The sequence below is a fragment of the Carassius auratus genome, unplaced genomic scaffold, assembly GCF_003368295.1.
Source record: "Carassius auratus strain Wakin unplaced genomic scaffold, ASM336829v1 scaf_tig00023947, whole genome shotgun sequence".
NCBI classification, from domain to species: domain Eukaryota; kingdom Metazoa; phylum Chordata; class Actinopteri; order Cypriniformes; family Cyprinidae; genus Carassius; species Carassius auratus.
The window spans coordinates 14661-146198 of NW_020525304.1; the positions used below are offsets into that span (position 1 = coordinate 14661).

A 131538-nucleotide genomic window follows, 5' to 3' on the forward strand; every position below is an offset into this window, starting at 1 on the left:
TGAGACGTGGATGCTTATTGTTATTTGGCTAAATGTTTAGCTGTGATTTGTGGATGGATTAGTTGGTGATTTCTTGTATTGTGTTTTTTTTTCTTTTTTTTTCTTAATTTTTTTTGTGTGTTTAGAGTATGTGGAACAAAGCAGCAGTGTCATTTCAGTGGACTTGGAGTGTCCCAGCAGTGGGTTCCCATAGCTTTTTGTTTGGTAAGTTTCCCTTAAACAAATGGAAGCGGAATTGCAGGAATTAAGGGATCTTGTTGCCCAATTAAGGGCGGATAATGAGAAATTGCGTCAGGAGCGGAGTCATGCTGCTCCATCTAGTCCTATAGCTGGCCCCTCTCGAGAATCTGTAATGCCACCTACTGATCAAACAGTTAGTGCTAGTGCCACATTAACCGAACGCCTTGTGTTTATTCCAAGGGATAGAAAATGTCCAATATTCGATGGTAGATCGGGTATTGGCATTAATGAGTGGATCGAGGAAGCAAAAGCTTGTATAAGAACTCGTCATTTGTCAGTGGCAGACCAGGCATTTTTCCTATTTGATCATTTAGGAGGGAACGCACGTGAGGAGGTTAGACATCGCCCTGTTATTGAGCGTGGAGACCCAGAGAGAATTTTTTCCATTTTGCAAGAGCTATATGGATGCTCCCAGTCTTATGTTGCCCTGCAGGAAGCCTTTTTCTCTAGGAGGCAACAGGAAGGCGAGACCTTGCTGGAGTTCTCATTGGCCTTAATGAGCCTCTTAGAGAAAGTGAGGCAGAAGTCCCCAAATGCCATGCCAAATGCAGAGATTTTATTAAGGGATCAGTTCGTCGAATATGTTTGTGACGCTTCCCTTCGCCGTGAATTGAAACAATTGGTTCGTCAACAGCCCGATTCTACACTCTTGGAGGTGCGTGGCGAAGCTATTCGTTGGGAGCGGGAGGGAATGCCGGGCGGAGCAAGGGGTCGAAGCCTTTCTGTTCCTTTGGCGCACGGGTTTCAGTATGAAGTCCAGGGCCGTTGTAGCTCGTCTGAGAAGTCTGAAATGGGGGAGCTTAGAGAAATGTTAAAGTTACAACAGGAGCAATTAAATCAGCTTACCCAGAATATGGCCCGTCTGCAAGGCCCCCATTCTCGTCCTCGTACCCAGCCTTTTCGTAGTGGGCCCATTATCTGTAGGCGTTGTCAAAAACCAGGCCATTTTGCACGGGAATGCGTGGGGGAACGTGTCATGCCCCGGTCACCATTACGTTCTCGTGTTGATCAAGCCAGTGGAGGTGTGCAGTCGCAAGCTAATGTGTCGGAAAACTAATTCCCGCCGTGCTGAAGAGTCACAGCTCGGCTGGGAAAATGACTGACTCAGACGGTAAGAAATCTAGTTCAGTTCCAAATTTAATGTCTCCTTGCCCGCATCTGAATGTTTCAATTGGTGGCGTGTTAGTCCCTTGTTTAATTGACACCGGTTCAATGGTATCAACTATTACGGAAAGTTGTTTTATTCAACACTTTGAGCCATGGGGTCATGAGCGCTTGAAGTCATGTTCCTGGTTGCAGCTAAGGGCTGCAAATGGGCTCTCAATCCCATATATCGGTTATATGGAATTGGATATTGAGCTCTGTGGTAGGATAGTTCCGCGATGTGGGGTGCTGGTGGTCAGGGATCCTCCTAGTGGCTTGCGCTCTCAAGTCCCTGGTGTGTTGGGGATGAATGTACTTGGGCGATGCTACCAGGAGCTCTTTGGACAGCATGGCCCCTCTTTGTTTGATTTTCCTCCGGTTTCTAGTGCGCCACTTTCAGTTTTTCAAGCCTTACAACACTGCCATCAAGGTAGCGAACAATCTCTCGTTGAGTGTATGACCAAGGTAAGGGTGCGCGGTCCTCGGGCATGTCGTGTCACAGGTGGTACTATTAAGTTGGTTGCAGCAACCTGTGCAGAACAGTTGGTAGGCAGTACAGTACTGTTCGAGCCCATTGAGTCTGGGTTACCTGAAGGGTTGTTGGCATCCCCCGCCTTGGTGCGAGTGATTGGAGGCTCAGTTTATGTGCCAGTGGTCAACATAGGCACGTTTGATGTCCTCCTTTATCCACGCAGAGTATTGGGTACCCAAGGTTAGAGTGAATGTTGTTAGTTTGCCAGCAGGTGTCACTGAAGTTAGATCCACTACAGCAAATGTGTACTCTCAAGCCACTCTAGCAGTTAGTGCCCCCGTTTTAGAGCAGATTGCAAAAGTAGACCTGACTGCATTACCAGAACTGGAACAGGGAAAGGTGAGGGCCTTGCTTACAAAATATCAGACGGTATTTTCTGAACATGACGGTGATTTGGGATGTACAAGTCTTATATCTCATGACATCCCACTCTTAGATGACGTCCCTGTGCGTCAGCGACATCGCCGGGTGCCTCCCTCTGAGTATGAGGTTGTTCGAGCCCACATCAATCAGCTGTTGGAGTCTCAGGTAATTAGGGAAAGTTGCAGCCCATATACCTCCCCAATCGTCTTGGTAAAAAAAAAGGATGGTAGTCTACGCTTATGCGTTGACTACCGCCAGTTAAACGCCAAGACTAGAAAGGATGCATTTCCTTTGCCTCGGATTGAGGAGTCGCTGGATGCGTTGACAGGGGCCTGTTGGTTTTCCACTATGGATTTAGCTAGTGGTTATAACCAGGTCCCTGTCACAGAGGGGGATAAGCCGAAGACCGCTTTTTGCACCCCATTTGGCCTGTTTGAATGGAATCGTATGCCCTTTGGGTTGTGCAATGCCCCCTCTACCTTCCAGCGACTTATGGAGAGGGTATTCGGGGACCAACAGTGTCAGTCCTTACTTTTATATCTAGACAATATTGTGGTGTTCTCCACCTCGATCACTCAACACTTGGAGAGGTTAGAGGTTGTGTTAAGCCGCCTAGAACGGGAAGGGTTAAAGGCTAGGCTAGAGAAGTGTGCCTTCCTTCAGCAAGAGGTGAAATATTTGGGTCATGTTATCTCTTCCAGGGGTGTGGCAACCGACCCTAGTAAGATCGAGGCTGTGGCCCAGTGGCCTCGTCCCTCTAGCATTGCAGAGTTGAGATCCTTTCTGGGTTTTTCCAGCTACTATCGGCGGTTTGTGGAAGGGTTTGCCAAGTTGGCTGCCCCGCTGCATAAACTGGTGGGGGAATTTGCTGGTGTAAAGGGTAAGCAGAAAGGTAGGAGTTTTGTTAGTGCCTGGAGTGAAAACTGTCAGGTGAGCTTTGAGGGGTTAAAGGAGAAACTAACTACCGCCCCAGTACTCGCGTATGCGGATTTCTCTAAACCTTTTATTTTGGAGGTGGACATTAGTTATCAAGGTTTAGGGGCAGTCCTTTCCCAGAAAACTGAAGGTAAGGTAAGGCCAGTGGCATATGCCAGCCGTAGTTTAAGGCCCACTGAGCGCAACATGTCAAATTATAGCTCTATGAAGTTGGAGTTTGTTGCGCTCAAGTGGGCCATGACGGAGAAATTCCGTGAATATCTGTTGGGTAACAAGTGTGTGGTATTCACGGATAATAATCCCCTTAGCCATCTGACCTCTGCAAAGTTGGGGGCGACTGAGCAGCGTTGGGCTTCTCAGCTGGCGGCTTTCGATTTCGAGATCAAGTATCGATCTGGTAAGAGTAATCGGAATGCTGATGCGCTGTCACGGAGGGATCTTCTGGAACCTGGTGGGTTGGATGGTTTGACCCCAGGCACTGTAATTCCTGAGTCTTTGCGGTCATTAACTGGGGTAGATTCTGTGGGCATAGTGACCCAGTGTATGGTCTCTACACTGCCTGGTTATTCTGCTGGTGAGTTGCGTTCTTTGCAGGCAGCGGACCCAGTTATTTGGGAAGTGCTGCGATTTTGGAGACAAGGAAATCGCCCAGGGCCTGATGAGCGGCGCCAAATGACTAAGGCGGCCTTAACCTTGCTCCGCCAGTGGGATCGGTTGAGGGAGTTAGATGGTATGCTGTATCGTCGGGTTTACTGCCCTAATGGTAAGGAAGAGATGTTGCAATTGGTTTTGCCTGCTGCCTTGAGACCAGAGGTGTTAAGACAGTTGCATCAACAACATGGACACCAGGGCAGAGAGCGTACCATGGAGTTAGTGCAACAGAGGTGTTATTGGCCGGGTTTGTCCTCGGATGTGGCAAGCTGGTGTCAAGAGTGTGACCAGTGCCAGGCAGCCAAGGACACCCAGCCATTGGCTCAGATTTTTATGGGGCGGTTAATGTCATCTAGGCCAAATGACATCTTGGCAGTGGACTTCACAGTGTTAGAACCCACAAGCTCTGGCACCGAAAATGTTTTGGTGATGACTGATGTTTTCAGCAAGTATACCCTTGCTGTTCCAACGAGGGATCAGCGAGCGGAGACTGTGGCACAAACCCTGGTGACCGAATGGTTTTACAGGTTCGGTGTTCCGGGCCGTCTCCACTCGGATCAGGGACGAAATTTTGAGTCTTTGTTGATACGTCAGTTATGTGAGCTTTATGGTGTGGTGAAGTCTCGTACTACCCCTTATCACCCGGCTGGCAACAGCCAGTGTGAACGCTTTAACCGCACGTTACACAATCTGTTGTGTACTCTGCCAGTGTCCAGGAAACGAGACTGGGTAGCGTGTCTTCCCCAGGTAGTGTTCAGTTATAATAGCACCCCTCATCAGACCACAGGGGAATCGCCACACTTCTTGATGTTTGGTCAGGAGCCACGATTGCCCATAGATTTTTTGTTGGGGAGAGAACTACAGCTAAGAGAGGGTAGTGTGAATGACTGGGTCTTGGAACATCAAACGAGGCTCCAGGTGGCCTTTGCAGGTGCACGGGAACGGTTGCAGGTCATGGCTGATAGGCGCAAGGCCAATCATGATTAGCACGTCCGAGATGAACCACTGGTGGAGGGTCAACTGGTGTACCTCCGTGATTATGGGGTAAGGGGCCGCCATAAAATCCAGGACCTGTGGAGCCCAGTAGTCTATCAAGTGACAAGGGCACCCAAGGAGGGTGGTGTAGTGTACACCATTGCGCCTGTAGATGACCTGACCAAGGTAAGGAACGTGCATCGTTCACTGTTAAAGAGAAGAGTCTTTAAGGAAACAGTTGGCACTAACCATGATAGTCCTTTACCTGACCCAGTTATGGACCCATCCTCGTTAGCTGAGGAAGAGGATGAGGTAGATTTATTAGCTTTGGTCCAAGGACGGGATCGAGTTTATGTTGAATTAAGACTTGGTGGTCCAGCATCTGGGGTGGGACATGGTCCACAGGAAAGGGTGAGTGTTATGGGACCAGCTCCTGCTAGCTGGCCAGGATCACAGGTTCCAGCTAGGGATACAGCTATGTTGCCCGAGCCACAGCCTGAAGCCCTGGTTAGGGCAGATGAGGGTGAATTACGCAGGACAAGCCGTGCAAATGCGGGCCAACATTCAAATCTACACCATCTTCCCCGTTCAGTAGGTGGGACAGGTGAGGGCTCCCAGCAACAAATGCATGGCATGGTGCCAGCCATTTTAAGGCCATGGGATTAGGTAATCCTGACCCTAGTGGTAGAACCGACGGGGCGACGATCCATCAGTGGGGGGTAGAATGTAGTGGGACGAACTTGGGTGTCTCCTCTTTAAATTTGTTTCATCAGTTGTCCAATCATACACACTCACGGTTATATAAAAGGGGACTTTTAATGCACCGTGTTGTGCTCACCTCTTGTGCGTCATTGCTCGAGGCCTGCCCCTTCCTGACCTAGACGCTTCCTGTCTTGCAGGTATGTGCTTGCTAGCGAATGCAAATCAGTGGTGCGCTTGTGGTAACCAGCATTATTTTGAATCATAGTTTCCGACATATAACCATCTCATGTTGCTCGGCGACTGCTTTTAAATGCACTTCCGCTGCATTTCCACCCCTTCTTGCCGGTTTGATGTCTGTTTGCGTGTGCGGCTGGACGTGTGATCATAGCTACGATAAAAAGGTATGTGTAGCCATCCCTGTTGATATTTGAGGTGTTTGGTGCGGACGAATCAATGCTCTACTTAATCCTTTTTAGGTGGAATAGTTTTAAGGAGGATACATTCAGTGCAGCCTGTGGGGCAACGTATTTTGATGCTGCTGCTTTGTTTATGTTTGGTTCATGTCTGTTTTGCAATCTAACGCAGAGGCGTGAGTTGGCGCGGGTATTGGTCCTCTCCATTTGATCAACTTTTCTGCGTTCTGCCTATTGGATTGTGAAAGTTGTAATTTTGTTTCAGTTTGTCTTTCTTGAATTTATTTATTTCATTCTTATTCATTGTTATATTACATTTTTGTTGTTTTACTTTGGTTATGTAAGTGCCTGATTTATGATGGTTGTTTTGTTTAGTTTGTTTTCATTTAATTGGCACCTGGCCATGAAACTGGGGTGAGTATTCACCTCCAGCTGAGTTAATTCTTTACAACTTCCCAGGTGTTTTGATTTGGTTGGTTTAAGTCTTTATTTGTTTCATTGTATTTCATTCAACTGCTAAGTATTTTATTATTGTTGTTATTATTTCTATTTCTTTGATTTTTTTTCTTTGAGAATTAAATTTGATTAACTGTGTCTTTTGTTATAGGAACCGAGGCTTCAGGCAGACTGCTAGTTGGCCCTTGTGTGCGGTGGTGGGACTGTCAAAGAGTGCAGTGTGTTCACGCTTGACCTTACCGTGTGTGTGTGTGTGTGGTGTGAATTGTGCACTTGGTGTTATGCTTCTGGCAATATAGTAGCCACATACTCATTAAGCTAGCCTACCTGCCTTAGGTAAGCCTCGGTTTCCTTTTGTTTTGTATGCCTCCTCTACTTCCATCCATAGTGACTTTTTTTAAGATTAATATTCATATTTATTGTCAAAATAAACATTTTGTATTTTTGGTATCCACGTCTCTTGCCTCTGTCTTTGGAAACCACATTCCTGTGTGCTTTTAGTAGGTGATTGATTTACAATAATGTTCCCTGTTAACAGGGTGGCGTAGTCAGCTGAGTTACAGTTTGCCCAATTAACTTCCCGCCACATGATATTGTTGTTTATAGATTGACAAGAACAAATACTATTATTTCTGATCTAATAACTGATACTACAGCATGAGAAGGAACACTGCTGAGCCATAAGTTATGAAAGACTGTTAAGAAAATGTCACTCATAATAAATAAAAAAAAACCTTTGCTGAAATTTAGACAGAAACATCAAGAATCAGCGTATGAATCACAACAATGGTGACAATCCACAAAATAAATGAACAGATCAGTTCTGAACATCACAACACATGCTACTAAAACTTAAAACAAATGCAAAATTATAAGCACATAAGAATTCAAGAAAATAAGTGAACAATTCAGGGGCATAATTTATTCATGCCGCAATGCATGCTGGGAATCATGGATGAGTTTTATCCTGTGCTGGTACCCAGCATGCATTGCATCATGAACCTTTTGATTGTCACCATTGTTGAGATTCATATGCTGATTGTTGATTTCTCTCTTTGAGTGTTGTGGGGACTGCTGCCCGAAATACTTTTTAACTAAAACTAGTCGTTAAATCCATAAATACTGGTTATCACACTACTTTTCAATCGTACTAAATTGAAGTGTCATTCACTCAAATATTTCAACACCAAATTAATATTTCATTATTATAGCAACACTTTAAGTCAGTCTAGTAGATCATGCCTGTTAGAAACAACCATAATCACTTGACTGTCAAAATTAATACTGCTGTAATAGATGCATCATAAAGATACAAATAAAGCAATAAAACAAAATGTAAAGTGTAAAAGTCAATGGTCAGGAGCCCAACTAAAGCAAACACTGATCTCCACAATGGTGACGCTAAACGAAACAGTAACATTATCATCTAAATCTCTTTAATTCTCAGTAAGATCTTTTGATCTCTGTTCTCTGATCTGACAGAAATAAAGTCAGTCTGGTTAGTAATGTGTGAAGTTGGTGAAGCTGTTTGTTGATCGTTTAAATCTTTAGTTGATTTCATCTAAGGCTGTGGCTGAAGTCAGTTGTATTTCATGTGTTTGTCTTGTTATGTTTTTTTTTCTTCAGTGATTCTACTCATTAACAGCTGCTGTTGATCAGTGTCTGAATTCACTCATTAGTGTTCATTCTCTCTGTCAGGTGGACTATATTAGTAAACTCATGTAGGGAATAGTGAATGAGGGTGTAGGGTGTGATTTGAAACACAGCCGCTGAGTGTCGAATTTGAACGTTGTTAATTTACGATATATAGCAGCAGGCTACTTCTCGAAAATGATGAATATTACCCAGAATGCACTGTTTTAATGAAAAACAGTATTTTACTGTCGAAATTTGGCCGTTTTTTTACAGCGATTTTTAACAGTGTAATGTTTTGAGCACAGGTAAACCGAAGGCTTGAATCAAGGGCAATCATCGCCAGTGACGTCATTACGTCGAGCGCAAAAGTAATGGTCAACTGTTTTCTTCAACCGGTTTATTGAATCGGAATGTCCGGAAGAATCGGTTCACGATAAAGAACCGAACTTCCCATCACTACTGGTGATCCGAAAACCAGTGCAACCGGTTCTTGACTCTACATGATTCAGTTCGATACTGTGAACTGGTTCAAGAAGATCCAGTTACATCGAGTGATTCTTTCGCGAACCGGATATCACTACACTGCTGTCTTTTGAACTCGCTCACAACATACCCGGAAGAGAAGACAATGCTGAATAAAGTCATAGTTTTTGCTATTTTTGGGGCAAAATGTACTTTCGATGCCTCAAAAAATTCTAACTGACCCTCTGATGTCACATGGACTACTTTGAAGATGTTTTTATTACCTTCTTGGACATGGACAGCATACCATACATCATTTTCATTTTTCGGTGGACTAACCCTTTAATGTTTTCATCCCAAATATCTTAAATTGTGTTCCAAAGATGAACAAAGCTTTTAGGGACAACATAGGGGTAAGTGATTAATGACAAAATTTTCATTTCGGGGGGGGGGGGGGGGGGGATATCCCTTTAAACGGGTCATATTATGCTTTTTCACCATTTTTTTTTCTTTTACCATTAGTAAGTCTATAATGTTATTGTTTGAGCATAAAAATATCTGAAAAGTAACAGAGCTCAAAGTCCATTTCAAAAGGGGATACTTTATTAAACAAATCAGTTTTTTAACTCCAGTAAACAATTTGTTTGGACTGCAAAGCATATTTTCCGGGATTTGTGATATCACAAATATCAACGAATGGGATGATACCTGGTTGAGCTGCACTAGAGAAGGCACTCAGAGTGTTTACAATCATCCAGGTTTAAATTGCGCTCAAGTTAATTTGATTTATGATTCAATATTTACAATGAAGCTCGCAGGTAAGAGGCGTAACATTTCCCGACCAGGTGCCGAGTGCTGCCAATCACAACACACACTGCCGCAGCTAACAAATCACAGCACATTTTGTATGCAGGAATTATTCGAAACATTCATGCCAGATTGGGGAGAGTGGTTTTGTAATAATGTAAAATATGTGAAAAATAATGTGATTTTGAAAACTGAGTATGAGAGCCTGTTCTAGTACGCTCCCAAAACAAAATCAAGGCTTTGTAAAAGAGCATAATAGGAGCCCTTTAACTTCTTTTATATTTCCTTAAATAAGTAACCTCATCTCATGGTCTTAAGGGTACAGTGATTTACATTACCATTTGAGATGTTCACTGGTGTTTCTGTTGTAGAGCTGGTGTTAATGATGTCAACACCTAAAGGTTTGAATGAACAGTAAATAATAAGCACATTTCTAACACAGCTCCTACATCTTAAACACATTTAATCCACTTTTTTACCTAGAGACAAACGCACACTCACACACCTGTTCAGTTCCACAAACATTCAATTAAAACACAATAAACAGGAAACATCAGACTACATTACCAGCTGGGCTCGTCTCTGTTGTGACTGTTGAATCAATGGTGATGATGTTAGTAAAAGCTAACAAATATAATGACTGATGAATATAAATTAATCCACAATAACAAAAACTAAAATACACATTAAAATGTCTGCAATTATCTACAACTGCACATTTCACTCTCTTTTGTCTCTTGTTTTTACATAAACACACTCATATATATGTTCAGTTCTACAGATTCACAAACATTCATTTAAAACACAATCAACGAAGGAAATATCAGAATACAAGATATTAAAGGGGGGGGGGGGGGTGAAATGCTCGTTTTCACTCAATATCCTGTTAATCTTGAGTACCTACACTGAAAAAAGTAATAAGTAAATTTACTTAATTTTTATTTGGCAAGTTTTTGCACAAACATTTTTCAAGTAAATTTAACACATTTGGAAATTAAGTAAATCTACTTAACTAAGTTAAGTAAAAAAATAATAATAATAATAATAAGTAAATTTTATTAAATAATATTAATGCCTTTAGCAGACACTTTTATCCAAAGCAACTTACAGTGCATTCAGGCTAACAATTTTCACCTATCATGTGTTCCCGGGGAATCAAACCCCCAACCTTGCACTTGCTAATGCAATGTTCTACCACTGAGCTACAGGAACACTTCAAGATCTTGTGAAAAATAAGTGAAAACTTCACTTACTTACTTTTTTATTTTGGAAAAGTTTTTACACTAACAAAAAACCCGAAACAGATATTCTAGAAATTTCTAAATGTAAAATATTTTTTTTCAACAGTTTTATCAAATGAGGGTAAATAAGTCTCTCACTTCTGTCCCTTTAAACCAGTTTACAGCAAAGACAGCACGAAGGACTGGATGCACATGATAAATATTCTGCAATTAAGAAAACAGACAAAAGAAGAAATAGCACTGTAAAACCCGATAAGTAAACTTTACTCAAACCGTTTGAGTAAATAGATTGCCTTGATTTAAACCATGTAAGTTTTAAAACTTTGCATTTAAGTAATTAAGTGATTAACTGAGTGATAATTGTTAATTAGTGATGAACAGCTGCTGCTAACAAACAGAATCACTGAAGAAAAGAGAAACACAAGAACTACTACAACTGACTTCAGACACAGACTTAGATGAAATCAACTGAAATAAAATACATGAAATCTCTCAAGATCTGATTAAACAACCCCACAAACAGCATCACCAGCTCCACTTATTAATAACCAGACTGACTTTATTTCTGTCAGACGTCTACAGAAGATCTTATTGAGAATGAACTAAGGTTTAGATGTTGATTTATTGTTTCATTTGAAGTAACCATGTTAGAGATCAGTGTTTGCTTTAGTTGGGCTCTTGACCCTTGATTTCTGTCTTAGTCTTTTCTCTGGCTGTTATAACCATGTGTTTCTAAAACACATTTGTTGTAACTCAAAAGCCCAGAAGAAATGCCATCAGGTGTTAACCTGTACCTAGGTGTGGATTGTTATCTTTATATTGGTGATAATAATCGTCAATTATTCAACTGTACAGAGTCTACCCTCTGATGAAATAAGTGTTGTGTTATTTGATTGAGTATAGTAAAAGTGGTTCTAAGAGCCAGTGCTTCTGTGATAATCAGTTGATATGAGTCACTTTTCAAACAGTGTGGTCTTCTACGGTGTCAAACAGTCACACAAAGACATCAATAATCAGAACATGAACCTCAACAATGGTGACCATAAAAAATGCTGCAGAGCATGCTGGGAGCCATGGATGAGTTCTGTACTACAATAGTACCCAGAATGCATTGCAGCATTTTTTTCGTCACCATTGTAGAGGTTCATATTCTGATTATTGATGTTTGTGTTTGACCAATTACTGGCATAGAAGAAAAATGTATGTGTACAAAATTGTTTAGAAAGTCATTTTTATATTAACTGATTATCACAGAATCACTGGCTCTTAGTGTCATTTTTACTAGAATCACTTCTACTAATTACACAACACCTACTTCATTAGACGCCATACAGATAAATAATTGATGATTATCATCACCAATATAAAGTATAACAATGTACACCTAGGTACAGGTTAACACCTGATGGCTTTTCTTCTGGGCTATTAAGTTACAACAAATGTGTTTTAGAAACACATGGTTATAACAGCCAGAGAAAAGACTGAGACAGAAATCAAGGGTCAAGAGCCCAACTAAAGCAAACACTGATCTCTAACATGGTTACTTCAAATGAAACAATAAATCAACATCTAAACCTTAGTTCATTATCAATAAGATCTTCTGTAGACGTCTGACAGAAATAAAGTCAGTCTGGTTATTAATAAGTGGAGCTGGTGATGCTGTTTGTGGGGTTGTTTAATCAGATCTTGAGAGATTTCATGTATTTTATTTCAGTTGATTTCATCTAAGTCTGTGTCTGAAGTCAGTTGTAGTAGTTCTTGTGTTTCTCTTTTCTTCAGTGATTCTGTTTGTTAACAGCAGCTGTTCATCACTAATTAACAATTATCACTCAGTCAATCTCCTAATTACTTAATTGCAAAGTTTAAAACTTACATGGTTTAAATCAAGGCAGTCTGTTTACACAAACGGTTTGAGTAAAGTTTACTTATCAGGTTTTACAGTGCTATTTCTTTTGTCTGTTTTCTTAATTGCAGAATATATATCATGTGCATCCAGTCCTTCGTGCTGTCTTTGTTGTAAACTGGTTTAAAGGGACAGAAGTGAGAGACTTATTTACCCTCATTTGATAAAACTGTTTTGAAAAAAATATATTTTACATTTAGAAATTTCTAGAATATCTGTTTCGGGTTTTTTATTAGTGTAAAAACTTTTAAAAAATAAAAAAGTAAGTAAGTGAAATTTTCATTTATTTTTCACAAGATCTTGAAGTGTTCCTGTAGCTCAGTGGTAGAACATTGCATTAGCGAGTGCAAGTTTGGGGGCTTCGATTCCCCGGGAACACATGATAGGTGAAAATTGTTAGCCTGAATGCACTGTAAGTTGCTTTGGATAAAAGTGTCTGCTAAAGGCATTAATTTAATATTATTTAATTAAATTTTATTCAATAAAATGTACTTATTATTATTTAATTTTTTTACTTAACTTAGTTAAGTAGATTTACTTAATTTCCAAATGTGTTAAATTTACTTGAAAAATGCTTGTGCAAAAACTTGCCAAATAAAAATTAAGTAAATTTACTTATTACTTTTTTCAGTGTATAGAGTAGTACTGCATCCTTCAAATCAACTCCAAAAAGTCTTTAGCTGTATTATATTCATAAGAGAAAGAATCACGAGCGCCAGTAGGCTTTTGCGTTGAGAGCGTTTGGAAGCTGTGACATTACCGTGAGGAAAAAAACATCCACAACAAACCATGGTCAGATTCAGCGTATATTTATGATCCAGAATCAGATCCAGAGGCTGAAATTTAACAATTTAGCAGCAACGACGTCTCTATGTGGTATGTACTGAAACTGTATAGCGGTTTAGCGGTTAAAGTTCCACTTTATGTCATCTTTTACAGCTTAGGAACAACATGGGCGTAAGTGATTAATAACAAGATTTTAATTTTGGGGTGGGGAATCCCTTTAAAGGGATCCTATTATGCTTCCCAAATAGCAAACGGACTTGGTCCAAGTACCGCAAAGAATGACAGCCTGGAACTGAAACAAGGGACAACATGTAAACCTCTATTCATCCTCAATAAGCGCTTCTGTAGATGTCTGAGAGAAATAATTTATAAATAATTTTTATTACCTTGTATTTTTAAAATTGAGAAATAATTGTTTAATGAAATCTATATCTATTTTATTAGAGAAAACAAATAATTTCTAATATTATTTCTTGAATGGGAATTTTCGTATTGATTAAATCTATATATTTCTGTTTAGATCAAAAATAGAACTTTCTTCAGCAAGAAAAATATTCATTGTGCCAGTTTTTATAAACTAAAAATAGTTTCCATAGACAGAAAATATTGTTTAGGCCATTTACACAGCAAAATCCCCAGTGTTAATTTAACACTCTTGAGTGTGGACTCATATAAACACTAAAGCAGTGTTAAAAGTAACACTGAAGCGGAGTTGAAGTTAATGAGATAATTAAGAAGTTAATTGAGTTATGATTGACCATTATTGAAGACACCTGATGTTAACAAGCAGAATCACAAACGAGAAAAATCACAATTTGTGTATCACCATTATAGTGGTCAATGTTTGCTTTAGTTGGGATCTTGACCCTTCAGTTATTATCTTTAGATTTTATGTGGCTGTGATGACTGAATTATATCATACAGACAGACCACAGCAAAGGCAATCATGTGTGCCATTGATTGTGATTTGAGCTATTTGTTATAGAGTGACCTGAATGCCTGAGTTTCTTTACTGCATACATAAATTAAGTGAAAAAGAAAAGTAAGCAACCCAGAATTTCTGACATAGTATGACATGTTTTTAATAGTTAGTTCTACGTAAAAAAGAAATCTTTTGTTTAGACACACAGACATCATGAATCAGCGTGAGCATCACAACAACGGTGACCATCAAAAAAGCATGTTGTAGCCAATAAAAACTCATCCATGGCTCCCATCCGGCATTGCGGCATGAATAAATTATGAGCTGAACTGTCTTTTAACTTTTTATTCTAACTATATTTTATTTTTGTTGTTTTTATGTTCATTTTGTATCTAGTTTTGTGATGTTCAGAGTTGGTCTGTTTATCTGAATATGTTGTTTGTCACCGTTGTTGAGATTCATACGCTGATTATTGTTATCTGTGTGTGCCTAAAATTAGAACTCTTTAATTAAAAAAAAAAATCAGAATCACTTGCAAGAGATACCTACAAAATGTATAGAAAATGCAGATTTTTTCATTTTGAAATCAAAGCTGTGACAATCAATAACGGGAGTTTTACTTTGAGAAAAAACTGTAAATGAGTTCAGTGATTCATGTCAAACAACGAGTACATTAAAACATAATCATCAACACATGATGATTTTTGCTCTCGGTTTGACAAACAAACTTTAAAAGTAAAAAGTTACAAGCCAAGATCCCAGCTAAAGCAAACACTGACCACTATAATGGTGACACACAAATTGTGATTTTCTCGTTTGGTGATTCTGCTTGTTAACATCAGGTGTCTTCAATAATGGTCAATCATAACTCAATTAACTTCTTAATTATCTCATTAACTTCAACTCTGCTTCAGTGTTACTTTTAACACTGCTTCAGTGTTTATATGAGTCCACACTCAGAGTGTTAAATTAACACTGAGGAGTGTTAAATTAACACTGGGGATTTTGCTGTGTATTTTTAATTGGTTCAAGTTATAAAATATAGATGTGAACCATCCTATTTTCTATTTTTTAATTGGATGAATGAAAAAAAAAATCAGTGTGAATTTTATTAATTGGATGAATGAAAACATTTCTTTCAGTCTACTTAATAAAAATAATTACTGAAAAATATAAATTAATAAACAGAGGAAACATCAGACTACATTACCAAATATGTTATTCTCTGGTGTGACTGTTGTAGTGGTGCTGCTGATGTTAGTAACAACTGAAAACATAATGACAGTTGAATACAAATGAATCCACAACAATTAATATATTATGACAATATGAATATTTTTGAGTTTCTGCAATAAAAATGCTATATAGCATGATGTAAACCTGCTTGGTGGTACAAAACATGAATTTCAACATTACATTAAAATCATTAAATCCTTTTACATTTGAGTCATTGTGGCTGAAATGCAAATTTTTTGTAATTTATGACTTTTCAGTCCATCCCAGAGCATTGGAAAAGATAACATATATATATGATGGCTGTATAATATATGTCATATTGATTACTCTTAGGATACTCTTATGATTTCGTAGCTTGATGGCTTCACACTTACATATAAAAGAGATTATAGTCAGCGTTCTTATAAAACCTGAAATATATGAAGAAAAATTGTAAGTTAACTGCATTCATCATCTGATAAAGTTTGAGTTGAAGGTTGGAGTTTGTTGGGGGCAGTGTGAACCACTCTTTACTAATCATGGCAAAAAAATACTTACTTTTATGAAGAGAGGAAACCATTGTCAGTGTAGACAGTCTAATGCATTTCCTTATATCCAAAAGCCAGTTTAGAGGATGAGTTTCATTTACTGCATAGAAGGAGAAAGCTAATTATGTTGGCACTGCATTTGGTTTCCCATTTGTATCAAACACACATGGAAAATTCCACTGAACTTATTCATTTACATGTTACAAGCATTATAATCAGGGAGAAATGTAAACATGTATATTTTAAATATTTTGAATGAAAAGATAGAACTTCTAACATCCAAATGCCTTTGATGTTTATGAACATATAAAACTTAACAACTGAGACATAAACTGAACAAATTTAAGAGACATTTGATTAGCAGAAAAAAATAAAAGTCCCTTAACAAAGGAAGACCAATATAAACATGTACAGTGTGTATCTAGTGTGTCAGGAGCCGATTTAAGTAATACAGTACATCTCATCCTCAAGGACTGCAGCAAATTTGCTTTGAGATGTTACTCTAATCTTCAACCAAGTCACTTGTTCTAAGAATGTTCTGAGAATATTACATGTTCTGGGAATGTATTCAGCAGGAAATTTTATTTTAGCTCCCAGAATGTTCTGCTAAAAGATAGGATAACGTTCTCTAAAAACATTCTAAAAATGTTTATGGATAACATTATTAGAACATTATTGCCTGAGATTTGAATTACGATATAAACTGGAAGTGTCCCATTGGGCATTGGATGTGGACTCAAATGTTGATGAGATGTCAAATTTTGGTTGAATGTAAAAACCCAACCTTTGCCATCTTCAATAACTCCAACAACAGTATTTCTAACTTCCCTTATTTTAAACCAGAGTGACTTTATTTCTGTCACACATTTACGAAAGGTCTTATTGAGATTAACAGAGGTTTAGATGTCAATTTAAAAGTAATAATTTTGGTTTGATGTCATACATATAGTCATATAGTCACAAGTGGTCTAGCATTACAAGGATGATTAGCTGTCCTTCCAGTCTCCCTGAAGCACTGTCTTGGGTGTCTTACATTAGAGACATTAATGATGGTTCATGTGCAGTAATTTTTTATAGTTCTTTGAAAAGCATGAAAAACATTGTCTAAATCCCCTTCTATAATGATGTGTAAAATTAGTATCCCTTACGAAAAATAAGTTTATTCAAGTGTGCTATTAGTATACTTCTTTTAAACTAAAAATAGGAAAGTATACTTTTAGTTTACTTTTTATGTACCTCTCAGAAATGCTCTTTATGTAATTCTCATAAATATACTTAAAATTACGTTTAAGTATACTTGACTTATACTTACAAAAAGTCTTAATCTATTTTAGCTATACTCCTAGATTCCGTGTTTTCATTGTTTTATGGTAGAGGGTGCTAGTATGCATCTTCTGTACAATATTTTCAAAAATACACAAGTGAAGAAGAAAAAGAAACACCACCCAGCAGGCACAGTAAATCAATGTGACGTCAGGAAGACGTTGGACTCCAACTAATCCAACGTCAATCAGACATCATATATTGGTCGAAAATGAAAGTCAGGTTGACGTCTAAAGCCAACTTTGTTTGACGTCAAACTCCGACATCAGACAGATGTTGAATTTTGGTTGGAATAAACACCACGCTGGAACAATGGATGAAATGCATGGCAGCACATTAAATATCTCAAGATCTCAGCAGAGGAGGATTAAACAACTCCACAAACAGCATTACCAGCTTCACGTATTACTAACCAGACTGACTTTATTTCTGTCAGACGTCTACAAATGCTCTTATTGAAAATTAACAGAGGTTTAACTCTAATGTGTTTAATTTCCATAACAGCATAACAGTTAAACACCATAACAGTGATTAGTGTTTCCATTAGTTGGGCTCTTAACTCTTATTGGTAAACACTATTACAAGAACTATAAACTTTCGAAGCCAATAGTCAAACTACCCAACTAAAACAAACACTGATCACAATAATGGTGACCGAACATTTTCAAATAAAACATCAACATCTAAACCTCTGTTAATTCTCATAAAGAACTTCTGTAGGCATCTGACAGAAATAAAATCAAACTGGTTAGTAATAAGTGAATCTAGTAATACGCGTACTGCCATGCATTTCACCATTTTTTAATGTTTTTTTTTTTGTTTTTGTTTTTTTGGGGGGGGATAATTCCAGTCAAAATTCAGCATCTGCCCAACATTGGAGCTTGACGTCAAACAGTCGTTGGATTTAGACGTCAACCCGATTTTCATTTTCAACCAAAATCCACTGTCTAACCGCTATTATTGTTTGAGATATCAATCACTGGTCGATGACCATAATGTTTATATAAACTGTAGGCAATAAATGGTAAAATGTACATCTACACTGTAAAAAGTGATTCTCTATATTTATTCAATAAAATTGCGTCACAAATTTACAAGCAATATTATTAATTAAATTGAACACATGTTAATTAAGTAGAAATAATCATTTAAAATGAGTAGAATAACATGAAAAAAAATCAAATGGCAGTCAATACGCCAAAAAAACATGGGTTACTACAGTTTTACTATAATAAAACCATGGTTATTTTTCGTAAGGGATTATTGGTTACCATTATAGTGGTCAGTGTTTGCTTGAGTTGTGCTCTTGACCCTAGATGTTTCAACATTACTTTTTGCATTGCTGTTGTAACTCAGTTATAACAGCTAGCCAAGCTAAGAAAAAAGATGATTTGGTGGTGTTGGCTATGCTTTTACATAATCTTTGTTTTACCTGAATATCTGAACTAATTCAGAGCCTGATCTCTGAGTTACATTTACATTAATTATAGCAGCTCCGTGATTCAACAATAGAAGACCTGGAATTCTCATTGTAATCAATAGTTAGAAAAATATGATTGAGAGAGGGATACTTTCTTTTGGCACACAGTGATATCAAGAACCAATGTATGAATCTCAAGAATGGTCACAAACAGCATATTCAGACGAACTGTAAGAATCACAAAGCAAGCTACTATAGAATTGTTGCTCATAATTTATTCATGACGCAAAGCATGATGGGAGCCATAAATGAGCTTTGATTGGTTGGCACCCAGTGGGGCTTTTAACAATTTCTCTGATAATGATGACGACACCTAAACATATACTGTCCAACCACAGGTCACCTGTCATTGATAAAACACACCCAACTCAGACCAAATGATGATGCATAAACACCACATGGTCGCATTTCTTTCTTGGCTTATCCAGCTGCTGTATCACAACTAGCAACCAAATAAAATGTGTTTAAAACTTTAAGGGTCAAGAGTCCAACTAAAGCAAAAACTGACCACTACAATGGTAGGCAAATTATTATTTTTTTTCCTTCAGTGATTCTGTTCGTGAACTTTAGGTGTCTTCAATAACTTTGTTTTGGGGGTCTTACAACCTTTTGAACGTGCTGCCTTTATCATATTTATGTAAGCAACAAAAATGTGAATTTGTAAAAAGGTTGACGTCATGTGCATGCATATAATGTTTTCGAAGGGTGTTTCATGATCGCCAACTACTGGCCTGGCATGCATAGTGTTTTTTTTTTTTTGTCCAATGAAATCAATAATTTTTTAATGTTATTCTACTCATTTTGAATGATTATTTCTACTTAATTAACATGTGTTAAATTTAATTAATAATATTGCTTGTAAATTTTTGACACAATTTTATTGAATAAATATAGAGAATCACCTTTTACAGTGTAGGTCATAAAAACCATAATAATACCTACACTTAAATATTTTCTTCTCAGCCATGTCAATTGCTCTTGAGCGAAATCTCCTCATCCATTTTCTGATTGGAATTTTGCAAGGATTTCTATGTAGTTAAAGTGTGCATAGCCTGCATCTATCAACTTTTTTTTTTTTTTTGTAGCTTACCCACATTAAAGTGTTTAAAAAAATAATGCATGGAGCTAGAATGAAATGTTTTTTTTTTGTTTACAAGCAGATACACTGTTCTTTCTTTGTATGTTTTGCATGCTCAGATATTCATGTAACAAATTCAAACCTAAATAGGGACATAGTAGTCTCAAAATTTCACTTAAAGAAAACTTATGAGTATACTTGCAGTATAAGTGTACAAAGTATTTAAATAGTAAACTATCAGCAAATCAAGTTCACTTTTATTGTAAATTGCAGTACAAACTACCAACATAGAGGCAAACTAGTTGTGTACTCAAAGTTTGCTACTGTTATACTTAAAGTATATTTAAAAGTTTGTTTTATATACTAGAAAGTGGGCCAATTTAGTCCCAAGGAGTATTGAAACAGTACACTTACAAGTATACTACTAGAACACTAGAAAACTTTGTATGCTTGCTATATAAAGTACACTTAAACGTATACTTGAACTTTACTTAAGTGAACTTAATAAAATAAACTTGAAGTATACTGCTTTTTGCTAAGGGATATTACAAAATTACCTTTAAAATACAGTACCTTGTTTTATTTATATACATATACATATATTTGTTTATATACATGTGTCATACAGAAAATAAATACACACAACACATAAACATATGCTGTAATTTGTTTAATTTACAGAGTAGAAAGAAGATCTTACCTGATGGGGGCTGACACACAATGATCCTCACAGACACTGATCAACTGACTGATAAATAAGATAACAATGCATGTGTTTAGATGTCCACAGATATGTTATTTGTTCATCATCGTCATAAGGAAATGTGTGACGAACTCAAATCCACAAATTCAAATTCATATACAAATGTATATATAACAATAGCTCACAGGTGCAGTTCCTATGTAGTGTATTTTTAAAATCCATCCACACTATGCCTTTCTTTTAATTTCCTACAAGGTTTTTATAATTGTTTTACATAATTAATCTATATTGATTGTGATAGTTGCTGGTAACTGATTATTCGTTTTAAATGTTCCTATCTTAACTTCATTAATAAGATGGATAACATCCATCCCTCAAACCTTTATTCAGTATGACTCATATTGTAAAAATGAAACAGAAGATTTGTTCTAAGTTCTAAGATTGTTTGTATTTTTGTGTACAGAAATGCTGCTGTAAAATGCTTGATATGGTATTTGCCTACAATTACTTGAATATATTTATTTTCTCATTTTCTTTTATTGTCCATTATTGAGAACACAATAGATCAGAATGATGCCCAGCTGGGAGTTCAAGATCAGGAAGAGAATCTTCAGCACCTTACTATCATTAGTGAAGAAACCAGAGGTGGATACTCCAGGGGTCAGCAAGTAAAAGACCTGCCATATTTTTGATCCACCCATGAACTCAGCAGCTGATTTCACCAGAGGAGGAACCAAGTCATTCTTTCCAAGTCACAAACGAGTTTCAAGTCAAATCCCAAGTCCTCAAAGAGTTCAAGTTAATGAGATAATTAAGTAACTAATTAAATGATGACTATGCATTAAAGATTAACACCTGCTGTTATTGAGAACTACAGAGGATCAGATGTTGATGTTTTATTGGTTAAAATGATGCCACAATCATGGACATCAGTGTTTGAATTAGTTGTGTTCTTGACCCATTACTTGATGTGTCAGATATCTCTCTGTATGTGATGTTGTGGAGTACATATAGTCACAATGAGCCAGTTTAATTCTATGTCAAATAATGTTTCTTCTTTTCACGTGTTTTGAATAATCCCAGTGAAACTACAGCATACACAAAAAATATATATATATTTTAAAAGGGGGGGGGTGAAATGCTATTTCATGTATACTGAGTTTTTTTACACTGTTAAAGAGTTGGATTCCCATGCTAAACATGGACAAAGTTTCAAAAATTAAGTTGTACGTTTGAAGGAGTATTTCTGTTCCAAAAATACTCCTTCCGGTTTGTCACAAGTTTCGGAAAGTTTTTTTCGAGTATGGCTCTGTTTGACGTTAGATGGAGCGGAATTTCCTTATATGGGTCCTAAGGACACGTCTGCCGGAAGAGCGCGCGCTCTTGTGTAGCAGAGCACTGATAGGCTGAGCACAGACATTCACTGATCAGAGCGAAAGCGTCGCGAAATGTCACAAAAGATGTGTGTTTTTGGTTGCCAGGGCAAGACAACTCTGCACAGATTACCAAAAAAAAAAAAAAAACAGCATTAAGGGAACAGTCAGAGATGTATAAAATACTAGAGACCCATACTTGAGTAAAAGTACAACTGCTCTATCAAAAAAGTGACTTGAGTAGAAGTTGAAGTGCTCTTAAAGCACCACACTTAAGTAGAAGTACTAAAGTATTCAACATTTTTTGTACTTAAGTATTGCAAGTAGTCTATTTTAAAATTTACTACTCAAGTACTGAAAGTAAAAGTAGAAGTATTGTGTTATGTAGCTATTAAAGAAAGTAGTCAAAAGTTTGAACATATTGTTTTTACTATTTCAAATGATTAACCTAAAGGACAATCACAATTCCTTTGACTTTAACTTCTTGTAAACAAAAAAGGTTACTAGGGTTAGTTAGCCCAGTTTGCAAAATGATGTCATTAATAACTTACCCTCATGTTGTTTCAAACCCATAAGACATCAGAGGGTCATTTAGAATTTTTTGAAGCATCAAAAATACATTTTGGTCCAAAAATAGCAAAAACTACGACTTTATTCAGCATTGTCTTCTCTTCCGTGTCTGTTGTAAGACAGTTAAAACAAAGCAGTTTGTGATATCTGGTTCGCGAACGAATCATTCAGTGTAACCGGATCTTTTTGAAACAGTCCACCAAATCGAACTGAATCGTTTTAAACAGTTCGCGTCTCCAATACGCATTAATCCACAGATGAATTAAGCTTAACTTGTTTAATGTGTCTGACACTCCCTCTGAGTTAAAACAAACCAATATCCCGGAGTAATTAATTGACTCAAACAGTACACTGACTGAACTGCTGTGAAGAGAGAACTGAAGATGAACACCGAGCCGAGCCAGATAATGACTCGTTCACGAGTCAAGAACCGTTTCTGTCAGACGCGTCCGTTTCGTGAACCGAGGAGCTGATGATACTGCGCATGTGTGATTTAGCATAAAGCAAACCGACACACAGAGCGTCTGAACCGAACTGATTCTTTTGGTGATTGATTCTGAACTGATTCTGTGTTAATGTTATGAGCCCAGGTGCAGTCAACGCCAATGACGCCATTGCATCGAGCGCAAAAGAATAGGTGAACTGTTTTCTTCAACTGGTTTATTGAATCGAACTGTCAGAAAGAACTAACGTTACTGGTCATCCAAGAACCGATGCAACCGGTTCTTGACTCGTGAACGAGTCATTATCTGGCTCGGCTCGGTGTTCATTTCTCTCTTCACAGCAGTTCAGTTAGCATGCGCAGTTTTCTTAATCGCTAGTTTCGCTCAATGATGTGCCAGCTTCATCAAACTTGCCATGTCATCTACAGTTCTGGCAGTGGTTTGTAATGGAATGATTCGTAACATTATTATAATTGTAATGAGTAACGATGCAGCACATAAAAAATATCGGAGTAAAAGTATTAAACTCAGCGAAAATATGTACCTTAGTAAAAGTGGAAGTAGGAGAAAAAAATAATACTCTAGTAAAGTACAGATACCGCCTTTTAGTACTTAAGTACAGTAGTGAAGTAGTTCTGCTTCGTTACTATACATCTCTGGGAACAGCGGATGGAGTTTATTTTTACAGAGCATCAACGGAGTTGTGCAAGTGTTTGTCTTTGTTCCCTGCATTTCGAAGATGCTTGTTTTACAAACAAGGCCCAGTTTGACGCGGGATTTGCACATCGCTTATTTCTTAAGGATAATGCAGTCCCAACTAAAAAGGTTCGTGTGTTGGAACCGCATGCGGTGAGTAAAACTGCTTCAAATATCTCTGTGTTGTTAACTTAGCTATCGGCGCGTAAGCACATCATGTAAACAACATGCGATGTTGTCATCAAACTGCACTTTCCACATGTACAGCTTAAAAAAAAAAAAAAAAAAAAAAAACCGACAAAGTGGAACTTAAATCTGTAAAGACTATCTTTCTCTTATGAATATAATAAAACTAAAGACTTTTTGGAGTTATGAAGGATGCAGTACTACTCTATAGGTACTCAAGATTAACAGGATATTGAGTAAAAACGAGTATTTAAAAATTTATGGTTTGTGTTTTGGAAGCCCTTTCATGTACAAAATTTGTGCATTTATTTTGTTACAAAACCATTTTTTTGTTTAATATTTTAATCAAATATTTTATTACACAAATTAACAACAAAAACACAAATAAATCCCCAGAACTAGAACCAAACTCAAGCAAACAGTATTAACGTCCTCAGTGAAGATTGGCATTCAAAAAAAAATCAGATGCATCTTTGATGGACTGATCCTATTTCTTCTTTCTGTGATTATCTGCCCTGTTTTTGAGAAGATTCTCTCTGAAGGAACCGATGTTGCCACAATACACAGTCTCCCCTCCATTAACGTTGTTACGACTGGTTAACTTGCAGTGGAGTGCCGCTTCACTTCATCCCCCTCTGTTTTTACATAATGGTATGATCCCATATACTCACATCTGATTGGCCGCGATGTGAGAGCTGACCAATCAAAACAAAGTTCTGCCTTGAGGCAAGTAGCCAAAGAAAAAAAAAAAACTGGGAGCCGGCTCTCACTCGATGCTAGCCGGCTCTTCTGATTCACTACAAAGCATTGGCTCTCAGAGCTGCATCTTTGGCGCATGACCCATCATAGCCTAATCCCAATTTTTTATTCCTTACAATTGAAGCGTTTTGGTCGCATTTACGTAGTGAGATTTCTCTCTTTTTTGTGAAAGTGACATACAGTTAGGTATGGTGACCCAAACTCATACTCTGCATTTAACCCATCCAAAGTGCACACACAGAGCAGTGAACAGACAGCAGTCCTCTATAACCACTAAACCATGATTTTACTTATTTAAAATTACAATCAAGAAACTTCAAAAGAGATCATATATTCATCAAAAGTATAAGTTAACTGCTAGATCAACATTTGAATAGACATTGCACAAATGTGGGCTATACGACAATAATGTAATTTCTAGAAGCAGATTTATAAATTGTTGCTTAAAGGCTCAAGAGCTCCACCGAAGCAAATACTCACCACAATTATGGTGGCACAGTTTTTTTTTTTGTTTTTTTTTTCAGTTGATTTCATCCAAGGCTGTGCTTAAAGTCAGTTGTACTTCTTGTGTTTCTCTTTTATTCAGTGATGTTGATTGTTAACAGCAGGCGTTCATCACTATTGCACAATCTTCATTTAATTAATCACTTAATAATCTCATTAACTTTAACTCTTTGAGGACTTACGATTTGACTCAAGACTAGTTTGTGACTTGGAAGAATGAAATCAGCTGCTGAGTTCATGGGTGTAGCAAATATATGGCAGGATTTTTACTCTTTGGTCCCTGGATTACCCACCTCTGCTGTTAATGTAAGTTTTTATATTTTTAAATCCACTAATGTGATCAAGTTTTATTCTTTATTCATTTTTTTTTTTGTTAAGAAAATCCAAAATCGTTATCTCTTGAATATTTGTGTAATCTCATACTATGATGAAAACATGACATTTTTATTTACTGTTTTATGGCATTATGATTGCTCATTGTTAGATACAACTATCTTACCCTGATCTTTTATGTAATAAGTTTGACAATAAAAATAAAAAAGGGACAGGTGCACTAACACCTCACAGCATCACTAACTCAACAGTCCAAAACAGTTTCCCTCAGCGACTCAGAAGATCTCACCTTTGGAGAAGTCTGTTGATTTTATAGTCTAAAAATGTAGGTATTATTACTTAAAAACTAACACTACCCCATAATAAATTGCATCTTTTGCCCAGCCCAACACTTACATGCAGTAATAACGATAAATGCCAACCAACAAGTTATATTGATCTTCTCCTTTCAATCACTGTCAATCACTTCAGATAAAAGCTCTTTTGGTCTTTCTCTAGATCCTCTCACTGCTCTGGGGTCACTGAGGATGAAGAGACCACAGCAACACCCGGCTCAGAAGAGACAGTAATGGCAAGGTGGAGTGATGGAGTGTCTCATCTGTGTCACTGGACCATTTCTCCATCCTCACAACACACACCAGTCTGCATACATTTTAGATCCTGCAAAAATACACACACACAATACAAAAAGTAATTTTAACAGCACAATGTCATCTGATCTCTGTTTTAGAAGTAACAAAATGATCTTATTTTATCCTTTTGTTTCAGGTTTTCCCTTTTTTTCACAAATGCACCTTTCCTTGCAGGTCCTGCTCCACCACAAAAGATCTGCAGCAAATGCACAGAAAACAAGAATAAGAAAAGTGCTGCAATATTTATTTAAAATTACACTAATTAAAATAAACTACAGTTTAAGATTTAAAAGAGGTTTAATTGATTTCTGTTCTGTATTCACACAAATCCTTTGATGGCATCATTCTTCATCAGCAGTAGATCAACACACGTGTGTCTCACCTGTCCCTGTAACATCCAGACAAGAGACACCCACCTTGAAATTTTTAATGTTCTAGGAATGTTTTCAGCTGCTAGTTTTATTTCAGTTCCCACAATGTTATGTTAAAAGTTAGGATAACATTCTCTAAAAACATTCTAAAAATGGCTCCTGATAACATTGTTACAACATTATTCTCTAACATTCTAATAAAGCTTCCCATCACACAGATGTGGACTGACATTGCTCAGAAGTCAAATGCTGGTTGAAAGTGAAAACCCAACCTCTGTTTGGTGTCAAACTCTAGCATAAATAGCTCCAAAAACAGTATTACCAACTTCACTTATTATAAACAAGATTGACTTTTTTTCTGTCATAAATGTAAAAAAGTTCTTATTGAGATTAACAGAGGTGTTGAAGGTTTATTGAAAATAATAAAGTTAAGTTTGACATCACCATCATGGTGATCAGTACTTAGGCAGTATGAGTCGTTTCAGTGTTACAGATCATTTAACTGCTGTACTACATTAGTTACGGCAAAAAAAAAAAAAAGTTAGAGAAAAATGTCATCAGTTGATGTTGGTTACTTGCTGGTGGTAAAAATGTTCTCATTTAAAGACTTGATCAACTGGTTTTATCTGGAGTCTAATCTATGCTATTACTTCAATATTAATGACTGTAGCAGATGTGTAATGCACAATATCCTGTAGATTTTTATGAAATCTATTTTTGTTGAAATTGTCGTATATTGCAAATGGACAAATAAAATAGATAACTTATGTTTAGGTACTTTATCTAGATTTGTTTGTGTACATGACCAATATAAAGCAGTGCTGTCAACAGTGAATGCATTCTACATAATAGCTCACTGACATCACTGTTTCATGTCTGTTAGATGTGATCATCTGAAATACTTGTCAAACATTATCCTGTCAGATGATAATTATACATTTAGTAATCATCTTCAAGATGTATACGGTTAATGTAAATCCACTTTTGAGACGTGAATGGAGCTCCCATGTGCATTATAAAATGTGTTTATACAGCATAATCACAAATATCATATATTATGTGGGTCACAGACAGGATTTATATTAAGCCAGGATATTTTTCCAGTTTAATGGTGGTTGGCATCCAGTATATTGGTGCATTACCGCCCCCTTATGTTCTGGAGTTTGGATCAGATAATAGGTTTTCCTACCAAAATGTACACATCACTCACATTGTCCCCTAACATTAATATCCATACACACATCATGAATCAAATCTTGCCTAAAACCCCTGCTTTCCTTAAAAACGTAATCAATATTCTACTCTGTGCCCTGTTTAAAGCGGCCATATTGCCAACAACTTATCGTTTTGACATCTCGCGTGGTTCTGTGTGATTTGGACAAGTTCAAGTTATGCCTCTTTCAAGTTACGCCCCTGTCCTGCACACACTTAAAAAAAACATTAAGCCAAATTCTTGTTTTTTGTTGTTGTTTTTTTTTTTAGGAAAAACTGTCAAAGGAACCATTTTCTATTGTTCTAATTTCGATATTAAATAAAAAATCTATTGACCAAAAGATACAGTGACCATTATAATAGTTAATTATTTTGTTTATAAATAAATAAATAAAAATGCATGTTCTGCTCCAAGTTTGTCACTTTTATAGGTTTGACAACGGCTAGTGGTAGTTCTATGCAAAGTAAGTTCAGAGTACAGCACATTTCTCATACAGTCAGTTTCTCTTCAATCTTTGGATGCCATCCTTTGATTTGTGTTTGTAAAAGCATAATCTGTAAGTTAATAATTCTTTATATCATAATTGATTATATATATATTTGCACATATTTGTGATAAAATCCTTTCAGAGCTTTGATTTTATGTAATTTTAGTAATAGCCTCTAGCTGTTAGCCTACACTGTTAAAAATCGCTGTAAAAAACGGCCAAATTTCGACAGTAAAATACTGTTTTTCATTTAAACAGTGCATTCTGGGTAATATTCATCATTTTCGAGAAGTAGCCTGCTGCTATATATCGTAAAATAACAACGTTCAAATTCGACACTCAGCGGCTGTGTTTCAAATCACACCCTACACCCTCATTCACTATTCCCTACATGAGTTTACTAATATAGTCCACCTGACAGAGAGAATGAACACTAATGAGTGAATTCAGACAATGATCAACAGCTGCTGTTAATGAGTAGAATCACTGAAGAAAAAAAACATAACAAGACAAACACATGAAATACAACTGACTTCAGCCACAGCCTTAGATGAAATCAACTGAAGATTTAAACGATCAACAAACAGCTTCACCAACTTCACACATTACTAACCAGACTGACTTTATTTCTGTCAGATCAGAGAACAGAGATCAAAAGATCTTATTGAGAATTAAAGAGATTTAGATGATAATGTTACTGTTTCGTTTAGCGTCACCATTTTGGAGATCAGTGTTTGCTTTAGTTGGGCTCCTGACCATTGACTTGTACACTTTACATTTTGTTTTATTGCTGTGTTTGTATCTTTATGATGCATCTGTTACAGCAGTATTAATTTTGATAGTCAAGTGATTATGGTTGTTTCTAACAGGCATGATCTTCTAGACTGACTTAAAGTGTTGCTATAATAATCAAATATTAATTTGGTGTTGAAATATTTGAGTCAATGACACTTCAATTTAGTAAGATTGAAAAGTAGTGAGATAACCAGTATTTATGAATTTAACGACTAGTTTTAGTTAAAAAGTATTTCGGACAGCAGTCCCCACAACACTCAAAGAGAGAAATCAACAATCAGCATATGAATCTCAACAATGGTGACAATCAAAAGGTTCATGATGCAATGCATGCTGGGTACCAGCACAGGATAAAACTCATCCATGATTCCCAGCATGCATTGCGGCATGAATAAATTATGACCCTGAATTGTTCACTTATTTTCTTGAATTCTTATGTGCTTATAATTTTGCATTTGTTTTAAGTTTTAGTAGCATGTGTTGTGATGTTCAGAACTGATCTGTTCATTTATTTTGTGGATTGTCACCATTGTTGTGATTCATACGCTGATTCTTGATATTTCTGTCTAAATTTCAGCAAAGGTTTTTTTTTTATTATGAGTGACATTTTCTTAACAGTCTTTCATAACTTATGGCTCAGCAGTGTTCCTTCTCATGCTGTAGTATCAATATTCAATAAGAGAAGAGATATGGGATTAGATCAGAAATAATATTATTTGTTCTTGTCAATCTATAAACAACAATATCAGATTTTTTTTCTTCTGTGTACTTTTGTTTTGCTATAACAAGTTCCAAAGGCGCATTGTTACAGCATGAAAAAAAAAAAAAAAACCTTAGTTGTTGAAAAGTCACGTTCAAGAGCCCAACTAAAGTAAACACTGATCTCCAACATGGTAGTGAAAAAAAACACCTAAACCTATTTAACTCTCCATAAGTTCTTCTGTAGACATCTGACAGAAATAAAGTCAGTCTGGTTAGTAATGTGAATCTGGTGAAGCTGTTTTAGTAGTTGTTTAATCAGATCTTGAAAGATTTGATGTATTATTTTATTCAGTTGATTTCATCTAAGGCTGTGGCTGAAGTCATTTGTAGATCTTGTGTTTCTCTTTCCTTCAGTGATTCTGCAGGTGTTTATCACTAATGCTCAATCATCAATTAATCACCGAATTATCTCATTAACTTCACTGATTCAGTGTTACTCTAACACTCTGTAGTGTGCACACATTATAAGTGTTCATTTAAAACTGAGGATTTTCTTGTGGGGTTTAAAGGGTTAAAGATTTAAGATGAAGAAAAAACAGAATGAAGCATAATTTAACAGTAATAAGCTGTAATTAATTTACAGGAAACAAACTGTAGAAAAACAGTTATTTAAATAACTAAATAACTGTTTTTCTACTGTTTCTTGCCGTAAATTAATGGTTGCCAGCAAAAAAATGTGTTTTTCTACAGTTTTTTGCCGTCAAGTCAAGGAAAAACAGTAATATACTGTAAAATGTAAACGTCAGATTTACCAAATGAAAAATAAGTTAATTTAACTAAAATATTTGTGAACATCCATAGAAAAAAATTTAGGCAAAGTCATACACTGATAATGAGAGTAAATACTGAACTTGACTGTATTAATGTGTGTTTGCACAAGAGAGATCGTTTAGTTTAATGTAGTTTTGTTGTTCACCATTGTGCTGTAGAGTAGAGCCGGTGCTTCAGTCAATGATGAGCCACAAATTCTGATTTTCTGCTGCTTTATATAAAGGCAGTAAATGTGGAGTCGCTGATACAGTGGTGATCTCTGTGTTAAGTATTTCAGCACATACATGTGTAATACAGCTGACAATCAGCTGCAGTGATTTGAGTAAAAGTCATGTATTTAGTTACTTTATTACTGCACATTAAGTGTAAGCAATATTCCTTCTCAGTGGACTCAAATGAAATGAGTTCATAGTACTAACATCGTAGGAATGCTAGTTTAAAAACTCGAACTGTTTGAAGCAGTGGGAGTGGAGTTAATTTCCATGGTAGAATTTACGGTAAAATACTGTTAAAAGATAAGAGTGGTAAATGAATGGTTAAGAGCTGTAAATTAACAGTACTTTACTGGCACCCCTGCTGCCAGAAAATTACTGTTATTTAACGGCAACATTTTTTACAGTGTAGCCTTTATTTGATACGCGACTCAATGTGTTGATTTCATTCTAATTTGCTAAAATAAGTTCGCAATACCAGTTAATATTAGTATTTGCTGCTATTTTTGGTTATCTGGTAATCTCATTAAGTAAATTGAGTACATTGATAACATTTGAGCCTTTTTTCAGAAATAAGTCAGATCTGCTTGTATGCATATTCTTTGGTTATTTTAGAATTATTCTGATTATTGTTTGTTTACTGTTTTTACATTTTTACTCCTAATGCATAATGGCATCTTCAATGGCATCTTATTAAAAACGACAAAGACTAAGATGAATCCTGACTCTTCTGTACTTTATGGATGGAGTTTGGCTGACTGTTAAATTGCATTTGCACATGTGAAAACAACAGTACAATGCATTTAAGAAATATAGGAAAACCTGAATGTGTTTTAATTACAAATTTAATCCACATGACATTACAAATTCACTGATTATATGTTTATTTCCACCTCAAATTCAAATTCAATTACAAATTCATGCCTAAAAATAGCTCACATGTCCAATTCCTATTAATTGTATATTTAGTGGCCTTCTTCGCTATCATACTGTATGTGTAATTACATAAAAAGTTTTATATGTTTAACTGTAATATTGGCACACAGCAAAATCCCCAGTGTTAATTTAACACTCCCCAGTGTTAATTTAACACTCTGAGTGTGGACTCATATAAACACTGAAGCAGTGTTAAAAGTAACACTGAAGCAGAGTTGAAGTTAATGAGATAATTAAGAAGTTAATTTAGTTATGATTAAGCATTATTGAAGACACCTGCTGTTAACAAGCAGAAAAATCACAATTTGTGTGTCACCATTATAGTGTTCAGTGTTTGCTTTAGTTGGGATCTTGGCTTGTAACTTTTTACTTTTAAAGTTTGTTTGTCAAACCAAGAGCAAAAATCATCGCGTGTTGATGATTATGTTTTAATGTGATCGTTGTTTGACATGAGTCACTGAACTCATTTACAGTCTTTTCTCAAAGTAAAATTTCCATTACTGATTGTCACAGCTTTGATTCCACAATGAAAAAATCTGTGTTTTCTACATTTTGTAGGTATCTCTTGCAAGTGATTCTGATTTTTTTTTTATTAAAGAATTTTAATTTTAGGCACACACAGACAACAATAATCAGCGTATGAATCTCAACAACCGTGACAAACAACATATTCAGATAAACAGACCAACTCTGAACATCACAAAACTAGATACAAAAAATGAACATAAAAACAGCAAAAATAAAATATAGTTAGAATAAAAAGTTAAAAAGACAGTTCAGATCATAATTCATTAATGCCGCAATGCATGATGGGAGCCATGGATGAGTTTTTATTGGCTACAACATGCTTTTTTGATGGTCACCGTTGTTGTGATGCTCAAGCTGATTCCTGATGTCTGTGTGTCTAAACAAAGGACTTCATTTTTACGTAGAACTAACTATTAAAAACATGTCATACTATGGCAGAAATGCTGGGTTGCTTACTTCTCTTTTTAACTTAATTTATGTATGCAGTAAAGAAACCTAAACTCAGGCATTCAGGTAACTCTATAACAAATAGATCTGTCTGTATGACATAATTCAGTCACCACAGCCACATAAAATCTAAAGTAAGTAAGTGAAGGGTCAAGATCCCAACTAAAGCAAACACTGATCACTATAATGGTGATACACAAATTGTGATTTTCTCAGTTGGTGATTCTGCTTGTTAACATCAGGTGTCTTCAATAATGGTCAATCATAACTCAATTAACTTCTTAATTATCTCATTAACTTCAACTCTGCTTCAGTGTTACTTTTAACACTGCTTTAGTGTTTATATGAGTCCACATTTAAGAGTGTTAAATTAACACTGGGGATTTTGCTGTGCAGCTGCTGGTAATTGGTCATTATTAGTATATATATAAGTCTATTAGGGAGTCCTTTTATTTTGCAAAAAAATACAAATACTACATTATTGATAAATTTATTAAGATATTTTGTAACAAAAATGCATTAAAATAGTACAGGAAAAATAGATTCCACTTGAACAAAAGTAATATACAATCTAGTCATTCACAATTTTTAAAACACAAATTCCAAGCCACATGACAATGCAGATTTACTTTGAATAAGATATTATCTGATCACAGAGTTATTTTATGGTTTAGTTTTAAATGTATATCACAATATCCATCAAACCTGTGGCCTTCCTTCTTAAAAAAATAATGTTGCCATTTATATCATTTTGTATCAAGCTTATTAATATTTAAATGAATATACAGTTCTATAACATGATTCCTCCATCTAAACAAATTAACAACAAATAAACTAAAAAACTACATACTGCTCACTGCCATAGCTTTCAGAAATCAGAGGAACCAGATATCCAATCACACATGGGAATAAACTGCTATGAAAATGATAAGGGTCAGCAGGGCCAAAATGAAGACCACCCCCACGGTCACATACACAAAAATCATCAGAAGTTGCTGTAAGTTGCTCTGAAAAAACATGTCATAGTGTGGATGGCTGGTTTGCATGATGAGAGCGAATATTGACAGATGATCACAGGAACACACAGTGTGGCTGCTGTTGGTCTTTAAAACAGAACAACCATCTACAATCCACTCGCTGATGTTCCAGTACACACAGGACAGAGAACCACTGTGATCAAACTCCTGAAAAAGAAAATATCAGAATACTGAATATTAGATGTTTTCGGATGTTCAGCAGTTCTCAGATTGGTCAAAAACACATTTCAGTCTCTCACTCTGATGTGTCTAAAGATGAAGTTGACTGGTTTGGTGAGTTTAGTGTTGGTGGTTTTGGGAAGAGTAACTGAGATCACAGTGGACATCATGGTTTTAACTGTGTCATTTGATGTGTCGAAAAAGTCTGGCTTAAGTAGATTCTCCATCGTGTTGTAGCTCATGAAAGCCACAGCAGCTGATCCTGTGTGACAGAAATAAAATACTGTTAAAAAAATAAATAAATCTGAAACATATGTAAATGTAGTTTTGTGATAATTCTATCACATCTAAGATCTTTTTTTTTTCTTAATTCAGTCACACATAGAAGCATTTGACATACCTTCATTGTTCTTTCTTGCAATTCCAATGAGATCTATATTCACAGAGGAATATGTTGTGTCAAGTCGAGGTATTTTATCTAAGTAGACCCGTGGTCCAACCATGAAGACTTGACCCTCTGATCAAAAAAAAATATATATAAATAAATAAAATAAAACGGTTATTGGGCTATATCAATTTTTTTCCCTTTTTCTGAAACTAAATACATTTAAAACACTATTAAGTATTAGGCTAGTTTGAGGTCAAAGGTCAGCTCTATATACTGATGAACACTCTAGCACTTCAGTTCCCAACTGGAATGGCTTCCAAAACCAAATGTTCTTAAAATCTATGCACCTGCCCTGTCTCACACTAAGGCTGCTTCCTCACCTAGTTTTTTGCTCTTGCATAGTATTGTACACTGGAACCAGCGAGCCGTTTCCTCACTTTCTCCTCTGCTGACTCCTTTCAGCACCTCAGGTTCACAATCAGCAAGATAAGCTGCCTTATTCCTTCTTTTGGTCCCTAGCTCCACTCTGGAGTGTCGTCCCATGTGCTCTGCATCGATCCTCCAAGACTGTTGCTCCACCTCAGCTCGTGAACCAGTTGGTTCTGCCTTGGCTCCTCATCTTCTCTGCTCCATCTATCGCTGTCACATTTATGGCTCCTCTAGACTCCCTGATACTGCCGGCTCCACCTAGTTCAGTCGTCGCTCTGCCATCACCACTAACTTCCAGGCCTTCAGCTATGCCTTGTCCTTCCACCCCTACAGCTCCATGGTATCAATGAGTTCACCTCCTCTATGGCTCCCTTCCCTCAACACCTCCATGGGCCTCTGTCATGTCTGTGCTCTGGGTTAACTCTACCTGGCCACTCCCACCATCACTCGCCTACTGTCTGTCATCTGTTTGCCCGCCTTTCTCCAGCCCTTCGACTAATCCTTGTCCAATTCCCAAATGTTAGGTACATTTAGTTAATTTTCCTGACTGACAACGCTCATTAACTGATCATTAACCTTTCGCAAAATTCGAATAATAAATTAGATTTAAAATCAATTAGAATATATAAGCATACACAGCAAAATCCCCAGTGTTAATTTAACACTCTTGAGTGTGGACTCATATAAACACTAAAGCAGTGTTAAAAGTAACACTGAAGCAGAGTTGAAGTTAATGAGATAATTAAGAAGTTAATTGAGTTATGATTGACCATTATTAAAGACACCTGATGTTAACAAGCAGAATCACCAAACGAGAAAATCACAATCTGTGTATCACCATTATAGTGGTCAATGTTTGCTTTAGTTGGGATCTTGACCCTTCAGTTATTATCTTTAGATTTTATGTGGCTGTGGTGACTGAATTATATCGTACAGACAGACCACAGCAAACGCAATCATGTGTGCCATTGATTGTGATTTGAGCTATTTGTTATAGAGTGACCTGAATGCCTGAGTTTAAGTTTCTTTACTGCATACATAAATTAAGTGAACAAGAAAAGTAAGCAACTCAGCATTTCTGACATAGTATGACATGTTTTTAATAGTTAGTACTACGTAAAAAAAGAAATCTTTTGTTTAGACACACAGACATCAAGAATCAGCGTGAGCATCACAACAACGGTGACCATCAAAAAAGCATGTTGTAGCCAATAAAAACTCATCCATGGCTCCCATCATGCATTGCGGCATGAATAAATTATGAGCTGAACTGTCTTTTTAACTTTTTATTCTAACTATATTTTACTTTTGCTGTTTTTATGTTCATTTTTAGTATCTAGTTTTGTGATGTTCAGAGTTGGTCTGTTTATCTGAATATGCTGTTTGTCACCATTGTTGAGATTCATACGCTGATTCTTGTTATCTGTGTGTGCCTAAAACTAAAATTCTTTAATAAAAAAAAATCAGAATCGCTTGCAAGACATACCTACAAAATGTATAGAAAATACAGACTTTTTCATTTGTGGAATCAAAGCTGTGACAATCAATAATGGAAGTTTTACTTTGAGAAAACACTGTAAATGAGTTCAGTGACTCATGTCAAACAACGATTATATTAAAACATAATCATCAACAAGCGATGATTTTTGCTCTTGGTTTGACAAACAAACTTTAAAAGTAAAAAGTTACAAGCCAAGATCCCAGCTAAATCAAACACTGACCACTATAATGGTGATACACAAATTGTGATTTTCTCGATTGGTGATTCTGCTTGTTAACATCAGGTGTCTTCAATAATGCTTAATCATAACTCAATTAACTTCTTAATTATCTCATTAACTTCAACTCTGCTTCAGTGTTACTTTTAACACTGCTTCAGTGTTTATATGAGTCCACACTCAGAGTGTTAAATTAACACTGGGGATTTTGCTGTGTATCTGACCCAATGAAAAAAAAAAAAATCTTCAGGTGTTTAGTGGTTGCACTAATAACCGCACAAACAAAAGAACATTAAGATTCACACATTGTCACATCCAGATGTGGGTAATCCAGGGGCCAAAGATAAAAGTTCTAACATATTTTTGTTCCATCCATGAACTCAGCAGCTGATTTCACCAGAGGAGGAACCAAGTCATTCCTTCCAAGTCACAAATGAGTCTCGAGTAAAATCCTAAGTCCTCAAAGAGTTAAACTTAATGAGATGATAATGTGACTAATTAAATTATGATTTATGAGTTCATGGGTGGAACAAAAATATGGCAGGACTTTTACTCTTTGGCCACTGGACTTCCCACCTCAGCTGACATCAAATAAAAACTCTGTTTCATCATCAGTAATAAATGTTTATCAACTTACCTGCAGCCGGAAGAGTAAAACTGACACTGTCATTAGTTACTGTTGGGTACACTAATGTAGAGATGAGTTTCTCACTGGCTTTTAACAGACGGTTTCCAAAGGAGGCTAGTTCAGGTGGATTAGCTGATGATGATGAGTCCAAAATCTTCTCTGATGCATTGAAGACCATATTCAAAATGTTCACCACAGTCTAATATATAGATCAGAAAAATGTGGTTACTGTACATGTAAATTCCAAAAGAGACAATAAGACATCACTGACATGTATTTAATTATGTAAATAACAAAGATTTTATTATTTGATTATTTTAGTTTTAAAGACTTACACTCAAAGGAAACACTTGAACTGTTATGTCCTCTAACTGGTCAAGAATATTTTGGACATATTTCAGACATATTTCAGTAGTCTGGTTCTGAAATCACAATTGAGCTTTATAAAGTAAATGAAACCGACTTTGTGTTGTTGTTTTTTTTAAATATGAATAGCAAACCAAATTTAATTTGTTTATGGGACCATCAATAAAAAACATAAAATCACATTCATATTTCAAATATCCACATTGAACATCTTATTTTATTATATCTTATTATGTCTCTGGACTATTATTGATACACAGCAAAATCCCCAGTGTTAATTTAACACTCTGAGTGTGGACTGGTTAAAAGTAACACTGAAGCAGAGTTGAAGGTAATGAAATAATTAAGAAGTTAATTGAGTTATGATTGACCATTATTAAAGACACCTGATGTTAACAAGCAGAATCACCAACTGAGAAAAATCACAATTTGTGTATCACCATTATAGTGATCAGTGTTTGCTTTAGTTGGGGTCTTGACCCTTCCATTATTAACTTTAGATTTTGTGTGGCTGTGGTAACTGAGTTATAACATACAGACAGACCAGAGCCAATGCATTCTTATAGTTTGGGTAGTGATTTGGACTAATTGTCATGGAGTGACCTGAATGCCTCAGTTCAGGTTTCTTTATTGTGTACATAAATTAGGTGGATGAAGTGATCCAGCATTTTTGCCATAATATGACATATTTTTAAAAGTTAGCTCTACGTAAAGAAAGAGTTCTTTAGTTTAGACACACAGACATCAAGAATCAGCGCGATCATCACAACAATGGTGACCGTCAATAAAGCATGTTTTAGCCAATTAAAACTCATCCATGGCTCCCATCATGCATTGCGGCATGAATAAATTATGAGCTCAACAGTCTTTTTAACTTTTTATTCTAAATATATTTTATTTTTGCTATTTTTATGTGTATTTTTTGTATCTAGTTTTGTGATGTTCAGAGTAGATCTGTTTATCTGAATAATCTGTTTGTCACCATTGTTGAGATTCATATTCCGATTCTTGTTATTTGTTTGTGCCTAAAATTAACACTCTTAAATATAAGAAAAAAAAATCATAATCACAGAATCACAAGAGAAGCCTTCAAAATGTATAGACAATACAGATTTTCTTTTGCGGAATCAAAGCTGTTACAATCAATAATGATCAATAAAAAGAGGAAAAACTGTAAATGAGTTCAGTAATTAAGGTCAAGCAATGATTACAATAAAACATAATTATTGCCATTTCTGCCCTTGGCCCTTGGATTTTGCTGTGTAGAAGCTGTGTGTCCAACTAAAATTTAAACCTTAAATTTAAGAAACTCAACTTACAAGGCATCCTTCCAGCAGTATAATATCTGTAACTGTAATGACATAAATCAGTGGGAAGAAAAAATTAAAATAATATAGCAAATGAAAAAGAAACAACATTTTTTTTACATTAAATTCAAATTTAAAAGCATTAGACTAAAATCTAAAGGTAGATAATTTGCAATTCAGTCTCCTGTAAGTCTGATCAGCATCTATTAACAATCATACTCAATATTCATACTTATTTTATGCACCATATGGAAACTCAGCAGATTTCACAAAGGCGTCCCAGCAGGCACAGGATTTAGGTTAGATTTTGTTTAAAAATGAATATGTCTAGATGTCTAAATCCAACGACTGTTTGACTTCAAGCTCCAACATTGGGCAGATGCTGAATTTTGGCTGGAATAACCCCCCCCCCCCCCACACCCCATAAAAACAAAAACATAAAAAACAGTGAAAAGCATGGCAGTACACACATGACCAGCTTCACTTATTACTAACCAGTTTGCCTTTATTTTTGTCAACGTCTACAAAAGTTATTTTTGAGAATTAACAGAGGTTTAAATGGTGATGTTTTATTTGAAAATGTAAACCATTATTGTGATCAGTGTTTGCTTTAGTTGGGTAGTTTGACTCTTGGCTTAGAAAGATTGTGGTAATTCTAATAGTTTTACAAAAACACATAATTTATTATAAAAAGAGCCATAAATGAAGGTGAGGTGGTATAGTTTTCATCACCATAAAGACAAGTGATTGAGAACTTTTGTCATTGAACAAAAGTGGTTATTTATTATTAGTGAATTATATTCAGCAACTACTTTATTTCCACAGATCAGACATTTTGAATTTTCATTTTTAAATACATTTTTGGAGAAAAATCTTTCGAGATACACAGACATCAATAATAAGTATATGAATCTCAACAATGGTGACATGTTCCATACAGCAATGCATGCTGTATAAAACTCATAGCTCCCAGCATGCATTGCTGCATGAAGCATGTCACCATTATTGGGATGCATTTGCTGATTGTTTAAAGCTTTGGTTAAGTTTTTTGAGCTCATGTTTGTTATAATGCTGCTGGATCTGGGTTTGTAATATGAATGTACCAAAGGAACAACATCACTGTTAGACTAAAAACATCAGTGAATCAGGTGATTTCATGATGATTATGAAACCATCAACTGACAGCAGCTATCACCCAATCTCATGTCACTTTAGGTTTCTTTGATGTGCTCAACAAACACAGTCACAGCAGCCAAGAAAACGAACAAAAGCTATAATAAGATTTAAGAGCCCAACTAATGGAAACACTAATCACTGTTATGGTGTTTAACTGTTATGCTGTTATGGAAATTAAACATATTAGAGTTAAAGCCCTGTTAATTTTCAATAAGAGCTTTTGTAGACGTCTGACAGAAATAAAGTCAGGTTAGTAATAAATGAATCTGGCAATGTTGTTTGTGGAGTTGTTTAATCCTCCTCTGCTCAGATCTTGAGATATTTAATGTGCTGCCATGCATTTCACCCATTGTTGCAGTGTGGTGCTTATTCTAACCAAAATTCAAAGTCTGTCTGATGTCGGAGTTTGACATCAAACAAAGTTGTGTTTAGACGTCAACCAGACTTTAATTTTAAACCAAAATATGACGTCTGACTGACGTTGGATTAGTTGGAGTCCAACATTTTCCTGACATCACATTGATGTACTGTGCCTGCTGGGGTAGTTCACTCAAAAATAAAAATTCTGTCATTAATTACTAGGGATGGGTACCGAAAACCAGTATTAAAATGGCCCCGGGGCTAAATTATGAAAGACGTAGTATCAGTAAGATCTGACGGTATCGGATCTGCTTTCGGTATTGGAGGGGAAAAAATTTATGTACTATGTATTTTTGCTTAATAATGTTATCGAGCACATTTTATCTCACCAAACATTTCTAATGTGCGATCATATTAAGACGTTTGTCTGTGAGATCTGCAAGATCTCTCATTAGCGCCGCGGAGGCTGTCTGTCAGTCACACACACACAGAACAATGAGGCTGGTGCATGCACAGACATAACTGTATGAAAACTCCCGCTTAATAATAAAGAGTGACGATGGCGAAGAGATTTGCTTAATAATGTTATCGTGCACACACGATAACATTATTATTGCTTAATAATGTTGTGTCAGTCACACACACAACAAGAACGAGCGCGGCGCACACACACGCATAAGGGACCGTTCACATATTGCCTCTTTTGCGCGCTCAAGTTCTTTATTTCAAATGTAGTCACGCGGTATGCACGCTCATAATGGAAGCGACGCGGTCGCGACGTGCACATGGTGCGACAAGCTCGTTTTTTCCAGTTGCATCCGCCCCGCTTCGAGTTAAAAACATCTCAACTTTTCATAATGCCGCAAGCGCACCGCAGGTTATATAACTTCCTCACCCTTTCCGTAACATCGTTGAAAGCTCAGCCAAGATGAAGGAACAACTGAGAGCTGTATGTGGATTTTTTAATTAATTTAGTAATAGTGCTACTGCAAGCAGTGTTTAGTGCTGCAAATCCATTCATCCATTGCTGAAATTTCCGCATCTTCATGGAGAAACATACACTGTAAAAAATTGTGCCGTTAAATAACAGTAATTTACTGGCAGCAGGGGTGCCAGTAAAGTGCTGCTAATTTACAGCTTTCAACCATTAATTTACCACTCTTATTTTTTACAGTATTTTACCATAAATTCTACCATGGAAATTAACTCCACGCCCAGTGCTTCAAACTGTTCAAGTTTAAAAGTTAGCGTTCCTACGATGTTAGTACTATCACAACTTATTTCATTTGAGTCCACTGAGAAGGAACATTTCTTAATATAAAAATGTAAACACTTAATGTGTAGCAGTAAAGAAACTAAATGCACAACTTTTACTCAAATCACTGCATCTCATTGTCAGCTATAGTACACATGCATGTGTTGAAATACTCAACACAGAGATCACCACTGTATCAGCGACTCCACATTTACTGCCTTTATATAAAGCAGCAGAAGATCAGAGTTTTTTTTTCATTTGGTAAATCTGACATTTACATTTTACAGTATATTACTGGTTTTCCTTGACTTAACAGCAACTAACTGTACACTGTTAAAAATTGCTGTAAAAAAAACGGACACATTTCAACAGTAACAAACTGTCTTTAATTAAAACAGTGCATTCTGGGTAATATTTATCGTTTTCGAGAAGGTAGCCTGCTGCTATATATCGTAAATTAGCAACGTTCCAAGTCAACACTCAGCGGCTGTGTTTCAAATCACACCCTACACCCTCATTCACTATTCCCTACATGGGTTTACTAATATAGTCCACCTGATAGAGAGAATGAAAACTAATGAGTGAATTCAGACACTGATGAACAGCTGCTGTGAACCATTCGAATCACTGAAGAAAAAAGAAACAAGTCACACAAGAACTACAACTGACTTCAGCCAGAGCTTAAAACGAAATCAACCGAAGATGTATACAATCAACAAACAGCTTTACCAACTTCACTCATTACTAACCAGACTGACTTTATTTCTTTCAGATCAGAGATCAAAAGATCTTATTGAGAATTACAGAGATGTAGATGATAACGTTTATTTAGAGATGTAGATGAATAGTTTATTTTAGCATCACCATTGCGGAGATCAGTGTTTGCTTTAGTTGGGCTCCTGACCCTTGACTTTTGTACTTTAAGTTTTGTTTCATTACTGTATTTGTATCTTTATGGTACATCTATTACTGCAATGTTAATTTTCATAATCAAGTGATTATGGCGGTTTCTGTTAGGCATGATCTACTAGAATGATTTAAAGTGTTACTATAGTAGTCAAATATTAGTTTGGTGTTGCAATATTTGAGTGAATTACACAATTTTTTTTTAAAAAAATTTGTTTGTTTCTTACATTTTACGATAATGAACTGTAATGTGATAATCTGAACATATTGATTTAACAACAGTTTGAGTTTTAAATATTTTGGCCAGCGGTGTCCGCAACACTCAAAGAGAGAAGTCAACAATCAGCATATGAATCTCAACAATGGTGATAATCAAAAGGTTTATGATGCAAAGCATGCTGGGTACCAGCACAGGATAAAACTCATCCATGACTCCAAGCATGCATTGCGACATGAATAAATTATGATGCTGAATTGTTCACTTATTTTCTTGAATTCTTATGTACTTATAATTTTGCTTTTGTCTTAAGTTTTAGTAGCATGTTTTGTGAAGTTCAGAACCTATCTGTTTATTTATTTTGTGGATTGTCACCATTGTTGTGATTCATACACTGATTATTGATGTTTCTGTCTAAATATCCGCGCAGATTTTTTATGAGTGAAATTTTCTTAACAGTCTTTTGATGAACGGCAATACCAGATTTTTTTTTCTTCGGTTTACTTTTTTTCTGCCATAACAGGTTCCAAAAATGCATTGTTACAGCATGTAAAAAAACATAGTTGTTTTAAAGTCACGTTTAAGAGCCCAACTAAAGTAAACACTGATCTCCATCATGGTAGTGAAAAAAAAAACACCTAAACCTATTTAACTCTCAGTAAGATCTTCTGTAGACATCTGACAGAAATAAAGTCTGTCTGGTTAGTAATGTCAATCTGGTGAAGCTGTTTTATGAGTTTTTTAATCAGATCTTGAGAGATTTTATTAATTATTTTATTTCAGTTGATTTCATCTAAGGCAGTGGCTCAAATCAGTTGTATTCCTTGTGTTTCTCTTTCCTTTAGTAATCTAGTTTGTTAATAGCAGGTGTTCATCACTCATGCTCAATCATCAATTAATCACATAATTATCTCATTAACTTCACTAATTCAGTGTTACTCAAACACTCTGTAGTGTGTACACATTATAAGTGTTCACTTAAAACTGAGGATTTTGTTGTGGGGTTTTTAGGGTTAAAAATTTAATATGAAGAAAAAAACAGCATGAAACATAATTTAACAGTAATAACTGTAATTAATTTACAGGAAACAAACTGTAGAAAAACAGTTATTTACTGGCACCCCTGCTGCCAGTAAATAACTGTTTTTCTACAGTTTGTTGCCGTAAATTAATGGTTGCCAACAAAAAAAAGTGTTTTTCTACAGTTTGTTGCCATTAAGTCAAGGAAAAACAGTAATATAATGTTAAATGCAAATGTCAGATTTACCAAATGAAAAAAATATATAATTTAACTAAAATATTTGTGAACATCCATAGAAAAAAATTTATGCAAAGTCATACACTGATAATGAGAGTAAATACTGAACTCAACTGTATTAATGTGTTTTCACAAGAGAGATCTGTTATTTTAATGCAGTTTTGTTGTTCACCATTGTTCTGGAGAGTAGAGCCTGTGCTTCAGTCAATGATGAGCAACAATTTCTGATTTTTTTTTTTGCTGCTTTATATAAAGATGCTGATACAGTGGTGATCTCTGTATTAAGTACTTCAGCACATACATGTGTGCTATAGCTGACAGTTAACTGCAGTGATTTAAGTTAAAGTCATGCATTTAGTTTATTTACTACTACACATTAAGTGTTTGCATTTTTATATTAAGAAATATTCCTTCTCAGTGGACTCAAATGGAATAAGTTCATAGTACTAACATTATAGGAATGCTAGCTTTTAAACTCGAACTGTTTGAAGCAGTGGGAGTGGAGTTAATTTCCATGGTATAATTTACGGTAAAATATTGTAAAAAAAAAAATAAGAGTGGTAAATTAATGGTTGAAAGCTGTAAATTAACAGTACTTTACTGCACTGTTAAAAATCGCTGTAAAAAAACGGCCAAATTTCGACAGTAAAATACTGTTTTTCAGTAAAACAGTGCATTCTGGGTAATATTCATCGTTTTCGAGAAGGTAGCCTGCTGCTATATATCGTAAATTAACAACGTTCAAAGTCGACACTCAGCGGCTGTGTTTCAAATCACACCCTACACCATCATTCACTATTCCACATGATTTTACTAATATAGTCCACCTGACAGAGAGAATGAAAACTAATTAGTGAATTCAGACAATGATCAACAGCTGCTGTTAACGAGTAGAATCACTGAAGAAAAAAGAAACAAGACAAACACAAGAAATACAACTGACTTCAGCCACAGCTTTAGTTGAAATCAACTGAAGATTTAAATGATCAACAAACAGCTTTACCAACTTCACACATTACTAACCAGACTGACTTTATTTCTATCAGATCAGAGATCAGAGATCAAAAAATCTTATTGAGAATTACAGAGATTTAGATGATAATGTTACTGTTTCGTTTAGCGTCACCATTGTGGAGAGCAGTGTTTGCTTTAGTTGGGCTCCTGACCCTTGACTTTTGCACTTCAACTTTTGTTTAATTGTTATATTTGTATCTTTATGATACATCTGTTACAGCAATATTAATCTTCATGGTCAAGTGACTATGACGGTTTCTGTCAAGCATGATCTACTAGACTGACTTGTTGCTATAATAGTCAATTCATAATTTGGTGTTGAAATATATGAGTGTATAACACTTTTCTTTTGTTTGTTTTGTTTGTTTCTTCAATTTTATGGATTTAATGAAATGTTGAGCTTTAAATATTTTGGGCAGCAGTCCTCACAACACTGAAAGAGAGACATCAACAATCAGCATATTAATCTCAACAATGGTGACAATCAAAAGGTTTATGATGCAATGCATGCTGGGTACCAGCACAGGATAAAACTCATCCATGACTCCCAGCATGCATTGGGGCATGAATAAATTATGCCCCTGAATTGTTCACTTATTTTCTTGAATTCTTATGTGCTTATAATTTTGCATTTGTTTTAAGTTTTAGTAGCATGTGTTGTGATGTTCAGAACTGATCTGTTCATTTATTTTGTGGATTGTCACCATTGTTGTGATTCATACGCTGATTCTTGATGTTTCTGTCTAAATTTCAGCAAAGGTTTTTTTTTATTATTATGAGTGAAATTTTCTTAACAGTCTTTTATAACTTATGGCTCAGAAGTGTTCATTCTTATGCTGTAGAGTTGTGACGTTCGCGAACGAACCGATTCTTTTGAACGGCTCATAAACATGAACGATGGGAGCCGAGTCGCGACTGGAGAGGAGCCGTTCTTTATAAAGTTCTTTTTTCCTATGCGTGTTCATACAAATGAGCTCCTCCAGGAGACAGAACAGTTATAGGGGGAGGGGCGCACCCAGCGCAGGCCAACCCTTTATAGCGTGATGATATTAGTTATTAGTTGTGCATGCATTTACATTGCATTTTGTGTTCATTTAAAACTTATTTTAAAATCATTAAAAATGTTCTTTTGTGATACTGTACTTGTATAGAAATTTTTCACTAAAAGCTGTTTTCCACAGACATTCATTGCAGCCCACTTTGTTATTGTTCATTGACTTGAAGGGGCTGATGTCCTATTTGCAAAGTTTACAGTAGTAATAGTATGTAGTATGTAGACATTTCCATTTTATTTATTCTAATTTTATCTACTTTAAAAAAAAAATAGTTTTCTATCAAAATGTTCTTGTGTGATAACAATGTTCTTGTGTGGAAGTGTTTGTAGTAAAAGCTGTTTTGCACAGAAATTCATTGCAGCCGGCTTTGTTTTTTATGTTTATTTGTGAGTAGGTATTGTATGAATAACATAAGTCAACCTGGTTTTACACACACACACACACACACACACACACTTTGTACTAAAGGTAAATCAAAATAATGATGTCACTGTCTAAGCAGAGGGATTTGTGCAACCCTATGGAATATAGTCGACACATGAGAAATGAGGTAATAATCAATATTTCAGAATAATTCAAACTCAGATATTGGTGTGTGATATCTGAGCTTTAATTATTTGACTACAAATCTCACCTCATAATACCTCCCAGTGATTATTTCCAGGATAAACTGAGATGCTCCCAAGCTGGCTTCTTAAAACTGACTAAATATTTAAAAAGAGCCATTCTTTTGAACGGCTCTTTGAAAGGAACGGATCGCGAAGATCCGGATCCCCTCAAAGAGCCATAAATCCCATCACTATTATGCTGTAATATCAATATTCAATAAGAGAAGAGACACGGGATTAGATCAGAAATAATAGTGTTTGTTCTTATCAATATATAAACAACAATATCAGATTTTTTTTTCTTCTGTGTACTTTTGTTTTGCTATAACAAGTTCCAAAGACGCATTGTTACAGCATGTAAAAAAAACATAGTTGTTTTAAAGTCACGTTTAAGAGCCCAACTAAAGTAAACACTGATCTCCATCATGGTAGTGAAAAAAACACCTAAACCTATTTAACTCTCCATAAGTTCTTCTGTAGATATCTGACAGAAATAAAGTCAGTCTGGTTAGTAATGTGAATCTGGTGAAGCTGTTTTAGTAGTTGTTTAATCAGATATTGAGAGATTTGATGTATTCTTTTATTCAGTTGATTTAATCTAAGGCTGTGGCTGAAGTCATTTGTAGTTCTTGTGTTTCTCTTTCCTTCAGTGATTCTGCAGGTGTTTATCACTAATGCTCAATCATCTATTAATCACCGAATTATCTCATTAACTTCACTGATTCAGTGTTACTCTAACACTTTGTAGTGTGCACACATTATAAGTGTTCATTTAAAACTGAGGATTTTCTTGTGGGGTTTAAAGTGTTAAAGATTTAAGATGAAGAAAAAACAGCATGAAACATAATTTAACAGTAATAAACTGTAATTAATTTACAGGAAACAAACTGTAGAAAAACAGTTATTTACTGGCGCCCCTGCTGCCAGTAAAAAACTGTTTTTCAACTGTTTCTTGCCGTAAATTAATGGTTGCCAGCAAAAAAAGTGTTTTTCTACAGTTTGTTGCCGTTAAGTCAAGGAAAAACAGTAATATACTGTAAAATGTAAACGTCAGATTTACCAAATGAAAAAAAAAGTTAATTTAACTAAAATATTTGTGAACATCCATAGAAAAAAAACTAGGCAAAGTCATACACTGATAATGAGAGTAAATACTGAACTTGACTGTATTAATGTGTGTTTGCACAAGAGAAATCGTTTAATGTAGTTTTGTTGTTCACCATTGTGCTGGACAGTAGAGCCTTTACTTCAGTCAATGATGAGCCACAATTTCTGATTTTCTGCTGCTTTATATAAAGGCAGTAAGTGTGGAGTTGCTGATACAGTGGTGATCTCTGTGTTAAGTACTTCAGCACATACATGTGTAATACAGCTGACAATGAGCTGCAGTGATTTGAGTAAAAGTCATGTATTTAGTTACTTTATTACTGCACATTAAGTGTTTGCATCGTTATATTAAGAAATATTCCTTCGCAGTGGACTCAAATGAAATAAGTTCATAGTGCTAACATCGTAGGAATGCTGGTTTTAAAAACTTGAACTGTTTGAAGCAGTGGGAGTGGAGTTAATTTCCATGGTAGAATTTACGGTAAAATACTGTTAAAAAATGTGTGGTAAATTAATGGTTAAGAGCTGTAAATTAACAGTACTTTACTGGCGCCCCTGCTGCCAGAAAATTACTGTTATTTAACGGCAATTTTTTTTACAGTGTGGCGCCCCTGCTGCCAGTAAATTACTGTTATTTAACGGCACAATTTTTTACAGTGTAGAAAAACAGTTATTTACTGGCAGCAGGGGTGCCAGTAAATAACTAAATATTTCAAAATAAAAAAAAAGTTTTATGTGGACCCATATAAACTCTGAAGCAGTGTTAAAAGAAAACACTGAAGCAGAATTAAAGTTAATGAGATAATTAAGAAGTTAATTGAGTAATGATTGACCATTACTGAAGACACCTGATGTTAACAAGCAGAATCACCAACCGAGAAAATCACAATCTGTGTGTCACCATTATAGTGGTCAGTGTTTGCTTTAGTTGGGATCTTGGCTTGTGACTTTTTAGTTTTAAAATTAGTTTGTCAGGTCAAGATCAAAACTCATTTGGTGGTGATGATTGTTTTAATGTAAACGTTGTTTGACCTGAATCACTGAACTCATTTATAGTCTTTTCTCGCAGTAAAGCTTCCATTATTGATTGTAATAGCTGCGATTCTACATTGAAGGAGTCTGTATTTTCTATACATTTTGTAGGCATCTCCAGCAAGCGGTTCTGATTTTTTTTTTTTTATTATTATTAAGGAGTCTTTATCTTAGGCACAAACAGATAAAAAGAACCAGCACATGAATCTCAACAATGGTGACAAACAACATATTCAGATAAACTGATCTACTCTGAACATCACAAAACTAGATACTAAAAATTCACATAAAAACAGCAAATATGAAAAATAGTTAGAATAAAAATGTACAAAGACAATTCAGCTCATAATTTATTAATGCCGCAATGCATGATGGGAGCCATGGATGAGTTTTTATTGGCAACAAAATGCTTTTTTGATGGTCAACTTTATTCTGATGCTCATGCTGATTCTTGATGTCTGCGTGTCTAAAATAAAGAAATATTTTGTTATGTAGAACTAACTTTTAAAAACATAATGCTAAAAATGCTGGATCTCTTTTTTTTCCCGCCTAAATGATGTGCACAATAAAGAAACCCCAACTCAGGCATTCAAGTCAATCCATGACAACTAGTTCAATACACAATCAATACCACATGATTGCCTTTGCTCTGGTCTGCCTGTATTTTATAAGTAAGTTGCCACAACCACACAAAATCTGTAGTTGACAATTGAAGGGTCAAGATCCCACCTAAAGCAAACACTTACCACTATAATGGTGACACACATATTATGATCTTCTTGTTTGTTGATCTTGCTTGTTAACATCAGGTGTCTTCAATAATGGTCAATCATAACTCAAGTAACTTCTTAATGATCTCATTTAACTTCAACTCTGCTTCAGTGTTACTTTTAACACTGCTTCAGAGTTTATATGAATCCACACTCAGAGTGTTAAATTAACACTGGGGATTTTGCTGTGTAAAAAATATATGAAAATATTCATTCAAAATGTTAATTCAATAAAAATGATAAATGTACTCTAAACATATTCAGTGGTACACACCGTTAATTTCAACATTATATTTCATCTTGTTTTTATTTTAATGCATATAGTGTCAAATTTAATGTTTTCTAAACTGTGGAAAATGTGAAAATGTGAAATTGGCTCACCCTTAGCTTCACCCTTAATATTTACACCGATATTGAGCCATAAACACTATGAATGTGTAAAAGATTAATTTAAATATAATTACCTGCACAGTAGGCTGAATAGCAGACAGTTGGACTAACCAACTCATAAACATAATAATTGCCTGGACAGGCTTTGACTTTAATGGGGTAAGACCCGTAATAGCAGCAGTAATTGTTATAGTGACCACAGACATCTCGAGTGACGACTCCATCTTGAACTGTTGGGTGTCCACCTCGAATCCACAGTGGGACTTGAGTGCCACAGCTGTACTCAGCAACACATGAGTCTGGGATCCGAGCGCTCAGACCGTTAATAAAGAGACGATACCAGCCACTCCAGGTGACTGACTGGTCACACATGTAGTTGTAGTAGTAATAGTAGTAGTAGTTGTATGATGATAATTGATTGCTGGTGGCTCTCCGTGGATCATACAGCACAGTGTAGTTGAAGCAGGGATCAACAGAGAGATCATCTGTAATGGAAACATATATATGAAAAATATGCTGCTTAAAGGACTAGTTCACTAGTCATTCCAAACCCGTAAAACCTCCGTTCATCTTCAGAACATAGTTTAAGATATTTTAGATAGCTTTTTTTTAGAGAGCTTTCTGTTCCTCTATTGCAGGGGCTGGGAGTGTTGATCCTGGAGGGCCTGTGTCCCTGCTGAGTTTAGCTCCAACCCTGAAAAAAAACAAAAACCTTCCTGTATTCTGAAGACCTTGAATAGCTTGTTCAGGTGTGTTTGATTAGGGTTGGAGCTAAACTCTGCAGGGACACAGGCCCTTCAGGATCAACGTTCCCCACCCCTGCTCTATTGTAAGTGTATGTACCGTCAAGCCAAGTCACCATTATTTATGTAGCGCTTTAAACAAAGTACATCAAAGCAACTGAACAACATTCATTAGGAAAACAGTGTGTCAATAATGCAAAATGACAGTTAAAGGCAGTTCATCATTGAATACAGTGATGTCATCTCTGTTCAGTTTAAATAGTGTCTGTGCATTTATTTGCAATCAAGTCAATGATTACGAAGCACCGGTTAAATCAAATGATTTGTTTGCGAACCAGATATCACTATCACTGCAGGGCTGTGAACACTCTCACAAGAGAGCCAGAAGAGAAGACAATGCTAAATAAAATCGCCATTTTAGTTATTTTTGGACCAAAATTTATTTTTGACCCATTGATGTCACATGAACTACCTTGAAGATGTTGTTATTACTTTCTGGACATGGACAGTATACCAGACACACAGTTTCAATGGAGGAACAGAAAGCACTCAGACTAAATCAAAAATATTTTAAACTGTGTTCTGAAGATGAACAGAGGTCTCACGAGTTTGGAACGACATGGGGGTGAGTCATTAATGACATAATTTTCATTTTGGGTGAACTATCCCTTTAATATATGTTGTAATATATATATACAGTGCAAGTAAACAGAATTTTCAGTGTAACATTTTTTTTTTATTATATTGTACCTATTCAGTAGCTCTGTGTAAGTATAAGGGAATAAAATGTGGAATTTGGGGAATAAAGATTTTCCACATATACTGAAAGTATTTTGAAAAGAGGTACCTATTCTAATTTTAACTGGTATATATAACCTAGGGGTGGGCAATTGCGCGATATTTAAAATATATCAAAATATTTTTTAAACAAGATATGGATTTGGATTTTACATATCGTATATATAGATATATTGTTTTTATTTAATTCTGATTCTGCCACTTGTCTGTTTGCCTTGTCTGTGCTGTGCTGATTGACCAATATTGAAGACACCTAATGTTAACAAGCAGAATCACCAAATGATAAAATCACAATTTGTGTGTCACCATTATAGTGGTCAGTGTTTGCTTTAGTTGGGATCTTGACCCTACAGTTACTAACTTTAGAATTGTGTGGTTGTGGTAACTGAGTTGTAACATACAGACAGACCAGACCCAAGGCTATATTATGGTTTTGATTGTGGTTTGGGCTAATTGTCATGGAGTGACCTGAATGCCTGAGTTCAGGTTTCTTTACTGTGCACATAAATTAAGTGGATAAAAAAAGTGATCCAGCATTTTTGACATAATATGACATGTTTTTAAAAGTTAGTTCTACATAAAGAAAGAGTTCTTTAGTTTGGACACACAGACATCAAGAATCAGCATGAGCATCACAACAACGGTGACCATCAAAAAAGCATGTTGTATCCCCAATAAAAACTCATCCATGGCTCCCATCATGCATTGCATGATGCGCTCAGACATGCAGGTGTCTTCAATAATGGTCAATCATAACTCAATTAACTTCTTAATTATCTCATTAACTTTAACTCTGCTTCAGTGTTAGTTTTAACACTGCTTCATTGTTTATATGTGTCCACACTCAGAGTGTTAAATTAACACTGGGGATTTTGACATGGAAATACTTCGGTTTTAAGGCATCGGATGAACAGTAGGAGGGAGGATGACTACTGTAGGGCCCTATGATTTCCACAATGCGGAAAATGCAGACGGAATCCAGTCATAAAAACAGAATTTACAGTTGTCACGCAATTTGTCAAATTTTGAATGAATTAATCAGAAGTAGGTCATTACACTTACATCAAATTGCTATATGGACTAATATCTGCAAGTATTAAACCTGAAAAGCCTATTTAAATATGAATTCTGCATGTTCTGCATGTCTGTGTTAATAAATGGCGCAGAAGCGCGTCTTAGTCTATTACACACACAGAACCGCGTGTGATGCTCGCGGTGATTTCAGCATCTGTTGTCTCACTAAATGAGGATGTGAACACATGAAGAACATCTCTAGAACAGCAATGAGAGTCACTTCATGAGCATCTGACCATTTGATTTCAGTAAAACTAGCGTCATATATCACATCATAGACTGTAGTATCACATACACAGAACTGTAAAGGTAAACCCGTCAAAATAAAAGCATTTGCCAGAAATCTATTACTATTGTTCAGCAGAATGTACATAGCCCACTACTACAAATATTAAAATGAAACGAAAATATTTGTTTAAGGAATAATCATACAACATTTCTTCCATGTTTTATTTTTAATAGTAAATCCCCTTTGTTTACCAAAAAAGTTTGCTTAATTTTAAATAATTAAAAGATAAATTAAATGAATGTTTTATGCCTTCATTTGGTAACCAGAAACATTTAAATACACAGAATTTCTGAAGGGAAAAAAACATTTAACATAAGGCTATTTTAAGAATTTATTTTAACAAATTAAGTAGTTTTTATGCATTTCAATATATATATATATATATATATATATATATATATATATATATATATATATATATATATATATATATATATATATATCATAAATATAATCACCTGCACAGTAGGCTGAACTGCAGACAGTTGGACTAACCAGCTCATAGACATAATAATTGCCAGGACAGGCTTTGACTTTAATGGGGTAAGACCCAAAATAGCAGCAGTAATTGTTATAGTGACCGCAGACACCTCGAGTGACGACTCCATCTTGAACTGTTGGGTGTCCACCTCGAATCCACAGTGGGATTTGAGTGCCACAGCTGTACTCAGCAACACATGTGTCTGGGATCTGAGCGCTCAGACCGTTAATGAAGAGACGATACCAGCCACTCCAGGTGACTGACTGGTCACACATGTAGTTGTAGTAGTAGTAGTAGTATGATGATGACTGATTGCTGGTGGCTCTCCGTGGATCATCCAGTACAGTATAGTTGAAGCAGGGATCAGAAGAGAGACTCTCTGCAACAAAAATATATAGATATAAAATACTTTTTTTTTGTATATATATAACTATTGACTGTGTTACAAGTATACCACATAATACAGACCTAAAAAATCTGTCATTTCTAAAATGTCAAACTACAAGTTATTGTCAGCATTTCAACCTCAATAAGGGTGACCATACAAAAAAAAAAAAAGAAAAAAAAGAAAAGAAAAGAAAATGATGCTGGGAGCTCTGGTTTATGCATTGCAGAATTTTTTTTTCTTTTTTTATGGTCACCATTGTTGAGGTTCATATGCTGATCATTGACTGATGAGGGCCAATGTAGAAAAACATGTACAGGCTGTTAAAAAAAAAAAAGTATTTTTATGTTAGCTGATTATCATAAACCACTGGCTTTTAGAATTTTTTTTTTATTATGAATAATCCATCTTACTCTTTATCTTAGACATTACTGTTATAGATTGTTAATGCATTTAAAGGAAGACAGCTCAACTCACATTTTGCTGAATATGTAATGATTCATGCTTTTTGTACTTCAATATAAAGTAGTGCTGTACTTTAAATATATATATATATATATATAAATATATATATATTTTTATTTAAAATGTCATAATAGTGTTTTTCTAATGTCTAATTATAAATCCAACAGCACAAGGTGAAAATAGCTATATACATAAGGGAGTGGAAATGGCAAGTAAATACATGAATTTTTGAAAAAAAAAAAAAAAAATTCACCACTGATTTGCAGAAAGTTTTCTGTGATGGTTACTATTAGGCAGTATTGCAAGGCTACTTTGGAAATGTAATAGGTAACAGTTTACAGGTTACCCTATTTAAAATGTAATAAGTAGTGTAACTATTTCATTTACTTTATTTAAGTAATGTAACAGACTACATCTGCTGGTCCTTGCCCGGAAGCTCCTGAAGCACCTCTCTGAGGGATGCCTGTTGGGTCTCACTGAAGTCCTATGGAGAAAAATCCTGGAATATTTTCCTAATAAACCTTCCTGTTTATTGTTGGCGTTTGCACTGCTTTGAGCTCCGTCACTATATTCTTTTTATAGACTATTTTGATCCTAAAAATAAATTATAGAAAGTTTCTGTTTCTATAACGCGTGAATATATCCTGTATCGTATTCTACAACAAAAACAATCAGAGCGCCTCATTATCACTAGTTTTATTTTGATCTCTCGTGTCCGCTATTAGTTTATAGCCCATGATCTTCCATGATGTCCTTCACTCCAGTGCCGGGACACCATGGACCCTGGGTGCATCCACAGCGGAGCTTGACCACTATAATGGTGACACACAAATTGTGATTTTCTCAGTTGGTGATTCTGCTTGTTAACATCAGGTGTCTTCAATAATGGTCAATCATAACTCAATTAACTTCTTAATTATCTCATTAACTTCAACTCTGCTTCAGTGTTACTTTTAACACTGCTTTAGTGTTTATATGAGTCCACACTCAAGAGTGTTAAATTAACACTGGGGATTTTGCTGTGTACCCAGAAAACAGGATACAGGTTTAACTCTTTCGAAATACTTCTGCTTAATGTTAGACTGTCAGACATGCAAAATAAATGTAATGCATCTCTTGCTCTGGCTACTGTGTATAGACCACCAGGGCCATATACAGAATTCTTAAAATAATTAGCAGATTTCCTCTCAGACCTTCCTGTTACAGTTGATAAAGTGCTAATCATGGGGGATTTTAATATTCATGTTGATAATACAAATGATGCATTAGGACTTGCATTTACTGACCTAATAAACTCTTTTGGAGTCAAGCAAAATGTCACTGGACCCACTCATCATTTTAATCATACACTAGATTTAATTATATCGCATGGAATCGATCTTACTGCTATAGATATTGTACCTCAAAGTGATGATATTACAGAGCATTTCCTTGTATCGTGCATGCTGCATATCACTGACATTAACTATATGTCTCAGCGTTATTTTTTTGGCAGAACTATTGTTCCAGCCACCAAAAACAGATTCGCAAATAACCTGCATGATCTATCTCGACTGCTATTTGTGTCCAAAAATACACATGAACTAGACGAAATGACTGGCAACATGGGCACTATTTTCTCTAATACATTAGAAGCTGTTGCCCCCATGAAATTGAAAAAGGTTAGAGAAAAACGTACTAAGCCATACATAACAGTAATATCCACTCTCTTAAGAAAGAAACTCATAGTCTTGAATGCAAATGGAGAAAATTTAACTAAAATTTAAGAATTGCATGGAAAAACAGTATGTCCAGCTATAGACAGGCTCTAAAAACTGCTAGGGCAGAGCATATACACAAACTCATTGAAAATAACCAAAACAATCCAAGGTTTTTATTTAGCACAGTGGCTAAATTAGCAAATTACCAGAAGCCACCTGATTCAAATATTCCACCAACGTCAAATAGTAATGACTTTATGAATTTCTTCACTGATAAAATAGATTACATTAGAAATACAATAACGAATGTAGATTCTACAGTGTCTAACACTTCATCCCTCGCACCCAAATATAAACAGCAGTGCTTTACAGCTATAGGACAGGAAGAGCTAAATAAACTTATCACTTTATCTAAACCAACAACATGTTTATTAGATCCTGTACACACTAAATTACTGAAAGAGTTGTTACCTGTAGCTAGTGATGGGAAGATGAAGCCTCACGAAGCTTTAAGCTTTTCAGCCCAGTGGTTTGCAAAAGGGTTAATTTCTGGAAACTTAATTTGCTCACAATACCACCTGGTGGCCAACAAAAGCAGAGTGTAAAACAAGCAGATATATTACAGACAGAGGCGTAAAGTCCAGGGGTCAGAAAGTAAAAGTCCTGCCATATTTTTATTCCACTCATGAACTCAGCAGCTGATTTCATCAGATGAGTAACGAGTAATAAGTAATTTTTTTCAAGTCACAAACGAGTCTGAAGTCAAATCCCAAGTCATCAAATAGTTAAAGTCAATGAGATAATTAAGAGACTAATTAAATGATTGTGCATTAGTGATGAACATCTGCAATTATTGTGCATTACAGAGGGTCAGATGATGATGTTTTATTGGTTAAATTATGCCACCATCATGGAGATCAGTGTTTGCTTCAGTTGGGCTCTTGAACTTTGGCCTCTTGTGTTATATATATCTCTGTAAAAGTGCATGTGTTATAAAATAGTGCAATGCAGAACTCTCTTTCTACCTGCTTTTACATGATGAAGTAATTATTAGGCATCAGCCTGTTTATTTTTAAAATATACATACCTACATTGTGGAAGTACCACATGCAAATTAACTGTTGGTTAAATAGTGATAATTAATTTGAAGTATAATGTATTTAATGCATATACATTTTTTTGAAGCCTTGTCCTAATAAGACGCACAGACATCATGACCCAGCATATGAATCTCAACAATGGTGACAACCAACAAAACGCTTCAAGCTGAAGTGCATGCTGGGTAACACCATGGTAAAAAAAAACCTCCCATCATGCACTGTAGCATGGATAATTATTGTAACCACTGTTGAGGATCATATGATAAGTGCTCATGTCTAAAATCCTGAACCTGTACAATTTTTTCTCCAATATTTAAGCATTATAATAATATTTGTTTAATAGGACTTTTGTTGTAGTTCAGTAATAGCTGAACATCATGTAACAAACCAAAGAGAGACACCCTCATGGAGGTCATTTAAAAGTTTTACATGATAAAAGGGCAGTTTAATTTGCTATTTCAAGCTTCTAATTCTGCAATGTGTTAATATCTATCATGTAACACAACCACAAGTGTTTAAAAGCAAATTACTTTGAATTATTAAAAGGGTCAATAGCCCAACTAAAGAAAACACTGATCTCCATGATGGTGGCATCATTTTAAACAATAAATCATCCGATCCTCTGTAATTCTCAATAACAACAGGTGTTTATCACTACTGCACAATCATCATTTAATTAGTCACCTAATTATCTCACTAACTTTTACTCTTTTATGACTTTGTATTTAACTTGAGACTCATTTGTGACTTGAAAGGTATGACTCGTTTCCTCCTCTGGTGAAATCAGCTTCTGAGTTCATGGGTGGAACAAAAATATGGCATGCATTTTACTTTCTGACCCCTGGACTTTACACCTCTGTCTGTAATATATCTGCTTGTTTTTACACTTGTTGGCCACCAGGTGGTATTCTGAACAAATTAAGTTTCCAGAAATTAACCCTTTTGTGAACCTCTTGGCTGAAAAGCTTAAAGCTTCATGAGGCTTCATCTTCCCATCACTACCTGTAGCCGAAGAACCGCTTCTCAATACGATACAGATCTGTATGAAGATTTTCAGTCACACAGCAAAATCTCCAGTGTTAATTTAACACTGTGGAGTCTGTGGACTCATATGAACTCTGAAGCAGTGTTAAAAGTAAAACACTGAAGCAGAGTTGAAGTTAATGAGATAATTAAGAAGTTAACTGAGTTATGATTGAGCATTATTGAAGAAACCTGATGTTAACAAGCTTAACCACCAACCTAGAAAAATCACAATTTGTGTGTCACCATTATAGTGTTCAGTGTTTGCTTTAGTTGGGATCTTGGCTTGTGGCTTTTTACTTTAAAAAGTTGTTTTGCAAGTCAAGAGCAAAAGTCATCGGGTGGTGATGATTATGTTTTAATGTAATCATTGTGTGATCTGAATTACTGCACTCATTTATAGTGTGTTCTCTAAATAAAACTTTAATTATTGATTGTAACAGCTTTGATTCCTCAATGAAAGCATCTGCATTTTCTATTCATTTTGTAGCCATCTCTTGCAAGTGATTCTTTTTTTTTTAATTAAAGGATTTTTCTTTTAGGCACACAAAGATAACAAGAATCAGCATATGAATCTCAACAACGGTGACAATCAGCATATCCAGATCAACAGATCTACTCTGAACATCACAAAACTAGATACTAGAAATTCACATAAAAACAGCAAAAATAAAATATAGTTAGAATAAAAAGTTAAAAAGACAGTTCAGCTCATAATTTATTCATGCCGCATTAACTTCAACTCTGCTTCAGTGTAAGTTTTAACACTGTTTCAATGTTTATATGTGCCAACACTCAGAGTGTTAAATTAACACTGGAGATTTTGCTGTGTAGAGAGTTTGACTCCTAACCCTAGGGATGTGGGTACGAAACTCGGCCGGCAATACCACAACTTAGGTGCCCTTGAGCAAGAAATCTAACCCCCAACTGCTCCTCGAGCGGTGCAGCAGAAATGGTGAACACTGCTATGTGTGTGTGAATGCACACACTTTGGATGGTATTACGCCCCGCGCCTAGGGGTAGTATAAAAAATTCTAAATAGGGCATAATAAGACCGGGTTGTGGTGATGAAATCCCAAGTATGAAACACTCCGGTCGATAATCAAACAGGTACACAATGTTAATAAGTATAAGTAATTAGATTTATTAAAAACCAACAAGTGAAACAAAGAGCATCTCTCCAGGGTGTCCCAAAGGCCAAAATAACAAACAAAACAAATCTAGAAAGGAAAAGAGTAATAACTAACCACTAATAACAAAAGTAAAATTTATTTTACTTCCCTAACTTTCTAACACAAAACAGAACCCAAACAAGATAGCTAAAACAAATCGGCAGGACCCCTCTTTGCTCCACGTTCTTAGTACACAATGTTGAAAAGGAAAGAATGTGATCACTAGCTTTTACATTACACTCGAAAGTGACAAATTTGATCATCGGCCGGAGAAGAGATCCAGGAGCTCTCAACCCAACCGCGTCCAAACCAACAATGAGCTCCCCATTGAATGCCGGAAGCATCCTTTTAGAGTCCACGCCTCGTCTCCACCACCAATGGCGATCGTACATCCAATCAGTGGGCATCATATCAGATACCAGAGAGCGTAAGAGGGAGGAGAAAGTACACACACGCACACCACAAACAAGAAAAGCAGTTAAATGCAGAGGCGGACAGAGTAAAAAGCTGCATTACTTGAATAAAAATACAGATACCCCTTGCTAAATTTTACTCAAGCACAAGTAAAAGTACTACAGTCAGACGTCTACTTAAGTAAAAGTACCACACCAAAAGTACCAAGTGCCACAGCGCTTACATTTATGTACAGAATCATCCTACATGGAGTTATGAAAAATGTTATTACCTTGGAGAATGTAAAAGGAATCGAAAGTAAAATCAAGTATTTTCATCTTTTTACTATGTTGCTTTATTTAACATTCGCACAATAACCCCAGCTAGAATTTTTTATTCTAAAAATGTTCTTAGAACATTACCATGATTGTTCTAAAATTTAGCAGGTAGTTTTATTTTTGTTCCCAGAACGTTCTCTCAAAAGATAGGGTAACATTCTCTAAAAACATTCTAAAAATGTTTATTAATAACATTATTAGAACAGTATCCCCTAACATTCTAATTAAGATTTAAGCAGCGATTTAGATGTTGATGTTGATGTCTGTTTAAAAGTAATGGTTTGGTTTGATTTCACAATAATGGTGGTAAGTGTTGGGTTTAGTTGTTATTATTGCAAAAACAGCAAGTGAGCATGTGGTTAGATGATGCTGGTTGCTTACAGATGTTTCATTCATCACATATGTAGTCTGGTTATCTGTTTTAACTCAATCTAATGTATGGTGTTAGCTACATATTATTTATTAATGTGACTCAATTGGTCAACAGCCTGTGACCCAGCTGAATTTAAAGCAGATAATTTCAAGGCGTTGAAAGAAGCAAATTTCTTTGTTACACAAACATTAAGATTCAGTTTATGAATCTCAACAATGGTGACATGCGTCATGCAATGTATTCTAGGTACATCATACAAAACTCATCCATGGCACCCAGAATGCTTTGCATCATGAAGCATGTCACCATTGTTGAGATCCATACAGTAATAATTGAGGTCTCTGTGTGTCTAAGCATTCTCTGGTTCATTGACAAAGTAATAAAAAAAAATTGACAAAGTAATAAAAAAAAAAAACAGACAAAATATGATAAATTTGAAGGCTCTTAAGCATTGCGTCTACTGTAGTCACTAATATTAAATTAATAGTATAGATTTAACTCCAGATAAAACCAGTTGATCAGATTACTACAAGAAATAAGTTCTAATATATTCAATTAACCAAAATATATGATGCTCTAGACCCTCAACTTTGGCTGCAATACTTTTTCTGCAGTTGCAGTCGTTTTCAGAAAACTTTTCTAAAGCAGATCAACATTATGTAAATTTTACTTAATTTTTTCATATTATTCTACTCATTTTTAATGATTATTTCTACTTAATTAAAATGTGTTAAATTTAATTAATAATATTGCTTGTAAATTTTTGACACAATTTTACTGTATAAATATAGGGAAACACTTTTTACAGTGTAGTAAAGAACATCAAAGCAAATACTGTGTTTACATTTTTTTCATCAATCAAATCAATAATCCTAAATCAGCAAAGAAGGCAATATAGCAATGTTCTGACACACCTCTAAACATGGCCATGTTATAAAGGCATCATAGAAGAGAAGATAATAATGATTAAAGATAATCAGCCAATCAGCTGTGTTTAGGTCAGTGTACAAAGAAGGAAAACATTTATTCAGGTTATTTGAGTGACAGTATTAAGCATTGACATTACAGGCAAAGACAAGAGAAAATTGTTTCAGCTGAATAACACCATTTTCACACTCACTAACAACACAGATAGTTGTCACACATAGACTGTGTGTGAGAATGGTGTTATTCAGCTGAAAGAATTTTCTCTTGCACAGCAAAATCCCCAGTGTTAATTTAACACTCCCCAGTGTTAATTTAACACTCTGAGTGTGGACTCATATAAACACTGAAGTAGTGTTAAAAGTAACACTGAAGCAGAGTTGAAGTTAATGAGATAATTAAGAAGTTAATTGAGTTATGATTAAGCATTATTGAAGACACCTGATGTTAACAAGCAGAATCACCAATCGAGAAAATCACAATTTGTGTATCACCATTATAGTGGTCAGTGTTTGATTTAGCTGGGATCTTGGCTTGTAACTTTTTACTTTTAAAGTTTGTTTGTCAAACCAAGAGCAAAAATCATCGCTTGTTGATGATTATGTTTTAATATAATCGTTGTTTGACATGAGTCACTGAACTCATTTACAGTGTTTTCTCAAAGTAAAACTTCCATTATTGATTGTCACAGCTTTGATTCCACAAATGAAAAAGTCTGTATTTTCTATACATTTTGTAGGTATGTCTTGCAAGCGATTCTGATTTTTTTTTATTAAAGAATTTTAATTTTAGGCACACACAGATAACAAGAATCAGCGTATGAATCTCAACAATGGTGACAAACAGCATATTCAGATAAACAGACCAACTCTGAACATCACAAAACTAGATACTAAAAATGAACATAAAAACAGCAAAAGTAAAATATAGTTAGAATAAAAAGTTAAAAAGACAGTTCAGCTCATAATTTATTCATGCCGCAATGCATGATGGGAGCCATGGATGAGTTTTTATTGGCTACAACATGCTTTTTTGATGGTCACCATTGTTGTGATGCTCACGCTGATTCTTGATGTCTGTGTGTCTAAACAAAAGATTTCTTTTTTTACGTAGTACTAACTATTAAAAACATGTCATACTATGTCAGAAATGCTGAGTTGCTTACTTTTCTTGTTCACTTAATTTATGTATGCAGTAAAGAAACTTAAACTCAGGCATTCAGGTCACTCTATAACAAATAGCTCAAATCACAATCATTGGCACACATGATTGCCTTTGCTGTGGTCTGTCTGTACGATATAATTCAGTCACCACAGCCACATCAAATCTAAAGATAATAACTGAAGGGTCAAGATCCCAACTAAAGCAAACATTGACCACTATAATGGTGATACACAGATTGTGATTTTCTCGTTTGGTGATTCTGCTTGTTTACATCAGGTGTCTTTAATAATGGTCAATCATAACTCAATTAACTTCTTAATTATCTCATTAACTTCAACTCTGCTTCAGTGTTACTTTTAACACTGCTTTAGTGTTTATATGAGTCCACACTCAAGAGTGTTAAATTAACACTGGGGATTTTGCTGTGTATCAGGGAGTCTAGAGGAGCCATAAATGTGACAGTGATAGATGGAGCAGAGAAGATGAGGAGCCAAGGCAGAACCAACTGGTTCACGAGCTGAGGTGGAGCAACAGTCTTGGAGGATCGATGCAGAGCACATGGGACGACACTCCAGAGTGGAGCTAGGGACCAAAAGAAGGAATAAGGCAGCTTATCTTGCTGATTGTGAACCTGAGGTGCTGAAAGGAGTCAGCAGAGGAGAAAGTGAGGAAACGGCTCGCTGGTTCCAGTGTACAATACTATGCAAGAGCAAAAAACTAGGTGAGGAAGCAGCCTTAGTGTGAGACAGGGCAGGTGCATAGATTTTAAGAACATTTGGTTTTGGAAGCCATTCCAGTTGGGAACTGAAGTGCTAGAGTGTTCATCAGTATATAGAGCTGACCTTTGACCTCAAACTAGCCTAATACTTAATAGTGTTTTAAATGTATTTAGTTTCAGAAAAAGGGAAAAAAATTGATATAGCCCAATAACCGTTTTATTTTATTTATTTATATATATATTTTTTTTTGATCAGAGGGTCAAGTCTTCATGGTTGGACCACGGGTCTACTTAGATAAAATACCTCGACTTGACACAACATATTCCTCTGTGAATATAGATCTCATTGGAATTGCAAGAAAGAACAATGAAGGTATGTCAAATGCTTCTATGTGTGACTGAATTAAGAAAAAAAAAACATCTTAGATGTCATAGAATTATCACAATTCTATTCTGTGTAATTCTGTGGATTGTAGATGGTTGTTCTGTTTTAAAGACCAACAGCAGCCACACTGTGTGTTCCTGTGATCATCTGTCAATATTCGCTCTCATCATGCAAACCAGCCATCCACACTATGACATGTTTTTTCAGAGCAACTTACAGCAACTTCTGATGATTTTTGTGTATGTGACCGTGGGGGTGGTCTTCATTTTGGCCCTGCTGACCCTTATCATTTTCATAGCAGTTTATTCCCATGTGTGATTGGATATCTGGTTCCTCTGATTTCTGAAAGCTATGGCAGTGAGCAGTATGTAGTTTTTTAGTTTATTTGTTGTTAATTTGTTTAGATGGAGGAATCATGTTATAGAACTGTATATTCATTTAAATATTAATAAGCTTGATACAAAATGATATAAATGGCAACATTATTTTTTTTTAAGAAGGAAGGCCACAGGTTTGATGGATATTGTGATATACATTTAAAACTAAACCATAAAATAACTCTGTGATCAGATAATATCTTATTCAAAGTAAATCTACATTGTCATGTGGCTTGGAATTTTTGTTTTAAAAATTGTGAATGACTAGATTGTATATTACTTTTGTTCAAGTGGAATCTATTTTTCCTGTACTATTTTAATGCATTTTTGTTACAAAATATCTTAATAAATTTATCAATAATGTAGTATTTGTATTTTTTTGCAAAATAAAAGGACTCCCTAATAGACTTATATATATACTAATAATGACCAATTACCAGCAGCTGCACAGCAAAATCCCCAGTGTTAATTTAACACTCTTGAGTGTGGACTCATATAAACACTAAAGCAGTGTTAAAAGTAACACTGAAGCAGAGTTGAAGTTAATGAGATAATTAAGAAGTTAATTGAGTTATGATTGACCATTATTGAAGACACCTGATGTTAACAAGCAGAATCACCAACTGAGAAAATCACAATTTGCCTGAGTTTAGGATTCTTTACTGCATACATAAATTAAGTTAAAAAGAGAAGTAAGCAACCCAGCATTTCTGACATAGTATGACATGTTTTTAATAGTTAGTTCTACGAAAAAATGAAGTCCTTTGTTTAGACACACAGACATCAGGAATCAGCTTGAGCATCACAACAACGGTGACAATCAAAAAAGCATGTTGTAGCCAATAAAAACTCATCCATGGCTCCCATCATGCATTGCGGCATGAATGAATTATGATCTGAACTGTCTTTTTAACTTTTTATTCTAACTATATTTTATTTTTGCTGTTTTTATGTTCATTTTTTGTATCTAGTTTTGTGAAAACTTTGAGAAAAGACTGTAAATGAGTTCAGTGACTCATGTCAAACAACGATCACATTAAAACATAATCATCAACACGCGATGATTTTTGCTCTTGGTTTGACAAACAAACTTTAAAAGTAAAAAGTTACAAGCCAAGATCCCAACTAAAGCAAACACTGAACACTATAATGGTGACACACAAATTGTGATTTTTCTGCTTGTTAACAGCAGGTGTCTTCAATAATGCTTAATCATAACTAAATTAACTTCTTAATTATCTCATTAACTTCAACTCTGCTTCAGTGTTACTTTTAACACTGCTTCAGTGTTTATATGAGTCCACACTCAGAGTGTTAAATTAACACTGGGGAGTGTTAAATTAACACTGGGGATTTTGCTGTGTGCCTTTGCTTGTACTGTACTTCAGTTCAATATAATGTCATGAAGTCTTTGGCAGAAAGTTGAAGGTGATTGCTGATAGGCTGTCCCAGTCAGTGTGGTCTGCACAATCCATGTTTGAGAGGGTTTCCGAGTTTTTTTATTTTGCACGGATCCGGCGTTTTGGAAGAGTGAAACCGATGTTTTTTGAAACCGGGTCCCATAGTGGATACATTTAAAAACGCCACCTTTGCGTTTTTGTTTGGACAGCGAATCCATACATTTTCTGAAACGATGATGTCATCAGTCCATGTCTCGTCCCTAGTCAGACATCGCTACGTCACATAAAAGCAACAAAAACATGAACAAACACAGAATGATTGTATTTTTTATTAACTAACATTAACACAGATTAATAGATGTATTTTTCAAATTATTTTAAGTTGGGTGGACTTTAATCCCCGCTTGTTAAGTCAAAAAAGCGCTTGAGATAAGTTGCCTTGTTTTGTTTTTTTTGCCTTGAACTTAATTTTTTTTTACAGTCTACCATTTTGTTTATTTAAATGTGGAGTCATCTCATTTATCAACAGTAAAATATGGAGTTCCACAATGATCTGTCCTAGGTCCCCTTCTATTTTCAATATACATGTTGCCCCTTGGTAATATTATTAGACAATACGGGTTTAGTTTTCACTGTTATGCTGATGATACTCAGCTATATATCTCAACGAGACCAGATGCAACTTCTAAATTATCTAATCTAACAGGAGTGTGTTAAAAATGTAAAAGATTGGATGACCAATAATTTTCTATTATTAAATTCGGATAAGACAGAGGTATCAATTATTGGACCAAAAAACAGTACACAGAATCTTGTAGATTACAATTGCAACTAGACGGATATAATTTTACTTCCTCTACAGTCAGAAATCTGGGTGTTATATTATGCAGCAACTTGTCTTTTGAAAATCATATTTCCCATGTTACAAAAACTGCATTCATCCATCTTAGAAACATTGGCAAGCTATGAAACATGTTACCTATTTCTGATGCAGAAAAGATAGTTCATGCGTTTATGACCTCTAGACTGGATTATTGTAATGGACTTTTAGGTGGTTGTCCTGCATTTTCAATAAACAAGCTACAGGTAGTCCAAAATGCAGCGGCTAGAGATCTTACCAGGTCAAGAAAATATGATCATATTACCCCAATTTTACAGTCTTAGCACTGGATACCTATTAAGTTACGTATCAGTTACAAATTATCATTAGTGAAGGCCCTAAATGGTTTAGCTCCTGCATACCTAACTAGCTTTATACCATGTTACAATCCATCATGCTCCCTAAGGTCACAAACGCTGGACTTTTGGTAGTTCCTAGGATAGCAAAGTCCACTAAAGGAGGTAGAGCTTTTTTACATTTGGCTCCCAAACTCTGGAATAGCCTTCCTAATAATGTTCGGGGTTTAGACCCACTCTCTCTGTTTAAATCTAGATTAAAAAGCATCTCTTTCACCAAGCATTCGAATAATGCATCTCTTAAATTGTGGCTGCAGTTGTATCTGATTAAATGTGCATTCTTATTCTTTAGCTTGGGTTAAACTCATTAGTTTTACTTTTTGGAACAGCAGCCCTGCTAATTATGTCTCTATTTGTTTCTCTGTTTTCCATGGGATTTACATCCCGTGGTAACTAGGATTTTCACAAGCTCCAGTTTGGATCCAGAACACCTGAGAAGAGATGATGCTGACCGCTCAGAGGACCCTCAGATGATGCTAACCCCGAATCAACAAACAAAACTAACAAATATTGCTACAAGTGTGACTGCATCATATAATAATTGCTGTTAATAATGTTCATCGTCTGGCTGACTACGTTTTATAACAAACTGACATTCACCACAAATAAGCTACTACTAAATATTGTAGAAACATAATTTTCTGTAAAGTTGCTTTGTAACAATTTGTATTGTAAAAAGTGCTATACACTGTAAAACCCGACAAGTTAACTCAGCTCAAATTGTTTGAGTAAACCGATTGCCTTGACTGTAATACCTGACAAGTAAACTTAACTCAAACGGTTTGAGTAAACAGATATCCTTAAGTTATGTTAACTCAAACGGTTTGAGGAAACCGATTTCCTTAAACCGTTTAAGTTGAAAAAACTAACAGTTATGAGTAATCTGAACTTAATTCAGTTGAGTTCACTGAAAGCAGATATACATTGCAATTAAGTGATTAAGTGATTAACTGAGTGATAATTGAGCTTTAGTGATGAACACCTGCTGTTAACAAACAGAATCACTGAAGAAAAGAGAGAAAGGAACAACAGCTGACTTCAGACACAGCCTCACTCAAACCTGACAAGTTATGTTAACTCAAACCGTTTGAGGAAACCGATTGCCTTAAACCGTTTAAGTTGAAAAAACTAACAGTTATTGAGTAATCTGAACTTAATTCAGGTGAGTTCACTGAAAGAAGATGTACATTGTAATTAAGTAATTAAATGATTAACTAAGTGATAATTGTGAATTAGTGATGAACAGCTGCTGTTAACAAACAGAATTACTGAAGAAAAGAGAAACACAAGAACTACTACAACTGACTTCAGACACAGCCTTAGATGAAATCAACTGAAATAAAATACATGAAATCTCTTAAGATCTGATTAAACAACCCCACAAACAGCATCAGCAGCTCCACTTATTAATAACCAGACTGACTTTATTTCTGTCAGACGTCTACAGAAGATCTTATTGAGAATGAACTAAGGTTTAGATGTTGATTTATTGTTTCATTTGAAGTTGTTTGAAGACCATGTTAGAGATCAGTGTTTGCTTTAGTTGGGCTCTTGACCCTTGTCTTTTGTCTTAGTCTTTTCTCTGGCTGTTATAAACATGTTTTTCTAAAACACACCTGTTGTAACTCAAAAGCCCAGAAGAAATGCCATCAGGTGTTAACCTGTACCTAGATTTAGGTTGTTATACTTTATATAGGTGATTATAATTATACATTATTATTCACAGTTGTTGATCCATACAGAGTCTAATCTCTGATGAAATAGATGTGTAATTCGTAGAAGTGGACCTAGTAAAAATGACACTAAGAGCCAGTGGTTCTGTGATAATCAGTTAATATAAAAATGACTTCATAAACATTTTGTACACATACATTTTTCTTATATACCAGTAATTGGTCAAACACAGGCATCAATAATCAGAATATGAACCTCTACCATGGTGACAAAAAAAAAAAAAAAAAAAAAAAACATGCTGCAATGCATGCTGGGTACTATTGTAGTAGAAAACTCATTCATGGCTCCCAGCATGCTCTGCAGCATTTTTTATTTTTTATTTTATGGTCACCATTGTTGAGGTTCATATTCTGATTATTGATGTCTGTGTGTGACAAATTGACACCATAGAAGACCACACTGTTTGGAAAGTCTTTGTATTAAAGGATTATTACAGAACCACTGGTTCTTAAAATCACTTTTACTATAATCAATCAAATTACACAACACTTATTTCATCTGAGATTAGACTTTGTACAGTTCAGTAATTGATGATTATCATCACCGATATAAAGTATAACAAGCTACACCTAGGTACTGGTAAATACCTGATGATATTTCTTCTGGGTTTTTGAATGACAACAAATGTGTTTTAGAAACACACGGTTATAACAGCCAGAGAAAAGACTAAGACAGAAGTCAAGGGTCAAGAGCCCAACTAAAGCAAACACTGATCTCTAACATGGTTACTTCAAATGAAACAATAAATCAACATCTAAATCTTAGTTCATTCTCAATAAGATCTTCTGTAGACGTCTGACAGAAATAAAGTCAGTCTGGTTATTAATAAGTGGAGCTGGTGAGAGATTATATGTATTTTATTTCAGTTGATTTCATCTAAGGCTGTGTCTGAAGTCAGTTGTAGTAGTTCTTGTGTTTCTCTTTTCTTCAGTGATTCTGTTTGTTAACAGCAGCTGTTCATCACTAATTCTCAATCAGCACTCAGTTAATCACTTAATTACTTGAATGCAAAGTTTTAAAACTTACATGGCTTAAATCAAGGCAATCTGTTTACTCAAACGGTTTGAGTTAAGTCAACTTGTCGGGTTTTACAGTGTACAAATAAACTTTAATTGAGTTGAATTGAATTCATCAATAGAGACAACAGAGACAGTGTGTTACATTACCAGTTGAGATGGTTGCTGGTGTGACAGTTGTAGATCTGGTGTTAATGCTGCCGATATCTGAAAGTTTGGATGATAGTGATTAATGAACATTAACACATGTCAGAAATGTAGGAGCTCATGTAAATATAATCACCTGCACAGTATGCTGAATTGCAGACAGTTGGACTAACCAGCTCATAGACATAATAATTGCCTGGACAGGCTTTGACTTTAATGGGGTAAGACCCGTAATAGCAGCAGTAATTGTTCCAGTTACCACAGACATCTCGAGTGACGACTCCATCCTGAACTGTTGGGTGTCCACCTCGAATCCACAGTGGGATATGAGTGCCACAGCTGTACTCAGCAACACATGTGTCTGGGATGTGAGCGCTCAGACCGTTAATAAAGAGACGATACCAGCCACTCCAGGTGACTGACTGGTCACACATGTAGTTGTAGTAGTAGTAGTAGTAGTTGTATGATGATAATTGATTGCTGGTGGCTCTCCGTGGATCGTACAGCACAGTGTAGTTGAAGCAGGGATCAACAGAGAGATCATCTGTAATATAAAAAATATATATGAAAAATATGTTGCTTTATATTTTTTTAATATATATATTTATACTTAAAATAATTTTCATAACACTTTAGATTGCAGCCCACAATTTACAGCGCAACTAAACCGAATTTTCAGCATAACGTTTTTCTGCAATTATATTGTACCTATTCAGTAGCTCTGTGTAAGTTTAAGGGAATAAAATGTGAAATTTGGGGAATAAAGGTTTTTCCACATATACTGAAAGTATTTTGAAACTAAGAGGTACCTATTCTACTATGCCCTGTAATATATAACCTACTATGTTAAACAGCAATCTTTTATTAGCAAGCAATTAAGGGAACAGGAGACAGCTTTAATTGTGCTTGAGACGAGTCTTTCGTGTTTGCAGCGCTCATGAGAGGAAAAATAGAAGAAAACTAATCAAAGTGAAGATTTCCTTAAACTGACTGGAATGTTTTTTTTTTTTTAAACTGGAGGGTTTTCCCAGAGTATTTTCTTACAACATTGAGCGGTAAAGCCTGAAAATAAACAAGTCGAAATTAAATAGTGTTTCAGAAGACTATGGATCAAAACGATAAAATGAAACATGGTAAAATGATTTGCTCTTTTGATTTGCTCTACACTGAAAAAAGTAATAAGTAAATTTACTTAATTTTTATTTGGCAAGTTTTTGCACAAGCATTTTTCAAGTAAATTTAACACATTTGGAAATTAAGTAAATCTACTTAACTAAGTTAAGTAAAAAAATAAAAAATAAATAATAAGTACATTTTATTGAGTAAAATTTAATTAAATAATATTCAATTAACACATTTAACAGACACTTTTATCCAAAGCAACTTACAGTGCATTCAGGCGGACAATTTTCACCTATCATGTGTTCCCGGGGAATCGAAGCCCCCAAACTTGCACTTGCTAATGCAATGTTCTACCACTGAGCTACAGGAACACTTCAAGATTTTGTGAAAAATAAGTGAAAATTTCACTTACTTACTTTTTTATTTTGGAAAAGTTTTTACACTAACAAAAAACCTGAAACAGATATTCTAGAAATGTCTACAAAACAGTTTTATCAAATGAGGGTAAATAAGTCTCTCACTTCTGTCCCTTTAAACCAGTTTACAGCAAAGACAGCACGAAGGACTGGATGCACATGATAAATATTCTGCAATTAAGAAATGACAAAAGAAATAGCACTGTAAAATCCGATAAGTAAACTTTACTCAAACCGTTTGAGTAAATAGATTGCCTTGATTTAAACCATGTAAGTTTTAAAGCTTTGCATTCAAGTAATTAAGTGATTAACTAAGTGCTGATTGAGAATTAGTGATGAACAGCTGCTGCTAACAAACATAATTACTGAAGAAAAGAGAAACACAAGAACTACTACAACTGACTTCAGACACAGACTTAGATGAAATCAACTGAAATAAAATACATGAAATCTCTCAAGATCTGATTAAACAACCCCACAAACAGCATCACCAGCTCCACTTATTAATAACCAGACTGACTTTATTTCTGTCAGACGTCTACAGAAGATCTTATTGAGAATGAACTAAGGTTTAGATGTAGATTTATTGTTTCATTTGAAGTAACCATGTTAGAGATCAGTGTTTGCTTTAGTTGGGCTCTTGACCCTTGACTTCTGTCTTAGTTTTTTCTCTGGCTGTTATAACCGTGTGTTTCTAAAACATATTTGTTGTAAATCAAAAGCCCAGAAGAAAAGCCATCAAGTATTAACCTGTACTTAGGTGTAGGTTGTTATACTTTACATTGGTGATGATAAACATCAATTATTGATCATTATTAGTCTAATGAAGTAAATGTTGTGTAATTAATTGAAGTGATTCTAGTAAAAATGACACTAAGAGCCAGTGATTCTGTGATCAGTTAATATAAAAATGACTTTCTAAACGTATTTTGTACACATACATTTTTCTTCTATGCCAGTAGCTGGTCAAACACAGACATTAATTATCATAATATTAACCTCTACAATGGTGACGAAAAAAACATGCTGCAATGCATTCTGGGTACTAATGTAGTACAAAACTCATCCATGGCTCCCAGCATGCTCTGCAGCATTTTTTTATGGTCACCATTGTTGAGGTTCATATTCTGATTATTGATGTCGGTGTTTGACTGTTTGACACCGTAGAAGACCACACTGTTTGAAAAGTCATTCATATTAACTGATTATTGCAGAACCACTTCCTCTTAGAATAACTTCTACTGTAATCAATCAAATTACACAACGCCTATCTCATCAGAGATTAGACTCTGTACAGTTCAGTAATTGATGATTAGCATCACCAATATAAAGTATAACAATCTACACCTAGGTACAGGTTAATACCTGATGGCATTTCTTCTGGGCGTTTGAATTACAACAAATGTGTTGTAGAAACACACGATTATAACAACCAGAGAAAAGACTAAGACAGAAGTCAAGGGTCAAGAGCCCAACTAAAGCAAACACTGATCTCTAACATGGTTACTTCAACTGAAACAATAAATCAATATCTAAACCTTAGTTCATTCTCAATAAGATCTTTAGATGTCTGACAGAAATAAAGTTATTAATAAGTCTGGTTATTAATAAGTGGAGCTGGTGATGCTGTTTGTGGGGTTGTTTAATCAGATCTTGAGAGATTTCATGTATTTTATTTCAGTTGATTTCATCAAAGTCTGTGTCTGAAGTCAGTTGTAGTAGTTCTTGTGTTTCTCTTTTCTTCAGTGATTCTGTTTGTTAACAGCAGCTGTTCATCACTAATTCTCAATCAGCACTTAGTTAATCAATTAATAACTTAAATGCAAAGTTTTAAAACTTACATGGTTTAAATAAAGGCAATCTATTTACTCAAACGGTTTGAGTAAAGTTTACTTATCGGGTTTTACAGTGCTATTTCTTTTGTCTGTTTTCTTAATTGCAGAATATTTATCATGTGCATCCAGTCCTTCGTGCTGTCTTTGCTGTAAACTGGTTTAAAGGGACAGAAGTGAGAGACTTATTTACCCTCATTTGATAAAACTGTTTTGTAGACATTTCTAGAATATCTGTTTCAGGTTTTTTGTTAGTGTAAAAACTTTTCCAAAATAAAAAAGTAAGTAAGTGAAATTTTCACTTATTTTTCACAAAATCTTGAAGTGTTCCTGTAGCTCAGTGGTAGAACATTGCATTAGCAAGTGTGGTTCATTTAAACTCAGCAGTACAGTAAGTATCAAACAATATTTGAATAAAAAACAGCCCACCATGTTTATTATTATATTAGCTGGTATTTATGACCTACTGTACTAAACAACAATAGTTTTAAAGCAGTTTGTTGTAGCCACTTACCCTGTAACTACATGAAACAATTAAGAAGGTAACAAGAATCACTTTAACTTATATTCACCTGAATTAAAAAAAATAGGAAATTAACATGTATGTTAACGTGTTATTATAAAATCTATCAAGAAGTGCAGCTAAAGACATGTCTCTATTTATATTAACAAAATATTACACCATAAATGGCAAGTTAAAATGCTAATATTGAGTCACACAGTGCAAATGAACATTAATAGCAGCCGTTCCCAATATCGTTGATTAATATCAATGAATCAACAAACAAAGTATAAAAACGGTAAATGCACATACTTACCAGCACAGTGTATGTTACAACCACTGAGCCTGACCAAGCCTTACACATAAAATTAGCTTTCTCTGGATTTTTTCTCAGTGGGATTAACTTACAATAATTTGTAAAAAGTAATAAAATCATAAATACAGTAAAGTGTTAGAAAATCTACTATTGGTACAAAATGTTAATTTCAACTGCAGAAAATGCTGTTAACCAATTAGAAAATGCTTCATCCTTATATCTAAATATAAAATATAAATGTTGATACAGATATGGAGACACTAACAAATGTATAAAAGATTAATTTAAATATAATCACCTGCACAGTAGGCTGAATTGCAGACAGTTGGACTAACCAGCTCGTAAACATAATAATTGCCTGGACAGGCTTTGACTTTAATGGGGTAAGACCCGTAATAGCAGCAGTAATTGTTATAGTGACCACAGACATCTCGAGTGGCGACTCCATCTTGAACTGTTGGGTGTCCACCTCGAATCCACAGTGGGATATGAGTGCCACAGCTGTACTCAGCAACACATGTGTCTGCAATCTGAGCGCTCAGACCGTTAATAAAGAGACGATACCAGCCACTCCAGGTGACTGACTGGTCACACATGTAGTTGTAGTAGTAGTATGATGATAATTGATTGCTGGTGGCTCTCCGTGAATCGTCCAGCACAGTATAGTTGAAGCAGGGATCAAAAGAGAGACTCTCTGTAACAGAAATATATACAGTGTAGCTCGAAAGTTTGGGCACCCCTTGCAGAATCTGTGAAAATGTGTATAATTTTAAAAAAATAAGAGGGACCATGCTAAATGCATGTTATTTTTTTATTTAGTACTGTCCTGAGTAAGATATTGTACATAAAATATTTTTACATTTAGTCCACAAGACAAAAAAATTGCTGAAATTATTAAAATAACACCATTCAAAAGTTTGGGAAACATTAGTTCTTAATACTCTGTGTGGTTAGCTGGATGATCCACAATTGTCTATCTGTTTTGTGATGGTTGTGCATGAGTCCCTTGTTTGTTCTGAACAGTTAAACTAATCTGTTCTATAGAAAAATCTTTAAGGTCCTGCAGATTCTTCAGTTTTCCAGCATCTTTGCATATTTGAACCCTTTCCAGAAGTGACTGTGTGATTTTGAGATACATCTTTTCACACTGAGAACAATTGAGGCACTCAAACATCCATCCATCCATCCATCATCTTCCACTTATCTGGGGCCAGGTCGCGGGGGCAACAGTCTAAGCAGAGACGCCCAGACTTCCCTCTCCCTAGCCACTTCTTCCAGCTCTTCAGGGGGGACCCCGAGGCATTCCCAGGCCAGCTGGGAGACATAGTCCCTCCAGCGTGTCCTAGGTCTTCCCCGGGGCCTCCTCCCGGTGAGACGTGCCTGGAACACCTCCCTGGGAAGGCATCCAGGAGGCAGGGAGCAGGGAGGTGAAAACTTTTGGAATTTGAAGATCAAGGTAAATTGTACTTAATTTGTGTACAGGAAACATACAAGTATCTTCTGTTGCTTATGAAGGGCAGAACTAAATTTAAAAAAAAAATATTTCAACAAAATAAGAAAACTTTGTCCATCTTCATTGTGTTCAAAAGTTTTCCCCCAGCTCTTAATGCATCTTGTTTCCTTCTTGAGCATCAGTGAATGTTTGAATCTTTTTAAATAGTTTTGTTTGAGTCCCTCAAATGTCCTCAGTGTGAAAAGATGTATCTCAAAAGCACACAGTCACTGCTGGAAGGGTTCAAATATGCAAAGATGCTAGAAAACTGAAGAATCTGCAGGACCTTAAAGATTTTTCTATAGAACAGTTCTCAGTTTAACTTTTCAGAACAAACAAGGGACTCATGCACAACCATCTCAAAACAGAAAGACAGTCGTGGATCATCCAGCTAACCAAACACAGTATTAAGAACTAAGGGTTCCCAAACTTTTGAATGGTGTTATTTTGATAATTTCAGCAATTTTTTGGTCTTGTGGAATTAATGTAAACATATTTAATTTACAATATATTACTCAGGACAGTACTAAATAAAAAAAAAAAAAACATGCATTTAGTATGATCTCTCTTATTTTTTGAAAATTATACACATTTTCACAGATTCTGCAAGGGGTGCGCAAACTTTCGAGCCCCACTGTAGATATGAAATACTTTTTTTTAAAAATAACTATTGATTGTGTTACAAGAATACCACATAACACAGACCTAATGAATCTGAAAATATCAATCACTTCTAAAATGACAAACTACAAGTTCCAGTCAGCATATCAGCCTCAATACGGGTGACCATACAAAAAAAAAAGAAAAAAAAAAATAAGGGAAAAAAGAGAATATATGGGGCATTGTCAAGAGGAAAATGAGAAACAAGATGAGCTGAAGACCACTGTTAAAGAAACCTGGGCTTCCAGACCACCTCAACAGCGCCACAAACTGATCACCTCCATGCCATGCCAAATTGAGGCAGTAATTAAAATTTTAAATTAAAAATAAAAATTATCCCCTAACAAGTATTGAGTAATTGTATAGTAAATTAACATATAACACATGTGCATTTTATTTATTTAATACACAAGTTTCACAATTTGAGTTGAATTACTGAAATAAACTTTTCCACAAGATTCTAATTTATTGAGATGTGCCTGTAGGCTATTTAAGAAAAGTAGTATAAAAGATGTTTAAATGAGTAGAGGAAAGAAGCTTTTAACCCTCAGATTATGAAAGCATTTGAGAGCATTGTTGAGGTTCAGCTTTTGACCACGGTACATGCAAATTTAGATTTACTTCAGTTTGCCTACAAGTCAGGCAGTGTTGTTGATGATTCAATAAGTACTCTATAAAACATGATTTTAGTATATCTTGAGGGTACAAATACTTTTGTGCAATTATATTAATTTATCATCTGCTTTTTAGTGTATCCAGTCTCATATCCTAGCAGAAGGGTTGGATTTTATTTTTTTAACTGAGAGGTCCCAATGTGTAAACAGGGATTTCATTGATGGGTGTAAATTTTTCCTTTTTTACATCAGTGCATTGAAAACTAAGGTTAAGGAAGAATTCTAGAGTCATCTCTCCTGTGGTTATTAATAATCATATTGTTAAGGTTGTACATCAATTTAAATACCTTGGTACTAGATGAAAATTTAACTGTTTGTAAGAAAGCCCACCAGCGTATGTTTTATCTGCAGTAGTTTTGTAGTTTTAATGTGGACAGTACTTGTATAAAATTGTTTTATTCTTGCGCTATTGAATCTCTCATTACTTCTTAATTTGTGTGCTCGTATGGGTCCCTTAAAACTGCAGTAGGTAACTTTTGTAAAAATATATTTTTTACATATTTGTTAAACCTGTCATTATGTCCTGACAGTACAATATGAGACAGATAATGTGTGAAAAAATCAAGCTCCTCTGGCTCCTCCCAGTGTCCTGTTGCCATTTGCAGAAACCCATGCTCCCGTTAAGAAATAACGAATCAGAGCTGTGGTCCGTAACTTTGTTTGTGTTCAAAATGTTTAAAAATGTATATAATAAGCGAGTACACCATGAATCCATTTTCCAAACCGTGTTTTTAGCTTGTCCTGAATCACTAGGGTGCATCTATAATAAGTGTTTATATTCAGACTATTTTAGATTGTGTCGGGGGTACCGCGGCGTAGTAATGAGGTGGTTGGTGCGGCGCGGAAGACGCAAATTCGCCTAGACGCGCGAATGACGCGAATTGAGCATCTGGCACGAATTGTGCTTTAGTGCATTTATGTGTTTGACGCGAATTTGCGTCTGCCGCCCGAGTAAAATTTTTTAACTTTGGCGTCAATTCGCGGCACGTTAACCAATCAGGAACCTGCTCAGGAGTTACTCATTCAACATGGAGGAATGACTGATGTTGTCAGTGAGCAGTCAATCGGAGCTTTATGACACAAGTATCACACTTCAGGAATAAAGTATCATATTTCAGGAATAAGGACCTCGCTTGGAAGAGTGTGTTGTAATACACATTTAACTTTTGAGTCACATACACGTTTATTGACCAGCGGCCTTCCTGCTGTTTTTTTTTTTTTACAACTATAGTGAAGGGGGTAGGCTAAAGATTTTATTAGATTACCAAAAAAAAAAAAGTACAAAAAAAAACGTATTTTTTTTTATAATTATAGGGTAGTTGTGTACATACACTTCCATCACACATTTCAGATTAAACTACTTGTAAAAGTGCATATAGCATCCGATTACACCTTTAATACAGAAAAAGTTAACATTGTGTACCGTTACACCCTTATCATTTACAGATCAGTTAAATTAAAACATCACAGCTCAATACATTACCGTCTGGGGTTGTCCCTTTAGTGACTGTTATACAGACCAAGACATCTAAAAAAAATACAAATAAATAATAAGAATAATAAATAAATAACACACACACACACACACACACACACACACACACACACACACACACACACATATATATATATATATATATATATATAATAAAATTATAAGAAATACAAATTAATTCAACGAAGCACAAAGTGATCCGCATTTGAAATAGCAGACAGCTGGCCACACACAAGAATAAAACATCACATAAAAACAGCCACATCAGGAGTCCTTTTTGTCATCAGCTTGCAGATGTATGTGAGATTGATCAAGACACAGGAAGTGATGTGACATATAAATAAGCTCTGTGTTACTGAACAAATTAAATATGAAAACTAGTTTAGCATCTCCTGTGTTGATTTTGGAGAGGATGTAAGCTGATGCAAAAACTGCATTCTTCCATCTTAGAAACATTGCCAAGCTACAAAACATGTTATCTGTTTCTGATACAGAAAAGCTAGTTCATGCATTTATGACCTCTAGACTGGACTATTGTAATGCACTTCTAGGTGGTTGTCCTGCATCTTCAATAAACAAGCTACAGGTAGTCCAAAATGCAGCAGCTAGAGTCCTTACCAGGTCAAGAAAATATGATCATATTACCCCAATTTTACAGTCTCTGTACTTGCTACCTATTAAGTTGCGTATCAGTTACAAATTATCATTACTTACCTATAAGGCCCTAAATGGTTTAGCTCCTGCGTACCTAACTAGACTTCTACCACGCTACAACCCATCACGCACCCTAAGGTCACAAAACGGTGTACTTTTGGTAGTTCCTAGGATAGCAAAGTCCACTAAAGGAGGTCGAGCTTTCTCACATTTGGCTCCCAAAATCTGGAATAGCCTTCCTGATAATGTCCGGGGGTTCAGACACACTCTCTCTGTTTAAAGCTAGATTAAAAACGCATCTCTTTCGCCAAGCATTCGAATAATGCATCTCATAAATTGTGACCGCAGTTGCATCTGATCAAATGTGCATTCTTATTCTTTAGCTTGGGTTAAAATTATTAGTTTTACTTTGTTGGAACCGCACACAGCAAAATCCCCAGTGTTAATTTAACACTCTGAGTGTGGACACATATAAACACTGAAGCAGTGTTAAAATTAACACTGAAGCAGAGTTGAAGATAATGAGATAATTAAGAAGTTAATTGAGTTATGATTGACCATTAGATAAGACACCTGATGTTAACAAGCAGAATCACCAACAGAGAAAATCACAATTTGTGTGTCACCATTACAGTGGTCAGTGTTTGCTTTAGTTGGGATATTGGCTTTTTTCAAATTCGCGTGGCAAGCCAAGGGCAAAAATGGCAATAATTATGTTTTATTGTAATCATTGCTTGACCTTAATTACTGAACTCATTTACAGTTGTTCCTCTTTTATTGATCATTATTGATTGTAACAGCTTTGATTCTGCAAAAAAATCTGTATTTTATATACATTTTGAAGGCTTCTCTTGTGATTCTGTTATTATGATGTGTTTTCTTTTATTTTAGGCACACACAGATAACAAGAATCAGAATATGAATCTCAACAACGGTGATAAACAGATCTACTCTGAACATCACAAAACTAGATACAAAAATTCACATAAAAACAGCAAAAATAAAATATATTTAGAATAAAAAGTTAAAAAGACCGTTCAGCTCATAATTTATTCATGCCACAATGCATGATGGGAGCCATGGATGAGTTTTTATTGGCTACAACATGCTTTATTGACGGTCACCATTGTTGTGATGATCACATGTCATATTATGGCAAAAATGCTGGCTCACTTCATATACCTAATTTATGTACACAATAAAGAAACTTGAACTCAAGCATTCAGGTCACTCCATGACAATTAGTCCAAACCACAACCAAAACCATAAGAATGCATTGGCTCTGGTCTGTCTGTATGTTATAACTCAGTTACCACAGCCACACAAAATCTAAAGTTAATAACTGAAGGGTCAAGATCCCAACTAAAGCAAACACTGATCACTATAATGGTGACACACAAATTGTGATTTTTCTCAGTTGGTGATTCTGCTTGTTAACATCAGGTGTCTTTAATAATGGTCATTCATAACTCAATTAACTTCTTAATTATTTCATTACCTTCAACTCTGCTTCAGTGTTACTTTTAACACTGCTTCAGTGTTTATATGAGTCCACACTCAGAGTGTTAAATGAACACTGGGGATTTTACTGTGCAGCTACGCTAATGATGTCTCTATTTGTTTCTCTGTTTTGCCACGGGATTTACATCCTGTGGTAACTAGGATTTGCAAAAGCTCCAGTCTGGATCCAGAACACCTGAGAAGAGATGGTGCTGACCCTCAGAGGACCTCAGATGATGCTAACCCTGAATCAACAAACAGAACTAACAAATATTGCTACAATTGTGACTGGATCATATAATAATGCTGTTAATAATGTTGATTGTCTGGGTAACTACGTCTTGTATTATTATTATTTTTTTTTTATATCCTGTCATACGTGCACAAACTGACAGTCACCACTTATAAGCTACTAATAAATATTGTAGAAACTTCATTTTCTGTAAAGTTGCTTTGTAATTTTTTGTATTGTAAAGAGCGCTATACAAATAAACTTGAATTGAAGCTTGAATTGAATTGATTTAAACTAAATAAAAATATGTATCATGTTTAAAATCAGTGATAAGCAAACCTGATCCTGGAGGGCTGCTGTCCTGCAGAGTCAAGTCACAACTTGCCTCAACACACCTGACTGGAAGTTTCAAGTATGTAAGACCTTGAGCAGCTGGTTCAGGTGTGTTTAATTAGTGTTGGTGCTAAACTCTGCAGGACACCGGCTCTCTACCGAGTCTAGGGACCTGTTTTAAGTGAATCCATACAGGACTATTCTCTTATCAATAGCTCAAAACCTAGTCAAATTATTGAAAATATTTATTCAACATGTCTGCTTATATGTTATATTCATTTTAAACAACATAAAAATATGTTTATACTTACACAGAATAACAGAGATGATTTCCTGTGCTCTTAAAAAACCTGTGGATTAAAAAATTAAGTCTACTGAATTTCTACATCTACATAATCTTAAAACAATTCTTCTGTTTTTAATTTTTTATACTACGTTCATCATCTGACTGCAGTTCATGTTATACAATAGGGTGACCATACAGTATTGTTCAAAATAATAGCAGTACAATGTGACTAACCAGAATAATCAAGGTTTTTCGTATATTTTTTTATTGCTACGTGGCAAACAAGTTACCAGTAGGTTCAGTAGATTCTCAGAAAACAAATGAGACCCAGCATTCATGATATGCACGCTCTTAAGGCTGTGCAATTGGGCAATTAGTTGAATTAGTTGAAAGGGGTGTGTTCAAAAAAATAGCAGTGTGGCATTCAATCACTGAGGTCATAAATTTTGTGAAGAAACAGGTGTGAATCAGGTGGCCCCTATTTAAGGATGAAGCCAACACTTGTTGAACATGCATTTGAAAGCTGAGGAAAATGGGTCGTTCAAGACATTGTTCAGAAGAACAGCGTACTTTGATTAAAAAGTTGATTAGAGAGGGGAAAACCTATAAAGAGGTGCAAAAAATGATAGGCTGTTCAGCTAAAATGATCTCCAATGCCTTAAAATGGAGAGCAAAACCAGAGAGACGTGGAAGAAAACGGAAGACAACCATCAAAATGGATAGAAGAATAACCAGAATGGCAAAGGCTTCAGCCAATGATCACCTCCAGGATGATCAAAGACAGTCTGGAGTTACCTGTAAGTACTTTGACAGTTAGAAGACGTCTGTGTGAAGCTAATCTATTTTCAAGAATCCCCCGCAAAGTCCCTCTGTTAAAAAAAAGGCATGTGCAGAAGAGGTTACAATTTGCCAAAGAACACATCAACTGGCCTAAAGAGAAATGGAGGAACATTTTGTGGACTGATGAGAGTAAAATTGTTCTTTTTGGGTCCAAGGGCCACAGGCAGTTTGTGAGACGACCCCCAAACTCTGAATTCAAGCCACAGTACACAGTGAAGACAGTGAAGCATGGAGGTGCAAGCATCATGATATGGGCATGTTTCTCCTACTATGGTGTTGGGCCTATTTATCGCATACCAGGGATCATGGATCAGTTTGCATATGTTAAAATACTTGAAGAGGTCATGTTGCCCTATGCTGAAGAGGACATGCCCTTGAAATGGTTGTTTCAACAAGACAATGACCCAAAACACACTAGTAAACGGGCAAAGTCTTGGTTCCAAACCAACAAAATTAATGTTATGGAGTGGCCAGCCCAATCTCCAGACCTTAATCCAATTGAGAACTTGTGGGGTGATATCAAAAATGCTGTTTCTGAAGCAAAACCAAGAAATGTGAATGAATTGTGGAATGTTGTTAAAGAATCATGGAGTGGAATAACAGCTGAGAGGTGCCACAAGTTGGTTGACTCCATGCCACCCAGATGTCAAGCAGTTTTAAAAAACTGTGGTCATACAACTAAATATTAGTTTAGTGATTCACAGGATTGCTAAATCCCAGAAAAAAAAATGTTTGTACAAAATAGTTTTGAGTTTGTACAGTCAAAGGTAGACACTGCTATTTTTTTGAACACACCCCTTTCAACTAATTGCCCAATTGCACAGCCTTAAGAGCATGCATATCATGAATGCTGGGTCTTGTTTGTTTTCTGACAATCTACTGAACCTACTGGTAACTTGTTTGCCACGTAGCAATAAAAAAATGTACTAAAAACCTTGATTATCCTGGTTAGTCACATTGTACTGCTATTATTTTGAACAATACTGTATATGCCCTCTATCCTGAACACGTCCTGACAAGAATTTCTATACTGACCCAAAACATCCAGGTTTTGGCTTTGTGTTTATGTTTTCAGGTAATGATGAATGAAGGTAATGATCAAAAAGTATTTTGACCATTAACATGCAGGCATTGTACACAATCCACCAATTGTGGCGCCTGAAAAGTTGGGATCCACAGAGAAAAAATGAAAAGCAATGCAAATATGTATACATATTATGTGTGTTGTGTTTGACTTAATGCACCACTGTGCAGACCGATTATTGCATCATGACATCAAAGTACTGCGAGATCGATCAAGTATAAGGAATCTACCTTCTGCTCTCTATAGCTCTCACTTTACTTTGATGTCACAAGGATCGGTTTGTGGCATGTTGCTTCAAGTCGGAAGCAAGTATGAAAACAGTAAAATAAAGCCAAATGCTGGATCTTATTGGCAATATAGAAACATTGGCCAGTACATGTAATGGGGAGGGGGGTGGGGGCATGTATGTTCCTAAATGAGAATAAGTCTTTAAAGACATACTTTTACAAAGGGAGGAAGCCATTGTCAATGTTGACAATCGAGTGTCCAGTCCAGTCCAGTTTTTGTCCACAAAGCAGTTCAGAGGATGAGTTTCCTTTATAAGATAAATAAATAAATACATACATATGCTTTGAGTTTGACTTCTGTTTATTTCCTCTTTGTGCCAAGCACACAAAGGGAAAAAATACATATTAAAAGAGTTAGAATATTCCAAAACACAGTACAGTTTTTCAGAAACAAATCATCTTGAAATCACAAACAGTTTTCCAAAAACATAATAGAACAATTTTGCAGATCCAGAGTAACTGGATTGATCTTTAAGTATGGTAAATGGCGTAAAAATCCTGACCTGGTCACATGAATATAATTACTCTACTAAAACTACACACAAATCACATGATCACTCATCATCACATGTGTCTTTGATTTACAGAGACTGACAAAGATCATTATGAGCAGAAACAAAGTCTTACCTCATATTAGGAGATATACAGTGACCTATCACCAACACAACTGACTGCTTAAGTCACTATTGCGTGTTTAGATATTGATCTTTCCATCATCCTGATATGGAAATATGAGCCCAAGTCTACTATTTCCTTCTCAAATTCAAATTCAAACACAATTTTATACATGAAAAACTCCAATGAACATATCCAGTTCCTTGTCAGTGCATTTTCATGACTTTTTTTTTATTTAAAAATATATATATATATATATATATATATATATATATATATATATATATATATATATATATATATATATATATATATATATATATATATATTTGTATGTTTATTTAATTAAGATGGGCATAATATGGGCATTTCAAGTCTCACTAATGTCTGAAACCTTCAATCTGACTCATGTCATAAAAATAAATAGTTAATTAATTATAAAACAAAAAGGGAATGTGCACTGTGATCAGATTTGCTGAATATTTTGTAAGGAACCACCCACTGGTCCAACAGTGAAATCCAGTAGCATGGGTGAAGGTATTCTGCGTGTAGGTCTTTCACCTGTGCTTTTGTAAAATTAACTTAATTCATCAGGATTTAGTTTCAGTTTTAGTCTAGCTCCATGTGTAATCTGACTCCAGTTTTAAAGTGATCTTTAAATTTAGTTAGTATTTTTAATTAAAAACTGATCACAAATTTGTGTCATTTCACAAAATCTGTGACTATTGCATCCCTAAGAAATAATCAAACATATAATTATTTGCAATTTAAAAACATAAAAATACTATATATTTCATCAATATTACATCAAATCAAATTAAAGTCAGTTAAATATATATAAATATTATTTTAAATAGTTTAAATAGCATTTATACTGATAACGGTAAGGTTTTTGGCCTGCCCCCAACTATAATTTTTCTTTTTCAGAAGGACTTTTAATTTGCATTATGAAGGCAAATGATAAAAAGAAAATCACATTTGTATATTGTTGTAAATACGTTCTCATTGATAAGCAATGATTTTGGCATGAGTATAAACTTTTTCTATAAAATATAAATCATTTTATTGGTCACCAGATTCATTGTTACCCTCACAAGATAAAATAATAATAATAATAATAATAATAATAATAATAATAATAATAATAATAACAATAATAATACATAATTATTAATAAATTAATAAAACTAAGCTATTAATAGATTTGACAAGACATCTTATCCTTGTATGCTGTGTTGTGTAAAATACTGTTTTTTACAGTACAGTGTTTTGAACAGCACTTTTCAGGGCCATTTTTTTATGAAAGGGCCTCTCTCAGACCACAAAGGTAGACTTTTTTTTTCATTTTCATTGCATCTTGGTGGACTTACATAAGCATAAGCAAACTGTAAAATGCCATTAGATAAAGATAGGACAACAGCCAGACACCTCTCAAAGGGCAAGAAGACAACATCTGGTACCAAGCCTGGGAAGGACAGGACTTATCATTGGTCAAAAATGCAGTCTCTCCCCTACACCCACCTAGACCGATTCCTAAGGTTTTGTCCTGTGACTGCTATTACAATTTCTTAGGACCTACAGATGCCGCAGCAGTGGGTGAAAAAAAGTGATCACAAAGAGCCATCCAAATCTTCTTCCATCATGTTTGGACTAGATGCATTTTTAACATTGCAAACAGTATTCTGGTTGTGGTTTGGAAAGTAAAAAAAAAAAAATGCAGGGGTAAAACATTTCTAACTTTGTGTATGGACAGAAAAGTAGGGACATAACCTGGAACAGTGCCAAATTGCAATCTCCTCATCATCAGAAAAGGATAAAGCTACCCACTGGGCAAAGTTATGTCCAGTGGATGTCTTTTTATGTCTTTGCTGATGTTCATTGAGGAGCCAGAATGAAAGTTTTTTTTTTTTTTTTTGACTTGTTCTGTAAGTCGGATTTAGACGTTCACAGAACCTCCTTACAAGTTTTAAAATTAGTGCAAAAGTGGTCATTGGAAATATTTTCAACATCATTTAAGGCTCATTTAGGCATAATTTATACTGTTTCTGGACCAAATCAACACACAGGATGTGTTAGATTTATACTTGTGTTATTTAAATGTAATTTCAAGACACTGTGTTTATCCTAAAGACTTTATTTCTGTCAGACATCTAGAGAAGCTCCTATTGAATATTAACAGAGGTTTAAATTTGGATATTTTAATCATTTGAAGTCACCATCGAGGTAGACAGTGTTTGGTTTAGTTGGGATCTTGGTCCAGATACTTCTTGTGTTAGCTTGTCTTTAGCTGTTGTAACTGTTTGTTATAAAACACTCTTATTGTGGCAGAGAGAGTTGAGATCAAGTGTTAACATCTTGCTTTTAATGGTGACAAAATTATATCAAAAGAAGATATAATTGTATATATATAAGATATAGAGATGTTGAAAATATGTCCATTGACCACTTTTGAGCTAGTTTTTAACGTTAAGAGGTTCTGTGAATGTCCTAATCAGACGTACAGAACATGTAAAATATAAAAGACGTCATAAAAACCTAATTCTGGCTCCTCAGTGGACTCCTCCTCTTTTCAGCATCTGCAAAGACATCCATAAGACGTCCACTGGACGTAATTTGCCCAGTGGGACTGTTAATATAATTTTATGACGTATATAACTGTTATAATATTAAGTAATATATACTATTTCTTCCCCAGAGTATCAAATCAATTGGAAACTTAACTTAGCTAACTTATTCCCGTTTGCTTGCTAGACTTAATAAATTAAAACATTAGCTGAAATTATAGAAAAAAAGTTTACAAGTATTACTTGATGTTAATAAAAAAAAAAATGTCTGGTAAAATGTGAAAGGTTGCAGATATCATGACTGGACGGACCATTTATCGGATCAGAGTGGCTAATAAAGCTAGTCGAGCGAGCTGAGCTCACTCATCAGTCCTGCGACAGACACCAGATTCAGTGAGAAGCATTTGAAAACATGCGATGCAATGTTCAGCTATTTTTTGTCAGTTTCAGCTAGTTTCATTGTTATCTCTTAAAAAGATTATCAATCAAATTAAACCCTCCACATCCTCTACGGACCCTGTCCCTCCACACTTTTTTTAAGAATGTGTGGGAAACAATTGGCTCTCATGTTGAGGAAATTATAAATAATAGCCTGTCTTCTGGAGTGGTGCCAGCATTTTGTAAAAAAGCAGTGATTGAGCCACTGGTTAAGAAAGCTGGACTTGAATCCACAAATGTTTCAAATTATCATCCTATTTCAAAGCTTCCTTTTTTTATCGAAAATATTGGAAAAATTTGTATTTTTGCATCTACAGTCTTTTCTGGAGGTACATGACACCCTAGATACTTTTCAGTCAGGTTTTAAAGTATATCATAGCACTGAGTCTGCACTTTTAAAGGTTTTTAATGACCTGTTTTTAATGACAGATTCTGGTGATTCAGCCTTTTTAGTGCTTTTAGATCTCACTGCTGCTTTTGACACAGTTGACTACAAAATTATTTTATCTTGTCTGGAAAACTGTGTGGGAGTCAGGGTGACTGCCCTAAAGTGGTTTCAGTCTTATCTTTCAGGGAGATGCTTTGTTGTTAAAATGGGGGGCTCTACTTCATGAACTGCGCCTTTAAACTGTGGGGTCCCCTATTCTTTTTGCATTGTACCTCCTTCCACTCTAAATATATTTTTTAAAAGCATGGCATCTCCTATCATTTGTATGCTGATGATTGTCAAATTTTTATGCCAATCAGAAAGCATGAAGGCAGCCCCCTGACACCCCTTCTTGATTGTTTAAATGACGTCAAAGCGTGGCTGGCCCAAAACTGTTTAAAACTAAATAAGAGTAAAAGAGAGATTATCCAGTTTGGCCCCACTAACCCCATGATAGATTTTGGCTCCCACAATGATTTTGTGTATCCTGTTGTAACTAACCTTGGGGTAAAAATAGATAGTGATTTTAAACTAAACAAACAGATAAATGCAGTAGTGAATTCTAGTTTTTATCATCTTTGCCTTTTAGCCAAAGTTAAACCGTTTTTGTCTTTTAACAGTTTTGAACAAGTAACACATGCTTTTATTTCTTCTCGTTTAGACTACTGTAATGCAATTTATATTGGTATAAATCAAAACACACTTTCACGCTTACAGTTAGTCCAAAATTCTGCAGCACATCTTTTAACAGAAACCAAAAAAGCGCTCCTATAACTCCCAATTCTTGCCTCATTGCACTGGCTTCCTGTTCATTTTAGTATTGATTTTAAGATTTTATTGTTTGTTTTTAAAGCTGTGAATGGACTGGCCCCAACATATATCTTGGACCTCATCCAAATTTATACGCCAGCGCGGGCACTGAAGTCAGAGGGCCAGCTACAGCTTGCAGTCCCTAAGGCAAGGCTTAAAACTCAGGGGGGCGGGGCATTTTCTGTGGTTGGACCTAAACTATGGAACGCTCTGCCCCTCCATGTCCGAACTGCCCCTACAGTTGAGTGTTTTAAGGCTCGTCTAAAGACTAATTTTTATTCTTTGGCTTTTAACTGCGCGTGAGTTGTGTGGTCCTTTGTGGTATTTATTATTTTTATCTTTTGTATTCTATATATTTTAATTGCTTTGTGTGATCTGAATCTTTTGTGCAACACTTTGGAAACTTTGTGTTTGTAAAATGTGCTATAGAAATAAAGTGGATTGGATTGGATTTGAGTTCGCTGAATTTTCTGTTATAAAAGTTAAAAACCCAGATGAAAGAGCGCAGTCATAAGGCAATCCGCTCTTTCAGTGGAAATTTGTAGGCTACCAGCGCCCCAAATTTAAATAACATTACTCCTACAGCAGACACTTAAGAAGGGAGCGTACAACAGAAGACAATTGTCTTATTAGAAGTCAGTTAGAAATCATAATTATTTGAAAGTGTTATTTTAAGGTAAAAAAAAAAATCCATACATTCGTTTTAATATAGCCATGCATGTTGTCCATTAACATCCATTAAAGGAATAATGTATAGTATATATTTAATCTTGAAGCTATAACAATTTTGCATTATTAAATGTGTTATACTAAACCATTTATACTTATGTTTTAGATAAATGGATTCTGTTGTAAAGGAAAGATTACAACAGCGGAACCTCTGCAATTTAATAGAAACATTTCAAGGTAAGTAATTATTTAATTAAGTGATGTATAAGAGTTTTTTTTTTATTTTTTTTTTAGACTTTTGTTAATGGTATGAACTGTCTCATCTGGTGTAGCCTGGTTTCTGCCAAGACTTTTTCCTCCCTCTGCCACCAAAAAGAAGTTAGTTGCCTGTAACTTGCTTAAAGGATCAAAGCATTAAAGGGTCTGTTTATCCCAAAATGAAATTTCTGTCATAAAATAATCCTACTGTGTCTATCATATTGCCAACTAAAGTTTATTTATTGTTTCAGGGTTGGTACTAATATGGTGCACTACCCTAACAATGAGACGAACCAGGATCCACATGTCTTGGTGCTTGTAGACAAAGAAAATTCCTTTCAAGTTTTCATAATTTTCAATGGAGAAGCAGTTGAAAAGGACACTGTACGTCAAGTAGTGAATGAATGCTTCAAAATGTTCTACATCAATGACAAACTACATTTTCATTCATTTTCGGAACACAAAATAAAATATTTTTGACAAAGAACATCATAAGCTGTTTGCGTTTAGTGGGTATTCTCCAAAATGGCGAAGAAGAATTGTTGAATAACTTTTTTTTTTTTTTGCACACAAAAAGTTTTTTCATATCTTAATATTACGGTTGAACCCTTCATGACACATGGATTATTTTACAGATCTCATTGCTACGTTTACTGATCTCCTTGTGCTATATATATATATATATATATATATATATATATATATATATATATATATATATATATATATATATATATATATATATATATTATTAAGTATTATAAAGGTATGTCCTTGGTTTACACATTTGTGTAATTTTCAAATCGGTATACTGAATGTGCACATTTGTGATATACATTTTTTATACTGTATATGTGCACAAATGTTTAAGTTGTATATTCCTGTACTATGTCTGTACTTCTGTACTTAGAAAATAAAAACAAAAGACTTTGCCTCCTTATTTAGGCTGCACAAGCCAACGCACTTGTGCAGTCCTAAGTGCCCATCTCAGGACACCTATTGTTTCTATTGCAACTTTAGCTTACAACAGCTACAGTGAGATTCTGGGCCCCATCATACACCCGGCACAATGTGGCACCAGACATGATGCAAATGTTTTTTTGCTAGTGTGCTAGTAATATGCACCTAACCATGTGCTTGGATCACTGGTCTCAAACTAGTGGTTTCAAAATCAGTTCCTGGAGGGCCACAGCTCTGCACAGTTTTAGCAACAATCCTAATTAAAAACACCTGATCCATCTAATCACGTTCTTTAGGATAACGGAAAACTTCAGAGCAGGTGTGAGTTGGAGTTGGTTTTAGCTAAACTCTGCAGAGCTACGGCCCTCCAGGAACTGATTTTGAAACCACTAGCTTAGATCGTTAAAATAGAACCGATCAACTTTGCCAAATGACCCATTGCAAAAACCCGCCCTCCTAATGCTGGGTACACACCAAAAGATTTTCAAAATGTGATAGACCACAAACATGAGGATAAAAATCCTAGATTTAACCGTTTTGCTCCTATAGTGTATGGTGTGCCATGATGTGACAAAGACAGCACACCACACACAAACAAATTTTCAACCAGAGTCTCATCTGTGAACACAGGAAATATTGCAAAATCTCGTGAGACTTCAGAATAAGCATGACGAATGATATGCAGGAAGAAACTGAAATGATAGTGTTTGGAATTATTTTTTACACGACATGTTGTATAAACATTCGTACTGTTGGCACAAATCAACAAGCTGATCCTCCATCTCGGCTGTTTAAATCAATTTCACTTTGTGCTGCGTCATGCCTGCTTCCGTCTTCCATCATCTCACTTCCTGATGGGATATTGTTTCGTTTCATGTGATAATCACTGAGCATTTCTCTGAGTATTACTTTGGACTGATATTGTGACTCTCTGATTCTCTGCCGCCTGCCCTGACCTCTGCCTGGTAAACCTGTTCATGATTTTGGATTTGTTTTCATGATGTTTCTGATACCCCTGTTGTTGTTCTCTGATCTCTGCCTGTTTCACTCTGCTCTTAATAAAGCTTCAAATGGAGGTCTGTGCTTCAGAACCCTCATTACAATATGAGTGCAGTTATCTCCCTCTCCGTTTTTTTTTTTTTTGTCAGTGTGAAACAACTATAACATGTTATAAAAGTATAACAGTATATTATATTTCTCTTTGTCCAAAAGGCAATTTTTCCTTTACATTTGGAGATGAACATTACTGGACTATAGCTACAAAGAAACACATTACATTAATGAGATAATTAAGTGATTTGAGTGATGATTGGACATTATTGAAGACACTTGATGTAAATAAGTAGAATCACCAAAGACGAAAATCACAAGTCACCATTAAGTCACCTTTATTGTGGTCAGTGTTTTAATATTTGGGCACTTTACATTACTATTTATTTTTAGCAGCTGTAACTTTATTGTATAAGCCCGTTTATTGTATATGTATTGCAACATGAATAATTATGAGATACATCTTAACAATTTCCTTATATTTTATTGTTTATTATGTGATTTTTAGTAGCTTGTTTTCTATTGTATAGAATAGAATCTTTTTATCTGAATATGATGTTTGTCAAATGTTGTTGAGATTCCGAAGCTGATTCTTGATGTCTGTGTGTATCGAAACAAAACTATGTTTTAATTATCAGAACAACTTTTAATAAATATTTTGAATTAAAGTGGATCTAATAATGAAGAATCACAGGACTGTTATAATCAACAAGGTAAATCTGTTTCAAATATTAAGCTCTAAATGAGTATGATGATTTGATTCAAATGATTATTACATGTAAATATAACCAACGCTATATGATCACCTTTACTCTTTGCTTGCCTGGCTGTTATGGCCTAATTAGAATAGCCAAATAAAATAAAATATTAAAATGTCAAGGGTCAAGAGGCCAACTAAAGTAAACACTGACCGATAGGTTTTTTTTTTTTTTGGTATATATAATTTCGTCCTTGGTGATTCGGCTTGTTAACATCACGTGTCTTCAATAATGCTCAATCATCACTTGATTAATAATTTAACTATCTGCACTGTTTCAGTGTAACTTTAACAACTTAACACAATCTTGAATGAGGTCTCAAAAATATACTCCCAGGAGAGTTAATATGACACTGGATTTTTTTTCTTTGCACAATCAACACATGAATACACATAACACATAAACAAATTAGCACACAAACAAACTAAAAAAAATAAATAAATAAATAAAAACGAACACACGTTAACACATGCTGCAGTGTGCTTGATTAAGTGAAATTGCCGAAGATGATCTTGAATATAAAGATCTTACCTGTTGTAAGCTGATATACAATGATCCTCTGCCAACACAACTGACTGCTGAACCAATATGTTTATGTTTAAATGTTCATAAACAATTTATCTGTCCATCATTCTGGCAAGGAAACAAATTTCACTGTTCTCTAAGTTCAAATTCAAATTCACATACAAATGTATACATGAAAATCTCACGTATACGGTTCCTTGGTAATGAATATGCAAATAACAGTATTTACTTAGAAATATGCAAAGACACAGAACAGAAAAGGGTAATACATACAATGGCCGACATCATACTGAACCAAACAGGAATTTAACAGGATGGTTTGATTATTTCATATTTCAAAGTAAGGGATTCCTCTCAAATTAGAGTTGGTTTATTATGGAGATTATTTATTTTGTTGAAATTAGACATTTTAATGCAATAACTGTTTATTATATTGTTTATTATATTTTATTACATTGCTTGTTAAGATATTTTATAACAAAAATGAAACTAATGCATAAAATATTTAACGTGATCTAAACAAAAGCAAAAAGAATGTAATACGTTTTTAACTTTAATGTTTGTAATTTATGTTTTAATACAAAATTCAAGCCTCTTGACAATACAGACTCATTTTGAATTTCAGACATTATCTGTTCATTTGTTAATTTATTTTTAGAGTTTAGTTTTTAGAAGTATAAGTGTTAGGGTGTTAGTTTTTATGCTGCTGTGTAAACCATGCTGCTGCTGCAAAAATAGCATACGCAGTAAAATCCAGAGTGTCCAATGGGCTAGTTGCATATCTCTGCCATCTTGGATTTCCGGTCTTGCGAGTGTGTGCAAAGATACTTCCGGTTGTGCTAAACATCAGTGCAGAGAACCGGAGAAATCTAAATATTACCTCCTATACACTGTTAAAAATCTCTGTAAAAAAACGGCCAAATTTCGACAGTAAAATACTGTTTTTCATTAAAACAGTGCATTCTGGGTAATATTCATCGTTTTCGAGAAGTAGCCTGCTGCTATATATCGTAAATTAACAACGTTCAAAGTCGACACTCAGCGGCTGTGTTTCAAATCACACCCTACACCCTCATTCACTATTCCCTACATGAGTTTACTAATATATTCCACCTGACAGAGAGAATGAACACTAATGAGTGAATTCAGACACTGATCAACAGCTGCTGTTAATGAGTAGAATCACTGAAGAAAAAAAAACATAACAAGACAAACACATGAAATACAACTGACTTCAGCCACAGCCTTAGATGAAATCAACTAAAGATTTAAACGATCAACAAACAGCTTTACCAACTTCACACATTACTAACCGGACTGACTTTATTTCTGTCAGATCAGAGAACAGAGATCAAAAGATCTTACTGAGAATTAAAGAGATTTAGATGATAATGTTACTGTTTCGTTTAGCGTCACCATTGTGGAGATCAGTGTTTGCTTTAGTTGGGCTCCTGACCATTGACTTTTGCACTTTAAATTTTGTTTTATTGCTGTATTTGTATCTTTATGATGCATCTGTTACAGCAGTATTATTTTGATAGTCAAGTGATTATGGTTGTTTCTAACAGGCATGATCTACTAGACTGACTTAAAGTGTTGCTATAATAATCAAATATTAATTTGGTGTTGAAATATTTGAGTGAATGACACTTCAATTTTGTAAGATTGAAAAGTAGTGTGATAACCAGTATTTATGGATTTAACGACTAGTTTTAGTTAAAAAGTATTTCGGGCAGCAGTCCCCACAACACTCAAAGAGAGAAATCAACAATCAGCATATGAATCTCAACAATGGTGACAATCAAAAGGTTCATGATGCAATGCATGCTGGGTACCAGCACAGGATAAAACTCATCCATGATTCCCAGCATGCATTGCAGCATGAATAAATTATGCCCCTGAATTGTTCACTTATTTTCTTGAATTCTTATGTGCTTATAATTTTGCATTTGTTTTAAGTTTTAATAGCATGTGTTGTGATGTTCAGAATTGATGTTCATTTATTTTGTGGATTGTCACCATTGTTGTGATTCATACGCTGATTCTTGATGTTTCTGTCTAAATTTCAGCAAAGGTTTTTTGTTTTTTATGAGTGAAATTTTCCTAACAGTCTTTCATAACTTATGGCTCAGCAGTGTTCCTTCTCATGCTGTAGTATCAATATTCAATAAGAGAAGAGACACGGGATTAGATCAGAAATAATAGTATTTGTTCTTGTCAATCTATAAACAACAACATCAGATTTTTTTTTTCTTCTGTGTATTTTTGTTTTGCTATAACAAGTTCCAAAGGCGCATTGTTACAGCATGAAAAAAAAAAACCTTATTTGTTGAAAAATCACGTTCAAGAGCCCAACTAAAGTAAACACTGATCTCCATCATGGTAGTGAAAAAACACCTAAACCTATTTAACTCTCCATAAGTTCTTCTGTAGACATCTGACAGAAATAAAGTCAGTCTGGTTAGTAATGTAAATCTGGTGAAGCTGTTTTATGAGTTGTTTAATCAGATCTTGAGAGATTTGATGTATTCTTTTATTCAGTTGATTTCATCTAAGGCTGTGGCTGAAGTCATTTGTAGTTCTTGTGTTTCTCTTTCCTTCAGTGATTCTGCAGGTGTTTATCACTTATGCTCAATCATCAATTAATCACAGAATTATCTCATTAACTTCACTGATTCAGTGTTACTCTAACACTCTGTAGTGTGCACACATTATAAGTGTTCATTTAAAACTGAGGATTTTCTTGTGGGGTTTAAAGGGTTAAAGATTTAAGATGAAGAAAAACCAGAATGAAACATAATTTAACAGTAATAAACTGTAATTAATTTACAGGAAACAAACTGTAGAAAAACAGTTATTTACTGGCACCTCTGCTGCCAGTAAATAACTGTTTTTCTACTGTTTCTTGCCGTAAATTAATGGTTGCCAGCAAAAAAAAGTGTTTTTCTACAGTTTTTTGCCGTCAAGTCAAGGAAAAACAGTAATATACTGTAAAATGTAAACGTCAGATTTACCAAATGAAAAAAAAGTTAATTTAACTAAAATATTTGTGAACATCCATAGAAAAAAAATTAGGCAAAGTCATACACTGATAATGAGAGTAAATACTGAACTTGACTGTATTAATGTGTGTTTGCACAAGAGAGATCGTTTAGTTTAATGTAGTTTTGCTGTTCACCATTGTGCTGGAGACTAGAGCCGGTGCTTCAGTCAATGATGAGCCACAAATTCTTATTTTCTGCTGCTTTATATAAAGGCAGTAAATGTGGAGTCGCTGATACAGTGGTGATCTCTGTGTTAAGTACTTCAGCACATACATGTGTGCTATAGCTGACAATGAGCTGCAGTGATTTGAGTAAAAGTCATGTATTTAGTTACTTTATTACTGCACATTAAGTGTAAGAAATATTCCTTCTCAGTGGACTCAAATGAAATAAGTTCATAGTACTAACATCGTGGGAATGCTAGTTTAAAAACTCGAACTGTTTGAAGCAGTGGGAGTGGAGTTAATTTCCATGGTAGAATCTACAGTAAAATACTGTTAAAAAATAATAGTGGTAAATGAATGGTTAAGAGCTGTAAATTAACAGTACTTTACTGGCACCCCTGCTGCCAGAAAATTACTGTTATTTAACGGCAAAATTTTTTACAATGTATCAGAACAAAAAAGTTTTTGTTTACTGAACACAAGGCCTATTATCTATAAGCATACACAATTTTAAAGTGAAAAAAAGTGACATTCAGCCAAGTACGGAGACTTACACTCAGAATTCTTGCTCTATATTTAACCCGTCATGCACACACACCATCATTTATGCTGCAGCGCCCAGGGAGCAGTTGGTGGTTCAGTGCCTTGCACGAGGGCACCTCAGTCGTGGTATTGCCAGCCCAAGTTTTGAACCCACAACCCTAGGGTTAGGAGTCAAACTCTCTAACCACTAGGCCACAACTTTATATTGTTCAAACAGTCTAAATAAATAAAAGACCATACCACGGGTCAAATAACTATTTTTATTATTGCAAGTTTGTGTCCAAAGCACAAGGACATACCAAGTCTTGTAGCCTATATTAACTTCTTTACTCAATGCATTTTACACTGAACTCAACACATGGTACATAATGCATGTTAAATAAATACAGTGTTAATTATACCTTAATACATTAGCAGTCTTGTGGCATGAAGTCAAATGTATTTATCATTTTTGTTTGTTTTTAAAGGAACTATTACGTGAAAATTACTATATTGCGTATTTTAACATCAACCTAATCCATTGGGCAAAGTTTTGTCCAGTGGACGTCTTTTTATGTCTTTGCACACGTTGAAAAGACGTCCTCTGAGGAGACAGAATGTTTTTATGACATATTTTTTTAAATGTATTTTATGTCTTCTGTACGTCCGATATAGACGTTCACATATCCTCCTTACAAGGTTCTGTGACTTTATTTCTGTCAGACATCTAGAGAAGCTCTTATTGAGAATTAACAGAGGTTTAAATGTTGATACTTGATTCATTTGAAGTCACCATTGTGGTGGAAAGTGTTTGGTTTAAAACAAGTTACTTCTTGTTTTAGCTTTTCTCTTGCTGCTGTAACAGTGTATTTGAAAAAGCTGTTCAAATGAATCAAGTATAAACATTTAAACCTCTGTTAATTCTCAATAAGAGCTTCTCTAGATGTCTGACAGAAATAAAGTCACAGAACCTTTTAAGGAGGATCTGGGAACGTCTATATCGGACATACAGAAGACATAAAAAACGTTTAAAAAAGACGTCATAAAAACATTCTGTCTTCTCAGTGGACGTCTTTTCAACGTCTGCAAAGACAAAATATATATAATATTTAAAAAGCAATAATACACATAGTGTCCTGGGGATATGTATGATAATTAATAGACAAATCGTTCAATGAATTAATGGAGAGAAGTCTCGCTAGTGAATGTTTATCTAGTAAATGAAGTGAGAAGTAAACTCTCTCTAAATTTCTCGGGTTGTCTTATCTTGATGATTTTTCTTTGATGCCATGGTGGCCCAAGGGCTGCTCTCTAGATAAATTAAAAAGTAATTAATTTTTTGCCAACATTTAATTGAACAATATTTATTCCTTCCTTAATATTATGTTGTAGTCCTCAGTGTTGTTTGTCACAGCAAATTAATCTGAAGAGCTTCCTGTACTGCTGCCAGACCTGGACAAGAATGAAAGAGGAGCCGGGTGACTTCATGAAACACAATGGAGTTTGTTTGTTAAAAAAAGAAGAAGAAGAAGAAGTCTGACCTCATTATTGAGGGCACAGTAGATCAGGAAGATGAAGGTTCCCTGCTGGGAGTTCAAGATCACGAAGATGATCTCCAGCACCTCACTGCCATTAATGAAGAAACCCAGAATCCAGGGGCAACCAAGAACCACACACTGACCCAGAATTTTAAATGCCATAATCCTGCAGAAAAAAAGAGATGGAACAATATTATATGTCTTTATTGGCTATATGTGGTTTTTCTAGAGAAATTAAATCATATTACTTGTTTTTTTTCATCTGTGAAACCTCAACATTGAGATTTTTGAGAGCCGAGTTCACAGTGGTGAAGATCTTTATGAAGATAATCATGTTTAACTGAAAGGTAGAAGAGTAATTAATCACTTTGATTAAGTCAATAGTCAATAGTCATTTTAGCAATGAGATGTAAGAAATGTATTTACCGCTAGTATGACAAGAACAGGACCCTGAAAACTCCAGATGAAGCCTTTATCCATTTTAATCCAGCAGCTGTTTGTGTGTGTGTGTGTGTGTGTGTATTGGGGGGGGGGTGGTTTAGGTGCATGATTTAACTGAATACTGAATGATTTTGTCAAAAATACTTTTTCAGGTATTGGCTTGTAAAATATTACAGATATATATATTTTATATTGTGCATGATGTTGATACAGCTTCTATCTAGGTTGTATATTTTATAAAAAAATAAATAAATAAAAAACACTCACAGTTCACTGCCATAGCCTTTGGGATCCACCAAAGCAGACACACACACCACAACCAGAGCAACCACATATCCAATCACACACAGGAATCCACTGCTAAGCACCTCCCTCTTCTTGGAGCTGATCTGTGATAGGTTATTCACACAGATGAAGAGCAGCACAGCTTCAATGAACATCCACACAAAGCCGGAGAGAAAGAGGAAGTGCAGAAGGCCTGCGATCACGGCACACAACACCTGGAGATCATGAGAGAGGGTTATGATGATTCACAATGAGGCTGTGCTAAGTTGTAGGTAGTGATGGCAAGATGAAGCCTCATGAAACTTTTAGATTTTCTGCCAAGTGGTTCACAAAAGGGTTAATTTCTGGAAACTTAATTTGCTCACAATACCACCTGGTGGCCAATGAGTGCAAAACAAGCAGATATATTACAGACAGAGGTGTAAAGTCAAGGGGTCAGAAAGTAAAAGTGTTAGCTGTTGCTCTGTAAAAGTATGTGTGCTGTGCAGAAAACCGCTACTAGCTGGTTTTACATAAAGTAATTATAAGGCATCAGCCTGTATCTTTCCAAAACAATTCCATTTCTTTTAACATGTTCAGTTTTTAAATAACTTCATTTGTAGAACTGCCGTATGTAAATGAACAATTGGTTTAAAAATGATAAGGAATTAATTTGAAATCTAATGTATGTAATTAATTTAACTTTTTGCAACCTTGTTCTAAGACGATGCACAGACATGATAACCCAGCATATGAATCTCAACAATGCTGACAATGAACAAAATGCTTCATGCTAAAGTGCATGCTGGTATGCACCCAAAATTATTGTCACCACTGTTGAGGATCATATGATAAGTGCTCATGTCTAAATTCCTGAGCTTCTACAATATTTATTCATTACAAGAATATTTGTTTAATAGGCCTTTTTTTTTGTAATAGCTGAACATCATTTAACAAACCAAAAAGAGACGATGATGTTGACTTCAAAGTTGTAGAAGAAAAAAAAGTTTATTTAATTAATTAGTTTAATTAATAAATTTAATTAGTTATTTCAAGCATTTAATTCAGCAATGTGGTAGTGGTGTGTCGTTCGTGAACAAATCTTTTAGGTGAATGTCTTGCTTTCGTTCACGCCATCCACTGACTCATATCTCTCATTCAGTGAAGTTCCTCCCTCCACAGCAGCGCAGTGCTATAAGTGATCCGGGTAGCTGAACCATTTCATCCCGTCAAAGAATTACTCAACCTTGAGCAAATAGCCTTCGAGTATGAGATGTGACAGAGCATGTGATTTGTTCAATGTAGTGAACGAATATGCCCTTCAATGAACGAGTTTCATCTTAACTAACGTTAGATCTAGAAATGTTATAGTTCGTGAACGAAATGACTGACTAGTACCCATGTCGTTCGTGAATGAGTTGAATGATTTAGTACATCTCGTTCCTGAATGAAATGACTAAACTGATCCACATGTCGTTCGTGAATGAGCTGAATGAACGGATACATGTCGTTCGTGAATGAAATGAACTGGTATATAGCTTATGTTGTGAACGAAAAACGTGAATGTCAATCTCGCAAAATGCAAAGCGCAGTTACAGGTACTGTGCACATACGCTTGTTTTGATATTTAGCAACTCCACATTTAATCCCCGATTTATGAATGTGAATATATACAGTAATATACAAACTGTGACCAAACAATTAATGCTAATTAGGCAAGAAAACCTTGTGCTTGTTCATCTGAACAACTTAATTAAACTTTATATATTGAATGCGATTATACACACATTTTAATAAAGCCAGATCAGTTTTTGTAACAAGTGAATATGTTCATTGACTAAAGACATAACACATAATACACTCTTTTTTGACACCTACTGGCATATTGTGTGTAATACAAAAAAATGATTACTGAACAAATCAGTGAATGATTCTGAACAAATCATTTTGGTGAATGAACTGAAAATGAGCAAATCTTTTGAATAATCATCAATAATCACCACTACAATGTGTTAATGCTTACTATGTAACAGAACTGCAAATGCTTAAAAGCAAATAACTTTGAATTATTAAAAGGGTCAAGAGCGAGTAACCCCAGAGTACAGTCTGGACGATGGGGCGGGGCGACACTTCGAGGCGGAGCGACACGTGTCGCCCCACCCATATTTGTTTTCCCCGCCTTTGACACTTTCCTCCGAGCCAGCAGGGGGCAGTTTGCGTTGAAACAAACAGAACGGTGGCAACTGCAGCAGCAGAGTAATAACGCTATTCCGTTGATTGCTTGAGGTGAGTAAAGGTGGTTGTGTAAATATCTTATAATATGAAATGCGATGTTCGATCATTTATTTATCCATGGTACGTTCAATTTGAATAATTATTGTTAATAATTGTTATAAATTGCTCATTTTATTGTTCTTTGTGGATTGTAACAGTACACTCTGTACATGGCTTTAGTTCATAGGTTCGATTTTACAGAGGTATGGCATCACATTTGTCAAGTTATTTGAACAGACATGCATGATTTTTGTGTATATATTATTATTATTATTATTTTTCAGGATGACATGATCAGGAGGTGGTGGTGTTCTGTTCTCCTGGACAGCTTTACTCCGCAAATGTATGTAGCTGTTTGAATGTTGCTACATGAAACATTACTCTGTACTATATCTAGCAATATACCTACCTCTTGACATTTGTTCTTTTAGAGCTCAACCACTGAGGGGAGGAACTTCACCATTCACCATGTCTTCAGGCAGAGTCCAGCAAAGCAGGTTATTTGTGCACATACATTCATTAAGAACTAATAATTACATATGTGTGTACATGCAGAGGTATTTTAGTTATTACAGCTACATAGTTGTTCAGATGTGAAATTGGTATTATGTACAAGTACTATATTGGTCAGCACTGTGGATTATTTAATATATAGCTATCAGTTAACATCAGCATCAAAGACATTTAAAAACATTTCATCTTAATTCATTTTCAGCGAGTTTTTTAAATAACTTCTGTTTGCGATCTAATGTGGATTTTGTTCATCATATAAGACAGAAATATTTATATTCAATGTAAAAGATCTTCATGTGGATCATGCATACAAATATATACAAATATCTCACTGGATTATTACAATTAATGGCAAAATGAATGTGTGGAAATGTAAACTAATATATCCTACTGACACACAACAGCAAAAGATATAAATAATTGTCTTAAAACAGTTTTTTTTTTCAATGTGAAAATACTAACATGCCTAATACTTCTGCACAGTACTGTATATATTAAAATTTTATTAGTGGTATTATAAAAGAATGAGTATGCAGTTATGACAACAATCTATAGAGTTTTTAATGAGAGTTTTAAAGCAAGGTTTTCTGCATTCAGTGTTTATATAATGTTTAATAACTTTTATATACATGTATAAATAAACCTATGTATGTTTTTGATTCAACAGCTTCCACTGGAAATCCTCAGGGAAGTTATTTTGTCGGCGGGTGACTCTGCATATTTGACACTTTCTCTGGTTTGCAGATGGTTTAGGGATGTGCTCCGAAGTTTTTCGGAAAGCGGCACAGTTTGTCTGGCTAGACAGTAAGATTTCCCCGTTTAATGCTCATTCTCCAACTGAATTTTGTAGTAGAAGGCTGTTAAACTTTTTTTGTATTATTATTATTATCTTTCATGTATTTTGTCTTTACACTATAAGTTGTGGCCAACTGGAAGAATTGTCCTCCTGTCTCCTGACCGGAACGAGTTCAGACGGGTGTACAGCATCAGGGAACGCTTGCAGTGCAGAGCCCTTTTCAAGTTTAACCCACCAGGGTACAGGGAAGAGACCGGCGTGGTGATCTTCTGGGCTTTTGTTTACACAGGATTTTGTTCCAAGGACTGTATTTTTTTTTTTTTTTTTTTTTTTTTTTTTTTGCGGCATGAAACACATTTGTGTGTTAAGTTCATTGAAGGGAAATATAGAATGGACTGAGATCAACTGGTTTTGATGTATTAATTGATGTCATTTAAAGTTAAACTTTGCAGTGTATAATGTTTTAATAAAAAAGCTATGGAAAACACGTGCATGACAACAGGTTTCAGTCATTTACATCAGTCTATCATTCTTTAAGGTTTCTCATATTTGATGATAACATCATTTGCTATGCATTGCTCATAATGGATTCTTAATTTAGTTGTGACAGGATTGTGAGGATTAATGAGGTTTTCAGTAGTGCAGTTCAGAAAACAAATAACATAAAGTAACAAGTGTTTTTGGGCAAGTTCTTTAGAACCTGTATAGTTCCTTCCTTCCAAAAAGTAACCATGGATTTATTGTAGTAAAAATATTTGTTGACATATTAATTACTGTGAGCTGTAATTATAAAAACACCATAGTTTTACTATAGTTACTGTAGCAGAACCATGGTAAATTTTCGTAGGGGCCAAGGGAATGTTCAGAATATTATTGGTGACGTTCAGAGACTGGTGACAATTTGTTACACACACACACACACACACACACATATATATATATATATATATATATATATATATACATATATATATATATATAATTTGAATATATAAATCAAGGTACTCCATGACTATCTACATAACCATACTTCGCATAATATTGCCGTGTCATTTTCAAACCAGCGAGTAATGCCAAGGTAGCGTCTACACTACAGCCATTGAGGGAGTAGACCATTTATTTCTATTCTGTTCGTCGTAATCCAAAACTCTTTGTATTTATACGGGATGTTGTGGAAATGCAACAATAAATGCAAAAACACAACATTTATATTCACTTTTTAATTTATATTAACAGTTTATTCATCTGAGTGTCTACTTCCGCATTCCAATCCTGCTAATAGCGTCATAATTCTCCATACCAATAAGCTGTAAAATCGTCACTCATCTCTACACCAATAAGCTCATCTTAATCATAAACCAATAACCGCTGATGTCGCTCCGCCCCAACGTGTCGCCCCGCCCCATCGTCCAGACTGCACTCTGGGATACTTGTCAAGAGCCGAACTAAATCAAACACTGATCTCCATGATGGTGGCATCATTTTAACCAATAAATCATCCGACCCTCTGTAATTCTCAATAACAGCAGGTGTTCATCACTGAAGCACAATCATAATTCAATTAGTCACTTAATTTTCTCATTAACTTTAACTCTTTGAGGACTTGGGATTTGACTTAATACTTGCTTGTGACTTGAAAGCAATGACTTGGTTCCTCCTCTGGTGAAATAAGCTGCTAATTTCATGGGTGGAATAAAAATATGGCAGGACTTTTACTTTCTGACCCCTGGACTTTACACCTCTGTCTGTAATATATCTGCTTGTTTTACACTCTGCTTTTGATGGCCACCAGGTGGGATTATGAGCAAATGAAGTTTCCAGAAATTAACCCTTTTGTGAACCACTTGGCTGAAAATCTTAATGCTTCATGAGGCTTCATCTTGCCATCACTAACTGTAGGGCTTCTTCATCATTCTCACCTGCTGAGGCCGTATGAGATTCAGGAACTGCTGTGTGAGCAGGAACAGAAGGTGAGCCAGCAGAAGACTGATGCAGATGTTGATTCGAGCCACATTATTCACTCCAGGGCTCCACTGACAAAGGGCAAAGGTCAACAGGGCTAAACTGAAGAACACCAGCCCCACGATCACACACACCAAATTCAACAGCTCCAGCAGTGGGTCACTCTGAGAAAACATGTCAGAGTTCATGAGTACCAAATCTGTGCTGTTCCTCGGTGTTCACTAGAAATGTTAAGTACCTCTGGTGGGCGGCTGGTTTGCATGATGAGAGCGAATGTGGACAGATGATCACAGGAACACACAGTGTAGCTGCTGTTGGTCTTTAAAACAGAACATCCATCTACAGTCCACTCGCTGATATTCCAGTAAACACAGGACAGAGAACCACTGGGATCAAACTCCTGAAAAAGAAGATAAAAAAAATAATAAAACCCTGGATATTAGATGTTTCCAGATGTTCATCAGTTCTCAAGTTGGACAAACACATTTCAGTATCTCACTCTGATGTGTTTGAGGGTGAAGTTGACTGGTTTGGTGAGTTTAGTGTTGGTGGTTTTGGGAAGAGTAGCTGAGATCACAGTGGACATCATGGTTTTAATCATGTTTTCTGGTGTGTTAAAGAAGTCTGGCTTCAGTAGATTCTCCATCATTGTGTAGCTCATGAAAGCTACAGCAGCTGATCCTGAGTTACAGAAATAGAAATGCAACAACATGTTAAAATAGCAACAATCACAAAAGTAAATAATTAGATTTATAATAATGGGAATGGCATTTTTTTATGATTTGTTGTTTCACACAGAAACATTTAACATACTTCCATTGTTGTTATTGGCGATCCCAATGAGATCGATTTCCACAGAAGAATTTGTCATGTCGAGTTGAGGGATTTTATCTAAGGTGACATTTGGTCCAAGCATGAAGACTTGACCCTCTGACAAAAACAAGCAGTTTTCATCTTTTTTTTTTTTTTTTTAAAGCTAATGATTACACAATTAACATATAATGTAGCTGTATTTGTCGTTGTCTGCCAACTGTGACCCATTGCTGATCACTAGATATCATATATTATCTTTGTTTCATCATCAGTAATAATTGTGTTTTCACTTACCTATAGCAGCGAGAGTAAAATTGACACTGTAACTTGTGTCTGTTGGCTTCACTAATGTAGAGATGAGTTTTTCACTGGTTTTTAACACAAGGTTTCCAAAGAAGGCTAGTTCAGTTGGGCTTGATAATAATGACGGCTCTAGAATCTTCTCTAAAGTGCTGAAGGCCACAGTCAAAATACTGGTGACGGTCTAATTTATTGATCAGATACATGAAGATACACTGTAAATGTCAACAGTGGAAATTAATGATTTACACTACTATGTAAATCATTATATAACTGACAAAGATTTTATTAATTTATGATTCTTCTCTTGAATACTTACATCCAATGGGAGTACTGTAATGTTTTCTATCTGATCAAGAAAATTTTGGAAACATGTCTGGGTCTGAAATCACAATTATGAAGGCAGTATTTGCTTATTTTGATTAAGATTTTTGGACCCACTTTATATTTAGTGGCCTTAACTAATATGTACTTACATTTTAATTAATAATTTAGTACAAAGTACTTATTGTGTACATACATGTTTTTACATTGTACTTATATTTAAAAAAAAACTACATGTAATTACATCTGTATTTAATTGCTGTAATTACATTTATAATTACACTGTTGACCCATACTTTACACCTTAACCGACCCTTAAACTTACCCATACCTCCAACCCTCTCCCTAACCTTACCCCTATCCCACCTCAATAGCAGCAAAAGTGTTTTACAATACAATATGAACACAATAAGTACATTGTACTTATTTTTTATGTAAGTACATAGTAGTTAAGGCCACCTAATATAAAGTGGGACCAGATTTTTTTAATTTTTTTATTATTAACAGAGAACCAAAATGAGTTGGTACTGTTATGGTCAACTCTAAATCTTCAAAACATCAACTTACAGTACATTCTTTCTTCAGCGTTAAATTTATACCTGAAAGTAGAGAAATCACCATAAAGACTAATAAAATACAGCTGTGAACAAAAATTAAATCGTGCTAGATAAAACTTTGGAAAATCATTCTTATAAAGTCCTGGTGTCCAATTTGTATTTAGTCCAGAGTGGAAGTTAACGATTTTTTCTCTCAATGACTATTATAATGTTGCTCCATAAGAATAATAACCACAAATAAGTTTAAACTATGTGTCTTTTAAGCAGTCTGCATTGCATGGAGGAGTGAATATTAAGCATATTAGCAGCAGCATCTGTGTTTATACAGCTGGAGCAAACACAGTATAGAGTATTTAGGCTAAACGCATCCTAGAACATGCCGATAGTAACTGACATGAATACAGGTTAAAAATGAAATAAGTATTCTCAGGTATGTATTTCTACCGGGGTTTAGTATATTCAGCAGAGTTATCTCAACGTCATGTTTGCTTAAATTTTATTTTGTTAATTAGCTGTGCTGAGTGTGCAGTCAATTTCAGCTGAACCCACCATCAAAAGCAAAGGCTTTTATTAATTCTAATGGCTCTATACAATTAGAGAATATTGTTTATTTTTTATTTATGTCAGTTATTAAACTAAGTAAAGGCGTGACTAGGTAAAAAGTCACACCAGAGATGAGCTCAGCTGGTAATGTAGTCTGATGTTTGGTCAGTCAGGTATTGTGATGTTTTGGTTGTAAAGAAACAGATCTTGAGATTAAGCTTTAAAGATTCTTTGGTGAGCTTATGTTTGTAAGTGTTAACAAGAATATGCATTGCAGTCTAATAGTTAAGGCCCCAACACACACCTGTTTAAATATCATAAATTATTGATTTAACTTAATTTACACTTTTCAAAAGAGGAAGACATTTGTGACTACAGTAAGGCAAATGCTTGGAAACTAAGTGATTCTTAGCAAATTAAAAACCTTCTAGTTCCTCATGCTTAAACTAAGTGCCTGCACGGTTAATCGAATCCAATAGTAATGCACATCTTGTCAGTAAAGCCGGTTCTGTGATTAGTAGTAAATCTCCATCACCTGCCTTCAGATGGATCAGTATATACTACACAGAGCCATAGTTCTCCGACAAGCTATGCAAAAAAGTCACACAATTATGAAATTTTAAGGCTCTGTGTAGTAAATGCTGCTCCATCTAAAAGCAAACTTACCTCATAATGTCAGTCGAGAGTATAAAATTAATCCTTTTGCGATAATGTGGCTTCTTACACAGAATAAGGCATACACAGCAAAATCCCCATTATCAAATTAACACTGCTGGGTGTCTACAGTATGTATGTCCACACTACAAAGTGTTAAAAGTAACACTGAAGCAGTTTTAAAGTTAATGAGGTAATCAAGAGATTCATTGAGTGATGATTGACCATAACTGAAGACTCCTGATCTTAATAAGCAGAATTGCCAAAGAAAATATATTTATATTATTACCATTATAGTGGTCAGTGTTTGCTTTAGTTTGGCTTTTGACCCTTGACTTTTTTTGTGTTATGTTTTGTTGGCTATTAAAATTGCATTATAACAGCCAGACAAGTGGTGAATGTTGTTGTGTTTTTGCATCAAATGTTTTTTTTTTTTGTTTGTTTGTTTGTTTTTTTGTGCACAGTCCTTATGTGATTGTTTAGTAGTTTGCTTTGTGATGTTCAGAATCGATCTGTTTATCTGAATATGTTGGTTGTCACCATTGTTGAGATTCATATGCTGGTTCTTGATGTCTGGGTGCCTAATTATTATTATTTTTTGTTTAATGATAATTATTTTAGATGCGAACAGCTTGCAAGGATTCTTTTCAAAATTTACAGAAAGAAATAGAAAATTCCACTGCGGAATCAGGGGGGTGTTGCAATAAATTTAATTTAAGACTAGACTCCTAAAGAGTTGAGTGATTCAGATCAATACGTAGAACATAATCGTTAGCACTTAATGACTTTTGCTCTCGGTGTTGGTTGTTATAATTTAATATATATGTATTAGTGGTGGGCGATACATATAGGGTCAGTATTGACAATAGAGATACCAATACGATACTTTTTACTTACTTAAAAAAAAAAATGTGTAGGGGAGTGCAGTAGGTCTAAGTCATTATTTCTGAGGTGAATGAATGATCAATTATTTAGGCAATTTTTTTATTAATGTATTGAAGTCCACAAAATTATCAGTTATTAGGCACTGTAGAATGAATTCTTTACAGCCTTAAAAAATAAATAAATAAATAAAGAACAAAAAAATATCTCCCTTTTTCTGGTTTTACAAGCAAATTAAATAAAGTGCATACAATTATTACTGAAGAACAAACAAAGAACAAATAAACCTGTGAAATTAAATTCCCTGAGCCCCACTTCTGAATGTGCTATCAGCTTCACTCACTCTGTTTCGCTGCTCCTCGGCGCGTTGTGTCAGTGAGTCACATGACAACACAACAACGAATCACAGCAGAGCAGCAGAAGGGGGAGGAGTAGCAAAGTGGGCCAGGATGTGAAAGCAGCATTTGCTCAGGATTGTAGAGGTAGAAGACACGAGCAAAGTATAATGAACGTAGATGAGAGATATTAAAATCAAAATATCAATTCAATTACAATTGTACCGATCCGATACCAATACCAGTGTTGGCATCAATACTATTGATATTTAGATCAATCCACCCACCCCTAATAAACATATATAACAACCAAATAAAAAGCACTTTTTTAAAAGTCAAAGGTCAAGAGCCCAACTAAAGTAAACACTGACTACTATAATGGTGTAAATGGTCTATATTTTCTAGTTTGGTAATTCTGCTTGTTTACATCAGGTGTCTTCAGAAACGGTCAATCATCACTCAATTGCAATCCTTAATTATCTCATTAAATTTGACACGTATTCAGTGTTACTTTTAAAACTCTGTAGTGTGTACACATCACTGTAAAACCTGACAAGTAACTTAACTCAAACCGTCTGAGTAAACAGATATACATAAAACCTGAAAAATTAGGTTTACTCAAACCGTTTGCCTTAATACATTTAAGTTTTGAAACTAATAGTTGTGAGTACTCTGAACTTAATTGAGGTGAGTTCACTGAAAGAAGATTTACATTGCAATTAAATAATGAAGTGATTAATTGAGTGATAATTGAGCATTAGTGATGAACACCTGCTGTTAACAAACAGAATAACTGAAGAAAAGAGAGAAAGAAAACTACAACTGACTTCAGACACAGCTTCACTAAAACCTGACAAGTTATGTGTATAACTTATAAGGTTTCTTCTGCAGGGTGTATTTGAAGTTTCTCTGGCCTTCGATCGAAATTCACTTCTGATCACAGTCATGCATATCCAGACCACACACCAGTCAGCAACAGAGTACGTTACCTGCTGTAGTTGTCGCCCATGTGACAGTTTTGAATGACAAGTTAAGTGTTAACACATCTGAAAAATATTTATGACCACAAATTAATCAACAACATTCAAAGGCCACAATGAAAGTAGTCAGTTGGCAGTTACAGTTAACCCAAAAATGACAATTGTAATTTATTCTCTCATCATGCCATTTATACCAGTCTGACTTTGTCTTTCATAGAATACAGAAGAATTATCTGCCTATCCTAGGATTAACTGTTATCCTGACCCATCTTTTTTTTAGTCTAAAGAGTCTGGAGCAACATGAAGATGAACAATTAAACTTCAACTCTTTTCACCACATTAATGCCACAGTTCAGACATCTGAATGAAAGAAGTGGTCATTGTTGTGAGTAGCTTCTCTCCATAGATAAAATAATCACATAGCAGTTCTATCAATATAAATTAATACATGTGACCAACTGATTCAGGAATTCTACAGGTTTTGTCAGTGTACCGAAACAAAAGTAAAATAACTTACACAGAATAATAGAGATGATTGTTGGTGTTTTTATAAAAGCTGAAAAATTAAGAAAAACATTCATAACAACTGAAAATGTTTGAATTGGGTTTGTAAGCACTATATTCATCATATGAGCATAGTTTGTGTAATGAAGTTTTTTTTTTTTAGGTCAGTGAGAATCTACCTTTAAAGACAACAACAACAACAACAAAACAAAAACTCACCTTTATGATATATAGCCATTGTTAGTTTTGAGACACTGGTGTATTTCAGTTAAACACAAACCAGATCAGAGGACAAGTTTCCCTAACTCCTAGAAGAAAAGCAAATTAGCTTTGGTTCTGACTCATGACTACATTTTAAACCCACATGAAAAACAATACACAGCATTTATAAATATGCATTTACAAGAGTCAAAATTGAGGAGAGTTATTGTCAAGGCATAATGCAATAAAGGATGAAATGATGCTCTTATCAAAGAAGTGTTTTCCCAGAAATTATCATCATCTTAGAATCACAAACGGTTTCCCAAAACCATCACACCTGAAAACTAGTGTAGATTTACAGGTGATCTGGAGTAATTCATAAAGATGTATGCATCCATAAATAAGCACTGATAAGCATCATTGAGAAGAAGGATCTTACCTGATGTGAGGTGATGTATAGTGATCCTCACCCAACACAAATTATTGTTTTCAGATGTTTACAGAGAAGTTATTAATCCATCAGCCCGATAAGGAAATGTTACATCATGTCCACCATTTCCTTCTCAAATTCAAATTCATATACAAATTACATAAGCTCACATTTCCAGTTTCTTGGCAGTGTATCTTCAAACTTTCTGCAAATTGCCACATGTAATTCCCTATCATATTTTGGCATATTTTTTTCTCAGCTCAGCTCAGCACAACACTATATGATAACAAAATTATATTCTTACCTTCGTCAGTAAGAGGGACATTTCAAGTATAATCACATAACAGGGTTGGAAAAGTCATCTTTCCCTTTATTTAATACTTGTAGAGCTTCCTTTTGCATTAATTACAGCCATGAATCTTCAGTCCGATTTCATGGTGAGTGGCAATGGACTGCTCTCTTTAAGTCCATCCACAGGTTTTTCTATAGGATTTAGGTCAGAGCTATGACTTTGTCACTCAAGGGCATTTACCCCTTTTATCCATAAGTCACTGCATTGTTTTTTGACAGTATGTTTAGAATAATTGTTGTGTTGAAAGGTGAATGACCTGCCCATCTTCAGCTGTCTAGAAGACTGGTTGTACTTGGCAGCATTCATTTTCCCTTTAACACTGACCAATTGTTTGCTTGGAAGAGGTGGGCACAGTTTAGTTAGGCTCAGGCGAGGTACACATTATTTCCTGAATATTACTGATGAAAGATCAAAAAGTCGGCTACTGTTCACATGTTTTTTACTAGTGTAGTATTAGAGTAATAATTTTGAACTTTCTCCTGTTTTATTGTTGGTTTCCTCTTTTCTGGTCATTTGGAATGAGGATGAAAACACACACACACAAAACAAACAAACATGCAAATAGGTTCAAACGTCAATTCAATATCTACTATTTCCTGAATGTTATGAAATTTGAGATGGCCGCCCCCTCACGGTGTCATAATATACAAATTAGAGGAGTATATTTACACCACACATAAACTTTCGGTAATGTCCAACATTTTTCTATTTCACAATAGATTGCAAGCCCCTTTCAAGTCACAAGCATTTTTTCCAAGAACCCTGGTGCCTAAGGGGTTAATGAAAGTGGTTTGTGAGTACACCCCTAAGCACCATGGTCTGTGTACGTTTTGATCATTTTATTTCTTATTTAGAATGCAATAATAAGAAAATGGGGAAAAAAATCACTCCTTTATTCGTTTTTCCATTTAGTTTAACTGGAAATTTTAAATGGAAAATTTGATTTTGGCTTGATTTCTCATTTTTTTACAAATCAGTTTATGGCTTTAATATTTCATTTGCACTTCTGGGCAGCACTGAAACACTCCTTTCATCTGATCGAATCGCTCGACCTTCAGCTCTGTGTTTTCACTCTTTCAGGCAGAATAAGAGTCAGTACTATAATGTCTGAAACCACCAATTACTGTTAATTAGCATAATATTTGATGTTGATGTTGCTGGGCACACAATTCGTGCTGCTGTGACTTGCAAGTGGCCCCTTTAAATTATTTCTAGGTTATATTATTGTGTGAATATTGTCCCACTGATAAATACAGTGCAAATAGTTCTGTCTCCTTGGATAAAAGTGAAGTGGAAATAAAAATCAATAATAGACTGAACAATTCAGACTGTTCAGAAGAAACAGTCGAGCTAGAGAGAAGGACAGCAGCTTGTGAGTGTTTTGTCTCGTTTTCTCATTAGACTACTGTGTGATCGTCATTGTTGGAAAGTTTTTGGTTTAAATTGTGTGTGTCTTACCCTGGTAAATACGTGCTGAAAGTGGCGCTTGGTTTTGCGTTTCGGGACTGCCCAGTTTCGATCTGCTAAATAGTGAGGCGTGGCCAGCTGACTTGAATCACAGGTAATCAGGCAAATACAAAAGCGGTAGGTTTCACCGCGGCAGCCCTCGTGTCAACCCTCCTCGTGTGAAGACCGACAAGTGTAAAGACAATCAACTCTACCTGCGCGACTCCACCGAGCAAGGACATTGACAGGGCACTTGAGTATTGCTTTTCTCCTCTCTTTACTTTTTGTATAGCTTGTTCTACAATATATCTTACACTTGTAGTCACTATGTGCTTTCGGATCTCTACTGTCACTACTAACACTCGAAGAGCACGCTACGTACATCGCGGGAAGGCCTGTCTGACAAACCTACCGTATGTCCCTCTGACTTCTACTATTACGCTCTCTATTCCAGTTGATCTCTGGAACTGCCAGTCTGCAGTTAACAAAGCAGACTTCATTTCTTCTTTTGCTGCTCATTCCGGTCTCAATCTCATGGCACTGACTGAGACTTCGATCAAACCTGAAGACACTGCCACCCCTGCAGCCCTCCCCACTAATTTCACTTGTTCCCACACTCCTCGTACCACTGGGAGGGGTGGAGGTAAGGGTCTCCTTAAATCAAAAGAATGGAAATTTGATCTTCAGCCTTCACCTACAGGTACTGGTTCATTTGAATCACATGCCATTACTGTAACCCATCCTGTTAAAATCCACTTTGTGGTCATTTATCGTCCCCCAGGTCAATTGGGAAACTTCTTGGAGGAGTTGGATGTGCTGCTATCAAACTTTCCTGGAGATGGTACTCCTCTGTTACTGCGTAGTGACTTCAACATCCACCTAGATAAACCCCAGGCTGCTGACTTCAAAGCTCTGCTCACCTCATTTGATCTCAAGCTAGTGTCTACTACAGCGACTCACAAATCAGGCAACCAACTGGACCTCATCTACACACGCTGTTGCTCTGTGGACAACTCTTCAGTTGCTCCACTGCACACCTCAGGCCACTTCCTCATTACTGCTAACCTAGCACTTACTCCTGAAGTGGCTCACACTCCAACGCAAGTCACCTTTCGACGGAACCTACACTCACTCTCTCCATCTCGCCTATCTGCTGTGGTTTCATCCTCTCTTCCACCACTCTCTCAGTTTTCTGCTCTGGACACGAACAGTGCTACGGACACTCTTTGCTCCACTTTGACATCTTGCTTGGACAACTTTTGCTCACTGTTGTCTAGACCAGCACGCACCGCCCCATCTTCCCCCTGGCTGTCCGAGGTTCTCCGTGAACATCGTTCTAAACTCAGGGCTGCAGAGAGGAAATGGCAGAAATCAAGAAACTCTACAGACCTCATTGTGTATCAGTTTCTCCTCTCTTCCACCACCTCCTCCATCAACTCTTACAGCGGACAACTTCTTCACAAATAAGACAAGAACCATCAGTGACCAATTCTCCACAACGCAGACTGAGGACAACTTCACAATGACCGACGCACACTCTTTCTCCTCCTTCTCCTCACCTTCACTTACTCACGTTATCAACTCCTCTCTTCACTCTGGAACATTTCCCTCAGCATTCAAGCAGGCCCGGGTAAGCCCACTGCTCAAGAAACCATCTCTAAATCCAGCGCTTCTTGAAAACTACAGACCGGTATCCCTTTTTCCATTCATTGCAAAGACACTTAAGCAAGCTGTGTTCAACCAGCTTTCTATGTTCATTGTACAGAATAACCTCCTGGACAGCAACAAATCTGGCTTCAAAAGTGGCCACTCAACTGAGACTGCTCTGCTCTCGGTTACTGAATTAAATTAAATTAAAAAAATTAAATTTATGCATTTAGCAGATGCTTTTATCCAAAGCGACTTACAGTGCATTCGGGCTATCAATTTTACCTATTATTAACCCGTTAATCACCAGATTCTCCTGTCCACCCTCAGAAAGATGTGCATCTCTGGAACCGCACTCCTGTGGGTTAAGTCCTATCTCTCTTACAGTTTCTTCAGTGTGTCTTGGAGGGGTGATATTTCTAAGTCACAACACCTTGCTACTGGGGTTCCTCAAGGCTCTTGGACCACTTCTCTTCTCCATCTACATGACGTCATTAGGATCTGTCATTCAGAAGCATGGTTTTTCTTATCACTGCTACGCTGATGACACCGAACTCTACTTCTCATTCCAGCCAGATGACCCGACGGTAGCTGCTCACATTTCAGCCTGTCTGAGGGACATTTCTAGCTGGATGAATGACCATCACCTTCAGCTTAACCTTACAAAGACAAAACTCCTGGTGATTCCAGCGAACCCATTGCTTCATCACAACTTCTCTATACAGCTGGGTTCGTCAACCATTATTCCTTCAAGGACAGCCAGAAACCTAGGAGTTGTGATGCATCACCAGTTAAGCTTCACAGATCACATTGCCACAACGACCCAGTCTTGCAGGTTTGCCTTATACAACATTAGGAAGATAAGACCCTTCCTATCAGAGCAAGCCACACAACTTCTTGTCCAAGCTCTTGTTCTCTCCAGACTGGACTATTGTAATGTTCTCCTGGCGGGCCTTCCTGCATGTACTGTCAAGCCTCTGCAATTGATCCAGAATGCAGCAGCGAGGGTTGTCTTCAATGAGCCAAAAAAAGCTCACATTACTCCTCTCCTCATCAGGTTACACTGGCTACCAGTAGCCGCTCAAATTCAAGGTATTGATGCTTGCCTACAAGATGGCCACTGGCACGGCACCAACATACCTAAACTCATTGGTTAAATCTTATGTGCCCTCCAGAAGTTTGCGCTCTGCAAGTGAACGACGCCTTGTGGTGCCATCCCAAAGAAGTTCAAAATCACAAGACCTTTTCCTGGACTGTGTCCAGTTGGTGGAATGAGCTCCCAATCTCAATTCGTACAGCTGAGTCTTTACTCATTTTTAAGAAACAGCTAAAGACTCATCTTTTTCAAAAGCACTTAACCAACTAATACAAGCACTTTTCCTTTTCTTGTCTTTTCCTAAAAGCTAGGCGTTCTATACTAGACTAACTTAGACTTGTAATGGCACTTGTATACTGTTGTTGTTCTCTTGTTGACCTGATTGCTTCTCTTGTTCTCATTTGTAAGTCGATTTGGATAAAAGCGTCTGTCAAATGATTAAATGTAAATTAAGTTCCATGATAATATGTCTGTAACATTTACCCCTTATGAAAGGAAAATATATTTACCAATATATTTCTTAAAATTTATTGTGATATATTGTAATATATTATTTTCCCTTTTTATTTTCTAATATTTTATATATTTGAATACATTTAATAATATATTGATGATACATATATTATATAATATATTGCAAAATATACAAATGATTGCCGCTTTCAATATATTGCAATATATTGGAAAAAATAAATATATATATAAGAATATATGCCTAATATATTACATGATATTTTCCAATAGACTGCAATATATTTTTGTTTCATAAGGGACCACTCTCGTCTTTTAAATCTAAAGGCGCTAGGTATGTGTGTGTGACATTAATAAATAATTGTGAAAATTAGTTAAAGTTACATTTATAAAATAAATTAGTAATATTAGTTTTATTGTGTTTATATATGATGGGCTTGAAAAAGCCAACATACAGATGCTGGTCATATAATTAGAATATCATCACAAAGCTGATTTATTTCACTAATTCCATTTAAAAAGTGAAACTTGTATATTATATTAATTCATTACATACAGACCAGTATATTTCAAATGTTTATTTCTTTTAATTTTGATGATTATAACTGACAACTAAGCAAAATCCCAAATTCAGTATTTCAGAAAATTAGAATGTTACTTAAGACCAATACAAAGAAAGGATTTTTAGAAATCTTGGCCAACTGAAAAGTTGGAACATGAAAAGTATGAGCATGTATAGCACTCAATACGTAGTTGGGGCTCCTTTGGCCCGAATTACTGCAGCAATGCGGCGTGGCATGGAGTCGATCAGTCTGTGGCACTGCTCAGGTGTTATGAGAGCCCAGGTTGCTCTGATAGTGGCCTTCAGCTCTTCTGCATTCTTGGGTCTGGTATATCACATCTTCCTCTTCACAATACCCCACAGATTTTCTATGGTGTTTAAGGTCAGCCGAGTTTGCTGGCCAATTAAGAACAGGGATACCATGGTCCTTAAACCAGGTACTGGTAGCTTTGGCACTGTGTGCAGGTGCCAAGTCCTGTTGGAAAATTAAGTCTGCATCTCCATAAAGTTGGTCAGCAGCAGGAAGCATGAAGTGCTCTAAAACTTCCTGGTATGCAGCTGTGTTGACCTTGGACCTCAGAAAACACAGTGGACCAACACCAGCAGATGACATGGCACCCCAAACCATCACTGACTGTGGAAACTTTACACTGGACCTCAAGCAACGTAGATTGAGTGCCTCTCCTCTCTTCCATTAAGACTCTGGGACCCTGATTTCCACAGGAAATGCAACATTTACTTTCCTCAGAGAATATAACTTTGGACCACTCAGCAGCAGTCCAGTCCTTTTTGAAGCGAGATGCTTCTGAAGCTGTTAGTTGTTCAAGAGTGGCTTGACACAAGGAATGTGACAGCTGAAACCCATGTCTTGCATATCTATGTGCGGAGAGGAAGAGATTTTCCTTAGTTGTCAGTTATAATCATCAAAATAAAAGCAATAAACATTTGAATTATATTGTCTGTGTGAAAAGAATGAATATAATATACAAGTTTCACTTTTTGAATGGAATTAGAGAAACTTTTTGATGATATTCTAATTATATGACCAGCACCAGTATATTCAAACATTACCCATGTAACCTGGTAACGTCATTAAAATGCATGCGAATACTTAACAGAATACTAAAATGTTGAAGCATTGAAGAACATTAAGGTGGAAAAAAGAAGGGAAAAATACCAGTAAAATACAATACAGCAAACAGCACATATCCATTATTTTATCCAAGTTTCAATTGAGGTAAAATTATATGGAAATACAGAGTTTATTCTGTAATATATGTGTAGTATTTTATTTACAATATACTAACATTCTGTTGCACTTTACTTCACTGTGTATATTGTAATATTACATTATAATGGAACCTTATATATTTCTTATTGAGATATTCAAGATTACAACAGATAAAGAACAGTCGTTGACTCTGTGCTCGTCATGGTGCAGATAGATGCGATCGAGCTGGGTTTCAAATCTGCCTTTTCACAATTTTTTTTTTTTTTCAAATTTCAAATAACATCACAAAACCATTTATTTTCAATAAAAATTAAGGAAATAATTAAAACGTTGTGAGGGAGGGCTTTATTGTCCCAATAAGGTGGCATCCATTTAATAATTTGAATTAAAATTATAATTTATAATTTTAAAGAAACATACTCATAACATGATTGCGGTAACATTAAACAGGCTGATTGTCAGAAGAAGTCAGAGGCGTTCAGATCCATATGCAGTGGTTTAATAAAGAGAATGGTCAGACAGGCAGTAATCCGAGCACAGCGTCACGTATGTCAGGGATATCCAGAATCAGCAACAGTAACAAGCAGAGGTCGGGGCAGGCAGCAGAGAATCAAAGTCAGTTTACACAATCCAAAGTCAAACACAGAAGAAACAGGGGAGGGGAGTGGTAATGGGGAACACCTGGTAGTGATTAACCCTATTATGCTAATTAACAGTGAGTGGTAGTTTAACCCTTTGAAGTCGATTAACGCATATATGCGTTTTGAGTCATTTTCTCTGAATAACCCCGAAAATAACTTAAATTACACTCTCAGTTTTAATCGTACAGATAAGAGCAATACATCAATAGAATCTGTAAAGGGTCTACTTTTTTTTGGATACAGACATAATAACAAAACACCTTAGTGCACTTATAAAATAAAGATAACATACAAGGTGCGCTGTCTACAGCCTTTGTGTGCGCTGATCTTAATTTACAAACACGTCATTAAAATGAACTGTAACTCCATGAATACTCAACAAAGAGACATGAGAGAGATATCTATAGAAAGCCTGAAATGTCTACTTTTAAACTAAACAAGTGCTGCTGAAAACAAATATTCTGAGATAAAGTAATCCATATGAAAACAACGCCATGTCTATTTTTCATATCTCCGTTCATTATATCTAATGTGACCACGCCCCCGCGCTGAACGCGCTATTCAGATTCAAACTGAAGCGTGCGGCTTGAATACGCCCACACAGAAGAAAAAGCAGCCAGACTGTTCTTCAAGTTTTTATTTTATTTTACTGTTTGCTTCGCGATGAGAGGAATAAGACATAAATCACTCCAAAAAGATGTGATGTGGTTGAGGATTTGAGAAATGGATTTCCTCAGAAAAAAGAATGAAGCACTTTATTCAGCAGAGATCATAAACATGAGTAAGTCACTTTTTATTTATTTGTACTAGTTTTCACATAACGTGTAAACATTTTACTAGTTAGACTTTTTCCAAATACTTTTTCCAAACTATAAATCCTGACAACATGTATAATCAAGTGAAACATTATGAAGTTTCAATAACAATATACAATACTATACCATTCAAAAGCTTGATGTAAATAATATAAATGTGACAAATAGAGATAACTCTAATAAATGTAAAAACAATGCATTTCTTTCGATTTATTCCCCCTAAAAGAACCTGAAAAATATTCTCAAATATTATGCAGCTCATTATGCAGGCCTTTGTCTTCTCAGGTGTAAATCACAATGATATTCATGATAGTTGATGCTTAGTCGCATATGACTTTTACCAACAAAAAGTGTAATAGAAAATTTAAATCAATATATTGTTTTCTGTGAATGAGTAAACAAGATGATTTTCACATACTTTAGAAAGAAAAATTCTAGGCTACAAGCTCCAGTTCTCAACAATCCCGGGAACCAATGATATGTATGTGTTTTATGGCCTCATTCAAGCAATTTAACATTTTTAGTTTTTCATGCATAACATTTTTTTTTCTCAAAAATACAATCATGTACATGCATGCATTTCACATATTATTATAGCCCAGTTTGTGCTGATTACAGTGATACTATTAAAATCATTAAAAAATGCCACCCAGCAGCAGCACATATTACCAATTGTAGCCATCACTAGTGTGACAGCTGCTAAGACATCTGAAAAATAATTATAAATACGAATTAATCAACATATTACAAAAAGCACAATGAATTAGCAGACAAATGGCAAAATAAACCAAGAAATAAAAATAGTTTTGACAGGATTACTTAGTGACAGTTCACCCAAAAAGTTAAATTCTGTCATAATTTGCTCACCCTCATGTCACTTAAAATGTTGGTCCTGGAGTGGCGCTGTCCTGCAGAGTTTAGCTCTAATCCTAATCAAACACCTGGATAAACTAATCAAGGTAGTCCGGATTACTAAGGCTACAGACAATTGAGTTTTTTTTTTTTTTTTTTTTTTTCAGGGTTGGAGGTAAACTCTGCAGGACAGTGGCACTCCAGGATCGATGTTGTCTTCCCCTATAGGCTAAATTCTCAAGCACATGCATGAAGCTTGCCACAGCGCACCACAGAAGCTAATGATTATGAATGATGGAAAAACAGTAATGAGTAATAAATTGTGATTTCTTTGTTTTCAGTTTAAGAAAAACATTTTAGCAACACTGACTCTTCATCTCTGCAGTAGTGATGTGCCTGCATGTACTGTATGTATCATACAGACTGCATAATCTGAGAATATTTATTTTCCATTTGAATTGGTTTATTTGAAAGTAGACATTTCGCTTTTTATATATATAAATATATATATATATATATATATATATATAGAGAGAGAGAGAGAGAGAGAGAGAGAGAGAGTACAGACCAAAAGTTTGAACACACCTTCTCATTTAAAGAGTTTTCTTTATTTTCATGACTATGAAAATTGTAGATTCACACTGAAGGCATCAAAACTATGAATTAACACATGTGGAATTATATATGGAATTATATACAAAACAAAATTTTTTGAAACAACTGAAAATATATTGACATATTCTAGGTTCTTCAAAGTAGCCACCTTTTGCTTTGATTACTGCTTTGCACACTCTTGGCATTGTCTTGATGAGCTTCAAGAGGTAGTCACCTGAAATGGTCTTTCAACAGTCTTGAAGGAGTTCCCCGAGAGATGCTTAGCACTTCTTGGCCCTTTTGCCTTCTGTCTGCGGTCCAGCTCAGCCCTAAACCATCTCGATTGGGTTCAGGTAAGGTGACTGTGGACGCCAAGTCATCTGGCGCAGCACCCCATCACTCTCCTTCTTGGTAAAACAGCCCTTGATGCCTTCAGTGTGACTCTACAAGTTTCATAGTCATGAAAATAAAGACAAATCTTTGAATGAGAAGGTGTGTCCAAACTTTTGGTCTGTACTTATATATATAAGGCAAATATACACAAAGTTTTGAAGTTTTTCCCTCAAATTCTCAAAATTCCAAAAAAGCACAATCTTTTGTTGTTGTGAGTGCAAATAAATATAGTCTTTACAGATTTTAAAGATGTATTACTCTTATCTATATGACCAAAATAGGGAAAGCGAGGACACCAGTGCCTCCATCTGTCTTGTAGTGAGCACACTTCTACACTCCTCACTGAAACTTCAATAGCTTAAATTTTTCTAGATTAGCCTAACATTAGATTGAGAAGCCATGTAAAATTGCTAATAATTACAGATTTCAGATGATAAGCCATATTTGATGTTCTAAATGTACTAAAATCTAGTAAAGGTAGATGGCGAAGACCTGATCCTCTGCATCAGAGGCTGCCAATGAGTCATCAGTGGATAGTACCGAATCAAGACTCATGCTCTCACAATGAGAGCAGTCCATCTCCGTAAGCACTGCCAACAGCATTAGTTCTCGCATGTCACATGACCAAACATTACATGCACCTTTTTTGTAGCTTAAATCATGATTTCAGAGGATTATATCTGTGATACTTTAGAAACTGATAGCTTCAGTTTCCATTCGCTTAATCAGAAAAAATAATGTATAAGAATAGAGAAATAATGGTGAACAATTAAACTTCGATTCAGCTGTCCACAGTTCAGGCATCTGACTGAAAGAAGTGGTCAAAGTTGTGGCTGTGGTAGTAATTTTAAGTAGCCAAAGATAACTCAATCACAAAATGAACATCTGACCAACTGATTCAGGAATTCTAGAGGTTTCATTCATCTACACAGAATCAAAAAACACTTTATAGAGGGATTATAGTAAGCCCTTTTAAAAAAGCTGAAAAATAAAGAAAGAAAATATTAAAAGTGTCTCGCTGTATTGCACTTTTAATTTTATGAGCACAGCATTCGTCATATGGACGTTCTGTTCATTTCATAAAAGTTTTGGAGCAATAAAAAACCAACCTTTTAAGTCAATAAAAATAATTGCAAGACAGGAAACCATTGTCAATTTTGACAGTCTGTGTTTTTCTCTGTATCCACAAAACAGTTGAGAGGACAAGCTTCCTTAATAGAGAATAAACAAATTAGCTTTGGCTCTGACTCATGACATTAAAAAAGTTTGTTTTCTTTGTGTTTCACACCTAAAAATCTTCTTATTACAGTTACAAATTACTTTTAAACTGGTTTTTGTCAAAGCATAATGCAATAAAGGATGAACAAAAGTTTTTTTAAGAAATGTTCTCCCAGACGATGATCTCTCAGAACCACAAACTGTTTTTCCAGGAACATCACACACGAAAACTGGTATAGATATAAGCACACTGGAGCATTCCATAAAGATCTCATCCTTAAAAATTCATAAAGATAAACCCTTAATGTCAAATCCCAAATTAGCCAACTACAATATATATATATATATATATATATATATATATATATATATGTGTGTGTGTGTGTGTGTGTGTGTGTGTGTGTGTGTGTGTGTGTGTGTGTGTGTGTGTGTGTGTGTGTTGTCATATTTACAGAGAAGTTATCAGCCCATCACCCTGATAAGGAAATTTGAACACACGTCCATTGCTTCCAGTTTCCTGAAAGTGTATTATTAGATTTTCCACATAATGCCACATATATAATTTCCTATCCGGTTTTTGTCAGTTTTAAACCACATTGGCAGCTGCAGGCAGAGTCTATCTGCACGAGTCCACCAAACAAGGACTCAGACAAGGCGCTTAAGTGTCTTTTTCTTTCTTTATTCCTTTTTTATGTTTCAACTTTGTTTCCACTCTCTTTTTTCCAATTCAACGTGTTTTCAGTACATTTATGCAGACTCTCAACAACACTCTGTCACATGTCCACTCTTTTCTATGTAATAATTGTTTTGAATTTCATGCTGTTACTGTAAAAACTCCTGTAAATCTCCATTTTGTAGTAATTTACTGCCCTCACGATCAACTGGGTACCTGTATAGGAGCTGGATGAGAAGCTGTCCTCATTTGGTGATTTCAGCATTCTACTCTCTCCTAGCCTTATTCGATCTCAAACAGCTTACAACCCATAAATCTGCACTGTAAAATATAAAAAGTTAGTTCAACTCAAATTTTCAAGACAACCGACTACACATATTTTTTTAAATGAAGATGTCAACTTAATATTTTAAGTTTTGAAGAACTACAATTATTAAGTTGCGTCAAGTTCAAGTTCCGACAAGTTCCGTTTTTTTTTTATTTTTTTTATTCAAGTTACTGGAACTTTCAAGTCTGTAAAAGCTTACTATTTTGAGTTCAGATTACCAGATATTTTACTATTAGAAACACTCTTGTCACAGCAGATGAAACAACAATTACTGTTGTTGAGGTAATTAATTTTTTTCTGGAAACTAAAAAAAAAACCTAATGCTTAAAAAGTCACCACATTATAAAAATGTATGTTTGTTTTCAAATGACAAAGGCTATGACAATCCAATAAGCAGACAACATTGTCTTTGTTTGTAAAACAATTTACAAGACTATTATATCAAGAAAAAAGATATAACCAGTTTAATATACTCTAGTCCTCAATATCAGACACACAAACCTTAAGAACGGTGACAACCAACAAGTTAAAAAGATGAGATTTAAATAATGATAAAGCAATAAAAAAACAAGTTGAAATTAAGTCAGCAAACAGCAAAATAGTAATGCTATAACAGTAACTGCATAATTTATTCACACTGCAATGCATGCTGGGAACTCACAAAGCCTTAATATTTCAACAATATGAAATTCTTTGTTCAAACAACTGTGTTTGACTAGTTGGGGCAATCTTAGTAAGGTGAACAATTTTGAGTTGTCGTTTTTACAGTTTGGTTAAAGGCTCAGTCAAATTTACAAAGTGAGTAAGGAACTAGGAGAGTAAGGAAAACAAACTAAAGGATAAAAACAAAACTGACTATGGGCCCTATTTTAATGATCTAAACGCAAAGTGTAAAGCGCACGGTGCAGGGCCCTGTTTCACTAAGGAGGTTCAACCAACTCTGAGTTTAAACTTGAACTCTGAGTTGACTTACCCTGAGATGGGAGACTCTGAGTTTTCGGTTACAGAACAGCTGAAATTAGTTGGTTTAATCAACTTTAAATTGACTGACTCTGAGTTAAGTGCGTGCATCACAACTATAAAAAGCCATTATCAATGGAGCACCGATATTACGATTCACCATGGCAACAGCTCCTGCCAAAAAGCCATCTGCTCACTTCAGACTCGATACAAATGTAATTCTTATCAGTGTTATAATATCACAGGTGAAAACTGGCAGAAGGTTAGATTAGTGAACTAATAGCTAATCATTTTATGGTATCTCATGGGCAAAAAATATATTCAAAATAATAATATTAATAATAATAGGCCTATTTTAAGTGCATTTTTTTTATTTTACCAATGATCTGCCAATAGAGTAAGAAAAATACGGCAGTGGCTTTTTACACTAAGTGGAATAAACATACTTTCTTAGTGCCAGATCCTATTTACTGTCACAGTGTCTGGGTTGTTGTTCCCCGGGGTTCCACTAGATGTCCTCCTTCTCACGGTGCCTGTCCCAGATCACTTCCTGTTCCCTTATATGGTCACCTTCCTCCTTGTTACCTGATTGATTGTTCACCCCACCTGTCTCCTGTTTCCCAATTATCCTTCTGTGTATAAATACCCAGTCTGTCTTAGTCTATGTCACGGAGTCCTTGTCTGATGTCATTGTGTTTCAGGTCCATCAGTCTTGCTTTGTCTTACCCTATGTGTCTCATTCTCTCGTTCCACCAGACTTCCTCTACCTTTCCGTTCTTCCGAGTTCCCCGTTTCATCCGGTTCCCTTTTTGTTTGATTTGTCTCTCATGACTGTTTATTTTGTATTTACCCCTCTGTTTAAATAAAACCCTTACCTGCATTTGGATCTACCCTCTCTTTGTGTTTTTCCCCAATACCTATCGTGACAGAAGGACTCCGTCATGCCTAGATCCAGCGGTGTGGGATTTCGAATCGGTTCCCCAGCCACCATGGAGGAACGGAGGGGGAGATACCAGAACTTAATCACCCTTCATCAAGAGGGAAGTGAGGTGGGTGGCCTGGCGCAATTGTTTTGGACTATGGCAGTCGGGCTAGGTTACAATGATGCAGCACTAAAGGATTTATTTAATAATTGCCTGGATGATCCTTTACCTTCATGGGAGATGAAGGGGTTAGAGATACTGGACTTTTGGGGGTTTACCAATTACCTGCACCATCGTGCCCAGTGGAATGCAACAACCACACCAGAGTGTCCAGACAAGGCTGCCAGCTCAGCCCCACAGCACAAGATGGGCGCCAGCCCAACCCCACAGCACAGGATGGCCGCCAACCCAGCCCCACAACCCAAGATGGCCACCAGCCCAGCCCCACAGCCCAAGATGGCCGCCAACCTAGCGTCACAGCCCAAGATGGCCGCCAGCCCAGCACCACAGCACAAGATGGCCGACTCAACGCCACCGACTCCCCATCGTAGAGGGCGGAGGAGGAGACAGGCAGCTGCTGTTCCCGAGGCGGAGCCCGAGGCAGTTCCCGAGGCGGTGCCCGAGGCTGTTCCCGAGGCGGTGCCCGATGCAGTTCCCGAGGCGGAGCCCGATGCAGTTCCCGAGGCGGAGCCCGATGCAGTTCCCGAGGCGGTGCCCGATGCTGTTCCCGAGGCCGAGGTCGTTCCCGAGGTGGTGCCCGATGCTGTTCCCGAGGCGAAGCCCGATGCAGTTCCCGAGGCGGTGCCCGATGCTGTTTCCGAGGCGGTGCCCGATGCAGTTCCCGAGGCGGAGCCCGATGCAGTTCCCGAGGCGGAGCCCGATGCAGTTCCCGAGGCGGTGCCCGATGCTGTTTCCGAGGCGGTGCCCGATGCAGTTCCCGAGGCGGAGCCGGATGCAGTTCCCGAGGCGGAGCCCGATGCAGTTCCCGAGGCGGTGCCCGATGCTGTTCCCGAGGCCGAGGCCGAGGCAGTTCCCGAGGCGGAGCCCGATGCAGTTCCCGAGGCGAAGCCCGATGCAGTTCCCGAGGCGAAGCCCGATGCAGTTCCCGATGCTGTTTCCGAGGCGGTGCCCGATACTGTTTCCGAGGCGGTGCCCGATGCAGTTCCCGAGGCGGTGCCCGATGCAGTTCCCGAGGCGGTGCCCGATGCAGTTCCCGAGGCGGTGCCCGATGCAGTTCCCGATGCAGTTCCCGAGGCGGTGCCCGATGCTGTTTCCGAGGCGGTGCTCGATGCAGTTCCCGAGGCGGTGCTCGATGCAGTTCCCGAGGCGGTGCCCGATGCAGTTCCCGAGGCGGTGCCCGATGCAGTTCCCGAGGCGGTGCCCGAGGCGGAGCCCGATGCTGTTCCCGAGGCGGAGCCCGATGCTGTTCCCGAGGCGGAGCCCGATGCTGTTTCCGAGGCGGTGCCCGATGCTGTTTCCGAGGCGGTGCCCGATGCAGTTCCCGAGGCGGAGCCCGATGCAGTTCCCGAGGCGGAGCCCGATGCAGTTCCCGAGGCGGAGCCCGATGCAGTTCCCGAGGCGGTGCCCGATGCAGTTCCCGAGGCGGAGCCCGATGCTGTTTCCGAGGCGGAGCCCGATGCAGTTCCCGAGGCGGAGCCCGATGCAGTTCCCGAGGCGGAGCCCGATGCAGTTCCCGAGGCGGTGCCCGATGCAGTTCCCGAGGCGGTGCCCGATGCAGTTCCCGAGGCGGTGCCCGATGCTGTTTCCGAGGCGGTGCCCGATGCAGTTCCCGAGGCGGTGCCCGATGCAGTTCCCGAGGCGAAGCCCGATGCAGTTCCCGATGCAGTTCCCGAGGCGGTGCCCGATGCTGTTTCCGAGGCGGAGCCCGATGCAGTTCCCGAGGCGGTGCTCGATGCAGTTCCCGAGGCGGTGCTCGAGGCAGTTCCCGAGGCGGTGCCCGATGCAGTTCCCGAGGCGGAGCCCGATGCTGTTCCCGAGGCGGAGCCCGATGCTGTTCCCGAGGCGGAGCCCGATGCAGTTCCCGAGGCGGTGCCCGATGCTGTTCCCGAGGCCGAGGTCGTTCCCGAGGCGGTGCCCGATGCAGTTCCCGAGGCGGAGCCCGATGCAGTTCCCGAGGCGGAGCCCGATGCTGTTCCCGAGGCGGTGCCCGATGCTGTTCCCGAGGCGGTGCCCGATGCTGTTCCCGAGGCGGTGCCCGAGGTTGTTCCCGAGGCGGTGCCCGATGTTGTTCCCGAGGCGGTGTCCGTTACAGTTCCCGAGGCGGTGACCACAAGGCCGTGGTGGTCTTCGGCTCCGCCCTGGGAGACTCTGGCGGTGACCACGAGGACGTGGTGGTCATCCGCTCCGCCCTGGGGGACTCTGGCGGTGACCACGAGGACGTGGTGGTCGTCCGCTCCGCCCTGGGGGACTCTGGCGGTGACCACGAGGACGTGGTGGTCGTCCGCTCCACCCTGGGGGACTCTGGTGATGACCATGAGGACGTGGTGGTCTTCTGCTCCGACCTGGTGGACTCCGGCCTCGACCACAGAGACGTGGTGGTCTTCCGCTCCGCCCTGGAGGGCTCTGGCCTTGACCACACGGCTGTGGTGGTCATCTGCTCCGTCCTAGTGGACGCCTCAACATGTCCTTCATGGACTTATGTTTTGTGTTTTTTGAGTTCTGTTTCTGTCTGTTCTCTTTAGTTTAGTCTGGCCCTCCGTCCCTCCCCCTGTACCTCCTCCGGTCCTCCTCCCTCCTGATCTCCCGGTTTTATGTATCATTTCTGGTGTTTGTCCCCCATGTGTTCCTTTTCTGGCCCTCCGTCCCTCCCCTGAGCCTCCACCTGTCCGCCTCCCTCCTGGTCTCTGTGTCATGTTTTGTCTTTAAGCGTCTGGTAGCCGCTCCGTAGAGGGGGGGTACTGTCACAGTGTCTGGGTTGTTGTTCCCCGGGGTTCCACTAGATGTCCTCCTTCTCACGGTGCCTGTCCCAGATCACTTCCTGTTCCCTTATATGGTCACCTTCCTCCTTGTTACCTGATTGATTGTTCACCCCACCTGTCTCCTGTTTCCCAATTATCCTTCTGTGTATAAATACCCAGTCTGTCTTAGTCTATGTCACGGAGTCCTTGTCTGATGTCATTGTGTTTCAGGTCCATCAGTCTTGCTTTGTCTTACCCTATGTGTCTCATTCTCTCGTTCCACCAGACTTCCTCTACCTTTCCGTTCTTCCGAGTTCCCCGTTTCATCCGGTTCCCTTTTTGTTTGATTTGTCTCTCATGACTGTTTATTTTGTATTTACCCCTCTGTTTAAATAAAACCCTTACCTGCATTTGGATCTACCCTCTCTTTGTGTTTTTCCCCAATACCTATCGTGACATTTACACTAGGCTAAGTGCAAGTAGCTCTAGATGCTATTTACAGAAAAAATGTACAGTGAAAATCGTGATATATTCTATTTACCATGTAAAAGTAGTAGTTCTCTGCAACAGGCTAAGTGTAAATAACAATTAGATGCTAGTTATACTTTATACTGGCAGATACATTTGCACCTCAGTATTGTTGTACATTAACATGATGCAATAATAACAGATTGTAAATGAATATATTTATTACAATTATAAAGAGTTGTATCATTATTAAACACTCGTTAGGCACTTTACTTCCACTTTTAGAACATTTTGTTCATTTTTATTGAAAATAAATTCTAATGTGACGTGATGGGAAAAGTGAGAAGAACAAGCTCGGCAAAAGCCGGACTCGAACCCAATCAATTGAGTTAAAAGCTAGTTTTCCGTGCCCAAAACATTGCTGCCTACACAATTGAAGTCGTTATTCACATGTGTCGTATATAACCTTATGTGTCGATGGAGGGCGGAGCTATAATAGATTTGCACTTAGTAATGGACACTCAGAATAATCTTGTTTTCCATTTGCATTAAGATTACTTTTATTACCAGATTGGCATATAATTTTACTGAAGTAAAATGCACTAAATTTAGATCCCCCCCACAGGAAACAAAGACTAAGTATCTTAAATAATTTTTTTATATACAAAATCAATCTTTATTTTTATTTTTTTATATATATTTGTACCTGAGGGAAAAAAAAAAGAAGAAAAAAAAACTTTTTTCCAGTGTGCATCAATGACGTGTTTAAAAAGGGGGAGGAGAGCAAAAGAAACTCTGGGTTTATCGAAGAAAACCTGCTGGTTAGGTTCATACGGTAACTGACACTGAGCATAAGTTACTTCTCTTTCAGAAACGGGCTTGACTTACCCTGCTTTCTCAGGTTTGACAAACATCCCATTCTGAAACAGAAAACCTAGAGTTTCCCTCATTTCAGGGTTAACATACTCAGAGTTTTCACTTAAACTCCTTTGTGAAACGGGACCCAAATAGACTTTTGCTATTTTAACGACAGAAAAACGCTTGGCTCGCCCGGGGCGCATGGTCTAAACGGGTCTCATCTTCCATTCCCTTTAATAGCCAGTTGTGCTCATGCCATGAAGAGAAAATTAGAACGGCACCAGACTGAAATTAGCAAACACACTTGAGCTGTGCCTTGCATCGCATTGCGCCGGGTGTATTATAGGACCCTAGGAGTCAAACACAACATGGCAAAACAGTTCACTACATTTTGTCAGATGGACAGAGCACAAACAATGAGACTAAATAAAACTGAATAGGCCTACTGAACAGGAGATGGGAAGGAAAAAATAACAAAAAAGTGAATGGAAAAACAAGAGAGCAGGATCGAACCCAACAATGGCAACAAAAAACATGGTAAGCTGTAAAACAACACAAATAGGAGAAAAGGAAAACGACAGATCAGCTTGAGGACCTGACAGAAAGTAATGAGTTACATTACTTTTGAGTTACTTTTTAAATCTAGGCTGGGTTTGTTTGCTTGTTTTTAATATACAAAGTTATATTATTGGTAAATGTAGAGGCCCTTTCACACCACAAGTTCAATGAATAAGCCTCAGGCTAAAGGAAATGTAAATTTGTGTCTGTACAGTAGAGAGCGCAGATCAGTCAAATCATCACCTGTGCTGCCAGTCAGAATGAAATGAAGAATAGAATGCAGAAGTTCTCTCTTTAGCAATATATAAAAAGAAACACAAATGCTATGTTTATCTCAAATAATTTTTGTTTATGGTTGACTTGGACCATCAAATTTCAACGGCATAGATAGTGCTTGATAAAATGGGATTAATACATAATGAATATGTGTTATTTAACATATTTAATTATTGCTGGTTTACATTTACTCATTTAGCTGACGCTTTTATCCAAAGCGACTTACAATTGCTATATATGTCAGAGGACGCACGCCTCTGGAGCAACTAGGGGTTAAGTGTCTTGCTCAGGGACACATTGGTGTCTCACAGTGGATTCGAACCCGGGTCTCTCACACCAAAGGCATGTGTCTTATCCACTGCGCCAACCCCACCCATGGTTTGCATCATATTAATATGGTTTGCATCATATTAAGTTTGCTTTATCCTTTTATCATTAAGTTGCTTTACCTCATCCCCTCACACCTCTTGCGAGCCATTTCTTCTTCACTTCTACCAGCTCTCAACCACACACACCACTTCTTGTCAAAGCTCTTGGTGTTTCTATGCTGGACTGCCTTCATTTGCAATCAAGCCTCTACAAATGATCAGGTCCAAGAGAGCCCACATCACACCTCTCTTTATCAATGGCTACCTTGTGATCAGTTTTTCTGATTATTAAACAGATACAGTATTGTTCAAAATAATAGCAGTACAATGTGACTAACCAGAATAATCAAGGTTTTTAGTATATTTTTTATTGCTACGTGGCAAACAAGTTACCAGTAGGTTCAGTAGATTCTCAGAAAACAAATAAGACCCAGCATTCATGATATGCACGCTCTTAAGGCTGTGCAATTGGGCAATTAGTTGAAAGGGGTGTGTTCAAAAAAAATAGCAGTGTCTACCTTTGACTGTACAAACTCAAAACTATTTTGTACAAACATTTTTTTTTTCTGGGATTTAGCAATCCTGTGAATCACTAAACTAATATTTAGTTGTATGACCACAGTTTTTTAAAACTGCTTGACATCTGTGTGGCATGGAGTCAACCAACTTGTGGCACCTCTCAGCTGTTATTCCACTCCATGATTCTTTAACAACATTCCACAATTCATTCACATTTCTTGGTTTTGCTTCAGAAACAGCATTTTTGATATCACCCCACAAGTTCTCAATTGGATTAAGGTCTGGAGATTGGGCTGGCCACTCCATAACATTAATTTTGTTGGTTTGGAACCAAGACTTTGCCCGTTTACTAGTGTGTTTTGGGTCATTGTCTTGTTGAAACAACCATTTCAAGGGCATGTCCTCTTCAGCATAGGGCAACATGACCTCTTCAAGTATTTTAACATATGCAAACTGATCCATGATCCCTGGTATGCGATAAATAGGCCCAACACCATAGTAGGAGAAACATGCCCATATCATGATGCTTGCACCTCCATGCTTCACTGTCTTCACTGTGTACTGTGGCTTGAATTCAGAGTTTGGGGGTCGTCTCACAAACTGCCTGTGGCCCTTGGACCCAAAAAGAACAATTTTACTCTCATCAGTCCACAAAATGTTCCTCCATTTCTCTTTAGGCCAGTTGATGTGTTCTTTGGCAAATTGTAACCTCTTCTGCACATGCCTTTTTTTTAACAGAGGGACTTTGCGGGGGATTCTTGAAAATAGATTAGCTTCACACAGACGTCTTCTAACTGTCACAGTACTTACAGGTAACTCCAGACTGTCTTTGATCATCCTGGAGGTGATCATTGGCTGAGCCTTTGCCATTCTGGTTATTCTTCTATCCATTTTGATGGTTGTCTTCCGTTTTCTTCCACGTCTCTCTGGTTTTGCTCTCCATTTTAAGGCATTGGAGATCATTTTAGCTGAACAGCCTATCATTTTTTGCACCTCTTTATAGGTTTTCCCCTCTCTAATCAACTTTTTAATCAAAGTACGCTGTTCTTCTGAACAATGTCTTGAACGACCCATTTTCCTCAGCTTTCAAATGCATGTTCAACAAGTGTTGGCTTCATCCTTAAATAGGGGCCACCTGATTCACACCTGTTTCTTCACAAAATTGATGACCTCAGTGATTGAATGCCACACTGCTATTTTTTTGAACACACCCCTTTCAACTAATTCAACTAATTGCCCAATTGCACAGCCTTAAGAGCGTGCATATCATGAATGCTGGGTCTCATTTGTTTTCTGAGAATCTACTGAACCTACTGGTAACTTGTTTGCCACGTAGCAATAAAAAAATATACGAAAAACCTTGATTATTCTGGTTAGTCACATT

General features: G+C 36.2%; 3 protein-coding genes across 3 annotated transcripts; all 3 read right to left on the reverse strand.

Annotated features, from left to right (window-relative positions):
* Positions 1–33156: 33156 nt before the first annotated feature.
* Positions 33157–38610, reverse strand: LOC113078020 (adhesion G protein-coupled receptor E3-like). The gene is made up of 6 exons (XM_026250301.1): positions 38577–38610; positions 37227–37313; positions 36901–37090; positions 34129–34245; positions 33809–33990; positions 33157–33716 (listed from the first exon to the last, which is right to left on the reverse strand). Exons 3-6 carry the CDS (start codon positions 37067–37069, stop codon positions 33429–33431), a joined length of 756 nt encoding a protein of 251 aa, XP_026106086.1. The 5' UTR covers positions 37070–37090; positions 37227–37313; positions 38577–38610; the 3' UTR covers positions 33157–33428.
* Positions 38611–49772: 11162 nt separating this feature from the next.
* LOC113078024 (uncharacterized) lies at positions 49773–92018 on the reverse strand. Its single transcript, XM_026250304.1, has 9 exons — positions 91953–92018; positions 83027–83120; positions 80687–80725; positions 77645–77689; positions 73634–74029; positions 69284–69691; positions 69151–69207; positions 53075–53476; positions 49773–50197 (listed from the first exon to the last, which is right to left on the reverse strand). The coding sequence occupies exons 2-9, from the start codon at positions 83046–83048 to the stop codon at positions 49773–49775; spliced, it is 1794 nt and encodes a 597-aa protein (XP_026106089.1). The 5' UTR covers positions 83049–83120; positions 91953–92018.
* A 4408-nt stretch (positions 92019–96426) lies between these two features.
* On the reverse strand, positions 96427–110086 carry LOC113078019 (putative adhesion G protein-coupled receptor E4P). Its single transcript, XM_026250300.1, has 16 exons — positions 109997–110086; positions 109576–109664; positions 109370–109408; positions 108862–108918; positions 105469–105500; positions 104897–104959; positions 104572–104761; positions 104278–104394; positions 103964–104145; positions 103703–103864; positions 103422–103628; positions 97923–98155; positions 97641–97707; positions 97463–97554; positions 97218–97380; positions 96427–97128 (listed from the first exon to the last, which is right to left on the reverse strand). The coding sequence occupies exons 2-16, from the start codon at positions 109592–109594 to the stop codon at positions 97072–97074; spliced, it is 1680 nt and encodes a 559-aa protein (XP_026106085.1). The 5' UTR covers positions 109595–109664; positions 109997–110086; the 3' UTR covers positions 96427–97071.
* Positions 110087–131538: the final 21452 nt, after the last annotated feature.

What these genes read in the sequence shown, in the direction of transcription:
- LOC113078019 (XM_026250300.1), bottom strand. An exon ending in CGCCAATAACAACAATGGAA is followed by an intron (nt 104,146 to 104,277) that starts GTATGTTAAATG and finishes TCTGTAACTCAG; the next exon opens with GATCAGCTGCTGTAGCTTTC. An exon ending in CTGTTCTTGTCATACTAGCG is followed by an intron (nt 97,555 to 97,640) that starts GTAAATACATTT and finishes TCTACCTTTCAG; the next exon opens with TTAAACATGATTATCTTCAT.
- LOC113078024 (XM_026250304.1), bottom strand. Translation starts at nt 83,048, where the DNA reads ATGGCTTCCTCCCTTTGTAAAA. An exon ending in CAATTCAGCCTACTGTGCAG is followed by an intron (nt 69,692 to 73,633) that starts GTGATTATATTT and finishes TTTATATTACAG; the next exon opens with ATGATCTCTCTGTTGATCCC. An exon ending in CAATTCAGCATACTGTGCAG is followed by an intron (nt 69,208 to 69,283) that starts GTGATTATATTT and finishes CCAAACTTTCAG; the next exon opens with ATATCGGCAGCATTAACACC.
- LOC113078020 (XM_026250301.1), bottom strand. Translation starts at nt 37,069, where the DNA reads ATGGTCTTCAATGCATCAGAGAAGATTTTGGACTCATCATCATCAGCT. An exon ending in TTTTACTCTTCCGGCTGCAG is followed by an intron (nt 34,246 to 36,900) that starts GTAAGTTGATAA and finishes TTTTTTGATCAG; the next exon opens with AGGGTCAAGTCTTCATGGTT. An exon ending in TCATCTTTAGACACATCAGA is followed by an intron (nt 33,717 to 33,808) that starts GTGAGAGACTGA and finishes TTTCTTTTTCAG; the next exon opens with GAGTTTGATCACAGTGGTTC.